Source organism: Harmonia axyridis, chromosome 2 (genome assembly GCF_914767665.1).
Source record: "Harmonia axyridis chromosome 2, icHarAxyr1.1, whole genome shotgun sequence".
NCBI classification, from domain to species: Eukaryota; Metazoa; Arthropoda; class Insecta; order Coleoptera; family Coccinellidae; genus Harmonia; species Harmonia axyridis.
The window spans coordinates 47756425-47900603 of record NC_059502.1 but is presented as its reverse complement, the minus strand read 5'-3'; the positions used below and the strand labels follow the sequence as shown (position 1 = coordinate 47900603).

The 144179-nt window shown below is 34.4% G+C and overlaps 4 protein-coding genes and 1 non-coding gene across 5 annotated transcripts; 2 read left to right on the top strand and 3 right to left on the bottom strand.

The window, feature by feature from the left end:
- Window positions 1–51530: 51530 nt before the first annotated feature.
- LOC123673360 lies at window positions 51531–57396 on the bottom strand. The gene is made up of 4 exons (XM_045607846.1): window positions 57261–57396; window positions 55764–56617; window positions 55304–55454; window positions 51531–51832 (listed from the first exon to the last, which is right to left on the bottom strand). Exons 1-4 carry the CDS (start codon window positions 57394–57396, stop codon window positions 51531–51533), a joined length of 1443 nt encoding a protein of 480 aa, XP_045463802.1.
- Window positions 57397–58481: 1085 nt separating this feature from the next.
- Window positions 58482–65474, top strand: LOC123673359. The gene is made up of 3 exons (XM_045607845.1): window positions 58482–58617; window positions 59261–60114; window positions 65376–65474. The coding sequence occupies exons 1-3, from the start codon at window positions 58482–58484 to the stop codon at window positions 65472–65474; spliced, it is 1089 nt and encodes a 362-aa protein (XP_045463801.1).
- An 18960-nt stretch (window positions 65475–84434) lies between these two features.
- Window positions 84435–88937, bottom strand: LOC123673358. Its single transcript, XM_045607844.1, has 3 exons — window positions 88914–88937; window positions 85485–87925; window positions 84435–85413 (listed from the first exon to the last, which is right to left on the bottom strand). The coding sequence occupies exons 1-3, from the start codon at window positions 88935–88937 to the stop codon at window positions 84435–84437; spliced, it is 3444 nt and encodes a 1147-aa protein (XP_045463800.1).
- Window positions 88938–98314: 9377 nt separating this feature from the next.
- On the bottom strand, window positions 98315–98797 carry LOC123673357. Its single transcript, XM_045607843.1, has one exon. It carries the CDS (start codon window positions 98795–98797, stop codon window positions 98315–98317), a length of 483 nt encoding a protein of 160 aa, XP_045463799.1.
- A 4264-nt stretch (window positions 98798–103061) lies between these two features.
- Trnaw-cca lies at window positions 103062–103133 on the top strand. Its single transcript has one exon. It is a non-coding gene; the product is annotated as a tRNA-Trp (tRNA).
- The last annotated feature ends 41046 nt before the right edge of the window (window positions 103134–144179 follow it).

The following is a 144179-nucleotide window of genomic DNA, read 5'->3' as shown; positions in this document are numbered from 1 at the left end:
TAAACGATGTATGCGCCATCTGAAAAGCCCGCGATCCCTCGAAATCAAGTAGGTATAAATCCGAAAAATCTCCCGTTTTGTCTGAAAGTTTTACAGGTATAAGTAGACACACCAGGTATTCTATGCATCTTACATACAACATTCCCATCTAGAAACCAATTGTAATTCAAAATTGAGCGTTTGAGATTCGTGGAAATTAAGACGAGAAAAATAGTCAATATAAATATTCGACCATTCGAAGGAATATTCAATGTAACATTAGAAAATTTATGGCAAGTATTAATGATTACTGGTACAGGATTACGTTGCATCTTGACCTTAATGAGATATGTTCCTCATCAAAACTACTGTTCTCACCACTCAACATTTACAGTGAAGTGGCTCTTTGCTTGCCTAGAGATGGCAAGTAGACTGTGCATCTCTTGGTGAATTGGCACCGCTTGGTATTCAAGCTCAACCGTACTACGGCATAGTCACAATGCTGCGCTATGGAGATCAAAGGTGTATTTGTCAGATATAACTTCAAGCCAAACTGACGATTGCATCCGTGATCCCGGGATGAAACATCGCAATCATCATAGGGAGGGGGCTTGCCAAAACTCCAAGCCTTCCAGTTCCATAGTCTAATGAACTTCAGTGTCTGGGATCGTTTCTTATGCAAAGCATTCGTTTTTTTTCTTTGGCTTGCAATGGCAGGGCATTCTGTGACCAGGTAATCAGGAGTTTCATCCTCCTCATAGAATCTGCTCAGTTCCTAATAACCCTATTATTATAAGGTGACCGATGAGGAAGTAGTGCATTGTAAGGAAGTCAGTGGAGGGCAAGGTAGGTTCTAACTGATATCCAAATACTTTCTGGATCTTGTAATAGGTATTTAGTTCTTGACCATTGACCACTTGGTGAATGATTGTCCGATTTATAAATTTCATGATGGTTTCCAAGCTATCCATTTATTTTCAGATTCTTTTTTAGAATGGGTAGTTAACTTCAAATCGATATAATGAAAACCAATATTTAGTACTCCTTTCTGCTTCTTTTTTTTTTTTTTTTGTTTTAGGATCCAATTGGAAATTATAGAGTCGTCAACCGAAGAGAGAGGATAAAGTAAATTTTGTTTTGGTTGAAGAGGAATTCCTTCAATATAAATTATGTCAGCTTATTCTGTAAACGTTTACACAAACCAGTCACTACACCGATACGGGGAGACAGAGTTTTTGCTGAGGTTTTTATCTGTTCTCTTGTATCATACGTTGAAATGTATGATGCCCCGTTACATTTCCTCTGCTAATACTGAGATTCATCGACACATATGCTTGATTATTTGAAATTAATATTTTGTATTGCTCTTTCTCAAAAGAATATATATATATATATATATATATATATATATATATATATATATATATATATATATATATATATATATATATATATATATATATATATAGTTCTTGAAGATTCCGCCAGAGGCTAAGCATGTTCTAACTTATATTCAAATACTTTTTGGATCTTGTAGTAGGTATTAAGTTTCTGAAGATTCCGCCAGAGTATTTCTCTTTCGGTTTCGTTCCTGTTGAAACATATTATAGGTACTCTTTTATGTACTACATAGAGGTTTCGGAGGGGGGCCCGTTGACCCTCTAGAAGGATAATGCGGAATTTTCGATCAATAAAAATAAACAAATTATAATTGAGACTATTTTAGGTGAAATTAGAATCCTGTTAATCTGAAAAACATTTTTGGTGAACGCACCCCCATTGGTACGGCTTTTTTTTACATACCTGTATAAAATTAACGAAACAATTTTTGAAATTTATTCCGGAGGAGACCGTCAGGAGAAGTTCAAACTAGTCAAGAAAGTTTCGAAACAATCATTGGTTTATGGTTGGAGCCTCAATTGATATTCTAGGTGATTTGTCTGATTCGACCGATTCTAAATATTGATTTATATTAATGAAACTTAATAAATTCGGTATGGCTCCTTCGATTTTTATGAAATTTTCATGTTGCTACAGCGTATCGCAAATACGATGCTCAGTTTTGCAAACCCAAGGTAAAGAGTGTTTTTTAATCATGCACAAATAATCTAGAATTATTATCAGTAGTAATATCCCTAGTACATTGATAATATATGAGATAATTTTATGACAATCGAAAGCTCTGGCTGTTACCAAGATACGAGCTTGAGAAATTTATTATAAAATTATAAAGCATTCGTCAGAGCCCGAGGGATATTCGGAGGAAAATTTTTCGACAAAAAAATCCATGACTTCATTAAAATTTAACTAAACATCAGATTCGTTGCTGTTCTCTACTATAGATGATCTCTTAACATTGTATTGTGGGCATCTCGGGCTGATTCAAATACTATATTGTTAAACAGGTCAATCATAATGTTAGAGTCATTATAGTACATGCCTGCATTTTTGCAAGAGTTTGCACAAAATGTTCCACATTGTCTTCACTTCTTTATATTCGATCCTGTCCTTCCTTCTCATATTGATCACCCAATCTTTTTGAATCAACTTCAGTTCTTCCTATGTTTTAATAATCATTCAATTCACGTTCGCAGCAAAAGTCCATAAATATTTCTCAAATATATTTGTGACTGTATGTTGTATTTTTGAAAATTTTTCTTTGATTAGCGCAATTATGCTTTATCATACTTTGAATCCGGATTGCCAAAACGTAACGTTTTGAAATTTGTTTGGAATGAAGTTGTCAAACTCAATCGTGTTTTCATATAGTGATAGATAATAATTGCACTAAATGCAATTATCAATGGTAATACCACGAGTGCTTCAAATATTATCGATAATTCTTTTATCCACGAAAACTTGTGTATTTGGCAAAAACATGAAAACAAACCGATTGATAAAATCACGAGTCCGTTAGGACGAGTGATTTCATCTATATTCGGTCTGTTTGAATGTTTTTGCCTCAAATAAACAAGATTGAGTGAAGAAAATAAAAAATTATTTGATGAAATTTGAAAAAAGAGTTGTATATGAGAGGATTATTTTTTTCAACAAATTGAATGTTCAATATTTTATCAGGTAATGGCACTGAATCGGTTTGTGTTCATGTCTCAATAATGCCCTTTTTAAGCTGTCAATAATGACGAATTCAAAGTGAATATAATAGTATTATCAAAGGTAATACCACGAGTGTTTCAAATATTATCGATAATTTTTTTTCCATGAAAACTTGTTTATATGGCAAAAACATGAAAACAAACCGATTGATAAAATCGCGAGTCCGTTAGGACGAGTGATTTATATTCGGTTTGTTTGAATGTTTTTGCCTCAAATAAACAAGTTTGGGTGATGATAATAGAAAATTATCTGATAAAATTTGAAGAACGAGTAGTTTTTGAGAAGATTGATTTTTTCACGAATTTAAATGTTCAATATTCATTTGGGTGATGGCACTGAATCGGTTTGTGTTAATTTTTCAATAATGAACTGTAAGCTGTCAATAATGACAAATTCAAAGTAAAATTTTGACTTTTCAATGTAGGTAAACAAGATATTATCGATGAGGAAGTAGTATTATCGTAAGTAATCACACAAGTGCATCAAAATAAGCAATAATTTTGCATGACAGCATGTAGTCATAAAAACTGCATGAGTTCATTTCTCCAAAAATGAAAATGACCGAATGCAGTTTTTCAAAGAAAACACACTGGAATGCGAAATTATCCGGTTATTTTGATGCACGAGTGTAATTCGGGAGAATATTTCCCGAATAAACTGTTAACTTGTCAAAGTGACATAGATTCCATAGATTCGAACTGCGTGAGATTCATAGAAACTATGCATCTATGAACAGAACAATTATCGCAGTGCTATTTCGCTTCCTACAATGCAATTATCATAAGTAATTGCACAAGTGCATCTAAATTACCGATAATTTTGCATGACAGCGTATTGTCATAAAAACTGCATGAGTTCATCGCGCACTACGTCCATTTCATTTTTTTAGCGATGAAGCGCACTTCTGGTTGAATGGTTACGTCAACAAACAAAACTGCCGCATTTGGAGTGAAGCGTATCCTCAAGTGTTTGTCGAAACCCGTTACATCCAGAAAAACTGACTGTTTGGTACGCTTTATGGGCTGGTGGAATCATTGGTGCGTACTTCTTCAAAAACGATGATGACCAGAACGTTACAGTCATGGGTGATCGTTATAGAGCCATGATTACTAACTTTTTCATTCCTGTATTGAACAACCATGATATCCAGGAGATGTGGTTCCAACAAGACGTCGCAACATGTCACACAGCTCGTGCCACAATCGATTTATTGAAAGACACGTTTGGTGACCGCCTAATTTCACATTTTGGACCTGTGAATTGGCCTCCAAGGTCTTGTGATTTAACACCGCTAGACTACTTTCTGTGGGGCTATGTGAAGTCATTGGTCTATCCGGATAAGCCACGAACCCTTGACCACTTGGAAGACAACATTCGCCGTGTTATTGCCGATATACAGCCATAAATGTTGGAAAAAGTCATCGAAAATTGGACGTCCAGATTGAACTACATCCGAGCCAGCCTTGGCGGTCATAGGCCAGAAATCATATTTAAAATGTTATGCCACAAGATTATCTTGCAGATAGATAAAATTCCTGTCTATCGAATTCATCGTTGTTTTATTGCAATTTAAAGTTCTATTACTCTACAAAAACACCCTTTATGTTACTATGGAAATGATCACAATATAGCAGGAGGCGAAATATCAAAACGATTATACCATGTCGTCAAGTAGTATTTTCACTTATCAATACGCCGTAATTATGGGAAATTTATGGATTCTATTGGTTCATCAGAACATGAGTTGTATAATCAGTGTAATGTTGACATTATTGGGTGGAATTGTTCCATATGACACGAAATGACAAAATTTGGTTGGTTGTTAGAACTCAAGGGTGTAGAAATGGGGGGGTACTGGGGATCATTACCCCCCTCCTCTCAAGATTTTCAAATTTTCATATCGCGAATTCTCGCAAAAACGAGGAACGAAAGCTTTCCATGAGATGAACCAATAATCATTTCACCTTTCTTCCAAATCCAAACGGCAGTAAAAATTAGAACCTTTTACGGTTCAGGAGTTTATTATCGCTTTCAAGATGAGTACTTTTATTGCACTAAAGACACATCTTTGCTTTAGGTTTTTTATTTTCCTTTATCTATCCGATTTCTCGGCCTCTTATTTGCCATCTGTTATTTTTGCATTCGTCATCGGTATACACTTACCCGTTGTTTTCGGTTTTTTGTGTCATTCTCGTCACAAAATATCAATAGTGTAGTTATCAAAGAACTGAACTGAGTAATTCGCATAGAAAAATTGAGTGGGATGTGTTGTACCATTTCGTGTTTCATTCAAATTGCAATTTGTTTGTGAAGACATCAGTTTTGAATTGTCTATATCTAAACGGTGTTGTCGGTGTTCCTAAATTGGAGGTACAAATGAAAATGATATATTTCTTGGATCATTAAAAAAAAGTTTTTAACATGAGTCCCCAAACACTTTGATTTTGAGATACAGGTGTTAAAGTTTAAGTTTTTTCACTCATAGAACCTTCCCCTCACAAGATAATTGATTTGAATTGACCTAAGATATTCCAATTTTAGTTTTCATCATGTTATATGCTAATTTTGAATGCAGATCCACAGGGTGTTATTTTTTCTCGAAGGGTGCCTGATTATTTCCTTCAGAACTATTTTTTGATGGATTACTGGTAGTTTAAGAAATGTAAAGAAAACTCAGGTTCAATACTGCACTTTTTGGTTTGTTATAGTTTTCTCGTATCTTCTATTGATTTCGAGAAAAATATTTCAATCAACTCTCTAGAAATCCTCAGAAAAATTCGAATTTTTATAAAGATCCAGCTAATAAGCTGTATTGAATGAATTAATTATAAGTTTTGGTACTTATTCACCCTGGACACTGTAGCAACAATTCATAAAGATTTGATAAACTGATACAAGCATCGCTAAAAAGTACGACACACTAGAAACACCCCGTATGTCGAAAACAAAAAGTTTGCGGAATTATATTTATGGGACTTTTTATTCCTGAAATTATCCAAAATCTCATTTTCCTCCGTAACTCTAATTTAGGAACATCCAGTATAAGGTAAGAACAACCGAATTAGTAAATAAAAAATTATTCCGAATAATTTGGTTCAAACTTCGTTATCCAACTTTTTTTTTTTATCACATTACAGATATGAGTAAACATTGTCGTCGGAAAAATATTTTTGATTACCCCTCAAGAAAAAAAAAGAACTACGCCCTTGTTAGAACTGTCCAAAAATATTCAGGATAACTGTATTTTGAAAAAAAAGTTGGAATCGTTGTATATTGTACTACAATGAAAATTTCATCAAAATTGAAAAAATAACAGTAAGACTCGGTCGAATCGGACAAATCACCCTGTGTTTCAATTTAGGCCCCCAACCATAAACATTATTTCGAAATTGTCTTGACTATCATAAACTTCTCCTAAAATTCGGCAGTTTTCTCCGGAATCACCCTATATCATTAATAATTGGAAACCACGAACAGACCCTTTGGCAACCCCAATCGAATCGATCCAAAAACAGCCGGTTCATTTCCGATGAGGTGAACCGAGCCGCCACTGATCAACCTGTAATTTGATCGACATAGCCAAATTGGTAATCTCGCCCGATAATTTGTTCCATTTAGTGCTGATTATTAGTAGAGATGGCTGATATTAGAGAAGATAATTCTTGTTATTGTCGATACCACCCAGTAGCGCACGACAGATCCAATTGCGGTTGATGAAACTCCACCGTTTATGGCGAACAATGAGTTTCATTGTTACGATTCCGCTTTTGTTGCCTTTGTTTTTCGTTTATTATGCGTCCGATAGGCAATTGTCTCGATATAATTGTTTTGCATTCCCAGTATTTTCCACCATAATTGAGTTATTACCCTGGTGATTTATTAAGAAGCAAATGCCTTTGTGAAATTAAACAATTAGTTCGAGAATTCTCGGCATAGTTATGGAAACTCGTGGTGATACGGGTTAATCGTTTATAGGATGCCCCACGCGGTATCTTATTCCTTCGTAATCAACTTCAAATAAGGAGTTTCGTTTTTTTAAATTCATCTCAAACCATGTCTTAATTGTATACGAGTAATTATTCAGATGTTTATCGATCCTTCACGCATCAAAAATTAATTCTGGACGTAGTGGGATAATAAATGTTGATTTTTTTCCTCAATGCAAGGTACGCAGCTTCATACTATTCAACTTATTATGCTCTTGATACTGAGGTTTAAATGGTGAGTTATGCTGACGACACGACTTTCTTCATGAAGCTGATGATCCGCATACTTTGCAATACCATATATTGGGTGTCCCAAATTCGTTGTTTCTCTCAGATCTCAGAATCCCTTTGAGCAAGAAAAAAATGAATTGCACAATTTCGGAATTTATTTTTGAGAGAATTAATTCAACTCTTTTCGAGATTTGATAGAAAATTGGAAAATGAGTGGAAAACATTTTTCAGTAGAGTCCATTAGTTCAATTTTCATTGCAATTAGTTTAGAAGTTATAATACGAACTTATGTTTTTCCAAATGTAAATCGAATTTTTAAACCAATTCTTGAAAAAGTTCGAAGTGGCGACTTTTGAAGGAATCAGGACCAGCCCTGCCTTCTTGGATTTCAATGGTATTGGCACCTCTTCACTTGATTTCCGCATCATTTCTTATGGCGGGCCCACGTCGTCTTTCTGTCAATGTCTTTTCGAGGTTGAATCAACAATAAACTACTTTGACACAACAAAAGAAAATTTGGAATTTTGCCGTTGATTGCTTAATTATTTGTATTGCGCCACCTCAAGAAAGAAAAGAGGAAGTTTACAGATTATCAAAAACAGGTTGATTTGCCGAGTGAAACTGCAACTTTTGATGATATTTATTGTTTGATAACAAATACATATATCATATTTTATACTCGATTTTATATTCTTGAAAATAAAAAAAAAACATTTTATTTTTTAGAGAAATTGCTATGCTTGACATTTTGAAAACACACAAGTTTTTATCAAAACTTATTGCAACAAAGAACAAATTATAACACCAATGGACTTCAGTGGAAGAAATACCTGAAGGATGTATTTATTTCATGGTTATAGCACTTGAAGAAAAAAGAAGAAGAAATTATGAGAACTTTTCATTTCACGCCATTTTCCTATACTCTCTTATAGCATGAAAACAGTTGGATTTATGAGGTTCTGGTTTTCACTAAACTGATTCTCGCAAAAATCGAGTCGGAAAATGTGCCATTCATTTTGTTTTACCTCAATGGAATTCTAGGATATCTCACTAGACAACGAATTTGGGACACTCGATACAAAGAGAAAAGAAAAATAGATTTTTTACTCAATATAAATTACAACTCATGCCGCTTACACAATCAACATGTATCGGAGGCTAATATTTCTCTAAAAATATCAATCTGCTCGGAATAAAGACAGGAATTAGTTGAAGAATAACAACACGATTCTGAAAAAGCAAAACAAACAGGTATTTCTGTTTAATAAGATTATTTTCTATCAGCGCTCTCAATATAAAAACATATTGTAACGATAGAGATATTTTTCACTTCCACATCCCTATGAACATTGTTTGAATTGAAAAGGCCGACATTGGACATCTATAGGTATAGACAAGCAAAAGCGCAATAGTTTCTGACTCTATGTCAGTGGGATATAAGATATAATTGACACAAATTGAACTGAAAGTTAGGATAACATGATGACTACATCTCCGATTTGAAGATTAGCTTTTTGTTATTATCATGCAAGGTATGAACTTTTCAACATCACATTCATTAATTTGTCAATTATGATTCATGTTACGTTTTCCAATGATAAACTGAAATTGATGAAAACTTTTTTGATAATTGCTCTGATTTTTTCAAATCTCAAATCAACAATCAACTTTCAAAATCCAAAAATTTGTTGGTATCTCCTGGATTCAGCCCATAAACTACCCTACAAAACACTTTTTGAATTGAATTCCTGTACAACTTATTTCAGGTGCAAATTCCCAAACAATTGACAGTCCAGGTGAATATTTTCCTCCTGTCAAAAATTCAATGTAAATGGAGTGCAATTATCGAAAATTACAACGATTATTATTTTTACATGTCAAAATATGACATTTTGATAATTTCAACTAAAAGCAATGCATTATTCCAGCCAATCATTCGGGATTATACTGAATATTTCCCTCCTGTCAAAAATTCTATGTATATGGAGAACAAATATCGAAAATTACAGCGATAATACCTTGTTTACATTGAAACGTCAAAATTTAACTTTGTGTTCGTCATTATTGATAGCTTAAAGTGCATTATTGAGAAATGAATACTAACCGATTCAGTGCCGTCACCAAATAAAATATTGAACATTCTTATTATTGAAAAAAATAATCCTCTCAAATACAACTCGTTCTTCAAATTTTATCAGATAATTTTTTATTTTCTTCACTCAAACTTGTTTATTTGAGGAAAAAACATTCAAACAAACTGAATATAGATAAAATCACTCGTCCCAACGGACTCCTGATTTCATCAATCGGTTTGTTTTCATGTAAATAAACAAGTAAAAATGATCGATAATATTTGAAGCACACCTTTGATAATTGCATTGTAGGCAGCAAAATAGCCCTGCGATAATTGTACTGTTCATATAGATGCACAGTTTCTATGCATGTCGAAAACATTATTTATTAAAAATGTCTCATTTTCTTCGTGCTTCATTACAAGCTATTGGAGAAAAAGTTTTGGAAAATGAGCCAAATAACACGAAACAAAGCAGAAAATACATGTGGCGTCAGTTTATTAGGGAAATATTCCTCCGAATTACACTCGTGCATCGAAATGACCGGATAATTTCGCATTCCATCGTGTTTTCTTCGAACAACTGCATTCGGCCATTTTCATTTTCGAAAATGAAAATGAACTCTTGCAGTATTCATGAGAACACGCTGCCATGCAAAATTATCGGTAATTTTGATGCACTTGTGCAATTACTACGATATTAAGTCTGTAATCACGATTAATTCCCCTGACAATATCCATAGAACATTTTCATTAAATACCATAAATCAAGCACGACTAATAAAATAACCGTACAAGATTTTGTTATACCTCAAGATCAAGAAGAAATGAAAGCGAATTATGTAGTTATCGAATGAAAAAAACAATTATGATTGCCACCTAAAAACATTGAGTACGGCCCTGTGAATTGGTATCCATCCCGCTAGAGCTAATCTGAATAAGATTAATTGAAGCTATTTGTTAAATACTGTCCGCCTGCTTTTTTAGCAGTCCTAGAGTGATTTACACAATATTTAGATGTGTATGTATATGAATGTGTATGTGCTTTACGCGTTAATGCTCGTTGGTTCCTGATATAACTCCATAGATTATTTCTTCTCTCATTTCTCATTTGCAACGAGGTATATTCACCAACATCACACGATGTCTTCCAGTACTGAACATGAGTTATGGCTGACGATACCGTTGGATGTTACCACGGCGCAGAATGCGGTTTTGAAGACATTATCTATGAACTATGGATGGTCTATTTGAGTCCTTCTAATTTAATATCTTCAAATGTTCAAAGATGACTTTTGGAATTTGAATGCTATGATGTCTTCAATAAAATATGACTAATTATTTTTGCAGTATCAGTTGGCACAAAATCTTGTGATATTTTTTCATGTCAAAATATAAGAAATGGTTATTAATACTAACTCATTCCTATAGAGAAAAAAAAAAATTTCAAGGAGAATATCGAATGAAAATGAGGAAATCATCATCAGGAGCTTTCGATCGCTCGCCATTCCTGATTTCACTTCAGTGCATTTCTCATTTTTTCCGATATACTGCTTGAGTTCATGGAAATTCTGATGATACTAGATGCAGAAAATATTGCAAGAGGCTTGAAATTGTTATTCTCTATAAATGTTAGTACCTACATGCAAAATTTATACCCTGTCTGAAATATTAAATTTCTTTTTGATATCCTGCTCGAATTCTCCACGGTTCTGATGACGCTCTCCATACAAAATTTTGCACGAAGCATACATATGGTTATTCTTTTAACGAATGCGATCGGGTCTATACCTAATCACTGAAAGATTATACAGTATGGTGCAAATGTATGGAATAAATTTATTGTCTCCCAAAACACAAATTTCGTGAAAAATGCTGCAACATGTCAATTTTTGACATCCATGCGAGATATAACGTCATTGGTATGTTCTTGATGACGTCATCAGCTGTTTATTTAGATGGGAAAGTATGTCATCTGACACCTCAATTAGAAGGTCCTTCAATCACCTACTCAATGGTACAAATCATTCATACAAGGTGGATACAAACACTCAATTTTTGTATTTTCTTTCATTGTTTCATTACAGTACTATTTATTGATCATGGATATTAGAATTTCAATAAATGCTCAAAGTGATGCACTTCTGCAATAATGCAATGTCAAAGACGGAACATTACCTCTTCTTTAACATTAATCAAGACGTCAGGAGTTATTTGTGACATTTCATATCGGATGTGCTCCTTCAGATGATCTTCAGATCAGTATCCAAATGAAGTATCCAAACCGAGAAAAACTAATTTTTCAATCAACTGCTGGTAAAATTGAGAAAAAATTGAGAGAAAAGTGTCAAAGATCGTCCTTAGATATGTAGAAAGAAATTTCTGAGGAGAAAAAAGTGGATGTTATACTTGCGTTTGAAGAAAATCCTCATAGTAGTTCGAGAAATGTCGCACTGGATAATGATTTACATCATTCTACAATCCTTAGAACTTCACATAAAGCGAAGCTGCAACCTTACAAGGTACAAGTGTACCAAAATCGACCGAATAATTTATTATTCGGTATTGATTTTTCTTGAATTTTCTATGGGTCTGGTTACGCAACCAATTAGTGCAAAATTTCATTCTGATCAAAACTGTAGTTTTAAAATTAATAATATTCGAGATGACGAGCGTTGTAGACGTAGTCGAAGAACGCTCCAGCAAAAATGTTAATTTAGTTGAAAATAAGTGTTCCTATTCTGGGAGAGAGATAATAATGGAATTGGCGGAATGCATTAAGTGCTGTCGCTGTGAAGTATTCTTTTCATAATGTTGGGTGATGGAGGCTTCGTTTAAATCCGCAAAATGCAGACATGAAACCAGAGGTGATAAGGAACATAACAATGGAGATGAAATAGATTTTAAAATTGAAAAAATTAATTCGAGAATGGAGAGGAAAGAACCAAATTCTGATTCAAAACAGTGAATTACTTCAGGAAAAAATCTAATTTCTGGAATCGGACAAGGGTAATATAAATATAAAAAACAAAAAATATAATTCCACAAGTGAAAAAACATAAACAAGATTGAAGTAGGTACAAAAAACCCAAGTAAAGCGAGGAGGAAATACAGCGTTAAACAGTAATTACGTTCGATCTACTTCAAATAGTGGTACGAAAGAACTAAAACGCGGAATATCGCTAACAGATGTACGTCAGAAGGTTTTCAACCGAACGGAAGATAGGCAATATGTCAAGGAAGTTGACGGAGAAAAAGACCGAAAATAACAAAATAATGAACAAGTAACATGGACGACTTTTGTCAAAACGAAAAAAAAACAAACCAAAAAGATTAGGCACAGGAATTGGCGACAAAGTAAAAAGTAAAAAAACGGAAAGCATGGTTATTCATTAATAGAATAAATCCACATGTAACAGAACAATAACAATAATTTATTCACTCTATCTCAGTACATTCACTATAAATGTTTACATTCGTTACAATTAGACAATAATAACAACAAATTTTTTCCTTTGAGCACCTAGGTGTGTTATACCTGTATGTGCAGTATAAATAAATCATAAACACGTTTACCTCTATTATACACAAACAAAACAAAGTTACTTCTTTCGTGTGAAATCCTTTCACCAACGATCCAGACCATCAGAAAAATGTAATATATATAATAAATGATATCAATCGGTAACAAATTGTACAGTTTTGGACCAAAATAATTTATATACCTTAAGTTTAGGTTTTTTTCATTGATTGGAAGTTTAATTTGTAAGTTTTTTTTAGTTCTTGTTTCAAATGAATGGTTTACAAAAGGTCTCAAATCATCTCGGGTCTGCACAAAAGAGCAAACCGCCAGAACATATAGTGTTCGCACATTATGTAAATATTCATCAAACAGTAAATGTGAGGGATACAATCTGTTTTTCTTATTAATTAATTTCATTATGTATTTTTGAACTAAAATGAGTTTATATAAGTGGTTGTTATAAAGACCATCCCAAACCAATATTCCATATCTTAGTACTGATTCTATAAGAGCTTCATAAACCAGTACAAGCGTTTTTTTATCTAAAATTTTTCATAACTCTTAGAATTTATGAATCAGTGTTCGGATTCTATTTGATATAAACTCAATGTAAGGTTGCCACCTCAGAAATTGGTCGATTACAATACCGAGATATTTTATTGAGGATGTTTCCTCTACATCTTGACCGTCTACTGTTACTGAACTGTACCTTGGTCTGTTTGCATTATTGAGAGAGAAAGCCATATACTTCGTCTCCGATACGTTCAATGTCAATTTATGAATCAGAAGCTATAATTTAATACTCTTCAAACACATGCCTCACACTATGCCATGAGTCCACAGAAATCACTAAAACGGTGTCATCCGCGTATGATACAGTCAAACCACCAATATTTAACCTCAATAGTGAATTCACATGCAACACGAATTGTATCAGCCCCAGAACCGTTTCCAGAGGTATTTCAATCTTTACTCTGAGCTTTTTACTAACAACACTATCCAACCTTACTTACCATCTGAATTCTATCTGCCAAATAGCTTCTGAAAAGTTGCAGAGCCTCTTATACCGGATTTTTCTAATACATTTAATAGCATTTCATGAGGTACTGAATCAAAAGCCTTAGCAAGGTCCAAAAATACAGCAATACATTTTTTACTCATATTCAAGTTATTCACTACTTCAGTTATCAACTTATGCCTTGCATCATATGTTGAACAGCCCTCAATGAATCCGAATTGATTTCCTGATATAATTTTGTTAATTTCGAAGAACTTCACTAGTCGGAACTTAAGACATTTCTCAAGTAATTTCGAAAAGTTAGTTACAACATTCACAGGTCGGTAATTATTGATAGATGTTTTCGTTCCCGTTGTCTTAAATTCAGAGGGTATTTTTCCGCAATTATTTCCATATGAGTTGTAGAATGTAAATGATACTTGAAATTTTTAGGATAGGTTGAGCTCAGGTTTAAGGTCCAAATAGATTCGATAGTTTTTTTTTTTTTAGAAAAATTGAAAGGAAAAGTCTGTATTTGAATGCACAATGGTTGGTTGGACAAATATAATATGGAATCGAAAATAATAAATAAACTTCTGCAATTCGATTGATGTAACACAATTATCATTTTCATTATTTTTCATTCAGGTCAATTCAGTAACTCATATTCTGAATGATTGCTTTTATATTTGTTTTAAAAAGGCTGAATGTCATATACAATTAATACGATATCTCGTGAAAATTAAGGAATTAATAGTAACTTCAACGAGTTTAGATCTTCAGACGAAAATAGAAATAGCTCATGATGACAAAAAATATTCTATTGTATGACATGTAGGATTGAGTACCTATTTTATAGTTCAATTTGGATATTGATTAGATATTCGTTGAATTATCAGCAAGTACCCAAGTATAAACAGTGCTATAAACTTCGTACAACATTCTCATTTGCAGATTAAAAAAAATCTGCAAACATTGGCAATTCATTGTTTAGTGCTTACTGATCGCCAGGGCCTACTTTACCTTAGGTTCACTCATTTACTAGTGGCCTGGAGATGTTGTTTCATTGCGTCCATGTAATGTATTACACTCAAAGTGTTTTTCCAATTTGTTTTATTCCCTGCACCTCAGTTACCATTCAAATTGGCCTTGAACGATTCTCTTCATCCTTGTTGAGAAGTAATGAATAGGATATAGCACCAATTAGAAAAACTTGATACTTTGAATCCTATACCAAAATAGCACCCGATTGACCCGATAGTTCATTAATTAAATAACTCCATTCTTCGAAAATTCTTGAGTGAAGATTCGGGTCAATTGGAATAGTCTGAATCAGTTTTGAAAACTATCGTTTATCAGCATTTTAGCAAAAACATTCATCAAATATAATTCTTGAATGCTTAACTATACTTCGAGCTATACTTAGTTAAATAGTCATAACCTTTTGAAAGTTTGCGTCACAGACTTCTCAGGTTTTAAGTGATGAGCAATTTGAATGGTTTCACGTAAGGTTATCTAAAATAGAAAAACATTTTTAGTATCCTGATGAAGCGGCCAACATAGTTCCGAAATAACTATAGATGTTGGTAGAATTTGGGTTGAATAGTATCGTCATAACCATAACAAATTCAAACAAACAAAAATTTTATTCTCCAAACATCTTCGTTACATTTTGTTCGCAATGAAGTTGGTAAAAGTCAAGGGGAAAAAACAGCAAAATGAAATTGCAAACAATATCAGATCTGAGCTTATCCTGCCAATAAATTTAGAACAGTGTAGGGTTCATGTTGAATAGAAGCTGTGGACCTTTTCGCGAAATTTTTTGAAATTGTAAATCTCTCTTATATGTCTTGGTATTTCATCCTACAATTTAATGCACATATACATACAAGATGGCAGTAAGTTATGCTGAGGATGAATGAAATAATCGTTTCTTGTATCATATGAACGTGTCTTTCTCAACTTCGTTAAGTATTGCGGCTGTTTGTAGACAAATTGAAGGCATTTGAATATATGAAGAATAGGTAGGGTTAATATTTCCTTTTTTATACACCTCTACAAGATTCCCTATATTTCATTTTGAATATATTTTCAATGGCCAATTTTTGTGTCCTGAATATGATATAGCATGAGGACTACTTTCCCAGAATATAATGCCTTAACTTAAAAGTGTCTGGAAGTTGTGAAAATGTGCCCCAAAAAATTACAAAGTAAACTAATTCAAACACAATATCGAAAAACTGGGGAATGTTCATCGAAGTTCATGAATCGAACACAATATGTGGCTACCAAAGGTGCAGTTGACGCATGGATGAACAATCACTCAAAAGCTCCCCATTTCATTTCAGTGCATACCTCATTTTTTTTTAAATTGCATAAATAAAAATTTCCTGCAATTTGTTTTCTGCTTATTGGATTACTCTGTATGATCTCTGAGAAATCATATTCTCAGGAAGATAGTTGAAAAAGAATCTTTTGAATCGTAGAATTTAATTCGCCGCTTGAGAATCTGTTAATCTTAATTATAGATTATGAAGTGTTTCGTGGAGGAAAGTGATTGGTAAACTGTAGTAAAAATTATTTTCGGGAAAAACTCTTCGTTATCTTTAGCTCATCTCTTCTTATTCTCGAATCAGTCTCCTCGTTCTTTCGCTCTCAACGAAAATCCTCATACAAATTGCCTTGAATGCAGAACTTAGGTTTAAGTGTGAAGTTATCTAGTCAAGACGGTATTTTTTTAGGTCTTGAAGTACATTAACGTGTTTCAGGTTGTAAAAATGAAGAACATGTGTGTGCAAGGTGTGATGCCCCTGCTGCCTCGGAGAGCTATGATTAATTCACGGATATAAGATAAAGCACAGTCATGAATAACTTCGATGTCAACTTGGCTCGCTTAAAATACTTTAGACCATGAATGAGTTTCGAATTTCAGAATTGGAATTTCCTTGTCCGGTTTCAGACATAGGTCTCAATCAAAGCTTGAAACATCTTATTTCTCTGAACATTTGATGAGGGTGAAGAGATATTATAATTTAGGAATTTATGGACATGGATAATGATAATTAATAATTATAATAGAATAATAAAAAACTTCAAAAAAATGGTGAATATCATAATGGATCGTCATCGGCAACATACAACTTATGATCCAAACAAAGAAAATGCTTAACAAGTTTTAAACACACTGAACCAAAAACTCAGTGTGTACTCTGAAAGACTGAAGAGATTCAATGAGAGCTATATGAGGATATTATGATTTATGAAAACTCCGAAAGAAAATTCGAGGATATTGAGAATGGACAGATCAACTGGCTACACCGACCTCTTATAACTCCCAGATCAACTGGATAAGAAGTGAAGAAAAACCCTGTGAGACAAGTACACATACCGCATAACGCAGTTTCCCAAGAAGACTTCCATGAAAAATTAAAGAACACTCATAATTGGAAATTATCACATCCTGTTTAGCATCTCGTATACATTGCTAGACAAATAATACATCACAGCAGAAAGGATGTTCCACTAGGATCGAAGGAACTGCTGATAATTGATTCCATTATATGCAATTGATTGCATACGATTTTTTAAAGGATTGATCCTTCAAAAAACAGAAATGTTTTTATGACATATTTTGACTATAAGAAGGCCTTTGACTTTATTCCACATGGCTGGCTGACAAAAATTTTGGAAATTATCAAGATCGATCCAATTACAATAAACTTTCGAAAGTATGCAATGTGCAACTGGAAATCGAATATTGAACTTTCTACGGCGGACATAACAACTAAACAGATTCCAATTAAAAGGAGAATTTTTCAGGGAGATTTATTGAGTCCCTTATGGTTCGTCTTGGTGCTGAACCCCCTTTCTAAACCACTCAATTGAGTGGTTTTGTAAGGGGGTTCTTTTTCAGAAGCATTAATGCTTCTGAAAAAGATTTCAATGTTGAAGGAATAGTAATATCATTACACTCAAAGAAATTTACAAGGATATACTACAGGAATTCGGTGATTTCTACAGATTATTCCCCCTATATAAGCAACAGCACGAATAATTGTTGATTTTACGTGACAATTCCAGTTTCAGATTAGTTAATGCAACCAAACTGCATTCATATATATAATACTCTGACAAAAACCGGAATATGCATGACTATTTACAGCAGCGTTACATGGTTTAACAGGAATTTCCTGGTAAATGAACGAACTAGATAAGTGTATTCCAAGCTTCGACCTTTCTGATGACAAAAATAAAATATCTGAAACTTCATTGAGATTCTAAAACGATATATAGAGGATAGTTCCAGAACAATAAAACAAAAGAATGCTTTAGAAAAAAGTGGATTGAATGAAATAAACAAAAAACTAAACATCTACAAGAAACTAAAAAAAGAACCCCAAAATATTCAGTTAACAACAGAATAATCTGAATCAAAGGTTCACATACGAGCGCTAATATATGAAGCCAAGCAGAAATATGTGCAAAAGTGCATACAAATAAATCAGAGTGAATCAAAAACTTTATGGGACTGTGTGAACAAAATAACGAACACCACGAAATTAGGAACAAGTATTAAATATATCAAAAATGAAGACAACTCGAAGATAGAGGATTATCAAGATATGTGCGAACTTCTCAATGACTACTTCAGCGGGATTGGTGAAGCCTATGCAAATGCACTGCCCACGACTGATGACTTCGAAGAGGAAGATTTTCAAAAACAGAACTCTTTTCACCTTTTTCCAACAGATGTATAAGAAGTAGAAAATACTATAAGGAGTCTGGAATCGGGCAAGTCGGCAGGTTACGATGGACTACGATAGGAAATACTAAATAAAATAAAAGAAGAATTATCAAAACCGCTTGAATATTTGATGAATAATTGTTTCGAAAAGGGCTGTTTTCCAGACATACTAAAATTAGGAATAGTAAAGCCATTATTTAAGGGAGGTGATAGATCTCAAATGGTCAACTACAGACCGATCACTCTAATATCAAACATTGCCTAGATCATAGAGAAGTTGATCCTAGTCCGCATGGATTCATTTATTGCAAAAAATAAATTATTATCAGGGAAACAATTTGGATTTCGCAAGAGTATGTCTACGGAGGATGCTACAAAAAAGTTACAGATATTATTTATAACAATATTGACCAAAGCATTCCTTCCTCGGCAATCGTGCTAGATTTGGCAAAGGCGTTTGACACCGTCAGCCATGATAGACCACTTGAGAAGCTGACAACTATGGATTTCGTGGAAGGATGTTCGATCTCAGCAAGAGTTACTTATCGGATCGAAATCAAATTGTAACTTTGAACGGTAAGTTCAGTAAAAAAAAGCGACTTACCTAGGGCATACCACAAGGCACTGTTCTGGGACCTTTATTATTCAATTTATATATAAACGGCTTACTTGAAATGAAGAGTGGAGGTGAGATAATAGGTTTCGCAGATGATACTATAGTCCTCTATAAGGATGAAATTTGGGAAGATCTAAAACAGAAAGTGACAGATGATTTGAGGATGCTGACGAAATGGTTTCAATTGAATAAGCTCACCTTGAACTGCAAGAAAACAAAATACTCAATCTTTTCGACCAACAAGTTGGGACAACCAAGGCTAGGAGATCTACAAATCAATGATGAACTGTTCATCCCAGCAACACAATCAACTAAATATCTAGATATTTTTATTGATGAGCACCTTAAATGGGATATGCATGTATCGTATCTAACAAGAAAACTGAGGGGTATTCTGTGTAAATATTGGTACATAAGAAAAAGTATAAAATCTCAAAGGCACATGCATACACTCTACAACGCACTGGTTCAGTCGCAACTTATGTACCTATGGTATTATTGGATGGCGAGGTATTTTGGACGTTCACAAGAGAAGCTTGGATACTCTATAAAAATGTATATTGAAAGTGATGTTGTGACGGCGACTTTCTTCGGATTGTTGATTATTTACTATTTCCCTTCTATATTACCTCGGGCGCCAATTGCGATAGGTTTTATAAGGTCGCAATTCCTTACGTCGCTCACTATTATCGACCCTGGGTAGCTTTTAAACAGTTGGAGAAGGGTTCGATTCAATCTAAGGTAAGAGCGATTGACCAGTGGTGATTTATTTCGCTAAATGGCAGTAAATGTCTATGAGATAAATAAAAGACACCCTGACGAAACACACTATATTTAACAATATCCGTTCCCTTATGTATAACACCAAATTATATACAATACTATCCTATATATACAATAATGAAGAAGGCTACTAAACACCAAAAGCAAATATTTACAATGCAACACGGTACGAGAAATAAGCGAGGTGAGCAGGTGGCGTATATCAAGCAGCAGAAATGAGTAAGCAGTGAGCAAGCAAATTGAGCGATGATAAAAACGGTTAAGTGCGGACAAGCGTGGAAAGCATGCAGATTGGCGTGTGAAATGCAGTCTAATAAGTCAGATGTGACTACCTATCCTGTGTTCCGTACGGTCCGGTTCGATACCTCTTTATTAGAAACAGCAAGCCTGAACAATATCTTCGAATCAGGTCTTGTATCGGCGCATCCACCAAAAATTGATATTAAGTCAGACTGGGCAGGGTGACTCACCGAAATGACCACGGTGATCAGTGAATCGGAAATACGCGACCCCTCTCCACAAGATAAGGAATTCCGTCTGGTGGTCCCAAATAAGAGTTGCTCGCAATAAGGGACCCGACACACAGATTCCACCTGAGAAAGTTGGGTCTTAGAAACAGATTTCAATCAGGGTATTTGTCGGCGCATCCACCAAAATAAATCTAAGAAATAAATTTCGTTCGGGGTATACTCTGGCGCATCCACCAATTCCAGACTCGAGTCAGACCGGACAGGGTAATTCGCCGAAAAGGTTGCTGTGATCCGGAGATCGGAATTAAGCGACCCCTCTCCCCAAGATAAGGAGTTATGCCTGGTAGTTCCAAATAAGAGTTGCTCGCAATAAGGAACCGGACAGACAAACTCCACTTGAGAAAGAAAGATCTAAGAAATAAATTTCACTCAGGGTATACTTCGGCGCATCCACCAATTCACGACTCGAGTCAAACCGGACAGGGTAATTAGCCCAAAACACCGCGGTGATCCGGAGATCGGAAATTAGCGACCCCTCTCCTCAAGATAAGGAGTTCTGCCTGGTAGTTCCAAATAAGAGTTGCTCGCAATAAGGAACCGGACAGACAAACTCCACTTGAGAAAGAAAGATCTAAGAAATAAATTTCGTTCAGGGTATACTGTGGCGCATCCACCAATTCACGACTCGAGTCAGACCGGACAGGGTAATTAGCCCAAAACACCGCGGTGATCCGGAGATCGGAAATTAGCGACCCCTCTCCTCAAGATAAGGAGTTCTGCCTGGTAGTTCCAAATAAGAGTTGCTCGCAATAAGGAACCGGACAGACAAACTCCACTTGAGAAAGAAAGATCTAAGAAATAAATTTCGTTCAGGGTATACTGTGGCGCATCCACCAATTCACGACTCGAGTCAGACCGGACAGGGTAATTAGCCCAAAACACTGCTGTGATCCGGAGATCGGAAATTAGCGACCCCTCTCCTCAAGATAAGGAGTTCTCCCTGGTAGTTCCAAATAAGAGTTGCTCGCAATAAGGAACCGACAGACAAACTCCACTTGAGAAAGAAAGATCTAAGAAATAAATTTCGTTCAGGGTATACTGTGGCGCATCCACCAATTCACGACTCGAGTCAGACCGGACAGGGTAATTAGCCCAAAACACTGCTGTGATCCGGAGATCGGAAATTAGCGACCCCTCTCCTCAAGATAAGGAGTTCTGCCTGGTAGTTCCAAATAAGAGTTGCTCGCAATAAGGAACCGAACAGACAAACTCCACTTGAGAAAGAAAGATCTAAGAAATAAAATAAATTACAAATAAATCACACTCGGAAAGTATCGATGGAACACAGGAAAGTCACCGATAATACAGACAGGAATAAAACGGTTCTTACCAATCTTAAGAATTTCCCACTTCACTACACGAACTCAAATTCTTTTCGTGTACGGGCTAAGTGTCAAATTCACGAATATAAAATACGGCACTAAAACGTCCAGAAATTGCAAACTAAAAATTAAACTCTAAATTGTTACTCAAGAAAATCCGCTCAATAACTATGAAAATATATAGCTCGAAGACGCCGACAGGAGTAAATCGGAAAATATCTTGATACTTCGAAGACACCGGCGAGACTAATCCTCCTTTTCCGAAATATTTCACTTGTAATCTCGGTTGGAAGGGGAAAATTTCGAGTCTCGAAATCGGCGGTATACCCATGAAAAACGAACGACAACATGTAAAAAAGAACATATTGAAGAGATAACGTCCATCGCGTTGTCGCTCGAAAGTTTTTATACATAGGCTGATATTTTAAATTGCATCGTTATATTTTCATGAAATAAATAAATCAGAAATTATTCCAAATGAAAATCTTTGAATACCTTCACTGCTCTCAATTAAAATTTTATTTTCACCTACTCAGATGACTGGTAGAATAATGATGGAATTCTAAACCTGGGGCAAATTATACTGGGTGATTCTAGGGCAAATTATACCGGGTGATTCTAGTAACGAATTTCACTTCGTTACAATGTATGGAAAAAGAATAACATTTTCGAGTTCTCGAATATATGAAATTTCCAAGGTACTTGATATAAAACAAATTTATGCCCAAAAGATTATTTCAAATGTCCAGAACAAAATACCCATCAGATTGAAAGAGCACGAACATAATACTAGAAAAAAAAACAAATTGAAAATCAGATTGAAAGAGCACGAACATAATACTAGAAAAAAAAACAAATTTATTATGAAAGAAAAAAAACGGAAGAAAGGATTGGCCAACGTTGTTGTACCTATATAGTTTCAAGAATTTACCCAATTGTACCGCAGAAAATCAGGGAACTGAGAAGTGTGAACAGATTCAAAAAAGAAATAGAAACATGGCTTATAACAGAGGATCGATACATGTTCCATAGAATGATCAATTCTAGTTGAGATTTAACTGGTACAAATCTAGACAGGAATCACCCAAATGCAGAAATCACCGGCTGAATTAGGATTCTTTATAAATTCCCAAACATGTACCTACCACCGATGAAGACGATACACACCCGATAATGAGAGAAAAAAAAACCGATGATGGCAACGAAAATGATGATTTGAATAAGAATTGAAGAGGAATAGATGGTGAAATTTATTTTGGTTTAGTTTTTGAGTGAATTTAATTCTGATTTAAAATAGCTCTACACTGTTGTCATTGAATAACTCCACAGTATTTTTTGAATTTATATGTAGTTTTCGAACGAATCAATTTATTATTCATTATTATATAAAGTTATAACAATGAAGCAATCTTCATTTTTTTTAAAAAACAGACAAGGTTCATATTGAGACTTCGTGAATCCAAATTCTAATAACACTGAAGTGATTCTGTCATTCCAACATGGGGCAGATTGTTTTAGACCGTAAATTGCCTTATTGAGCTTTGAAACTTTATATTTATCTGACTCATAACATTTGAAACCTTCAGGTATTTTCATTCTCTGATAAATGACAACTCGGAAAAGCCGTTCTTATGTCTAAATGCCTTATATCTAAATTTAAGTTCAATCAATTTTCTAAGAGTTGAATATCTCACTACAGGGAGAACGTCCTGTTATAATAAATTCAAAATCAATTTTCTATGAGTTGAATATCTCACTACAGGGAGAACGTCCCGTTGTAATAAATTCCGTATTTTTGTGTGAACCCTTTAGCAACTAACCTGGCACGATATTTCACTTCACCGTCCGCACTGGTCTTCTTCTGGAATACCCATCTGGAATCGACAGCAGTAGCATCTTTTTCAGTATCGACTAATTTCCATGCCTGATTTTTTTCAAATGACTGGAGTTACTCTTCGATGGCTCTCCTTCAAAAGCTTTCATCAGGCCTAGACAACGCATCTGTAACAGTTAATGGATTATTATTATTAGCATGTTCACCACATGCATATGTCACGAAGTTTGGGTCCATTTTCTTTTATCTTAATCTTTGAGATCTTCTAGGCAACTCCCCGTATAAAACTTCGGAATGTTCAGTTTAGGAATTTTTCTGATCCTTTGAGGTTTGATGATGATCTTCAGGATCTTCCATTTTCGGTGAGGAAACCTCCACTTAATCTGTCACCACCTGCTTCGTTTCTTCCTCTTCCACAGCAATATTTAATTTTCTCGGGATCTCAATTATGGTTACATCTTAACTGATGAAGACTTTTCTACTAGTTTGATTGTAAAGTCGGTAACCCTTTGTACGCTCATCGAAACCTACAAGGATACATTTGATTGCTTTTTTGTCCCATTTCTGCCTCTTCTCTTTTAGAACATGAGTCATGGCCGTACTTCCAAACACTTTTATGTTGCTAATGTCTGGCTTTTTGTCACATTTCGTAAGGTGTCCTTGGACTACTTGAGGTAACATAACGATTAATGAGGAAGCAAGCTGTGTTACATGATTCAGCCGAAAACAGCTTATCTAATTCCTGCTCAAACATTAAATATCTCGTTCTACAATTCTACAATCGTTTTAATTAACCTCTCTGCCAAACCATTCTGTTCCGGGGTATAGCTGTTTGTCCTCTGATGAATGATTCCGTTATTTTTTAGATAATTCTGGAATGGCCCTCCTACATACTCCACTCCATTATCTCTTCTCAGGCTTTTTATTCGTTTTCTTTTCTGATTCTCCACTAGAGAGAGACATCTGAATTCATGGAAATATTCCTGAACTCCTTCTTTTGATGTCAAAAAATAAATGAAACACATTCTGGTGTAGTCGTCTATGAACATTAAAAAGTATCTTGAGACTCCTATAGATAATTTTTCATGAGGTCCACAGACATCACTATGAACAATATCTAATATATTGTTGGCTCTATTTCATTTTGGTGGGAAATGGTAATCTGTTTTGTTTGGTTTCGCAATAAACCTCACAATAAGATATTCTGTATTCCTTAATCTTTAAAGGTGACAAATCATCAACTACTTCTGGCATTTTTATCAAAAAATCTGTGTTGATGTGTCCTAACCTTTATAGTGACTCGGTGTGCTCAGAGATGGCGCCATGGTAGTAATGCGCCACGCCACATCGGCCCCGGCGTATTTGAAGGGGTCGACGCGAAGCAACCGATTCACTTCTCACCCGATGTTGTGGGAAGGTGTGTCTTAGGCAGAGATCGCTGGATAGCCTAACTGAAGGGTCCACCAGCGATCTCGGGACGAAACACTATACCTCCGGGTATAATGTTATTTTTATCGTAAATTTTTCATCATGTGGCATATAAATTCACTCTCGCTCCATTTTTAATCAATTGGCTGACTGATAATAGGTAAGTGATGAGTCCTGGAAGTGCACATTTTGAAGCGCACATTAACACTTTTTTCTTCTACTGAAGTTTCTATTCTTACATCGCCTGCATTTTTTACTGCTAATTCGGCTTCATTAGCGCATAACATTTCCTTGATTGAGGCTTCCTTTTATTAACAATTATGTTATCATTAGAGGTTAGGAGAAAACTTGCCCCGCTTATGTACCAGTCAGTGTTGCTAAATGAACCATTTGCAAACAGGGCACTCAAAGCATAAGTTGCCTTTATGTTTGGGCATTGCGCCATAAAATGTACCAGTCAGTGTTGCTAATTGAACCATTTGCAAACAGGGCACTCAAAGCATAACTTGCCTTTTTGTTTGGGCATTGCGCCATAAAATGTCCTTATTCTTTACATTTATAACTTATGACATTGCTTCGATTAGTTCGATGTCTAGTGTTAACCTTTTCATTGGTATTTCTGTTCTCTGTTCTCGTTACTTCTGCCGACATCTTGAGTCTTCTAATTGAACTGTTTTCTTTTTACTGCGTAATTCTTCGCAGAAAACGCTTCTCCACGTCCCTGACAATCGCCAACTACTAGCATATCGAGCAACTTGGGTTTGTAGTGACTCGGTTTGCTCAGAGATGGCGCCATGGTAGTAATGCGCCCTGCAACATCGGCCCCGGCGTATTTAAAGGGGTCGACGCGAAGCAACCGATTCACTTCTCACCCGATGGTGTGGGAAGGTGTTTATTAGGCAGAGATCGCTGGATATCCTAATAATAGCATCTGTTGTGATTGACATGCCTGAATGTTCCACAGCCATAATCATTGATGAATATCTCTCATCAGCGTGACCAGATTGAAATATAGTGAATCTACTAAACTTGCCGCAGAAATCTACTAAAATCTACCAACACCGTTCAGAAATCTACTAAAAATCTACTTACATATTTTTTGACAAAATTTCACAGATGGCGCTGCATTAGATTTTAACATTATTCAGAAAACACTATATTATAATGTCACTTATGGTTGAATTTCACTCCATGAATAGGATATACAGTACAGATGTGTTCAGATTCGAAAATAAAACAAGATTTTATTCCAAAATTTGAACGACAAAAAAAAGGAAAAAAACCGAACAAAAACAAATAGGATCAAAATAGCAAATATAAACAAACAAATTTATATATTTAAATAAACAAAAGGATATAAATAGAAATAAAAACTGAAATCTTTCTGATAAAAATAACATTAAATAAAGAAATTTAAATTAATTGAAAAATCAGTATCAATCTGCAGTCAAATCATCATCTTTAACATCCATATATAAATTTTCACTATCCATCGAATCGAGCATATTTTTTGTAGGTTGAAAACGACAACAATCACCTATCTCTTTAGGTCCTTCTTTAGCATGTTATAATAATGCTATATTTTCATTTAGAAATCTGTTTCTATTTTTTGTTTTGATGCGGTTAATAGCCGAAAATATTCTCTTGCATTTGGCATTCGAAATCTGAAATATGTAGCCACCCAAATTTGTCGATGAAATTCCAGTTAGACATATTTTTTTCCACTAAATAAAATACCAAATGTGAGATAATGGTATATTTTCAACGGAAGTTCACACCCCATCTGTTTTCAATGAGGCACCCTTCGGATATTCCATCATTCTTCGTATTTATTCTCAGCCGACAGCCACCAAAGAAGTTTTATGATTTTATTATGTTTAAGTAGGTACGTTCTTCTAGAAACACGTAGAACGTAGAACCTCAATGAGAATGAACAATGAATTGATTCATAGAAACACTCTAGACATCCGAATTTCCATATTCCCAATCGTCTCGGTTATATTTTTTAAAACTACTGAAATCTACCAAAGGATTTCTTACTACTAAAAACTCCATGAAAATGAGAAAAATCTACTAAAAAAGTAGATGTCTACTAAATCTGGTCACACTGTTTCTCATGTAATCCTGCCAATAAGAGTGAACCGCCCCATTGTTCATTGATTTCAAAACTCGTTCTCCTTAGCTTCTGTGATGTTTCGACGACCTAATATATGTAACTCTCCATAGAATCATGGTTTTCCTATCTGGCTGATATTAAGTTCCTCTAAAGTCCAATCCTCCTGGAAAAACCGCTATCGTCGTACAGGTTCTTGAGTATCTTCCATACTTCTTGTGGAGTTGCAGCTTCTCTCACGTGGGTGTAGAGTGAAGGTTCAAAGGTTGAAATTATTTTTGCCTTGGTTTTGGCCAATACAGTGGAGTCCAGTTCACTGCCAGTGATACATTTGTTTAGTCCTTCAAGCAATGGCGAATTATAATTTTCGCGTCCGACTAACTTAAGAACACTCACGAAATAATTAACGGCTATCTTTGATATTTATTGTTTTTCTAATCACAACACTATTTTACTTTTACTTTTTTTACTTAAAGTTACTTAGCACATAGTATAACGTTCTTGGCACATAACCCGATATGAAACAAGAAATATCGCACCTTGTGCTGTGAAAATAGGTACTGAATAATACTACAAAGATGGAAACAAAATTTATAACAACGAACTCACACTGGCAACGGTCGAGATAGAAGAGTGAGAGTATCTTTTACGAGTGAGCCTTTCCGCCTGTAAAAGTTTTTCTCGGAGGCCTTGATCCAATAAACCCATAACTATCTTGTCCCTGATAATATTATCTTGTTCTTGATATTCGCACGAAGCCGCCAGTGATTTCAATTCTGTAATATACTGCGCCATTGACTGTTCTTCCTTCTGATTAGTTTGAATCTTTCATACACCAATTTTTTTCAAGGTTCACAATATGTGTCCAATTTTATTGATATCATCCAACTTCGCCTTATCAAATTGTATATTGATAGTATTAAATATTTCAACACCTTCTTCTCCAATTGAATTCAAAAATGAGGCAATTTTGACCGATACATCTGCATATAATTTTCCAGAGGCGAGAAGAAAAATCTCGAATTTTTCGTTCCATGTGCTCCAATTCTTCGCCACATTACCATGTTTGAAATCTATCGTCGGTGGAATTCTTAATGAATCCATTTCCTAATTTCTTTAATGAATTAACACCTGACACTATGTAGCATGGTTTAGCAGTTGTATATAATTATTGTAATTATATCAACTAAATAAAACAATAAATATAACAGAGTCAAACTCTTTATTCGTCACTGTCACAATGTGTTTGATAACTATCTCCTGTCTATGTATCTTATGTACTGACTCGGTCATCTGTGTCCGTTAATATGTCTCAATTTGCGCATGCTATGCAACCAAAGAAACAAAATCTTCTTGTTACCTTACAGAAGAGCATATGAGAAATTCAGAAGAAGTTTTTGATAGGTTGAGTAGAGCAGGATTCAGATTACATTTGAAAAAGTGCGAATTTTTCGTGCCAGAAGTAAACCATTTAGGTCATTACATAAATAAAAATGGTCTTCATAAAGATTTTGATTAAGTCAGAGCGATTACTGAGATGCCAACATCAACTTAACAAGGACAAGTGAAATCGTTTTCAGGAATGGAAAATTACAATGGACGATTTTTACCAAATTTTTTTTTTTCGTGAGTAGGGGAAATCCGTTAAGGACACTACCGGTGGTGGTAGTGTGGGACTCACCATCCAGGCATACCCACCAAAAACCCTCCTGGGTGCATCAGCATCTTTGGCTATTGGCACCGTATGTCTCAAGAAACGTTTTTTAAAAACTCTAGAATGATGTTAAGTGTGGCGGAATTCCCATTTAATATTCCCTTCATGTTTGTATTGTTTATATTAATTCTTGTTCTCTCTTCTTCGAGGATCTTGAAATCATTGGATCATTGAAATATATTTCTCACAGATAGACTCTCCTCTCCACACCATGAACAATATGGGCGTTCTATTCCCTGCAGTATATGACCTGAGGAGAAAATTGTATGTCCAATGCGCAGTCTCGTTATTTTTCAACCTCGTATCTTCTGCTGTGCTCATTTCTTCCATGTGTGAATCCCTATGTGTTGTCTGCTATATACCTCAGGAATGTGTCTTTATTTTCCCATTCTTTCTGCCAGTCCTCGTGAATCTTCTCCTTAATATTTTCTTTCCAAGGTTTTTTCTTCTTTTGCAGGTCTTTTTCGCCCTGCCAATAATTTGGTGTCCAAGGTGGATCATTTGTCAGGGTGATCTCATCTTCTTCTAAATGTTCTATTTGGTATGCTGTCTTTATATCGTGTAGTCTGTCATATATGGCCTTGTATCGTCTATTTCCGTTGTTTCTCTGTGTGGATATAGTGGATCAATTCATGTCTCCTTGAATATTCAAGGATTTTGTGGCATAGCAGAGTGTAAGGAATATTCTTCGGTGTTTGTGTAACATTAGCCCAGACTATACAAATAAACTTTCTGATGGACTAGTACGAAGGGCCTCCTAATGAGCATCGGATACCGGAATTACGAACTGAGTCAAGGTGTTTTCAAGATATATTTCTATGTTAATAATCAAATTTTCTATGTCCAACTAAAATGACATAACCTGTTATACAGGGTGTCCCGTAAATACCACGTTAAACCGAGGGAGAATGTAGATCAAAGGATAACCCACCTGCTATGACAAAATTCCTAATTGAAAGTCTTACCGTTTTCGAGATTTTTTTTTTGTTGAAAATAATGAATTTTTGCCCCTTTCAATAGTTTTGCCCTTACGGTTGGTACAATTTTACATCTTTCTGGTTAATTTTCCCAGTAAAATATTGCTCAAGAATGATTTCAACGTTTACATTAAAAACATCCTCCGAAAATTTTAAAGGGGGGCTATGAGAAATATTTTTATTGGAAATTTTGGTAGTGGATTATTTTGTTCATGAAGTTTAGCCCATCGTAGTGGAAAAAAAAATGTACCGAGCTACTGCTGCACATTACACCAATAAATTGTCTATTTTATAGTGATTTCAAAGAGGTATCACACAAGTCATGTGTTATTAAAAAAAAAAAGATATGGCTGTTTTAATCCAAATGGGTACGTTTCTGACAAAATCAAGTTTGTCAAATCTGTTAAGAAATCTTCGATGTTGCATTACTTAGCAAACAATGGCAATTGTTTACGTGCGAAAATATTACTCGCATAATTATTCACCTCAACGAATTTCAATTTTGCCGGCAAATTTTGGAAAACATCATGCAGATCCAGATTTTTTCAATCAGATCATTTGGAGCGACGAGTCTTCCTTTACCAAGGATTGGTACAGGAAGACTCGTTCCTCCAAATGATCTTATTAAAAAAATCTGGATCTGCATGATGTTTTCCAAAATTTGCCAGCAAAATTGAAATTCGTTGAGGTGAATAATTATGCGAGTAATATTTTCGCACGTAAACAATTGCCATTGTTTGCTAAGTAATGCAACATCGAAGATTTCTTAACAGATTTGACAAACTTGATTTTGTCAGAAACGTACCCATTTGGATTAAAACAGCCATATCTTTTTTTTTTTAATAACACATGACTTGTGTGATACCTCTTTGAAATCACAATAAAATAGACAATTTATTGGTGTAATGTGCAGCAGTAGCTCGGTACATTTTTTTCCACTACGATGAGCTAAACTTCATGAACAAAATAATCCACTACCAAAATTTATAATTAAAATATTTCTCATAGCCCCCCTTTAGAATTTCCGTAAGATGTTTTTAATGCTGTCTCTACAAGACCAAAAGTAATACGTACAGCATTTACCGATCATTATTCCATATTTGTATCATTCAGTTCTGCAATGGTAAACCGTTCGCTAGGAAATCAGAAAAAAATCCATCAAGTTGATTTTAACGGGCTGAATCGACATTTAGTTAATGAAAGCTGGGAGGAGGTAATGAGGACTGATAATGTGCAGTTTAGTTACAATGTATTTATTGATAGAATAAAATATTTTCTGCAAAGTTGCACAGTAGAAAAAACCCGCAAGAAAAAATTTATTAAGCTAAAACCTTGGATAACGAGGGGTTTAATCGCGTCCATACAGAAGAGAGACCGTTTAAAGAGGATTCTGACCAGAAATTTCTCAATTGAACGCAAGGAACAATACTGTCGTTATAAGAATAGACTCAACAAGTTATTGAAAATTACGAAAGATAAATATTATTATTATTACAAATGGAAAATGCTGGTAATAATTTCGAGAAAATATGGAGAACAATTAATGGCGCCACTAATTCGAAATCGGCAAAAACCAGTTTGAGCAAGATAACTATAAGGGATGAAGAGGGGGTGAAATAATAAACAATGAAGAAAAAGCAAATTCGTTCAATTCATTTTTCACTATTATCGTTTCAGAGATGGCAAAAAAAATAAATGCGGTAATCCGGGAATACTGAAGAAAATGGCTCCAACAAGTTTATTGAAGAATCTATTTTTCTCACCTCGGTTACTGAGAATGAAATAATAGAGGTAATAGGAAGTCTTAAAAAAGACACTTCAACTGGACCTATACAAGTAAAATTAATAAAGGCAATTCACATTCACACCACTAAACCAATCTATCATAATTATAATTAATTTTTGCATTCTCGTCCGGTTCACTAGCCCAACAATGGAAAGAATCATACGTTGTTCCTGTTTTTAAAGGTGGTACACAAGATGAACCATCAAACTATAGGCCAATCTCACTTCTCAATAATTTGGATAAAATTTTCGAAAAGTGCCTTAAAAGAAGATTTTTATCTTTTTTTGAACAGCAGGGGACAGAGAGTTTAGGTTTCGAAGGTGTGTCAGTACTGAAGATGGAGTTTTGAGCTTAGTAAAAGACCTTGTTACTAGTTTGGATGAATCGAAGAAGTGTATGACAGTTTTCCTCGTCTTAGCTAAGGCTTGTTGTTAGCAAAGCTGAGAAATGTGGGTATAAGTGGTATTGCTCACAAGTTAATGGAGGACTATTTGAGGGGTAATAATAATAATAACATTTATTCAATTGAAGTATACATCTACAATTAACTACATTCTTGGAATGGTGAATAAATGAGCCTACCTACGGAGCAGAGTACGTCTTAATGTGTGTAAGAATAAATTCAACTTAGCATAAATAGTGTGATCAAAGATATAAAAAACCAAATAAAATATAAAGGAACAAAAATCTCAAAAGTAAACACACAAAACTCAAGACTAAATACGAGCATATAAAATTACAAAATATATAAATATAAAAAGCATCAAATTATGATACATCTGTCACATGATAAAATCAAATATGCCGAAGCAGACAAAATACGACAAAATACAAAATGACTCAAACAAGTACCCGATGAATGAGTGTGATTTAGTATGGAATATGTCGTGAGCTGCTTGATAATTGTTTCGATCCATAAGTGAGAACAAAGTCAACCTTCAGTTCTCGATTATCTCGAGTATTTCAGAACGGGAAGCATGCCGAATATAACGTTTAAGTTTATTCTCAAATTTTCTAGGGTTGAGCTCATATTTTAGTAATTCTGGTAGACTGCTAAAAAGTTTGGGACCCATATAATTATAGTTCCTTTGGCCGACCGACTTGTGCATGACTGGTATTACAATAATTTCTTTAGGACGGGTCTTATAGTTGTGACTGTTGGTGATTAATTCATTTATGTAGTTATACTGAACTGTAGCAATACTTATGAAGAATAGTTGTCTTGGGTCAAATATTTCAGTCTCCAAGTATAGCAGGTTGCTATGATAGTCGTATCTCCTATGCAGAATACATCTTAAAAACGTCTTTGAATTACCTCAAGGGAACGCAGATGCGTTTTAGAGACTCCTCCCCAACCAATTATGCTGTAATTCAAGTGAGACTCTACCAAACTTTTGTACAAAATTATTTTTTCTTCATTGTTTAATATACTGATTTTTGTCTTGAACATGTACAGAATGCATCGTAGCTTTTTTACAAGATGTAATACTTGTTGGTCCCCTCTTAAGTGGTTGTCTAGAATCATTCCGAGGTATTTAACTTTTTTTGCAGGCTTGATGACGGCCATGCCGGTTATTTCTATGTCATACTCTGGCAGGGATATATCAGAACTACTGAATGGTTGATAGGATGTTTTCTCAAAATTTATTGATAGCAATCTATAGTCAAACCACTCCTTTATTTTGCTAAGGTCGTTTTCTAGCTTATTTTTTAGATGGAACCAGTCGTCGTCTTCGCAGAATATGACTGTATCATCGGCAAAGCTGATAAATTTGGAGTGCGAATTTAATAAAAAGAGATTATTGAGGTAAATATTAAACAGTATTGGTCCTAGGACCTTTCTCTGAGGTACACCACATTGAATAGTTTTTTTCATCACTCACACCGTCACCAATTTTCACTCTTTGCCGCCTATTTAATAGATAGCTTCTGAAAAGATCTTGTGCTATGCCTCTTATCCCCACATCCTCTAGAGTTTTCAGTAATATAGTGTGGTCTACGGTATCAAAGGCTTTTCTCAAATCTATGAAAACAACTATCGACGGCCTGGACTCATCCAAGCATCGATATATATGTTGCGTCGACATCCTTATCCGGTCCTGAGTAGATATGTTCTCTTTAAATCCATACTGCGATTCTGACATTAGATTGTACTTTTGGAGGAATTTATTCAACCTCTTTTGTATAACCTTCTCCAATATTTTGGCCAGACTTGTTATCAAGGCGATAGGCCTATAATTTGAGACATCAGTCTGCATTCCCCATTTATGGATAGGTATGAACATAGCCGTTTTGAATGCTGGGGCGAAATACCCCTTTTCCAGCGATTCATAAACTATGTAATAGTTAGTGAGTGGTTTCGATATATACAGGGTGGCCACTTTTTCAATGGGATTGTATTGGTAACTTTTAAACCATAAGAGTTAGAAGGTCGGTCAAATGGACAAAAAGTTGCATGCATAGAAGCATTATCAAGCAGTTCAAACAAATCGAGATTATCAGGGCCGGTTTTCGAGATATCATAAGAAAAGTAAATTATGTAATTTTGATTTTTATTTTTTTCCCACTTCATTTCAAATATCATCAAAAAATGTCACAGGAATTTTTTATTTGACAGTAAATTATCCTCAATTTGACGTAATCAGATTTCGTATCCAACGTTTCGTACTCTCTAGGCCACCCTCAACCTCATTTTTTTCAATACGGACCTGCATATTTTATGACATTTTTCGAAATAACTTTTAACGCTGAATTCAACGATATATCATACAATGTCATTCAAAGTAGATTTTCAGGTGATTTTGACCCTTATCCAATTTTCTTCGGGTCGGATCTGTATTACCTTCATTTAGTTTAATTAGCAACATGCAATATGCAATAAATTTCGATAAGAAAATCAACTTACCCATCTTGAACTAAATGGAACATATTAGAATCAAAGCAAGAAACCAGTATACTGGTTTCTTGGTTCTTCTTTTATAATAATCATTTAAATATTTCAATCCATAATAATTAAACGAAAGTATCATTTAATGAAAGAAAAATCAAATGATTATTCGAAAGTAAATGAACATTAATGAAGTAAGTGTTCGAAATGTCCACCATTTTGTAAAATGCACTTTACGGTTCTGGAACCCATACTTCTTATACATTTGCTTGTTTGGTCTCCTTGAATACCTTCCAAAACATTCTCAATTTTCTCGCGAGGTATCACTATTGTTGTATTTGTTCCATTGAAACAAATTACAGAATCGAAATTTATTTTGAGAGCATTACGATATAATTTTTGCAAGGCTTGGTATTCAAATTTAAAATCATTGTATTCGCGTCTCTTGACTATTTTATCAAGAGCAGTTTTTGTAAAATTCCATTCACTGGCCTCAGTTCTCGATTTTTTTTCTGGGTTCGATTGAATTTGGGTCAGAACATTGATATCGTTAATAGATTTGTTTTTTCTTACATACACACCATTAATTTTGGATGAGGGTCAAAATTTCCTGAAAATCAACTTTGAATGACATTGTATGACATATCGTTGAATTCAGCGTTAAAAGTTATTTCGAAAAATGTCATAAAATATGCAGGTCCGTATTGAAAAAAATGAGGTTGAGGGTGGCCTAGAGAGTACGAAACGTTGGATACGAAATCTGATTACGTCAAATTGAGAATAATTTACTTTCGAATAAAAAATTCCTGTAACATTTTTTCATAATATTTGAAATAAAGTGGGAAAAAAAGAAAAATCAAAATGACATAATTTACTTTTCTTATGATATCTCGAAAACCGGCCCTGATAATCTCGATTTGTTTGAACTGCTTGATAATGCTTCTATGCATGCAACTTTTTGTCCATTTGACCGACCTCCTAACTCTTATGGTTTAAAAGTTACCAATACAATCCCATTGAAAAAGTGGCCACCCTGTATAGTTGGAAATAAGTTTGAGGGTTTCTGCTTAGATGTTATCGATGCTTTTTTATTTTTAAATTGTGATATTATTTCTACCAATTCACTTTCAGTTGTAGAATGTAGGAAAATTGAGTATTCACACAAACTTTTTCTTTCTGGGTGATCAATATCCTCAGCTAGCTTTCCACCTACCGATATAAAGTATTCATTAAATTTGTTAGCTATTTCGACACTTTCATTGATCTGTTCATTATTCCTTGTCGTGATCAATTTGATTGGTGAAGGTTCATCTTTGGTCAATAATTCATTTACAGTCGGCCAAAGCCCCCTAGAATCATTTCTTTCTACTTCCAGACGTTTTCTATAGTATGAAGTCGTGGCAATCTTTACGAGTTCACTCAGTTTTCCCTTATCTCCTTGTATTCTTCAGAAAGAGCGGTATTTTCTTGGTCACTTTTCACTTTATGATACATATTATTCTTTCTATTTACAGAATTGACGAGAGATTTGGTCATCCACTTTTTTCGTGCTCTCTGTTTACTGTTGATCCTTGTAACTTTCGTACACTCATCGAAGTTAGTCTTTATGACCTCAAATAATTCATCTGTTGCAGTGTCAAGATTGTCGCAATGATAGATGCTACTCCAGTTTTCCCCCTTTATATTTTCTACGAACCTTTTTTCATCTATCTGTTTATAGTACCGTACTTTATTATCTTTAATACTCTTACAATTTTCAAGGACTATTTGGGCCAAAATTGTTTAATGGTCTGTAATCGATGTTTCGTACGTGATTGGCAAGATTGAGTCATAATTATTTTGATTTTATGAACATATTCTTTTGTTCTCTTGTAGGTGTATTTATTGCAAGAATATATCCGTGTTCATTCATGGTATTCAGATAATACTATAATATTATAAGGTAATTCAGTATCACAAAAGGCACCCAACAAATAAATATTCATATCACCAATAACTATACCATAGTGAAAAGTTTCATCCTCTCTACTCAAAATAGTATTCAGTTCGTCAACGAATGAATCAATGTTTGTAGCTGGTGATCTTATATATGCCATCTACATTGAAAACTGAGCCATGCACATTCATCTCGGTCCTCAGGAGGAAACTTCCATTTAGACTGATTGTGGTGTGAGACACGTACGCCTCTGACTTCACAAACATTACAACTCCATCGTTTTGATTTAAATTTCCAGAATTGTAGATTGTTTTGTATCCAGGAATGTTGAAGACTTTAATATCAGGAATGATGCGCTGCGCGTCTCTGTAAGTACAATACAGTCGAATAATACTTCAAATTGATCTAGAGTGATCAAAAATTCATCGAAGTTATTCGACAACTGCGAATGTTATTATGTATGATCTTGAAATTATCATGTGGATTATGGATTTCTAAAACTTTTTTGACCTCTTTGTCAGTACTCAAGGAGAACGAGTCCAACTTAACCAAAACAAAGTCTCTTATATAGGGATCCATGTTACAGTTTGACTCACCTGATCATGCACAAACCTCCAGCTTGACTACAGCACACAAACAGACTCCCGAAAAGATCCTATGACTGCAGCCGTGCAGAGTTCACCTGTGACTAATTGGGAAGTTTCTACTTTTCCCTGTCACTTATTGACCTTGTCTTTACTTTTTCGATGATCTGGTTAGGTTAGGTTGACCTTGTCTTCACTTTTTCGATGATTTGGTTAGTCGATTGTTTCTGGAGTTGTTTCTTATCGGTTCTAAGGTTTCCGCTGCTTCTGGGGGTTCCAATGTGTAATTTGATCGCTGCTTCCAGAATCTTGACCTCAAATTCTTCACGGAGGAGTGGTTGAGTTGGTGTCGATGGGGCATTATTTGTCCTAATGGCGTTTTCGTTTTCGGTCTCAAGTAGTTGATTTACTGGGTCTGTAGATTCCTCTTCAGAACTGACTGTTCTTCTCTTTGTTTGGAGGTAAGGTCTTGTGAGATGGATACCTTGGTTCCGTAAAGTTTCTTACAGTTTGTAAAATGTACTTCTTAGTGAGATACAAATTCAACTTTCACAGGGTGGTTTTTTTTTATCCCAAGCAACATATGTCTTTTATTTCACTTGCTGCAAGATCCACCTGTAGCAGCGCCTTTAACTGGCCTTGAATAAAATCGAAAGTGATTTCGTGTCGCTCTCTATCGAGTCCAAATATGACAACGTAATTCGACTTCTGCTGTCGAACTCAACATGTTAAAATTGATGATAATGTGAGCAATTCGTCAACGGTTTTGTTGCGGGTGCCTCAGGGAACAGTGTTGGAGCCATCCCTGGTAAAATTATTTCATATGCGGAAGATACTGCCATTGTTTTTATAGGCGAGTCATGGGATACACTTTACGGAACTGCAGAGAAGTGTCTGGCTGATATATATGGATGGCTGAACAACAATTTGCTAACATTAAATCTCAATAAGAGCAAATTTATCACGTTTTCCATTACCTGCGAAGGCCAACCCGATGAAAATCTCCTATTTATTCACAATGAAGTGTGTAACCTTCAGAGGCACACATGTCCATCTATATTGAGAGTTGATGAGGTCAAATATTTGGGGGTGGTTATAGATAAATACCTACGATGGGAAGCGCAAGCAGCATTGGTGACGAAAAAGTTGAGACAACTCATGCATGCATTTTATAATTTAAGGGATATATTGTCTAGACAGAATATACGAATGGTGTTTTATTCTCTTGTTGAGTCGATTCTGAGATAGTGCATTGTGGTATGGGAAGGACTAACTGTAAATGCTAGAAACATCACAAAACACCTTGATCAAGATAATGTTGAGGAAGGATAGGCTCTATCCAACAAGGGATTTATATTGTGAAGCAAAGTTGATAAACGTTGAAAATGTTTTTATTTACCAATCCCTTATGTATATGTTGTCAAACAACTACCCTTTTGTTAACTATGGAAATAAATATAAGACTAGATCAGTGGGTAATGAGTCTCTCCAAATTCCATTATTTAAGAAAAGCCATTTTGTGAATTCCATTTTCTATCTGGGTCCGAAATTCTATAATAGGCTTCTACTGTATGTGAGAAAAATGAGAACTAAGAGAGGATTCAAATCGGAAGTAAAAACGCTCATATTGGAGGGCCGACTGGCCATTGACTCGTGATTTTTTACAATGTCTCGCGATAATGGTGAAATTGAGCGAATTTCTTTGAAATATCGATTTTTCCTCCTGCTCTGCGCCCACAACCGTCCACACCAATGTATTTTTTTGTTTTTTTTCTCTTTTCTGTTCAGATAGGTTTGGTGCTTGATTTCGTCGGGGAGTGGGGACTACATAATACAAGCGCAATTCGCTTAGATGAGTTTCCGATCGTCGATGATGATAATATCCATTATGATGTTATACTTCAATTGTACATAGGCACCATGTAATTGGAATCAGAATAAATTTGATTTTTTTTATGTCATAAAGGATGGAACTATTACTGGCGATCGATGCCGATATGGGACCTCGCATTCCAGATAAAGTGGCAGTGGGCAATAATATCAACGAGAAATATACCAATTATTATCTCCCCAACAGGAATAGTACCCACAAATCTCAAGAAAAATATCAAGCAACTAGGACTTAGTGAGTATATATGTAATATAATGCAAAAAGCTGTTCTTTTAGGTACTGCGAACGGTTAGAAGATTCCTAGGAAGCGACGGACAGGTCCAAGATGCGTGAAAATTAGTGAAATTAGTGAAAATCCCACTGAAGACTGCAGCTATCGAACATCACTGTATTTTTTCTTCAGGGCATTCAAACTTACATGAAACATATCACTAGGTACATACTAGACAAATTTTCATGTGATTGAGATTGAATACTTTTATTCTTTTGCTTTTCCATAAATTCATTCTAGAACATATGATAGACATACTTCCAAGAGGGCCATAATTGTTTTAATATGAAAACAAATTAGGTGAGTTTAAAGAAACAGGATATTCAATTGTGGATATTCATATTGAATTTATTTTCAATCAAAAATCAAGATGAATCAAGTAGTAGAGTTGGCTATAATGTAAGTACATATTATAAAACAAATTTGATTACAACTGGACTCTAAAATTTTCCATTGATTACAGGTCCATAACATTTTATTTCCATATTTTCATACTGATTGATGGCTTTGCTTCAAAAATATTGATACAGATCAATATATTTTTTGAGACAGTTGGAACAAATCAAATGCTTCATTTCATAAAGCAATTGCTTTCTATCAGAATGCACAGTGATTTATTTTGTAACCACACAATCATTTTGGAAATTGTTTTCGAATTTCTTGAAAATATGTACGGAACTTCAATATTCTGTTGGGTTTCTTCAAATATTCGATTATTTTCATTTCATGCTAACATAATTTCAACTATCATAACAATAACAGTGTAAACTATAAATTCTGTGAATGAATATTTTAGGTTAGAACATAGATTATTCGAACTGCTGTGTTTAAATTTGACAACATTCGAAATTTGAAGTTCAAACTTAAAATTACAGACTACTATTCTGTGTTAGAACTTTCACAGATGAATATTATTTATTTGAGAATGTAAGATTAAATGGCAGTTCTTGTACGAAATGAAATAAACAACGATATAATAAATGAATGGATATGACTTATGAACTACAGAGCTAATATAGTTGGTAGTGAGCTTAATTCGTTATAATTATCGAAAATGAAATAGAAAATCAAGAGAAAAATATTTAATCTTCAGCGTCAACGAAATTGGGATAACTCATTTATTGAATTATAAACAGTCTGTGTCTGGCTTTCATGCTGAGCACATGTACTAATAATCTACGTTCTCATTGATAAGAATTTAAATTGATAGCGAACAAATTGACAGCTGTTGAATAAAAAGATAAACAAAGAAAATTGACTCTAATATCTCGGCGAACGCTGCAAAATTTGAGGATTTCTATCTTTCTGAAATGTCTCAGATTAGCGGTACCACTTCCTACGGGACTTCGGAGGGAGATGAAGAAAAACAAAAAGATTTACAGGAAGGTACTTCCAAAAAAAAGAGAAAGAAGAAGACTATCAAAACTACTACTGCAAAGAAGAAAAATGAAAGCAAATCCCCAGATGTCATATTCAAACAACCACAACTAATAAGGGAAACAAATACAAATGAAAACAACTCTGAACACATGGAAATAGATAACATGAATAATGTGACATCAATAAATGCTACAGGAACAACACAAAAAACAACCCAACAACAAATAAATAACAATCCAACAAAAAATATAAACAAATACTTTTCACCAAGGATGAATGAAATTAAATTCACAGAATACTCCAATTTATTTTACATTATTCCTGAAAATAATGAAATAGATAGAATCCAAATGGCGATCATGTGGAACTCCAAATTTCCGAATTCAGAAGATGTTGTTCTGAAAACCAAATTGGGATTTCTAATAAAATCAAATAATGATAAAATGAAACTAGAAAAAGCCCTAAATGAATTAAAATCAGAAAAAAAAAATTACAAGCTACAAAGAAACTAAAAACCAAAAACAAATAATCGAAAGAAAAGAACCTCAACAAACTTATTCAGTGGTTATAGCGTCAGTAGAAAAGAACATCAAGGATGAAGAAATAAGTCAACGTCTAACTTCATTGGGAATACAACATCGATACTGTAAAAGAATTATTTCAAGAATACACAGTTCCCCAACAGGATACATTCGAATTATCACAGGAGAAATAAATGCATTTGAGACACTACTGAATAATGGTCTATTTTATATGAATCGACACTACATGGTGTTCCCCAGTCATGCACCAGAGCCAACACCTATCCCCTGCAGCAAATGCTTGATGTTTGACCATACAACTGAAAATTGCAAAAGCCCACCTAAATGCTCAAAATGCCAGGGACCACATAAAATGTCCCAATGTAAGTCGACCAACACACCAAAATGCACTTCTTGCAATGCTGAAGATCACTTAGCATGGTCCATAAAATGCCCCAATCATCCAAGGAAACCAATCAAAGGCATCCCAAACGTCAACGTTAAAAATATAAATAAAAAAACTAGAGAAATAGAAGATCTAACGAAGAAAATGACAAGAATACATACCCACATAACAATACATGATGACATAGTAAATACATATTGCCGTAAACTCAACAAACCAAAAAGCACCAATAGAAATGAACTCTTACATAAAATCAAGAAGAGGTTCATAAGTCAATATAATGTAGATACAACAGTGGTGTTTACAGGGAATAGATTTTATGTGCTGATGTTTGATTTGGAAGATCCAGAAGAACCCTCCCCAACTGAACCTATCAACAGCAAGAACAACAGTCAAATTCACGTCGACAATTAAACCATTTCATAGAACATAACAATATTTCATGCACAATGTTTGTTGAAGCAAAAATTAAAAATTCAGACAACACACAATACCGAAATTGGACAAAACTTCAAAAGATTGGGCACCAAATACAAAATACGAGAGGTGGCAGCCTTGTACAGTGTCATCCAAGCATAAGATGTGGAAAAGCTAATTCACCAATAATCAACAATCCGCTGAATGAAGTCACCCATTTCTCTATACCATTCAAAAAAGAAAAATTAAATATATTCCTTGTATATATTCACCCTTCATCCAAGATAGAAGAAAGTATCTTCATAAAAGCGTCCCTCTGCAAATATGCTATTATAATAGGAGACTTCAACGTGAACAAAGCCAAGAAACAACAAATCAACAACTTTTTGAAAAGCAAACAGTTCATCAAAGCTGAAACACCACCAACATTTTTGATGAATGAGAATGAAGATAGTACTCCTGACTTAATATTTTATACTAACAATATAAAACAGAATATTAAGCAAATTGAATTAACCCCCGATTTGGGCTCAGACCATCTGGCAATGGTTGTTGAGGTTGACCTGATTATGGAACCAAAAGAAGAACTGAAAAAGATTATACCTAATTACAGCAAATGCAAAATAGAAAAAGTAAACGAGGAAGTAGAAACATTCATTGAAGTGAACGAAAATGTACTTTTAAATGAAGAATATATAGAAAGATTCAACAATGCCTTATCCGATAGAGTAAAAAAACACACACCCATGATTTCAAGACATCCATTCATACACGAACTTCCTCCATATATCATTAAAATGATCAAATATAAAAGAAAAATGTACAGAGAATATCGAATAAGCGGAGATCCTTGTTTCAAAAAAGACCTGAATGATTACAGCAAAAATATTCACAAAATGACACAACAGTATAAAGAACATAACTGGATAACAATTTGTAATAAGATCAATGATTACAAAGGTAAAATATTTTTCCAAGAAGTCAACAAACTGTCTAGATATAAACAGACTTATGAAATTCCCACACTGGAAGATAATGTGAAAGAATATCAGTCAGATGAGGAAAAATGTGAATTATTTGCAAATCATTATCAGAACACATTTAAACTGAATGAAGATGTCAATTTTGATAAAAATCATTTCGACAGGGTAAATAAATGGTATGAGAGTTATTTTAACAAGGCTAGTAACAGCAATAGTGAGTCAATTGAAATTAATGAAGAAGATTACTAACAAATCCTTCATAAATCTAAAAATACAACACCAGGAGTCGACAACATCCCATGGTCCATTGTCAAAGCACTGAAAGAGAGTACACATAAGAAACTGAGGGAAATTTATGAGTATTGTTTGAATAACAGCATATTCCCTAAAATTTGGAAAACAGGTACCATAATAAATATACATAAACCAAATACAGATAACCGAAAAGTTGAAAACTACAGACCTATCACCCTGCTTCCAGTACTAGGGAAATTTTACGAAAAATTAATAAAGAAGGTGCTAGATGTACATATAAACAAACATATACCAAATTTTCAGTTTGGATTCAAGGAAAATAATTCAACAAACCATCCTCTCTCAATTTTGATATCTAATGTACAAAACTCAACCTTAGGAAAATCAAGATCTGCTGCTTTATGCTTGGACATACAGAAAGCCTTTGACAGTGTGTGGCACAGAGGACTTTTATATAAGTTGAATGAAACAAAATGCCCTTACTACCTAATAAAGATATGTCAGCATTTCCTAGAAAACAGAAAACTAACTGTTAAAATAAATAATACTGTTTCCAACCACTTTAGTCCAGATCAAGGCACACCTCAAGGATCTCCACTTTCGTCATCACTGTATAATTTCTATTGTTATGATATGTACACCAATCCATCTAAAAATCAATATCTGCTACAATTTGCTGACGACACAACATTGATAGTACATGAAAAAACAATACAAGGCTGTATACAAAACCTACAAGAACAAGTAAATACAATCACAACATGGTTCCACAAGTGGAGATTGAAACCAAATCCAAATAAGTCTCAGTTTATCATCTTTGATCACTTAATTAGCCCAAATTCACCATCTATAAATATCAATGGAATAAATATAAAACCGTCACCAACTATAAAATATTTAGGAGTTCAAATTGACAACAGATACAACTTTAATGCTCACACAAAGATGATAAAGAAAAAGACTATTTCCAGAGCCACATATTTTGCCAAATTAACATATAGGTCACAAGGAATCAACATACAAACCGCAGCAAAAATATATAAAGCAATTTGCAGGCCCTTGATTGAATATGCTCACCCACTGTATGCAAACTGCAAATCCAGAGCAATGAAAAATCTACAAGTAGCAGAAACAGCAGCCCTGAGAAAAATAACAAGAATGCGACATCCAAATAATATTCTACATAATCCCCCTAACCAACTTTTATATGAAAAGACAGGAATTGAACAGATAAATGAAAGAATTAAGAGACTCAACAAGAAGTTTCATTCTAAACTCATTGAACATCAGAATATAATTGAACAATACCATGACGATGGAATAAATAAGTCAACAAGAAAACACCCTACACAAACACTTTTGAAAATTTTGAATACCAATTAAATAATATTATATGTTATAAAATGTATTATATTTAAGTATAAAAAAAAAAAAAAAGTAAATTAAAAGGCTGAAGGACCCTAGGTCGGTGGCCTTTTGTTTAACAATAAATATCAGTTACTACTACTACTGAATTATAAATACAATATAAAAGTGAGTTCATGATGATTTTTCTAATTTAGTTTCAGTAGCTTATTTCCAAGGTTCAATTGGTATATCTTAGGCTTGAAAGCATTTCAGTGTTCCGGTTTCCAGGGGTGATTTAGCTCATTATGAAAATTTAAAATGGCTATATATTTTGAACCGGACCGAACGGAAAAAATGGTGAGAGAAAAAATGTTTCTTTGACCTCAAAAATCTTCGTTTAAAATTTATGTACAAGTCAAAGACTCACCTTATATATTGTCCTTTGCGTTTTTCAGCATACCAATTTTAAAAATATCCTCTTCATATTCTCAAACTTTTCTATCAATATCGAGATAAATTGCCTTATGAATGTAAAATATATGATAAGACTAAACCTGCCAATCTTTCCTGAACAATTGTCAAGGGCGGTCCTGGCCTCAAATTTTGGGGAGGGATCGCTGTTATGGGCTTCAACTTTTTTATGGGACCATTACGTACAATGTCTACTTGAAACGCATATTACGTGTTACTTGGTTCCATTTTGCAGAGGTCGTGACCCCCTTGACCCCACTCACCTGGGACCGCGCTTGCCTATTGTTGATCTATTTTCAACCTCTTCAATGATGTTAATACTCCTCTCAGATCTCGCCACACTTACAGACATTACAGGGATCAAATATAGTGCCAGGTAAAAAACATTAGGATATATTGACTGAACGCATAATTTTAGTGCAGTCAATGCTGTATCTGGCAGATTTCCTGTCTCACTAATCCATTTTTTATACACAACTCCTGTTCTCTTGTTTCCATCAAACTAGAAACGAAACTATTTTTCTGGAAGTTTTATAGGGATATGCACATCCAAATTGTTTTGACGACTCCGTTTGCCCACATCTGTAATGTGGGAAAAAGAAATTACTCGAACTAGTTGCATTTTTTGGTTACCTACTAGATTCTTTTGTTCCTACCATAATTCTTTTCAAAACTGATGTCCTTACAAATAAATTACAACTTGAATTAAAACATTAAATTGTACAACACAGTATAGACACTTTTTCCATGTGAATAACTCAGGTTCTTTGACGATTGCAGTTTGGAAATTGCGTGACGGAATTAAGCAAAAAACCGAAAGCATGGGGAAAATACATACCGAAGACGTATGCAAAAATCATAGGTGGCAAAAAAAGGCGACAAAGCGGATAGACAAAGTAAATAATAAACCTCGGACGTTGATGTTCCCGTAGTGCAATAAAAGTACGTGATAATAAACATATAAACCATGAAACGGTCCGATTTTTTACTGCCGTGCCGTTTGAAAAAAAAGTAAAATGAATTTTTATGTAAAAATTTTTCGATCTTCGTCTTGACAAGAGTTCTGAAATATTTTGGAAGTCATGGGTGGTAATTACCCCCAGAACCCCGCATATCTAGGCCCTTGATATAAAATTGATCATCGAAAAAAATTAGAAAATGGTGCATTGCCTATTTTTGAATTTTCTATTTCTAATTTAGTTTGTATTGCTGAGAAAACGAACCTGACATTTTCATTCCGAATTTCAGGAATATCGTCTCCAAGGACGCATAAATATTTTTTTTATTGTAAGAAATATTAAAAAAAACTTCAAAGGTAATTACTTAAAATTTATTTCTCCCAACTTTCAAAGATCTTTCAAGATCCAGATCAAAGATAAATCGGTTCCCAATCGAGATATTTAAGGAAAACAATTCTCGGAATCCCAAATCACTTTTCTTCCATATCGTATAAGCGATTCATTGATCAGATAAAAGGTCACAAATTGTATAATAATCCTAATTTCTTCACTATTATCGACTTTTTTTCCCACACGATCGCTTCTGTTCAACTGAGGGTGTCTCTTCTCGTTCTCTTCAAATAGCTAAGGAATCATTTGTTGCAATTAAATGTTTTTTATCGGACTGTTTCTTCTCTTTTGTTGTTTCGATTCACCGATCAATCCACAATTGAATTGAAGACAAATTTAGACCTACCGTTAGTTAACGAATCATTTGTAATAGACCGGCCATAAAAAGAGTAATGATGATATGCAATTATCTTTTGTCGGTAGGAGGTTCTTTTGATACCTCGAAATAGAAGTTCCAATTCAAAATCGAGCCATTATTTCCTTTCTACAAAAGTGATATTCCGGATATGTTTTGGATTGATGATCGATTTCGTTTCGATTTATTATTCTCGATGAAGATACCGTTTTTTTGAGTTTGGCGACTAGGTACAGAGATTTTGAAGGGATAAAACTAAAAAGATGTCCAATACATGGTGATTCACCGCGATGGCCTATTAGACGTTTATGAAAAACTATAATATATATAATATAATATAATAATAAGTAATATTGTACTGAAAATTTGCAGAAAAAAAAACTGTGCAGAAACACGACCTGAAACAGCAAAGACGAGACGGTTGTTGGAGACAACAGAAATGAAGGTGCTCAGAAGGATTGCCGGAAAAACACTCCTAGACAGAGAAACAAGCGATAACATACGAAGAACCTGTAAAACGGAAAACATCAACGAAAGGGTACTAAAGAGAAAAAACGATTGGAACTCGTATATAAGCAGAATGAGCGGAGCAAGAATAGTAAGAATAGCAAGTGACAAATCTCCACTGGGCCACAGAGATCCGGGTCGTCCTAGAAAAATATGGAGCGATAACCTGACACCTCAATAGGCAGGAGGACGAAGAATTAACAGGCGATTTCGCCTAATATGAAGAAGGAAGAGGAAGAAGTACTGAAAATTTGCATGTTGGGGTTTTAGGCAATGATCTTCATCCCTGAAATATTTTCGGATCTCTACTACTTCCGGTTATACCGGAAATATACTACTACTTCCTTATTTCCAATGACACACCTAGTATATGATTGCATCATCAGATAGCTTATTTGATTACAATTTCAGCAATATGCCAGACCTTGGGTGAAAACTCAATAATGAATTAATGGACTTCTTATGAAAAAAATGGTTTCGATGAGGACTCACATTTTTTTGAATATTTCTGCAAACAAAATTTTTTTCGTGGAAATCTAATTCATCGATTTTGCAAATAAACTGATCCACATGAATTAGAGATATTGCCTCAAATTGCGTCCACGGGAATCAATAACAGCTTGTCATCTTCTTTGCATACTATACATGAGGTTGTTGAACATTTCTTGAGGAATTTGGTTCCATAAACGGGGCAGAAGCTCTTTCAGATAATTTAAGGATTCTGGGGTAGGTTGATAATTATCTAATCTTCTTTGGAGCATATTCCATGCATGTTCTATTTCATTCAGATCTGGTGAGTGGGGAGTTATTGGTAAATGTGGAATACCAAGCTCCTCGCGCGCATTCTCAACTATGGCTGCACGGTGCGGTCTAGCGTTATCGTCTAGAAATTGAAAAGTTTCACTAATAGCAGCGTGAAAATTTGGCCCAACCAAACTCTTTATAGTGTAAGGCGGTCATATTCCCAAGGCAAATGTGTAGATCTGTGCGCCCGTTGAAACATATCCCGGCCCATATCATAACACTACCCCCTCGGAATGGATGGACTTGTTGAACATAGCCACGATAACGGGGTATGCGTGGGATTGTTCATACCCTTATTCTTCGAGATTCTGAAAATCGTCCATATCTGGATTCATCAGTGAAAAGGACACTACGCCAATGATCGTTCCAATTGATATTATGTTGCCTTGCCCATTCCGGTCTTTGACGCTTATGGTCACGTTTTAATGGAACTCCTCTTAATAGACGTCTAGAACCTAGATTCACTTCTCTCAAACTACGTCTGATGGTTTCGATGGAAACTTGGACCCCATCTGCATTTTGAAGAGTATTCCGTAGCATTCTATACGTAGATGTAGGGTTTCTTCTCGCCGAAACGGTTATGAAACGATCCTGAGCAGGTTTTGTTCTTCGTCGCCCACTAAGCCTTGGTCTCGAGATATCACACTTTGGCTGACTTGGAGCCTTTTCGCTACAACAACCTGAGTTAGACCACCCTGTAGAATTCCGATTGCCCTATTATCGTCAGCGTTTGTTAATTTACGTCTTGGCATTTTCAGAAAACTCGTTTCAAATCGAAGCCGTTGATAAACTGACTCCATTTCAAAATGAAAACATTCATTAAGCATATGCAAAGAACCAAACTTCAGAAAAGAAGGGACCAGATTGACGAAATGTCTCATACTGATTTTTTTGGATCGATTCAAATTGCTATTGAGTTTTCAATGATTTTAAAGCGATTTTCTCGAAGATTACATACTTTTTAAAACGATTGAATACGATATCCCTAACTCTTGTGGAGCAGTATATGTAGTATTATGAGAGTGTTTGCAGTATGGATCAAATATGTGCAGGGTGTTTATAAGATGATCATGAACTTGGGACGCCTCAAATTCATCAAAAAAAAAAGATTTTCAAATCAGAACCTATATTTTATATTATTTCTGTCGATTCAACGTACAAAAATAGTGGGGTTCCTTAAGTTAACCCTATACTTTGAGAGTTATCGAAGAAGAACCCTAAATGAGAAAAACTGCCATTCATAACTGTATGGGGTAGTCTGTCACGGAAAATACAAGAAAGCTAAAATTCGATGTTTTAATATCTAAATTTTACATTTCATGAATTAAAACTAATTTTTCATTCGGATTGTTGAGAAAGCCATGAACCAATACAATGTTCAATAACGAATGATTCATTAAAATTCTTGAAATGTCAAATTTAGTTTATTATCGAAACATCGAATTTAAGTCACAGACTACTCCACACAGTTAAATAGTCCATTCATGAATTATTGACATCGAAGTAGGCCTTGAACGTTTAGTAACTGCTTTATTTCTGGTTCCAAATAATCACTAAAAATTGCTGTGGTTCATCATAGAAATAACCGTTTTATATTATTTTCATTATTTTTGTATTCGAAAGATCCTAAATTTTCGAAATTAAAAAGGGACGCATGCAGTCATGATTTCAAGGTTATATAACGTAAAAGAGTAGTAGAATGCTATCTCACTTCAAGGAAATCCGATGAAGAGATATATATTCATTTAGGAGTAACCCAAGAAAGATCCCACTGAATATCATTGAAATATGCTTATTCATTTTCACCAAAGGATCTTCAAAAATTGTTGCATTCTTGATGGACACTGGATACCTGCTGTTACGTTTAGAATAAACTTGATAATTAATCAAAAACCTGTTGAGGGTGCTGGTTTATTTTAGAACTAAACTACATCTTCCTATAAATCAAGTTACATACTTATGCTCAAAAGAGACATGCGTTATAATGATAATATTAAGATCCTAACATCTCCCTTCTTTTATTACAAAAATAAAACTTTTAATTTCCATAATTCAAAAACAAATTGTAATTACATGTGTAATCCTAATATTTTTCCTATTCTATACTAAGCTTAAACTAGTCATACACAATAATAAATCATTGAATTCAACATTAGATTTGGAAGTAAAATCTTTTATATGCAAGAAATTTGGATATTTTATTGTTCTGCCACTAGATCTAGTACCTGCATTGACATCATTCTCTAAATTTGTTGAATTATCGATATTGCTCTTATTTCTACAATTTTCTATATCATTTTCTTTTTCGATTTTTATAATATTATGTCCATAATTATATCATATTGGACGTAGGAATTTTCTATTCCGTCTCAAAATATTGCCATTTCTCTCTAGCTTCACTAGATATGATCTATCATTATGTAAATCTACAACAATACCTTCTTCCCATTTGTTATTCAGAATATTTCTTACTAATACTTTTTGATTTATTTTTAATATTATATAATATTTATAATATTATGTCCATAATTATATTGTATTGGACGTAGGAATTTTCTATTCCGTCTCAAAATATTGCCATTTCCCTCTAGCTTCACTAGATATGATCTATCATCATGTAAATCTACAACAATACCTTCTTCCCATTTGTTATTCAGAATATTTCTTACTAATACTTTTTGATTTATTTTTAATTTAGGCAGTGATTTCGCATTTCTTTTATAATTTTTCCCTCATTGATAAAAGTTTCCTATGAAAACTCTTTATTTTATTTCTATCATAAACTTCTGGAGGTAATGATTTTTCTAAAATAGGTAGAACTCCTCTCAGTCGTCTGGTGTTGAGAAGTTGTGATGGACTTCCAACATTATTCGATAATGGCGTATTACGATATTCTAGTAAGGCTAAAAATGGATCATTACCGCTATGTAGAGATTTCTTTAATATATTTTTTACTGTTTGTACTGCTCTTTCAACCATTTCATTCGACTGATGATGATGTGGACTTGACAAAGTATGCTTAAAATTCCAATTATTAGCAAAAGTTGTAAATTCGGAAGAGGTAAATTGTGGACCTGAATCCGAACAAACTGCTTTAGGTATTCTTTGTCTAGAGAAAATATTTTTTAAATTTGTTATGATATTATTTGTAGTCGTATTCATATTCAAATTAGATATTTCCATGAATTTAGAATAATAATCCAACATTAATAGATAATTTTTATTATTGAAGTAGAATGAACCGATTCCAACTTTAATCCACGGCTCATTAGGAATATCATGATTAATTAGAGGTTCTTTCACATTTTGTTTTCTATATAGGTTACAAGTTTTACAAGAATCACTCAATTTATCTATTTGTAATGATGAACCTGGCCAAAATACTAGTTCTCTAGCTCTGTTTTTAATTTTTTCTTTACCCATATGTCCTATATGTAATTGTTTTAATGTATCTTGTCTTAATTCTACCGGTATCCAATTTAACATGCCAAAAACCGTTACTACAATCTAGAGTGCTGAAATACTTAGCTCCTGATAACTCGTACGTTAATTCTTCTAATGATGGCACATGGAAATGTTCTCGTTTTATGGCTTTATTCAAGTTCTTGGGGTCAATGCAGATTCGGATATCATTATTGGGCTTACGAACGATCACCATTGAGCTGACCCAATCGGTTGGTTCTGATAATTTCTCTATAATATTTTCGTCTTCTAAGTCTTGAAGTTTTTGTTTCAGTTTTTCGTGAAGATTGAATGGAATTTTTCGCGGTGGTTGAATTATTGGAGTTATATTTGGGTCAACGTCTATGTGATACTCATCTTTCAAACATCCGATACCTGTGAACAGATCATTATAATTAGAAAAAAAATTTAGCATAAGTTTCATTTTTGTTTTCGTTTGATATTTCCGAAATACTATGATCTTCATTATTTTTAGTCAATATCTTGAGTTTAATTATTTCATGTAAACCTAATATTGCACATTTATCAGTATTCATTGAATGAAAGTCTACATTTTCAATAATGTTTTTATATTTTGTTTTTAATGTACAAATTCCCAAAATTTTTAAAGTTTCATTTCCATAAGTATTGATATTTCCGGTAAATTTTTCTAGTTTGACATTTTTTAATTTTTAAATTCATAATATGGCAATATATTAACACCATTTGCTCCTGTATCTAATTTAAATTTAACATTCAAAAAATTATTCAATTTCAAATTTTCATACCACTCAATTTCATCAGCAACATGAGATATTTCTAAAGAACCTAGAAAAAATTCATCTTCTGGAGTATTGTTCTCTAAAAGACAGATATTTTTAGATTTACACATTTTCGAAAAATGATTTAGTTTATGACAATTGTTACACTTAGCTTTATATGCTGGACATTTCCCACGTTGATGTTGTAGACCACATCGTTGACATTGCCGATGAAATTGAAGTTGGTTCTTGTTGATTGATAGTTTCTTCTGACCTGCATGATTTTGTTGATACGATTGAATTGGATGCTCTTGTGCTCTTGATGTTGTTGGCCTATTATAGTTTCCAGTTTGTTGAATTCTATTCATCTTAAATTTTCTTCTGGACATTTCATTCAATTCCTGGGATGAACAAATTTTTTCCAATTGATTTTGTGATTGCTCTGCTGCTTTGCACGTATTTATTGCTGTTTGAAAATCTAACTTTGGTATTCTTAGGAGAGTGTGTTATCACCAATCACATTCAGAAATAATGCTGCTTTATACTTCGAGTCCAAATTTGTTTGTCTTGATGCATTCAAATAAATTTCGAATTTTTGTTTGAAGAATCGATAATTGTTGGCTAGATTTCTGTTGAAATTCATTTCTGATGGAATTTTCACATTGGTATTCATTCTTGAATGTTGAACTGATTGATTCGAAGATGATGATCACGTTTCTGGTTTTGAATTCTACGATTCTCCTGTCATTTGACCACAATTTTTACTACTTAAATCTTTAATTATTTGTAGTACACTTAAATTAGAATTGGAATCAATTTGAAACAAATCCTAATACCGACTGCGCCATGTTACGTTTAGAATAAACTTGATAATTAATCAAAGACCTGTTGAGGGTGCTTTTAGAACTAAACTACATCTTCCTATAAATCAAGTTACATACATATGCACAAAAAAGACATGCGTTATAATGATAATATTAAGATCCTAATGTGAATTGCATAATTCTTATCATATAACTCTTATGGATCATTTCAACTGTGGTAGCTAAACTGGTGAATAAAACAGGAAAAGGTGGTTGATAAATCTGAATAGAGTAGCTAAGTGAATGGAGTCATATCAAGACCGAAATAAAATTTAAAGAATCCATTTAGTATATGAAGAATTTCAGCATTGCAGTTTCTTATCCGATGTGTAACATACTATCAAAAGTCATTATTAATTGAAACTGTTCATGACATGAATGATTGATTGATCTTGTATGAAAAATATAGATACTATTTGTTCACTCAAGTTTCCTATCTTTTATCCTATATGGAAATGCTTTTATACTATTTGCTTTTACATTGAATAAAAAATTTTGGCCATAACAGCTTTGATTGACTCACTTAGCATTTTTGTATGAAATTATTTTTAATTTGTTAATTTTATTGCATTCCGTTATTATCTTTGAGTGGTTAAGAGCTGAAGAAATTCTTGAATTTACTCTTCTATCGAAAATTACTGTTAGTTTTAAAAAGTTCTTTCAGTATGGCTGCTAAGTTCATATTCGAAAGGATCACTATTCAATTCTCATGACGACGATTCTTTGTGCCGGGTTTGTATAAGCTTCAAATCTTATGGTTTGTAGATGCATATATCAGAAAGATGGAATATCCGATTTACGAGCTCTATAAGAACAAACAAAAACTGATTTCTATCTACGTTGGTCTTATAGGCTGGGTTTGTATAAGCTGTGCGAAGTGTGAGGTTCAAGTTTATATACAATCTATAGCGTTGTCACATTAAGGGTCTGGAGAAGTTGATCACTGGTAGAACCCTGAAGTTTTCTGTCTATATTATGATGTTTCACCGATTTTTCACACCCGGCTGAAAAAATACTCCTGGCATCCCTGAACTTCCCTGATCGAGAATATATGGTTAAACGCTACCAGACCTGGAAGCGGGTCTAACAACGTTAGTTTTGGACTGAAAAGTCGGTAGAGTATATCGATTCGGGTCTGTATAAGTGGTATATATATATATATATATATATATATATATATATATATAACTTAGATGCAGTAATGGTCGTGATTTATACAGAATGATTTCTAATGGAATGGACCAAGGTTTACACCAAAAAAATACTCTGTTTTCTTTGCCGAGCTTTCGGATTTTATTCAATCCATCCTCAGGGCTTCTACAAGATATCAACAAAAATTATCAGTTACAATAAAAAGAAAAAATAAACATAAAACTGTCACAATGGTACATACAGTCATCGATAAAACTTGATTAAAATGAAAAACAAAAACAATTGAAAACATACTCACTGAAATCGAGGTTAAGGTGTCAACAAATATAAACTAATCATCAAGTAATTCATAAATCTAACAAAAATAAAAATATTTCAGGAATCTCAAAGTGACAACTGGGTATCTTATGTCGATAAAGGTCAATATTTTAATGTGGAATATAGAATGAAATAAGATGGTGGTATTTGCACATGCGTTTAAATCATTCAATTTAGACAGAAGATAAAAATCAAGGAGACAAGGCATCAAACAATGGGTACAAGAGAGATGGTGGGTTTTGTTCACAAATTTTATTATTCATCAATAGGTCCATCATAGAAATTTTTCTCTCGGTTTGGGTATGTTAACAAATATGTGTAGATATTGCTAAGATTTTGCGTGTCAGATTTACTGTTAATTGCTTCTTCTTCCTCATTGATATGGATCATCTCTAATATAATTCTTTTATTGTAATTCCGTTCTTTATCAATTATCTCTACATTGTCAAAAAGAAATTTATGATTTTGTTCTAATGAGTGCTTTGTTAAGGCACACCTTTTGTTCTTTTTATTTATGTCGCTCTTGTGAAGTGATATTCGATTTTTCAACAATTGAGATGTCTGACCTACATAACCACGCGAACAATCTTCACACTGTATTCTATAAATTACATTTGAATGCAACATAGTTGGAATGGTATCTTTCAGCCTACTATACAGTCTCTTAACAGTTTTGTAATTATATACTGCTATTTTCACATCTTCTCTACTCAAACATTTTTTTATTTTACAAGTTAAACCTTTAATATTAACAATACTACCAAACTTAATTTCAACCCCATCTGTGTCCGTAGATCTAAGTACCTGGGGAGGGCGGTCGTTGTCGTCTATATGGTTAACATTCGCTGACGAATAGAGTAGCTTGGAAATCATTTTTCTTGGGTACCCATTTTCAACAAAAATATTAAAAAGTTTGTCAATGGAGCGTTTCAAAAATCTGGGATGGCATATTTTGTTCACCCTATTTTTCATTTCTTTTATACAATTTATTTTCATTTGTACAGGGTGGTCAGATTTGAAATGTATTAATTTATCTGAAGCAGTTTGCTTTCTATGCCAGTCAAGATGTACAGTATTATCATTTCTGTAGAGTCTCGTATCTAAAAAACTAACAGAATTATTTTCGTCCTCAAACTCTATTGTAAACTGTATATGCGGATTGTAACTATTGAACTGTTCCAATATAATTTCAACGTCTTGTTTGTGCAAGGCTACAATAAGATCATCAACAAATTTTTTGATGAAGGCGATTTTGTGTCTCAACTTTGGAACACACATATCTAATGCATGATCCATGACATACTGAGCCAATATTGGGCTGATTTTCGAGCCCATGGCGCATCCAAATATTTGAATATAATACTGATTGTCAAATGAGAAATAATTGTTCCGAAGTATGAACCTGATAATTTCAAAAAATAGATCTTTAGGAATGTCACAGTTTCTAGAAATACTACCCCATCTCTGATTAAGGACATCTACTACAACTTCCTCACATAGGTTGCCAAACAGGTTGACAACATCTAAAGAAATGAGGACATAATCCTCCTCTAACCTGAAATTATTGACAAATGTAGCAAATTCGAATGTATCTTTTATAAAGTACTCATTTTCTCTATCATAAGTTTGGGTTAACACTTCTGTCATAAACATAGATATATTGCTGGTTGGACTGTTTATACTTGACACTATAGGACGCAAAGGACAATCACGTTTGTGCAATTTGGGATTGCCATAGATTTTAGGACAAACTGAATTATAGGATTTCAGAGCTTTTGCCCTTTCTGCACTCAGAATATTTAGGTCTTGTAACTTTTTGATATAATTATTACTTTTAGTTTGCAATGTTAAAGTTGGATCTTTTCGGAGTGTTCGAAAACTCTCTGAATTTACTATTTCATACATTTTTTGTTTGTAAGTTTCGCGTTCTATTATCACTGTTACGGAACCCTTATCGCTGTTGAGGACTAACAAATTTTCATTGTTTTTTAAAAGATCTTGTCTCGTTATAAATTCTATCGGTATATGTTTTTGCACCCTTATTATTATGAATGTGATTCGTTATGATACTGGCTATTTTAGATCTCAAAAGATCGCGGTTAGTATTCTGAGTTTTTTGAAGGATGTCTTCAACATCAGCAATCAACTTATTCACAGGAATGTCCTTAGTTGAAATTTGTAGGCTGAATTTTGAACTCAATGAGAGAAGTGTTTTAACATTATTTGGTATATCAACTCTAGAGAGATTTTTAAACCACTTTTCATGTGTTAATAATCTATTTAAATTTGTGTTATGTAATCTCTCAACTTTGGCTAAATTTGACTGCCTAATTTTGTGAAATTTTTTGTTGAAACCTACTTTTTGTCTACGTTTGAATTCATCTAGTATTGTTCTTGGAAGTTCATTTGTTAATTGATTCATTATGTGTCTGTTAGATTTTTCCAAAAATTGAATCTTATAATTAATATAATCTATTTCTAATCTTATGATTTTTAGTCTAATATTTTTGTTCAATTCATCCAACTTTCTATTAAATTTACGACTACTGCTAATCTCAAATAAACCCATAATACTATTGATGTTTGAGCTGATATGTTTAGGTACAATACCTTGTCTCTTACATTCTAATAAAAATATACGTCTATTATAAGCCGACGCCAACTTGCCCCTCTGTGAACTCCATTTTTTAAGGTGTTGTGCTACTTCCTCTGAATATCCTGTAGATATGTCCTGATAAAATCCCATATTGATTACAACTTAGATGCAGTAATGGTCGTGATTTATACAGAATGATTTCTAATGGAATCGACCAAGGTTTACACCAAAAAAATACTCTGTTTTCTTTGCCGAGCTTTCGGATTTTATTCAATCCATCCTCAGGGCTTCTACAAGATATCAACAAAAATTATCAGTTACAATAAAAAGAAAAAATAAACATAAAACTGTCACAATGGTACATACAGTCATCGATAAAACTTGATTAAAATGAAAAACAAAAACAATTGAAAACATACTCACTGAAATCGAGGTTAAGGTGTCAACAAATATAAACTAATCATCAAGTAATTCATAAATCTAACAAAAATAAAAATATTTCAGGAATCTCAAAGTGACAACTGGGTATCTTATGTCGATAAAGGTCAATATTTTAATGTGGAATATAGAATGAAATAAGATGGTGGTATTTGCACATGCGTTTAAATCATTCAATTTAGACAGAAGATAAAAATCAAGGAGACAAGGCAAGAGAAAAATTTCTATGATGGACCTATTGATGAATAATAAAATTTGTGAACAAAACCCACCATCTCTCTTGTACCCATTGTTTGATGCCTTGTCTCCTTGATTTTTATCTTCTGTCTAAATTGAATGATTTAAACGCATGTGCAAATACCACCATCTTATTTCATTCTATATTCCACATTAAAATATTGACCTTTATCGACATAAGATACCCAGTTGTCACTTTGAGATTCCTGAAATATTTTTATTTTTGTTAGATTTATGAATTACTTGATGATTAGTTTATATTTGTTGACACCTTAACCTCGATTTCAGTGAGTATGTTTTCAATTGTTTTTGTTTTTCATTTTAATCAAGTTTTATCGATGACTGTATGTACCATTGTGACAGTTTTATGTTTATTTTTTCTTTTTATTGTAACTGATAATTTTTGTTGATATCTTGTAGAAGCCCTGAGGATGGATTGAATAAAATCCGAAAGCTCGGCAAAGAAAACAGAGTATTTTTTTGGTGTAAACCTTGGTCGATTCCATTAGAAAACATTCTGTATAAATCACGACCATTACTGCATCTAAGTTGTAATCAATATGGGATTTTATCAGGACATATCTACAGGATATTCAGAGGAAGTAGCACAACACCTTAAAAAATGGAGTTCACAGAGGGGCAAGTTGGCGTCGGCTTATAATAGACGTATATTTTTATCAGAATGTAAGAGACAAGGTATTGTACCTAAACATATCAGCTCAAACATCAATAGTATTATGGGTTTATTTGAGATTAGCAGTAGTCGTAAATTTAATAGAAAGTTGGATGAATTGAACAAAAATATTAGACTAAAAATCATAAGATTAGAAATAGATTATATTAATTATAAGATTCAATTTTTGGAAAAATCTAACAGACACATAATGAATCAATTAACAAATGAACTTCCAAGAACAATACTAGATGAATTCAAACGTAGACAAAAAGTAGGTTTCAACAAAAAATTTCACAAAATTAGGCATTCAAATTTAGCCAAAGTTGAGAGATTACATAACACAAATTTAAATAGATTAGTAACACATGAAAAGTGGTTTAAAAATCTCTCTAGAGTTGATATACCAAATAATGTTAAAACACTTCTCTCATTGAGTTCAAAATTCAGCCTACAAATTTCAACTAAGGACATTCCTGTGAATAAGTTGATTGCTGATGTTGAAGACATCCTTCAAAAAACTCAGAATACTAACCGCGATCTTTTGAGATCTAAAATAGCCAGTATCATAACGAATCACATTCATAATAATAAGGGTGCAAAAACATATACCGATAGAATTTATAACGAGACAAGATCTTTTAAAAAACAATGAAAATTTGTTAGTCCTCAACAGCGATAAGGGTTCCGTAACAGTGATAATAGAACGCGAAACTTACAAACAAAAAATGTATGAAATAGTAAATTCAGAGAGTTTTCGAACACTCCGAAAAGATCCAACTTTAACATTGCAAACTAAAAGTAATAATTATATCAAAAAGTTACAAGACCTAAATATTCTGAGTGCAGAAAGGGCAAAAGCTCTGAAATCCTATAATTCAGTTTGTCCTAAAATCTATGGCAATCCCAAATTGCACAAACGTGATTGTCCTTTGCGTCCTATAGTATCAAGTATAAACAGTCCAACCAGCAATATATCTATGTTTATGACAGAAGTGTTAACCCAAACTTATGATAGAGAAAATGAGTACTTTATAAAAGATACATTCGAATTTGCTACATTTGTCAATAATTTCAGGTTAGAGGAGGATTATGTCCTCATTTCTTTAGATGTTGTCAACCTGTTTGGCAACCTATGTGAGGAAGTTGTAGTAGATGTCCTTAATCAGAGATGGGGTAGTATTTCTAGAAACTGTGACATTCCTAAAGATCTATTTTTTGAAGTTATCAGGTTCATACTTCGGAACAATTATTTCTCATTTGACAATCAGTATTATATTCAAATATTTGGATGCGCCATGGGCTCGAAAATCAGCCCAATATTGGCTCAGTATGTCATGGATCATGCATTAGATATGTGTGTTCCAAAGTTGAGACACAAAATCGCCTTCATCAAAAAATTTGTTGATGATCTTATTGTAGCCTTGCACAAACAAGACGTTGAAATTATATTGGAACAGTTCAATAGTTACAATCCGCATATACAGTTTACAATAGAGTTTGAGGACGAAAATAATTCTGTTAGTTTTTTAGATACGAGACTCTACAGAATTGATAATACTGTACATCTTGACTGGCATAGAAAGCAAACTGCTTCAGATAAATTAATACATTTCAAATCTGACCACCCTGTACAAATGAAAATAAATTGTATAAAAGAAATGAAAAATAGGGTGAACAAAATATGCCATCCCAGATTTTTGAAACGCTCCATTGACAAACTTTTTAATATTTTTGTTGAAAATGGGTACCCAAGAAAAATGATTTCCAAGCTACTCTATTCGTCAGCGAATGTTAACCATATAGACGACAACGACCGCCCTCCCCAGGTACTTAGATCTACGGACACAGATGGGGTTGAAATTAAGTTTGGTAGTATTGTTAATATTAAAGGTTTAACTTGTAAAATAAAAAAATGTTTGAGTAGAGAAGATGTGAAAATAGCAGTATATAATTACAAAACTGTTAAGAGACTGTATAGTAGGCTGAAAGATACCATTCCAACTATGTTGCATTCAAATGTAATTTATAGAATACAGTGTGAAGATTGTTCGCGTGGTTATGTAGGTCAGACATCTCAATTGTTGAAAAATCGAATATCACTTCACAAGAGCGACATAAATAAAAAGAACAAAAGGTGTGCCTTAACAAAGAACTCATTAGAACAAAATCATAAATTTCTTTTTGACAATGTAGAGATAATTGATAAAGAACGGAATTACAATAAAAGAATTATATTAGAGATGATCCATATCAATGAGGAAGAAGAAGCAATTAACAGTAAATCTGACACGCAAAATCTTAGCAATATCTACACATATTTGTTAACATACCCAAACCGAGAGAAAAATTTCTATGATGGACCTATTGATGAATAATAAAATTTGTGAACAAAACCCACCATCTCTCTTGTACCCATTGTTTGATGCCTTGTCTCCTTGATTTTTATCTTCTGTCTAAATTGAATGATTTAAACGCATGTGCAAATACCACCATCTTATTTCATTCTATATTCCACATTAAAATATTGACCTTTATCGACATAAGATACCCAGTTGTCACTTTGAGATTCCTGAAATATTTTTATTTTTGTTAGATTTATGAATTACTTGATGATTAGTTTATATTTGTTGACACCTTAACCTCGATTTCAGTGAGTATGTTTTCAATTGTTTTTGTTTTTCATTTTAATCAAGTTTTATCGATGACTCTATGTACCATTGTGACAGTTTTATGTTTATTTTTTCTTTTTATTGTAACTGATAATTTTTGTTGATATCTTGTAGAAGCCCTGAGGATGGATTGAATAAAATCCGAAAGCTCGGCAAAGAAAACAGAGTATTTTTTTGGTGTAAACCTTGGTCGATTCCATTAGAAATCATTCTGTATATATATATATATATATATATATATATATATATATATATACTGCGACCGATGTGATTTAATGCTACTCTATGTTTCATCTGTCATGTGCGTGTATTCTGTGGCAAGTCTGGTTGACAACATTTTTGACAACCTCTCATTTTGTTGATTATTCTGTTTACCTTATTTACTTATTATAATTGATTTCTACTCCTTTACTAACGAAGTATCAGATCTTTTTTCGTTGAAGTTGTTGATGTTCTTGTTAGTTGCTTTCTTGAGAGCTATTGATTTGTGTTCAAATAAGATCTTTACAACTCTGTATTTCGGTATATACTATTTTTACATGTTTTGTGATTGCCTTATTTTGACTGTTTTCTATTGCTATTGTAGAGTCCTGAAGAAGGTCCCCATCGGGATCGAAACGTCGACTAAATGAAATAAAGAAGAGTGACATTATAACACTTATCAATTTTCCCACACCCCTTATCTAACTTATAACTATTGTTGTATATTGGGAATTAAAATTGTTGATAATTAAGCATGGGGTTTTATGCAGAAGTGAGAAACAACTATGGAAGAGTAGCATATGAAGCATTGAAGTCATGGTCTTCATACAATATGAAACTGGCATCTTATAGAAACCGAAGAGTGTTCCTTTTGGAATGCAAAAGACAGGGTTTACTTCCAAAACATATTTCCAACAATATGAATTATTTGTTCAGCTCAGCAAGTGATTCAGGTTCGTCCAAAAAGGTTCAGGCTATGTTGGAGAAATCAAGACGTCTCGTTCTTCAATTTGAGATCACTGTGACTGTGACCAGGATAGGAAGAATGGAGTGTGATTCTTCCAGGTTGTGGCAGATCTTGGAGGGGTTGCTTCCACCAGAGATGCTAAGTCGTTTTGAAACTTACCAGTCCAGAAGGTACAGAAGAGAATTTGCTACTATCAGGGAGTGAAATCTGATGAAGGTGAGAGCTCTATCGGATGAACTTCTAAAGAGAGTAGAACCACAGGAAAGGTGGATTAAGAATGTTAGTACTGTTATTGTACCAGATAGAATATTGAAATTTCTAGCACTGGGCCCCAAATTCGGCATTGATATTCCTTTTGGGGAGGTTTCCATGTCGGGGCTGTTGTCAGATGTAGAGAGCATTATTGATCTTAATGATAGACTGTCAGATGAGGGAAAGAACATCAAACGTTCCCAAGCTGTTAATATTATCACAAACTACATCAAACCTGGAAAAAGGACTAATAATATTTTCCAGAGAGAATTTTACCACTGTAAGAGATACCTAAGTGAACATCAAGAATTGCTTGTGTTACGGGCTGATAAAGGCAATGTTACGGTTTTGATGGATAAGGATCAGTACATAGAGCTCTCCAACAAAATTTTACTTAATGAACAATATTACCAACTTCTTACTAACAGAGATCCAACCGTTACAATACAAGGTAAATGTAATGCATTGATTAAACGATGGGTAAGTGAGGGCCACATAACACAAATACAAGGTAAATCACTGTACATTTACAATTCAGTTCCAGCTAGATTCTACGGTTTACCAAAAATCCACAAACCCATTCTTGCCTTGAGACCAATAATATCATCTGTCAGCACCCCCACATCCAAACTGTCAGTTTTTGTTTCAGACATCCTGTCTAAATATCTTTCTTCTACCAGAAGTAGATATTTTATTGAAGATTCCTTTGCTTTTGCCCAGTATGTGAATGATTTCCAGTTACCTGTTGATTATGTCCTGATCAGCCTGGACGTTGTATCTCTTTTCACCAACATTCCTGTCGAGTTGGCAGTTTCAGCTGTTGAGAACAAGTGGGATACTATCAGAAACCGCACAAGTCTACCAAAAGAAGAATTCATCCATGCCATCAAGTTCCTGTTTTCTTCAAACTATTTTCTTTTTAATGGTAGGTTCTTCAAGCAGGTGCTCGGTTCCCCTATGGGTTCCAAATTCAGTCCATCCATTGCTGAATTAGTAATGGATTTCCTTCTGGACGGCATTCTTGTTAGTATTCCTTTTCACATTCCTTTCATCAAGAAATATGTCGATGATCTAATATGTGCTGTACCTAAAGACCAGGTTGCTTTCGTTCTAGACAGGTTTAACAGTGAACATGAAAGTATACAGTTTACTTTGGAGGAAGAAACAGCGAATGGAGTCCCATTCCTGGATACAAGGGTGATTCGAACACTGGAAAATAGGCTGATTCTGGATTGGTACCGAAAACCAACAAGTTCAGGGAGATACATACACTATTTTTCTAATCATTCACATGGACAAAAGGTAAACATGATTTTAGGATTGAAGAATCGCATAGAAAAGGTTGCCCATCCAAGTCTAAGGCGGCAGAATCTGAGGTTGTTGGTACAGTTGATGCTAGAGAATGGATACCCAAAAAGGTTATTGTCCAGATTGATTTATAATACCACTCCTTCGACACAGCCAACGAATGGAGAGAGGAGCGCATCCACCACTGTGGACACTGAGAACACGGGTAGAATTCTTTACTTGTCTATTCCCCTAATTAATGGTATGACAAACGCATTAATTAACCTCCTAAAGACCACAGAAATTATGTTGATTCAGAAATCTTATTTTAAAATTGACAGATTATACAGTCGAGTGAAAGATAGGATGACTGTTGATAACATGCGTGGTGTGGTATATTGTATTCCTTGTTCAATATGCAGTGAGGTGTACATTGGTCAGACGTCTCAGCTTTTGAAGAGAAGGATTGCTCAACACAAGAGCGACATCAAGAATTCAAGTAAGATTTGTGCCCTAGCAGACCATACCCGGGACAAAGATCATCCAATGAATTATGATTCCACCAAATTCCTAGAAATTGCAGTTAGTGGAAGAAAAAGATGTTTCTTAGAGATGTATCATATTAAACGCCAAACCTGTTCGATGAACTACAGAAGGGATGTAAATAATATCAGCTCCATCTATTCTTATTTGATTCATTATGACCAGTTCGGTGGGAGAGAATTGGATGGATCACATATACAGAAAGAATTTCCACAAGTTGAGCAGTCGTAGGGATAACGTGAAAATGAATTCTGTGTTCTAGGCCATTTCTGTGAGAGAGAATTGGTTTCGGTTCATGGAATCTTTCAAAAAATCGCATTTGTTCTGAGTTCGGTGAGAGTGAATTACTGCGACCGATGTGATTTAATGCTACTCTATGTTTCATCTGTCATGTGCGTGTATTCTGTGGCAAGTCTGGTTGACAACATTTTTGACAACCTCTCATTTTGTTGATTATTCTGTTTACCTCATTTACTTATTATAATTGATTTCTACTCCTTTACTAACGAAGTATCAGATCTTTTTTCGCTGAAGTTGTTGATGTTCTTGTTAGTTGCTTTCTTGAGAGCTATTGATTTGTGTTCAAATAAGATCTTTACAACTCTGTATTTCGGTATGTACTATTTTTACATGTTTTGTGATTGCCTTATTTTGACTGTTTTCTATTGCTATTGTAGAGTCCTGAAGAAGGTCCTCATCGGGATCGAAACGTCGACTAAATGAAATAAAGAAGAGTGACATTATAACACTTATCAATTTTCCCACACCCCTTATCTAACTTATAACTATTGTTGTATATTGGAAATTAAAATTGTTGATATATATATATATATATATATATATATATATATATATATATATATATATATATACAGGGTGAGTCTTCGACTTGTAAATATATTATAACCGAAGATTCCTGAGGTCAAAAGAAACACTTTTTTCCTTTATAGTTCTTCCGATTCGGCCCGGTTACAAAGATACAGGCTGGTAAAAATCGATAAAAAAAATGTGATTTTCGGCTATATAAATAAATAAATAAATAAATAAATAAATAAATGACGTCTTTATTTCACAAAAGAAAATAGAGAAATACATGAACCCATCACCTAGCAGCGGAAGGCGAAGTCTAGCAGACTGCTATTCACACTCAACCCTCCCCAAACCGGCAATGAGCTAGCATCCAACAAGTACATAATAATTAACAAGTCAGCAATATATACCTACATATAAAACAAAATATGAAATGTATACCCAATGAGCACCCGAATCCCACAGCATGAAGATTACAACCATACACACCCTTGAAATAATATACATCGATTATTGCTCACACAACAAATACTTTTTAACTTTATACTTGAACTTATTGATATTCAACAATTTGAACTCATTCGGTAGGGAGTTGTAAAATGTTATTGACTGAAAAATGAAACTTCTCTGAAATAAAGCTGTTTTATATCTCGGCACTACAAATTTATCCTGAAATCTTGTAACTCTCGAATGAACGTTACTATGACGAACGAATCTCTTCCTGAGGAAAGGTGGAGCCTCGGCATTACAAAGAAGCTTATGAGTGAAAGTACCTAGGTGATAATTTCTCCTCGATTCCATAAAAAGACTCTCATCCTCCCTGATTTTATAACTAATAGGATCATACTTCTTTACACCATGAATCAACCTGAAACACGACTTCTGCACTCTTTGTATTCTATCACGATTAATCTTAGTCAAACACGGCCCATAGATAAAATCACAATATGTGAATTGGGATAAGACAAGAGATTCACAAAGAGTTCTCTTGGTCTTCATATCAAGTATAGGCCGGTTGTAAATATCTCGTAAATGGTTCTATTGAAGGAAATGATTTTTGGAATATATCTTTTCCTTGATGTGATACATCTTTTTCGAACGCAAGATTCCATACACATCTTTCAGTTTCTTCATTATGAACATTACATCACATAAAATACCAGAATTTCGAAGAATCCAACTCTTAAAAGTAATTTGAATGTTCATTAAAAAATATTTGGCTAATTTGAAAAATAAAAGTATTCTTCATGTTTTCTCGTACAAAGCGCCGTTTTCGAATAACTTGATCTTAAAAAAAAAAAATTATCTGTGAAATTCAAAAAATTGGGTACTTTGGCGGAATGCAACTCTGTTCTGTTGTGGAAAAAAAAACACAGAAATGAATATTTACTATGATGTCATGTCTCAGATTTTAGAATTAAAGTAATAGCCAACTTAGTTTGAAAATGAAGTTATTTGAATAAGCTCACCTCAACTCTTCTATTTGATTACAAATTACTGAGCTTTGACACAGCTCTGATAATAAGAAGATACTTCATTAAAATTAACATTCTATTTTGAAGGGTCGAGATTTCTCATTGAGCCCTTGTTCAAAGAAGTTTTCACAAAATAGTCCCATTATACTGACAACAGTCAATATCCCACTAAAGAATGCTGCTATCGAACAATACTGTATTCTTCGAGGGTCATTCAAACTCACATCGAAACATACCACTAAGTACATACTGGACAAATTTTCATGTGATTGAGATTAAATACTTTTATTCTTTTGCTGTTCCATAAATTCATCCTAGAGCATATGATTGACATACTTCCAAGAGTGCCATAATTGTTTTAATATGAAAACAAATAGGTGAGTTGAAAGAAACAGGATATTCAACTGTGGATATTATTTAATACTTCTCATTTATTATCAATGGCAAAATCAAGAAGAATCAAGTAGTAGAGTTGGCTATAATGTAGGTACATATTATAGAACAAATTTGATTACAAGTGGAGTCTAACATTTTCCATTGATTACAGAGCCATAAAACTTCATTTCCATATTTTCACACTGATGGCTCCAAAAATATTGAAGCCGATCATTATTTTTATGAGATAGTTGGAACAAATCAAATGCTTCATTTCATAAAGGAATTACTTTCTATCAGAATGCACACTTATTTATTTTGTATCCACACAATTATTTTGGAAATTGTTTTTGAATTTTTTGGAATTTTTTTTTGAAATTCTTGAAAATATGTATGGATTTTCATTTTATGCAAATATAAAATCAAATATCATATAACAATAACAGTGTAAACTATAAATAAATATTTTAGGTTAGAACATAGATTATTCGAACTGCTGTGTTTAAATTTGCAACACTCGAAATTTGAGGTTCAAACTTAAAACCACAGACAACTAGTCTGTGTTAGAACTTTCACAGATGAATATTATTTATTTGAAAATGTAAGGTTAAAGGCATTTCTTGTACGAAATGAAATAAACAACGATATATTATAAATGCGTTATAATAAATGAATGGATATTTATTCATTCATTTAATACATTAATTCTACAAATCATCAATACATTGATGTTCTCATAGAATGAATATGTTTATTTGGAAAAATTAGTACAATGCAAAAGTGAAGAACCCCCATTATGAATGTGTCATTTTATAATTTCTAAGTAATCTAATAAATAATTTTAATGAATTTTTCTTCTTTACTTCTTCTGGTAAATTGTTATATTCCATTGCAGCCTGGTAGGTCGGTGAATTTTTGGCTCTATTTTTTCTTATATTATCTAAATATTAATTGTTTATTTGTCTTGTCTGGTAATTATGTACGTATGTATTTTTTTTTTGAGTTCTGTGTTGAATTTGAGCACGCCATGCTCCATCTTGTATATCAGTTTACAGTGCTCAACGACCTTTGTGACCTTCGTGTTGGGTATCTTTAGTGTGTCATATAACTCAGTTGTTGGAGTATCATATGGTAGATTATATACATATAGCCTTCAAAGCTCGATTTTGCAATCTTTGTACCCTCTGTAAATTGCTGAATGTTGTCATTATGAATATCACAGCTGAACTAAATTGGGTGGTAGCAAGCTCAATTCGTTATGTTGTCATTATGAATATCACAGCTGAACTAAATTGGGTGGTAGCAAGCTCAATTCGTTATGATTATCGAAAATGAAATAGAAAATCAAGAGAAAAATATTTAATCTTTATCTTCAATGAAATTGGGATAACTCATTCATTAGATTATAAATACTACTTTGTTCAACAAATGGAATGTTAAAAATGAATTAATGATGGTTTTTCCAATTAAGTAGCTTATTTTCGAGGTTCAAATTTTATATCTTATACTTGCGAAAACTTCAGTGTTCCGGTTACCAGGGGTGAATTAGCTCATTATGAAAATTTAAAATGGCTACATCTTTTTAACAGGACCTCAAGAATCTTCGGTTGAAAAATGACATTGTTCATTCAGCTAAAATATTTGCGAAGTTCCGGTTATACAAGAATTGAAAAAAGTGTTTCAAAAAAAACCTTCTATTTTCATTTTATGCCTTAGATATTATCAAGATTTCGATTTTCTATTCTTCTTTGATGAAGTCATTGCGTTAGTCCCCATAGTTTTCAAAATATTAAGGAAAAGCCGAAAAAAAGAGAATTTCCATAGTCACTATTACGTGAATTATATTTTGTGAATAACGTGAATATCCTATACGAATACTCAATTCACTTTCCCAAATAAGAATGATGTAGGAATATCGTGCATATATTTATTCTACTATATAAATTTCTAACTGTTTTTGGATTATACACTGCAATTTTTACAGTCTCATCCTTGAATATATTTTTCAATTTTGTTGTTAAGTTGTCAATATTCGGGTATGATGCAAACTGGAGTCTCCTTGTATTTTGGTCTTGTATTTGTGTATGAGTGTATAATCCAAAAACAGTTAGAAATTTATATAGTAGAATGAAAGGCCCCATATCAACTTCACTAAAAAGCAACGTTGTCTACCAAATAGAGTGTTTAGATTCACTGATATAATCAGAGGAATGAGTTTCCTCGATAGGATATATTTGAACTTTGTAGGTTCAGGATTTGACAGCGTATAAGGTTTTGACGTTTCGGCTCCGATTTTGGAGCCATTCTCAAGAACTGTTGACTTTACTTTGTGGGTTCCAGATTGGACCGCATCTAATATTCTGTCGTGTTCGACGTTTCGGCTGCGATTTTGGAACCATTTTCAAGAACCGTTGACTTAAAGCCGGGGTTTCAATCTGCCTACTCCCCAATATCATCAACGACAGTATTCTCGTAGGTATGGATATCTTCTGTCCTTCGAAGCAACTGAATGTTAACTGCGAGAGGTCGTGTATTTATGGTCGAAGGGGGTGACCCACGTGATGGAAGTTGCGCAGGAACCGGTTGCGTAGTTGTTAGGTAACTTCCAGTCATTGATCAAGTTGTTATCGATCGAGTTGTTATTGATCGAGTTGTTGTCGATCGATTTGTTGTCGATCGAGTTGTTATCGATCGTGCAGGAACCGGTTGTGTTGTTGTCACGTGACTTCAAGTCATCGATCGGGTAGCAACTGGGGGCCTGGTGCGGATGGTACGAGGCTGAACTATTGATTGGGTTGTTGTCGGGGGCTGAGTTATCGATTGATGTGTTGCCATGAGACGGAAAATCAAAGGTCTTCAGAAGTTAGATAATCTTTGACCATCATCGCGTTTGTTGAGGCAATTGGGTCGTTTTCCGATTTCGAGTGCTTCACAAATTATCCTACTTGTGAGGGTTTTCTCTTGCTTCCCTTAAAATCAAAGTTATGTCCTGTTTCAATGTAGTGTTTAAATAGGGCAGATGCCAGATGTTGGATCTCCTTGACGTATTGCGAGTTGGTGCTCATAAACTCTGTTAGTTATACGTCTGTTGGTTTGTCCTATGTATGTTCTAGGACATGCGGAACATGGTATCTCGTATACATCTTGAGACTCGCTATGGATCGTATCATGTGGTGTTCGTAGAAATTTGGAAATTTTGTTATCGGCTGTGTAAACTGTCTTTATATCCTTTTTCTGTAGAATGCAACTGATTTCGCCAGTGACACCTTCGATAAAAGGTAGGAAAGCTTTATGAGAAAAATTTTTCTGGAGTATTTTTATTTTTTTTGTGTATGGGTCTGATATCGGTTGATGGTTTTCTGAATTTGTTGGAGGATTTTGATTTCTTGTGGAATGTGTAGGCTATATGTCAGTTTAATGGATGTATGGATTAAATAGTTCAATACGGAAATAATTTGAGACGGATGATGGTGTGAATTGCATTCAAGTAGCAGTTTGTGTGAGTTGGTTTTCTGTAAATCGTGTGTGTGAAGAAATCGTTGAATTTTAATATGAGGACATCTAGAAAAGGTAGTGATTTGTTGGTCTCAACTTATATTGTGAATTTGATATGGCTATTTATATTATTCAGATGATCAAAGAAGTCTTGTAGAGTTTCGGTTCCATGTGGCCATATGAATGGAGCTATAGAAGGAATTTATCAATTCTAAAAAAACTTAATAATAATAATAATAATAATTTATTGCCATCAATTTTACATGTATCGTCAATACAGCAATATTAAAATTAAAAACTGAAATATTCCTCCACTGAATAAAATTCATTTGCAATCAAGAGCCGATTGATAACCCTCCTGAAAGCTCGCTCTGGTAAATTCTTCATATCGTTGGGTATCTTGTTGAACATCTTAGCACTCCAGTAATAAGCAGCAGAATTCTGAGTGTTTTTCCTTCTATGCAAAGGAGTTCTTAGATCATCTCTATGACGTGTGTTGATCATGATCATATACACCACGTTGTATATACAGCAGAAACTCTCTGATATAAAGTGATGGAAAGGTGAGTATCCCATATTTTTTAAAAACGGTTCTACAAGAATCTCTACTACCCATTTCATGCATGATACGCATCGCTTTCTTTTGCAATATGAAAACTCTCACAGCATCTGAGGCATTTCCCCACAGTAAAATTGCATACAGCAGGACACTCTGAAAATTGGCAAAGTATGCTGTTCTACACATCTCGTAAGTACCACATTTCCTCAGCTCACGCAACAAATACAGAGATTTAGCAAGTCTATCACAAATATAGTCTATATGTGCAGCCCAATTCAATATATTGTCTAGGACCACACCCAAGAATTTGGCACTAGCTTGGCTCTGTTTACCACCATATTCCAACTTCACAGTTTTATCTGCATTCAGCTTGAGCGAATTGGCGGCAAACCATGTTTTCACCTCTTCTATGGCTAGTTCTGTTCTGTGGGAAAGTTCATCTTTATTTTTAGATTTCACAATGATGGATGTGTCATCACAGTACAAGCACAAGCAGTTACAATGTTTGATTGTGATGTCATTGATGTATATAATAAAAAGTATCGGTCCAAGTACGGATCCCTGGGGTACACCATATTCCACTGCATGTTCCGTAGACGAGACACCATTCAAAAATACTTTTTGGGACCTATTTTTCAAATAGGACTCCAGCAATCTGAGTACAGTTCCTCTAAACCCATAAGCATATAGTTTTTTAAGCAAGATTGTAGGAGAGACTGAATCAAACGCTTTGCTCAAGTCAAAGTTGAGCATCTGCATATATTCGCCATTATCCATTCCGTCTATGACCTCATTTATAGCATTCATGAGGGCTGTAGTGGTACTGCGACCTTTTCTGAATCCATGTTGATTCTCGTTCAATAATTTGTGCTTTTGCAACCATTTCAACATTCTATTTTTCATAATGGACTCGAAAATTTTTGACAGACAAGGAAGTATTGATATGGGTCTATAATTATCACAGCTCTTCTTGTCTTCTTTTCCTTTATAGACCGGAATTATTTTAGCTAATTTAAGTTCATCCGGAAAGTAACCTTCTCTCAAACACTTATTCACCATTAAGGATATTGGGTTGGCAATTTCTTCACATGGACTTTTCAAAATTTCAGTAGTGACATCGTAAATATCCGCTGTTTTCTTAGATTTCATCGATGTTATTATTTTCTTGACCTCATTTTCTGTACAATCAAAGAAAAAGCAGGATTTTTCATTATTCTTCGGTACGTTTTGCGCAACTTCAACTGGTTCTTGCGTTGTGAATAATTTTTCAGAATTTTTCTTGCCAATGCTAGCAAAGTGTTCATTGAGTTCTTCAGCTTGTAGTTGTTCATTTATTTCTACTTTCTTATTTTTTGAGTTTTTAGATCTTATCACTTTCCATAATGCCTTTTGCTTATTATCCGCCTTTTTTACAAACTCTTCATTTTTTTCTCTAATAGTTTTATTCATTTCTTTCCTGTACTCGCCCTTGTAGGATTTATAAATTCTAAAAGTAGAATCATCTCCCATTGATATAGCTACAGTGTAAAGAGCATCCAAGTTTTTCTTCATTTCTTCAATTTTTGGAGTTTTCCATATTTGCTTCTTTCTTTTATTTATCTTAACTTCAGTTTCCCTTACCGGCATTCTAATGTTCAGAATATTCATAAAATGTTCATGGAATGATGAGAATGATTCCACCGCATTTTTTTGTTCGAAGAATCGTTCCCAAGACTTAAGTTCTGAAGTCGAGCCAGTCCATATACAGAAAATATCGTCCACATGTCCAGTACAGTACATAATCGGTACTGATATTCGCAGGGAAAAATATTTTCTTTATTAGGGCTGTCATGAATATCTCACTAAATAAATTGGATGAAGGGAAACCCATTGGTGAACCATCTAACTGTTGATAAACTTTTTCGTTGAATTTAAAATAGCTTTGCCCTAGACATATTTTAAGAATTCTCAATGACTCCTCTCTCATATCTGCTATGATAGAAGGATTTTCATTAAGTTTTTGGTTTACTAGATAGTCCACTTCTATAGTTGGTACTGTCGGAAATAAATTTTCCCTACAACTTCTGTGGAAAGTAGCGTATTGTTCACAGCTTACTCAATTTCAAAACTATGTATTGCTCATACTGTGGGAAATATTATTCCCCACGGCACTTTGCCCACACCTCGCTTGGTTGAAATTGGTTTTTTGAGTCGTTTCTATGGAAACGCAATGAATTGGCTTATACTGTCAACGAAGGTAATTTAGATTTGAATCAAGTCCATTACTTGAATTATTGAAATTTGTGCAGTTGTAGGAAAAGTATAGTGTGCAACATGTGGAGAAAGTCCTTTTCTCGCTCGTGTGTTTGCGGCACTCACCTTTCAGGCTCGTGCCACAAACTTCCACACTCGCGAGAAAAGTTGGACTTTCCCCACTTGTTGCTCAATATACTAAACTATATCAAATGAGATTTACCTTGCATCTGGGGGAATTTCGATTGTTTTCAATCCAATGGTCAACTGGATATTATTCTTGATGAAGTACAGATACGTGTAATTCGCCTTTATTTGTTTTGCCATGTCTTGTAATTTTTTTAGCCTGAAGAAGAGATAAATCCCATCTTGAAACTGTCGCGATGTGAATAGTTTGCAAATATATGTGTTGCCAATTCATTAGTATTTAATTTCCAGGCAATATAATAGACAGCGCTCCCCATTTTATGAGATTTTTCTCATCGATTATATTTTCTCATAGTATTTTTCATAATTTTAGGGATATATTTTCCTTGAAGTTTTAAAATGACATATACTAGTTTTGTGGAGATTTAAGAAGTCACATTGACAAATTTGACCCTCTTGCGAAATAGCAGTATCTAAGTATTTCTAAACTGTAGGATGCGCCGCCCACATTGATAACCACAAAACAACTTGGGTTCCAAATACCATTCGAAAATCAATCAACGCGCAAGTCAAATCAGGTTACGATTTCGTATTTCAGATCTCTACTCATTTTAATAATACTTTGTAAAAATCACCTCTGACCTCAATGTTTGAGAGAACTCCTCGTGAGAATGTAGAGACTCTACGCCCGCTCTCCTCTGTGTAGATTAGAATCTAAATCCGCAAGACTCTCCCATAAACAACCAATCGTAGGTACACACCATAATGCTCATTATATTATTATCAGGAATTAATGAATGAGGATCTCAGACAACGTGTATTTTATCTTCGCCATCAGCCATGCGTTAATTATAAATATTGCCCCAACATATTATTTCATGTCACGGCTCTAAATTTTTCAATTATCGTTTTATTCGTATAACAGTTAGATGTTGAATGTCTTCGCATTGTGCATATTGATAGATTGATATGTGTGATGTTGTTTATTGAGGGATTTCACAAGGATATCGATTGGCAAAGTTAGAATCGTGAAAAGTAGTGGGCTATGTAAATCAAATGTTTCACGGATTTTTCCAAGTAGGTATCATCTTTATATGTTTCGTTCTAAATCTCAGCTGAATGAGTGCAAATGAAACCTTGAATTGAATTTTTAAATTTGTGAAATGATAACGGAATGGAAAAACATCATTTCACATAGATGAATAAAACATTTTCAAATTATTGATGTGAATTCTTGGAGTTACTCTGCTGATTTAATTTGCGAAAATCAATAATACGAGCGGTAGCACATATCCAAATAAAAGGAAGATGGTATTGGCAACTGCCTGAAGACGATATAATTATAATAATAATAATTTATTCAGATGTTAACTATTGACATAATGAATAATAAAGCCCATCAAATATTACATGATGTGTCAGTAAATATATATAATATAATATATATATATATATATATATATATATATATATATATATTTATTTATTTATCCTTTACACATATATATATATATATATATATATATATATATATATATATATATATATATATATATATATATATATATATATATAAGGTGACGACAGGATTTTTACCTTGGTGCTCCCACCCGGTTGATCCTATATAACCACGAAAGTGTGAAGGAAAAAAAAAAAAATAAATATATATATATATATATATATATATATATATATATATATATATATATTTATATATATATTTATGTTTTTTTTTTTTTTTACATATATATATATATATATATATATATATATATATATTACCATCACAATGTCACAGCAAATCTGCGAAACACAATTCCACATCCCGAAACCAAATTTGCCGATAAAATTGTCCGTTGAAACAGAAATAACTGCTAGTTATCAAAAAATTATAGATCAACTTGAAGGTTTCGAAATCAAATGAGGGGTCAGAAACCATATTCCAATTTAGAATATGTAGAAAATACATCTCAGGAAAAATGTCATCATTAGAAGTCAATTTCTTCGCAACAGGTTCCGGCACTAGGTCCTTGTTCAGCAGGACTTTGACGAATCTGTTGTTCTTGTTATGGACGCGAACAGTGAGGTCAGATTCCAATTTTTCATAGGTTTGCGAATCGTCAAGAAGTTCTGTACACTTTTTAAAATATTCATCCTTATTCATAACAACAGTGACGTTCCCCTTATCAGCTCTCTTATGATCTTTATTGTTCGAGAGGAACGCCCGAGTATCCTTCATATCCCGATACAAGGAGAGACTGAAAGATTTTGAATATTGATTCGAATTCAAAAAATTTATGATAGTGTTGACAACTCTTCCCCTGACTAAATCTCTATTCTCAACATCATGTCTACTGATAACTCTTTCACAGTCAACAATTATGTTCCTCACCGGTATTGAGTTGGTGTGAGAAATCTACATTATTGGGTATGGAGAAATCAGAACAATTCATAACACACTTGTCAGGTGTGGACTTTATATGGGAAGGCACTTGTACATTCATTAAGTTATTGAATTTGATCATTTGCTTATTCCTTATTTGGTGGATTTTGAAATTGTAAAATTTATTTTGTCTAACAGAGAAGGAAAAAAATATATCTTCTGCTATTTCATTTCTAAGTTTTGATTTTATGATTTCAATATTATGCTTGATCTGTCTTAGTTTCCAATGATAAAAACATAACTCAATATTTAGTACTCGGAATTGAAATTGAGTTAGTGCGCTGTAACGATGGTTGGCAAAGGGACTGTTAGACAGAACCAAACCAGAAATGCATTCAGCGTATCGTGTGAGATAGTAAAATTACTGGAAAACATCGTTTTGTACGAGAAAAGATACTTTTATTTTTCAAATTAGTCAAATATTCATTTATATTTAAAAGTTGGGTTCTTCGAATTTTATTTTCTGTATTTTATGGAATGTAATGTTCATAATGGAGAAAGTGAAAGATGTGTATGGAATCTTGTGTTCGGAGTAGATGCATCAAATCAAGGAACAACTATATTCCAAAAATATTTTCCTTCGATAGGACCATTCTGAAAAAAGTAATATCCGAAAATTACATTTTCTATCGTTTTTATACAGCCAATTGAAAAAAAATGTAAAGGAAAAAAGTGTTTCTTTTGACCTCAAGAATCTTCGGTTGAAATATATGTCCAAGTCAAAGACTCACCCTTTATAAACTTCAAGGAGAATATCGAAAAAAGACCCAATATATCCGTAACAACAGATCCGAATTTTTTCGGTTAATGTGTAACTGTCATTAGAAGGTTTTGCAAAAGTTCTTGAAAATACTAGTGGAGCAAGGCAAACGCTGAGAAAATATTAGACATTAGAGACATTAGACAGTGTCTCATTACAAAGCTAGGCATGCTTGAATTTGTTCTTACATAAGCCGTCACAGGGTACTGCTTTACTTGAAGGGTCATCTGTGTTATGATAACCCAACATTCGCTATAGATCGGTGCGATATATAGACATTACGACTGTCCTTTCTAAGGCATTCGGTTCGGTTACTAAGCATTTTCCGAACGAAATGTGAAAAAGATTATCAAAATATTGAACGTGAGATCTGTTTACCTATACATGTAGGGTTTTACTTACCATTCATTCAGCAACAATTTTTATATTCTAAAAGTTATGCGTATAAGATACTCAAAAAAAAATTCTAAAATAAACTATTCATCGAAAAATCTTATCAAAAGGTAAGATATATCTTATACCTATAATTTATGTTTCATACAGTTTGGCGAATCCATTTTCTGAGCTTAAAGCAATGAGTTCACATCCTTATAATTATACACTGGGTCCGTCAAGTATAAAACAAATTCATTTTTAGCTAAACAGACCATTTTAAGAAATAATCCTAGAACACGTCGATTTTTGATTTTAATTTACCGTATTTTAAAATAATAATCTAATATACATGGTAAATTACTTTCTAGTAATTACGTCACCGTCCTTTTTTTAAATGGAACACCCCCATTTTGTCTCAATTTTTCGATTACTCTAGCTGATCTGATTCTAAAAATTTATCACATGTTGATTCCAATTGGTACAGGGTGGACAAAAGTGAAATAGTTTTGTGTGAGCTCATAGAGTAACGCGTAATATTATTCATTGGTTAAATCAAGAATATCATCAAACATACTTAATGTCTAGCGGCAATAAACAAATAATGACATTTCACAAAAACCTAGACGACTATGTTTTTTTTTTAAATTAATAGGAAATAATTTCTGTATGCTAGACCACAAGTACCAAACATGTTTGGAAAAAGCTCATTCTTATTAATCAAAAATGTTACAAACTTCAGGGTCTTACATTCAAACCAATTGCCGCTAGACAAAAAGTATTTTTGATAATATTCTTGATTTAACTAATAAAGAATGTTACACGTTACTTTATTGGTACACACAAAACTATTGTATTTTTGTCAACCCTGTACCAATTGGAATCAACATGTGATACATTTTTGGAATCAGCTCATCTAGAGTAATCGGAAAATTGAGACAAAATGGGGGTGCTCCATTTAAAAAAATGACGGTGACGTCATAACTCGAAAGTAATTCACCCTATATATTACATTATTATTTTAGAATACAGTAAAATAAAATAAAAAATCGACGTGTTTCAGGATTATTTCTTAAAATGGTCTGTTTAGCTGAAAAAGAATTTGTTCCATACTTTACGTACACAGTGTATAGTGAGTACATGGGCTAATTTCAGACAAGGTAACTAGTATGATTTCGTAAGTTTCTCCTTGCACTTGCTGGAGATCAAAAATAAACTTGGAATTTCATGTATAATGTGGCTATATCGGTTGCGGTTTATGGTTTGGAACATTAAAAGACGATCTCATAAATTTCAAAGATAGTTTATGGAAACTCGTAAAGATAAAACTGTTACGATAAATCTTGAACCATTTTTTTATATTCGTTATTAATTTTTGGGTGTCGCTTATTGTTTTCGTTTCATGTGGGTTTTTGGAGTTGCTTCTTAATGTAAACACAGGAAGGGGCATTCAAATATTTTTTTCATGACAAACAGGTATTTTGGATGTGGAAGATAAAAATACTGATTCCACTTGTAAAATATCAAGAGAAAATTAGGTTATATGAATGCCAAAACGCAAATGAATTGTTTTAGAAAATAGCCTTTATAGTTATATATAAATTTATAAGATATATATCATTTTTATATATATATATATATATATATATAATAGATAGATAGATTATATATATATATATATATATATATATATATATATATATATATATATATATATAGATATCAACAATTTTTAATTCCCAATATACAACAATAGTTATAAGTATGATAAGGGGTGTGGGAAAATTGATAAGTGTTATAATTTCACTCTTCTTTATTTCATTTAGTCGACGTTTCGATCCCGATGGGGACCTTCTTCAGGACTCTACAATAGCAATAGAAAACAGTCAAAAATATGGCAACCACAAAACATGTAAAAATAGTACATACCGAAATACAGAGTTGTAAAGATCTTATTTGAACACAAATCAATAGCTCTCAAGAAAGCAATGAACAAGAACATCAACAAATTTAGCGAAAAAAGATCTGATATTTCGTTAGCACAAGAGTAGAAATCAATTATCATATGTAAATAAGGTAAACAGAAAAATCAACAAAATGAGAGGTTGTCAAAAATGTTGTCAACCAGACTTGCCACAGAATACACGCACATGACAAATAAAACATAGAATAGCATTAAATCACACTTGGTCGCAGTAATTCACTCTCACCGAACTCAGAACAAATGCGATTATATTATATATATATATAGATAGATTATATATATATATATATATATATATATATATATATATATATATATATATATATATATATATATATATATATATATATATATATATATATATATATATATATATATATATATATATATATATATATATATATATATATATAACAATTCCTAGTAGCACAGCTTACCCTTGGCCTACTGGCCCGGGTAAACTGGGAAATAACCCCACGAAAGTGTGAAGCAAAAAAAAAAAAAAAAAAAAAAAAAAAAAAAAAAAAAAAAAAAAAAATATATATATATACATATTTACATCTCCGTACATTATGGCTTCAAACCATATTCCCGCCATTATGGCGTCACATAGAAAGAGAAGACCTACATCTGTTTTATCCGTGTATATTCGATTAAAACGTCGAACCATACCCATCCCGTCACGTAGGATACTGTATGATGAAAGAATGAATATACAAATTTTTAAATGTTTGACGCATATTATGGCTTCATTATGATGTCAGAACAATAAAGCTTCAAATATACGATTTTTGTCTAAGAATAAGATATTACGGACTCATTCGATCTGCGTTTGATTCGCCTGCAGCGTTGCCAGATAAGTTTGGTATTCCAACGACATGGACTTTCATTAAACAGCTTTATTTCCAATCTAATCCACGATCTTCGCGTGTCTAGTGGAGTTCTTATCTGCGCGTGTCTAGTTGAATTCGCATCTGCGCGTGTGTAGTTGAGTTCTTTATTCCTTTAGATAGTATGGAAAATGACCGAAAAAAATCCTCTAGGGGATACCAAATGATGTTACTGGCTCGAGAGAGCACAGGTAAGTAAAAAAATCATAGAAACCTTTCATTATATTACTCGAAAAATTGAACCTCACATTAGAATGCACTCGATAAAGCATGTGTTGCAAAAAATCCCAAACCTATTACTGCAACACGTCTCAGAAAACACTTGGTGACCTTGATGCAAATTTTCAATATGACGGAAGGAGACATTGAGCAACTTGCATCCTTTATGGGTCACACAACAGGTACGCACAAGGGTTCGTATAGACTTCCTGATGATGTCTATCAAACGGCCAAATTATCTAAGCTACTTCTGCTCATGGAGAAAGGCGAGGCAAACCACTACAAGGGTAAAAGCCTCGACGAAATTGAAATAAATATGGAGGAAAACTTACTGGATGAAAAGCAAGATGACGAAGATGATGTGGAAGACGTTGAAGAACCAATAAATGAAAGTATCAAAGAATCGAAGAATGGTAGTGAAAAGGTTGATGATAGTAATAATACTGATTGCGTGAACACAGTTGAGAAGGAAAACCCAAGCTATGCCTCAAAAGAAAAGAAGAATACTCATTCCGTGGACAGAAGAACAGAAAAAATTAACAAGAACCTTTTTTGCTGAACACATAAGAAATTCTAGACCCCCAAAAAGACATGAGTGCGAGGAACTTATAGATGCAAATCCAGGAGTATTCAATAACAAAACGTTGCTTAAAATGAAAGTATTCGTTCAAAACGAATATTGCAAGAAAAAAAATTAAGACTTAAGGTAGAACTCATATTGGAAAAACTCTTATTTAATATTGTTGAAGAGTAACGCCCATGATTATAAATATTGAATGAAATGTTAACAGGAGTTTGGACCAGTTTTTATTTTGATTTCTTATTATTTGCCAACGTTTCGAATCTTTTGTGATTCTTCCTCAAGGCTCGTATTTATTTCAATCAAAATATCGTCATATACATTAAAATTCTTTCTTTCATTTCTCTTGGAAAGTCAATATATGACGATATTTTTATTGAAGTAAATACGAGCCTTGAGGAAGAATTACAAAAGATTCGAAACGTTGGCAAATATTAAGAAATCAAAATAAAAACTGATCCAAATTCCTGTTAACATTTCATTCAATACTCTTATTTAATCTCATGTGTTTTCAGAAACTTTATGCCATTAGGGATGTTCTTTTGTTTTCTGAATAAATTTTTGTTTGTTTCAAGTTCTTAGAGGCTTTCATTGAATTTGCCTATTTTTCAGCAACCAAAAGGTAATTAAGGGTTATAAATTTAAAATTTATCCTACAGACATATTAACAATTGAGAAAATAGTGGTGAGACGAGGTTATTAAATGAATGAATGCAATTATGTCATTTGAACAAAATTTTATTCATTTTAAATTTGAGTACTAATTTTTTGATATCCTACTAGTTTTTATTATTATTACATGCTATTAGTTAAGTATATGTTTTATAAAAATTCAATCAAATTCCAGAACATGAATTGACTGTTGATTGTCAAAAAATACAGACATTTGGCAGAAAGAAAGCTAGCGTTTCCACTAGAAACAAGTACTCAAAATCAAAAGTGGGTATCATTTCCGATGAAAATCAAATTAGAACTAGTCTGAAATTTCATTCCCGGAATTCATCTTTCCTAGCAGAGCTCAACTATACAATACAAGTGTTTCCCTAGTCTTCCACTGAAATTTTTGATATGTCTACTTTTAAAGTGGATAAACTTCGAGAGGTGATTATAGAAGTGATTTGCAAAAAAAATGTCCTGAAACACATGGTCGGAATGTTATATGTCATTCGAAAGTACACGAAATCAGATATTTTTACTTATTTATGACGCTTTCATTCCCAGGCGCTTCCAAACGCCAATACAAAAATTACTGCGCTCAACCGCTGAATAATAATAATCGTTTTCAGACTCTGGATACAGATGTGCTATGTTGCCACAATTCTGAAGCCTTAAAGTATGGAGACTGGTTCACAATATTCACGAAATGTATACTACTGTTACGCCCTCAGTGGCAATGTCTCAAACTAAATTATACAAAACTTACCATTCTCCTACCATTAGCACGTCAGGAGAAAGAATTTTCATTTTCATATGGTGCTGCCATTTTTATACATGAAGTGGATATGTTCACGTAACGTTCTTCTGTCTCACTCACTGCTTCGAATGACGTAGACACGACTCAAATCGGCAGTTCCAGTGAGCAGAAAACGTGAATTACATTATGGCTTCGCATATACTGAAGCCATAATGAATGGTTCTTGCATGTTACATGAAGCCATAATGATAGGAGGATATATATATATATATATATATATATATATATATATATATATATATATATATATATATATATATATATATAAACAGGTGAAATATATATATATATATATATATTTCTTTTTCACCTGTTTAGCGATGACATAATCTGTTATTAGCAGCTCCTTACACCCTCGAGTGTAAGATCGCGGAACATCAAAATAAGCCACCAAATGTATATCGATGATCTCAAATTATATGCTGCTAATGAAGAGGAAATGAAAAAACTTCTCAGGATAGTTGCGTCCTTTACGAAGACTATAGGGATGGAAATTGGGATAGATAAGTGCGCGGTGGTTCACGTAAGAAGGGGGCAAATACGGGAAGGCGAAGGGCTGGCAGTCATGGAGGATTTAACAATACCTAGGCTTAGCGCGCAAGGACATTATAAATACTTAGGAATACAACAAGCTTTGGACATAAAGATGCCTGAAATGAAGAACATCTTTAGAGAAAAATACTTTACGAGAGTAAAAAAATACTTCAGTCCAAGCTGAATGCTAAAGCGATGTTTATGTCAATGAACAGGTGGGCTCTTCCATGTTTGTCGTACTCATTTGGTGTCATCAAGTGGACTGCTGCAGAATTGAAAGAGCTCGATATCAAAACACGAGCACTCTTAACAAGGCACGGAATTCTTCACCCACATGCGTCATCTAATCGACTATATATCCGAAGACAGGAAGGAGGGAGAGGTCTGCAGAACATAGAAAAAACATACAACGAAACAATCGTAAGCATGCGAGAATATTTTCATGCACAAAACTCACCTCTTTTGCAGGCTATATGTCGGAGTGATGAGAATTTAAGTGCATTAAATCTCAGCAGCCGCGAGAGGCCGGTTGGTGGTGTAACAGAGGTGCAACTCATTCGGGAGTGGCATGGCAAGGCACTCCATGGGAGGTATCCTGGTAACCTGGAAAAAAATAACATCAATAAAAAGGAATCACTAACTTACCTTAGGGCTGGATATCTATACCCAGAAACGGAGGGCCGACTCATTTCCATCCAGGATCAGGTGGTCCCGACGAGATCCTATATAAAAAACATAACGGGAAGGAACATACCAACTGATAGATGCCGTAGATGCTTGCAGGGGACGGAATCTATACAACACGTCGTGTCCTCATGTTCCCTCTTAGCGCCAACAGACTACACAGAAAGGCATAATGCCATGGCGAGGGTTTTCCATCGTGCCATTGCTGAAGAAACTGGATTAATAAAAACAGCAAAGAAGGCATATGAGTATACTCCGTGCACAGTTTTGGAAAACGACACATATAAACTTTATTGGGATATGGTCATAACAACGGACAAACCAATACCGCATAATAGACCGGATATAGTGCTTTTCGACAAAGGGCGAAGATCTGCCAAAATCATGGATGTCACGGTCCCAGCTGATGATAACATATCAAAAGCATTCACGGAGAAGCTTACGAAGTATCAAGACCTTGCCTTCGAATTGAAGACCACTTACGATCTCAGGTCGGTGGTGATTCTCCCTCTCATAATTTCCACCAGTGGGCTGGTTGAGGCACACCTAGAGGAGTACACTCTCATGCTAGGTCTACAAAAAGAGTTGATAAGTACTGCACAGAAACAGGTTATTCTTGCTACCACAAGGATAGTGCGAAAGTTCCTTTCTACCTCCTGAACACCTTGTCCGCTAAGCGGATCGGTGTAGTTGGCGAACCATCCCCATCGTAGTGAAGTTAAAAAAAAAAAAAAAAAATATATATATATATATATATATATATATATATATATATATATATATATATATATATATATATATATATATATATATATATATATATATAAATATATATATATATATATATATATATATATATATATATATATATATATATATATATATATATATATATATATGTGAGAAAGTTCTTAACGTCCCTCTGAAGCGCTTCGGCAAAAAAAATGCCCGGCACTAGGAGTTACCTGCCCTATATGGTGATTTGAAAAAAAAAAAAAAAATATATATATATATATATATATATATATATTTTTTTTTTTTTTTCCACCTCGTAGGGGTTTGGCTGGGCCCGAAGATGTCGGATCAAACCTGATCAAGACAACTTCAGCCATTGACAAGAAATTTTCGGACTATTCTTGTCGTCCACAGGACTACCTCCTTCTGCGCCGTGCTTATGATGTCCTGATCCAATTCCAATAGAGCTGTGTTCTCTCCTAGATGTGTCTCCACCAGGCCGTTCGTCGTGATTATGAGCGGGATAATATACACCTTTCTGAGATTATAAATCTCTTTCAGCTCGAAAGCGAGATCTTCGTATTTTATAATTTTTTCGGTGTATGCTCTAGAAATGTTATCATCTGCAGGCACAGTGACGTCGATAATATTTGTCTCCTTTTTAACTTTGTCGAAGATAACAATATCCGGTCTGTTGTGTGCAACCGGCCTATCCGTCTCCATCAGGGTGTCCCAGTAGAGCCTGTAATTCTCATTTTCCATGACCGCTTTTGGCACGTATTCGTACGGCTTCCTTGAGGTGAGTATCAATCCAGTTCTTATAGCTATCGCTTGGTGGTAAACCTTAGCCATTGCGTTATGGCGGTCTGTATACTCTTTAGGTGCCAAGATGGAGCAAGAAGACGTGACATGCTGTATTGTTTCAAGAGCCTGAGAGCACTTTCGGCATCTATCTGATGGTAAGTATCTTTTTGTTATGTTCTTAATATATGCTCTAGTCGGAACCACCTGGTCTTGGATTGCCACCAGTCTTCCTTCAGTCTCAGGATATAAGTAACCCGCTGTTATATATTTAAGTGATTGTTCCTTGTTGACATTATTATTTTTCAGGGCTTCTGGGTACCTGCCATGTAGCGTCATTCCGTGCCACCGTTCAGTCAGCGTTCCGATGGTCGGTGACTCGGTGGGATTTCTTCGGTCTGATAGATTGAGCGCTGTTATGTTCTCATCCTCCTGACATATAACCTTGAACAATGAGGAGTTTTTTGTCTGAAAGTACCCCCTCAAATCCTTCACGACATTATTATGGATGATTTCCAGACTCTGTAACCCTCTACCTCCATCCTTCCTGGGTACATATAGTCTGCTTACCGAGGCATGTGGGTGATGAATCCCGTATTTTGTCAGGAGAACCCTTACCCTTGTGTATCCATTGATTGGAGCTCTGTGGTCGACCATCTTACAACTCCAAATGAGTAGGCTATGCACGGAACAGCCCAGGTGTTGATGGCAGTGAACATAGATCTTGAGTTCAGTTTGCTTGCCAGGACCTTTCTGAGCCTTCCAAAAAACTTTTCTTTAAAGGTTGCCTTAGATTCGGCAAGATTTATTTCCAGCCCCTGTTGAACTCCCAGGTACTTGTATGTTTCGTCCAACCCCATTCTTCGGATAGATATGCTATCCTGCACCTGCATTTCATCTCCCTCCACCAGTTTTCCTCTCTGTACATGCACCACCGCACACTTACTCAGCCCCATTTCCATCCTTACCGTCTCCGAGAAGGATGCCACAATCTTGAGCATTCTCTTCATCTCCCCCTCACTGGATGCATAAAGCTTCAGATCATCTATGTAAAGCTGATGGTTAATCTTCGTGTTCCTTCGTCTTTCAATTATGTAGCCATATTTGTCATCTCTCAAAAGCTTACTCAAGAAATTCAGCGCCAGACAGAACCATAGCGGACTGAGCTTATCACCTTGAAATATTCCTCTTCTGATTTTTATTTCAGGTGTTGCGGTAGTTTTTCCCTGCGTGGTGACCAGTAATTGCGTACGCCACGATTTCATCAGATGTTCTAGAAGCTTCACTACAGACTCAGATACTCCATAAAGGCGCAAGGTTTTCAGCAGCCAAGAGTGTGGCATGGAATCGAAGGCCTTTTTATAGTCGATCCATGCCACAGATATATTCCTCAGCTTTTTCCTGGCCTGTTTCGTCACCAGGTGATCAACAATGAGAGCCTCCTTACATCCTCTTATATTTTTCCTGCATCCATTCTGCTCTGGGGCCATTATTCCATAGTTGTCCACATGCCTCCAAATGGTCGTCGTGAGCACACCTGTAAGTATCTTGTATATTGAGGGCAGGCAAGTGATGGGTCGGTAGTTTTTTGGGTCGCTGGTTTTATCTCCCTTTGGTATCATGTGGGTTACACCAAGCGTGAGAGACTCCGGTATCACCGAAGGGTTGTGCAGGGCTTCCTGGAACATTCTAGCCAGATTTTTATGTGTTGATTGGAAGTTCTTCCACCAATAATTGTGCAATCCATCAGAGCCCGGGGCAGACCAATTTCTTGCCCTTCTCAGCACCATACGTATATCCTCCTCCTTTATTTCAAGCTCTTCCATGTCATACGATTCAGCTTTCCTCTCAGCTTCTTTTATCCAATAGGCCCCGTCGTCATGCGTCTTCGCGTCCCCCCAGATTTCATTCCATTCTCTATACATTTCTTTCAATGATGGCGATTCTTCCCCTGCAGCCTCTACTCCCTCTTCAAGCGACCGAAAAAATTGCTGTGGGTTTTTGTAATACAGTTCGTTGTTCCTGTACCTCTTAACTCTCTCGTTATAACGTTTCAAGCGATTGCCTAAAGTTTTAACCTTTTGTTTAAGCCTATCGCAGATTGTCACCAGCTCCTCTCTCAGGTGCCAACTACGACTCCTCACCCGGTACTCCGACGCAACTCTTAGTGTTTTCTTCAGAAGCTTCCTCGATGGACTCTCCGCATGCAGGTAAGTGTGAATCACCCCAATCTTCCTTCTGTTCTCATCTATCTTCTTTTCTAGGCGTATTTTCCATGGAGGGGTTTTATCTTTGCGGTGCGTGGGTTGATTGTTTCCTAAATGAATGCCAACCTCCTCGCAGACAGTCACCGCACCCGCATAGACCATGTCCAGTATCTCCTCAATATTCTTTGAGTTCCGCATACAGGTGTTCAATACGTCATCAATTTTCCGAACAGCCTGAAGTAACCTGACGGAGCCCTTCATCCTTGGCAATTTTGGTCTTTTCTCAGGTCCCATTCCCGAGAACAATTGCAAATTCCTGGAGAAGCGTCGCTCTGTTCCGGTTTGTCTAAAGCTCACTCTAGTCTCCGCCTGCGTACCATTTCCAGTTGACCCCATTTCTTCCCAAACTTCCGCTCCAAGTGGTGAAACACTCTGCATTATAGAATCGAGCTCCATCGACGAAAATTTGCCATTCTGGAGAATCCATCTGACTCTATTTGCTAATAAATTGGGATAAGATCGTCTCTCTGGGTAGATTTCATTCCAGGTCTCAGTTAAAATTTGTCGGTAAGTTCGTCCTGTGAGCTCTTGCATCTCCAAAGCAATAAAGTGAACGCGCATTAAAAGAATGTTTTCTTCCTCAGACCATCGCATTCTCCCATCTCGTCTCCCAGAGATAACCGTGGAACTAGCCTGTGCTTCGTTCAAACTGTCACCTCCTCTTCCTCCTGAGACTTGATCTGAGCTTACGGTGCCATCTCGGGGGGCTGCGCCGCTTGCCCCACAGTTTCCCCCAACAGACTCTTCCTCCTGACGGCTCCGAAGGTGGCCAGTCCGCTGCCTCCTACCGCCCTGATTTTGGCTTCTCGTTACAGGAGCACTTCATATACTTCAGACACCCAGGCTGCTAACCTAGGGCCTGGAAGACTCGGGAAATGCGGGGTCGTCACTCCCCGAAGGCACAAAGCCACCCTGCATTATATATATATATATATATATATATATATATATATATATATATATATATATATATATATATATATATATATAGATTTGTTTGACCGCTTATACAGACCCGAATCGATATACTCTACCGACTTTTCAGTCCAAAACTGACGTTGTCAGACCCGACTCCGGGTCTGGTAGCGTTTAACCATATATTTTTGATCAGGGACGTTCGGGGATGCCAGGGATAAATTTTCAGCCGGGTGTGAAAAATCGGTGAAACATCATAATATATACAGAAAACTTCAGGGTTCGGCCAGTGCGAGGGCGCTTATATCGAGAGTAACACGCTGTATATAATTGATATATTCGATCGACTACTCCAGACCCTAAATATGACAACGCTGTAGATTGTATATAAACTTAAACCTCACACTCCGCACTGCTTATACAAACCCGGTATATAGGACCGACGTCGATAGAAATCATTTTTTATTTGTTCTTATAGAGCTCGTAAATCGGATATTCCATTTTTCTGAAATATACATCTAAAAACCATACGATTTGAAGCTTATACAAACCCGGTACATTGAATCGACGTCATGAGAATTGGATAGTGATCCTTTCGATTATGAAACTAGCAGTCATACTTGAAGAATTTATTAAAACTAATAGTATTTTTCCATAGGTAGTCGTTGTGATAAATGCTTTCTTTTAGAGAACTTGGAATTCTGCTTGAGGGAACAGAGATACATGAAAATTTTATGAGTGGTACAAATTTTCTTATTAACTTGAATGAAACGCATACGTGAACGTAAAAGGTTCTTTCATATACATTTTTTTTAAATCTGTCCCAAATGTGAAAATCCGAAGTTGATGGAGCTGTACTTCTCACTGGGCACGAAACAGGTTCTGTCATATGTATCCTTCGATAAGGAAGCAATTCGTTCAAAAATATACCAACGTTGAGCCTAGAGTATGCGGAACACTCATTCTATTGAAAAATGATTTCACGCCTATCAATCAACGAAACTTCCAGAAAAGAAATTTCTTATCTTTTTCCGAAAATTCTTCATAATTTTCCTGCCTATGATTGCACGAAACTAGTGAATGCGGAACTTTCTCTTGAGAAAAAAGGAAGTAAATTCGCCAGATTCGAAAATATTTCTGGCAAATCAAAAGTTGCATGCCAAACATACTATTCAACCTCAAAGCGAAATAATTATCGAATTGGGATCAAAGTGGAAAATGAAGAAGAAAAATGAACTAAGGTAGAAAATCTTTTAAGAATCAAAAGAACTTCAAATTGAGGGTTATCAATAAATATGACTCAAACGACCGCAAATGAGTCATAACAACTTATTCTCCACGGTTCAAGTCTTATTTGGAATCATCCTGTATAGAACTTGAGTTATTGTGTAGTGCAGCATGTTTTTCTGCTTGTTACAGGAGAGCTGCATGCGATCATTTTTCTCCAAACACTTTGATCTTCGGATTTTGAAAAAAAAAATTATCAAGCAATTGAATTCGAATATTTGATGAGTAATTGTCGTTCGAAATCGATTCTGTCGGGCGCAGACATGATGAGTATAGAATTAAGTTTAATGATTTATGACTACCTATGATATAACTTTATTTTATATTGTTTTGTATGAACAATGAAAATATTATATAAATGAACCGAATACAAACCATGCTTCACAATCAAAACTATGTTGGAAATGATGGCCAATCATAAAAAGAACGGTTTGAATTCAATCAATTAGGAGTGTTAAGGAAGAATACAATAGATTGGTATAGTGTTATGAGGAGATATTGAACGTTTTCTGTGAAATTCATAGGAATATCGAAACTAAAAAGAATGAATCAAAATAAAATCATTGATATAAATGTTATATCGATAACTGGAATGATCTAATTCTTAGTTACAACTAGTTGAATAAAATAAATATTCTTAGAATTTGTCTCAGAACTGAAATCATCTGGAAAAATAAGAATGTGTGAGTGAAATAGATATTGTGAGCGGGTACTTGATTGAAAAATTCATTGAAAATATAATTAAAATAAAAACTGAAAATATCACATAACTGCAAGTCTGCAAATAAGGTTTAAAAATAACAAAACAAAAATAAAATGAATACTTTTCAGTCTCAAACAAATATTTTCAATTACACTCTATTTTTGCTAGTATTCTTTATATACCAGGATTTTAATTCGAACTCGGGCATCATTCTGGAAACTTGGCGAATGCATGGAAATGAATTCCATACATTCATGTTTTCTGGGAGGATTCTTATTCCTTACATGATTCTTGAAGTGTATTAGTACTAATTGCTCCTCCTCTCCTGACCTTATATGGCGTTTTACTTCTTTGAGTGATCACGTCAGTTGATGAGCCTTGAAATATAAGTATCAAATATAAGATTTCTGGGCTTTTCACGGCCATTATCTGAAACAGAACCTATATAAAACATTTAATATTCCTGCATATTGAGAAGGTGTACACTCTGTTTGTGAGGTGCGAATCAAATTTTGCCTCAGATATAAACATTAATTATTGAACTGTTCAAAATAATCATCATTCGTTTTTCATTACAATAAATATTGGAAGTCATAACACAAACATGTATTTTGTTAGATGTAAATCAGAAAAATTTCTATGAAAAATAACAATTCTTTTTCTTTCTAAACATATATAACACTGAATATAAATTATTCATCAAACTTAAAGAATCATCGAAAGTTTTACTTTCACATGGCAAATGACTTATTGAAATCTGTGGACTTCAGATAAGGGAAATTGTCCGTGGCCACCAAGATTTACTATCGTTAGATTTGTTCCTTTGGTCACATTCAAATAGTATCATTCATCAGTTGAAAAATTTCGAAATAAATTATCCGGCACTGTTAAATTCAGAGAACTTGGTGGCCACCGAATATATCTGAAGTTCACAGATTATAATGGATAGGCTTTAGGGTGACTTGCTATGTGGAACTGAATTTTTTGATTATTTATATAGTTGGATGAGCAATTTATATTCCATGTTATCATTATGAAAAGGAAATAAAAAGCGATTTCATTTCTCATAGAAATTTTTTCGATTAACATTCAAAAACCACAAGATTGTATCACATCTATAATAACTAACAGGAATAAAAAATGATTACACAAATAGATTCTACTGAAAAAAGCTCCTGTAGAATGTTTTTGCTTCATTACTATAGTACCAATGATAAGAATGGTATGGGAACTTTTCTTTATACTCCATTTTCAACTTTCTTTGTGTAGCTTGAAAACAGATATACAGAAGGGCCGACCAAGAAACAGATGAATGGACGGACATACAGACGTACGAAAAGATAATCAGACATACGGATGGAATGTCATACATACATACAGACAAACAGGCATATGGACGGAAGGACAGACAATGAATTGACTTATGATTTTTCATCAGGGATTCGCAACTCTATCGTTTGAGATAATTTTCGGCTTAACATTCGAAAACGAAAACTTTCCTCGAAAAACGAGCGCGCAAGTACTATTTTTCTAATCTTTAACATTCTGTGTGATTCGAATTAGGAATGCATGTATGAGGTTCTAAGAAAAAATTAAAATTTTCTTGGTTAGGAATAACTTTCGATATACTTACACAATCTCCCAATCTATAACGATGACCCATCGATGCACATTGCTTATTTAAATGAACCTCTCTTTCAAAGTCGATACCTACAGAACAGATTATCAGTTGTTTCATAATTTGTATCACTAAAATTAGTGAGGCAATAATGAGTTATTGCTTCGAACAATATCATAATCTAAAGAAATTGTCTCATGGAGTATTCATAATCTATTCTATTTAAAAATATAATAATAATTTTTACTATGCAGTTGCTGCGCGCGGACATTGTTCCTTCACATCTCAACACAACTCATACCAATTAAACGATACCACAATAACACAAAAATTTCGAGCCCTTTTGTATATCGAATAAACAAGATCGGACCCAAATGCGAGAACGCCCCACTCTGTATATAATTGTTATGGTCAATCAACGTCTCCATTCCCTCAATGTGGTCGACCGCAGATGAAAGGCAACGATTTCAATATTAGATATTTTATCTTATCTGTATATAAACCTAAAACTAACACTTGGCTACTTATACAAGCCCGGTAAAAACGGCTGTCGTCATGAGAAATGCTCATTTCGAATTGTCTGTACCCAGATCGAAAATGAAATATTTAAACTATTTGCATTATATGCAGGTGATGTATGTAAGGAAGGAAAACGACTTCATGATTTGATTCTTGTATGAAAATTAGAAGGAGTAGTTCAATTATTTTTCGAAATCAGCCTCATTTCCAAGATACATTCCGTACAGCTCTAATAGTGTGTTGGCGAGTTTATGGTTATTGATATTTGTAACTGCTCTGAATAAACATCTAATACAATTACTCTACATAATGTCCGAAATTATTTTTGTGAAGATGATATTTCAGACATATAATCAGACTTTGGAAAAGAATATCGAAAGAGTAGAGTAGAGTAGATACTTTTTTTGAAATAAATCGATGCTTACGAGTATATCTGACCACTTTCAATACAGACACACGAAATCTTAGAATATTTCATTCTATGGTGCACTAACTCATTGACATAAAATGAGAAGAAGAATTTTTTCGAATGACCAACAATTTTTCATTCTCATACGATTTTGATGGAACAAAGCGTAGATGTTGTTTGTTGTTGTGAAATAAATAAATTAATCACTTTATTTCCATATACAGTTGATACTCCTTCTAATTTTCATACAGGAATCAAATCATGAAGTCATTTTCCTTCCTTACATATGATACATCACCTTCATATAATGTAAATAGCTTAAATATATGATTTACGAGCTGCGTACAGAAAATTCCAAAAGAGTATTTCTCATGACGACGCCCGTATTTACTGGGCTTGTATAAGTAGCCAAGTGTTACTTTCAGGTCCATATACAGAAAAGATGAAATATCTAATATAGAAATAGTTGCCTTTTATTTTCGGCCTACCACATTGAGGGACTGGAGACGTTGATTGACCATAACAATTATATACAGAGTGGGGCGTTCTCGCATGTCGAGTTCGATCTTGATTATTCGATATAAAAAGGGCGCGAAATGTTCGTGTTATTGTAGCATCGTTTAATTGGTATAAGTCGTGTTAAGAAGTGAAGGAACAATGTCCGCGCGCAGCAACTGCATAGTAAAAATTGCGACAGGAATGGGTATTATTATTATTACATTTTTTTATAGAATAGATTCTGATTACTCCATGAGACAATTTCATTAGTTCATGATATTGTTTGAAGCAATAACTCATCATTTTCTCACTAATTTTAGTGATACAAATTATGAATCAACTGAAATCTATTCTGCAGGTATCGACATTGAAAGAGAGGTTCATTGAAATAAGCAATGTGCACCGATGATCTAATATTGAAATCGTTGCCTTTCATCTGCGGTCAACCACATTGAGGGAATGGAGACGTTGATTGACCATAACAATGATATACAGAGTGGGGCGTTCTCGTATTTGGGTCCGATCTTGTTTATTCGATATACAAAAGGGCTCGAAATTTTCGTGTTATTGTGGTATCGTTTAATTGGTATGAGTTGTGTTGAGATATGAAGGAACAATGTCCGCGCGCAGCTACTGCATAGTAAAAATTGCGACAGGTATTATTATTATATTTTTAAATAGAATAGATTATGAATACTCCATGAGACAATTTCTTTAGATTATGATATTGTTCGAAGCAATAACTCATTATTGCCTCACTAATTTTAGTGATACAAATTATGAAACAACTGATAATCTGTTCTGTAGGTATCGACTTTGAAAGAGAGGTTCATTTAAATAAGCAATGTGCATCGATGGGTCATCATCACAGATTGGAAGATAGTGTTAATATATTTAAAGTTATTCCTAGCCAAGAGTATTTTAATTTTTCCCTAGGACCCCATACATGCATTTCTAATTCGAATTACACAGAATGTTAAAGATGAGAAAAATAGTTCTTGCGCGCTCGTTTTTCGAGGAAAGTTTTCGTTTTCGCATAATAAGCCGAAAATTATCTGAAACAATAGAGTTTCGACTCCCGGATGAAAAATCATAGGTCAAATTCTTTGTCTGTCCTTCCGTCTGTATGCCTTTTTGTCTGTATGTATGTCATTCCATCCGTATGTCTGTTAACATGATATATAAATTGCTCATCAAACTATATAAAAAGCCTCTCAATTTATTATTGCCAGGTATTTTCTTTTCAATATTTTTCAACTGATGAATGGTGCTCTTCAAATGTGATCAAAGGGACAAATCTAACGATGTTAAATTCATAGATCTTGGTGCCCACCGACAATTCACATTCTCTGAAGTCCACAGATTTCAATATGATATTTGACATGTGAAAGTTAAACTTTCGATAATTTTTGAAGTTTGATGAATAATTAATATTATGTGTTTTATATGTTTCAGACGGAAAAAAATCAATTAGCATAGAAATTTTTCAGATTTACATCTGAAAAAACACACGATTGTATTATGATTTCAAAACTTAATTGCAACGAAAAATAAATGATGACTATTTTGAGCAGTTCAATAGTTAATTTCTGTTTTATATCTGAGGCCAAATATGATTTGTTCCTCACAAACAGAGTGTACCGGGTGGGCAAATTTCGATGTTTTAGCACTACAACTTTTAAACCTGAGGTGATAGACAAAATCTGATACCCTATACTCGGTTTCTTTTTCTGAGAAAATAGCAAGAGTTGTATTCATTTTTGGCCACCTGCTTTTATTTTCGAGTTATAAACGAAAATTGGAAAAATGGCGATATCGAAAAACTTTTATATTTCCGCTAATACTGATGCTAGAGCTCCGAAATTAAAACATTATACAGGCACTTTTTTACGTAGAATCCAGTTATGTTTTTTCAAAGGGGAACACTAAATTTCTGTGTCATTTCTTGAAAGCTTAATTTTTCCTGATTTAAAAAATATATAACATTGTGTGGTTTGAATCAAAATAAATAACAGAAAATGGTCAAAAATCTTTTTTTAACTAAGAGTCTCAATATTTAACTTTAATTTTGGGTCGAAGCTTCGTAATTAATGACCCTTTTGAAAAAACAAGACCGCTACTGGATTTTACGTGAAAAAGTGCCTCGATAATGTTTCAATTTCAGAGCTCTATCTTCAGTATTTTCCCAATTTTCGCTTATAACTCGAAAACAAAAGAAGGTGGCCAAAAATGAATAATACTCAAGAGTAGTATTCATACTGATTCTCGGTCTCTTTTTCTGAGAAAGTAACTTGTTACTTTCTCAGAAAAAGAGACCGAGAATCGGTATGAGATTTTGTCTATGTCTAATGGTTTAAAAGTTGTAGTGCTAAAACATCGAAATTTGCCCACCCTGTACACCTATTGAAGTAGGCAGGAATATTAAATGTTTTATATAGGTTCTGTTTGAGATAATGGCAGTGAAAGCCCAGAATGTTCAAAAAAAAATCTAATATTTGATACTTATATTCCAAGGTTCTTCAACTGACGTGGTCACTTAAAGTGAAGAAGTAAAACAGAAACGTCATATATGGCCAGGAGAGGAGAAGAATTTAGTACTTCAAACACTTTGAGAATCATGTAAGGAATAAGAAGCCTCCCAGAAAACATAAATGTATGGAATTCATTTCCACGCATTCACCAAGTTTCCAGAATGATGACTAAGTTAGAATTTAAATCCTAGTATATATAGAATTCCAGCAAAATAGATTGTTAATAAAAATATTTCATTGAGACTGAAAAGTATTAATTATATTTTCAATGAGTTTTTAAATCAAGTACCCGATCACAATATCTATTTCACTCACATATTCTAATTTTTCCAGATGATTTCAGTTCTGAGACGAATTCTAAGAATGTTTATCGTATTCAATTTAGTTGTAACTAAGAAGTATTAGTATTAAACTCATTATAAATTAACAAAATCATAATATCTACTTTGCCATCCTTGATGTTTTCTCGCTATAATGATCGATCAAATACAACTCATCTCACAAAAGTTTCGCTGTGCTCTCATCAAACACAAGAACTCATAACCAAAATTTCAGATAACTTATTTCATCACCTAACTCCAGATTCAGACATAATATAATCGTGATTGGCGGATATATTGTAAGATATTGATATTTTCTGAATTCAATTACAATCGTTTGAGATCATTTCTACTCGATATTCGAAAATTACGGACATTCTAACAAATTTTCATTCATTCAAAGTAACAGTTGAGATTATTCAATAAACATATTTCATGAAATAGCTGAACCATGCGAAAAATGCAATATTATCTTGATTTGTTCAGTTCCCAACGCCACTTATACAATTATAACAAAATGGTATATCGAATAGACGCGCTAAGACCCTGTGATCTGACAACACCGCTGGGATCGACAAGGTGGGCTGTACATGTCAGTCGAGTATATGTGGGAATGAAAAGTCGGCGGAACGTGACGGGTCTCAAAAAGAGAACAGAATATTTAACTTTCTTGAATGAAAAAAAATTTTTCCCCTCTATGGATGCCTAAGGAGTTATATTTTCAAACAGCTGATTTTTCACATATACACTCCAAGAAAACACTCGGATCACATGGGTCTGAGGTAGCCTGCCAAGTATAACGGGACTGAATACGTCTGTTGGATAAATATATATATATATATATATATATATATATATACAATATCAATACACACCGGCAGCGCTAGCAGAAAATGAACAGGCTAAAATCTTCTGGGATTTTCCCTTTGTGGCAGATAGGCCTCTGGAGCACAACCGTCCAGATCTTGTACTGTGGATGAAAAGGGAGAGGATGGCTGTTATAGTAGACTTCTCGGTGCCACTTGATCACAACTTGGCACAAGCTTATGACAGCAAAATCGTCAAATACTCAGAATTAGCAAGAGAACTCAAAACATTGTGGAAACTTGAGAGACAGGTGAGAATATTTTCTCTAGTCATCAGCAGTAATGGACTCGTGCACGTTAACACCACGAAACACCTGGCCGAGCTCCAACTTCCAGACAACACTTTACAATGGATGCAGAAGGCTGTGGTGTTGGGAACGGTGGCCATTATTCGGCAAGTACTCTTTCCGCAGTGAAAACTCTGCTGGCTCTTGGCTGATACAGCCCGAGCCATCATAGATGTAGACACCACTCATAGTGTGAAAGAAAAAAAAAAAAAAAATATATATATATATATATATTTTTTTTTTTTTCACACTTTCGTGGGATCATCCGATATTGTCCGGGCACGCGTGCGCCAAGGACAACACCGTCTGTTGATGAGGGTAGAGCACTCTCCTTATGATGTTGACAGTTCCAAGAATTACCGCCTTCTGCATCCACATAATATATATATATATATATATCCACATAATATATATATATATATATATATATATATATATATATATATATATATATATATATATATATATATATATATATTTTTTTTTTTTTTTTTTTTTGTACCACCTTTATAGGGTTTCGTAGTGAGAATTCCGGGCTATGGTGGGCCAAGGCATCCTCACGCACTGGTCAGAAACGCCCGAACGATCCTCGTCGTCCACAGGATAACTTCTCTCTGTGCGTCTGTGATAAGCCTCTCCTCTAATCCGAGCTGGTATGTATGCTCATTTAAATGTCTTTCAACCATTCCATTGGTGCTTATGATCAGTGGGAGTATCGTCGTGTTGGTAAGTTTATAAATTTTTTTCAGCTCGAATGCAAGATCATGGTACTTCATTCTTTTTTCAGCATAGGCTTTCTCGATGTTGTCATCCGCTGGAATGGTGACGTCTATTATTTTGATCTTGTTCTCCAGTTTGTGAAATATGACAATGTCAGGCCGATTATGTGCAATAGATCTATCCGTGATGAGTGGGGAATCCCAGTACAACCTGATTCTATCGTTCTCCAGTATTTCGCTTGGTCTGTATTCGTATGCCCGTTTTTCTTTCTTTATTAATCCGGCTTGGATGGCAATAGCCTGGTGATATACTTTGGCCATGGAGTTGTGGCGATCTGTATACTCTCTCGGAGCCATTATATATATATATATATATATATATATATATATAGATATATATATATATATATATATATATATATATACATATTTTTTTTTTTTTTTTTCCTTCACCTCGTAGGGGTTTGGCTGGGCCCGAAGATGTCGGATCAAACCTGATCAAGACAACTTCAGCCATTGACAAGAAATTTTCGGACTATTCTTGTCGTCCACAGGACTACCTCCTTCTGCGCCGTGCTTATGATGTCCTGATCCAATTCCAATAGAGCTGTGTTCTCTCCTAGATGTGTCTCCACCAGGCCGTTCGTCGTGATTATGAGCGGGATAATATACACCTTTCTGAGATTATAAATCTCTTTCAGCTCGAAAGCGAGATCTTCGTATTTTATAATTTTTTCGGTGTATGCTCTAGAAATGTTATCATCTGCAGGCACAGTGACGTCGATAATATTTGTCTCCTTTTTAACTTTGTCGAAGATAACAATATCCGGTCTGTTGTGTGCAACCGGCCTATCCGTCTCCATCAGGGTGTCCCAGTAGAGCCTGTAATTCTCATTTTCCATGACCGCTTTTGGCACGTATTCGTACGGCTTCCTTGAGGTGAGTATCAATCCAGTTCTTATAGCTATCGCTTGGTGGTAAACCTTAGCCATTGCGTTATGGCGGTCTGTATACTCTTTAGGTGCCAAGATGGAGCAAGAAGACGTGACATGCTGTATTGTTTCCAGACCATGAGAGCACTTTCGGCACCTATCTGATGGTAAGTATCTTTTTGTTATGTTCTTAATATATGCTCTAGTCGGAACCACCTGGTCTTGGATTGCCACCAGTCTTCCTTAAGTCTCAGGATATAAGTAACCCGCTGTTATATATTTAAGTGATTGTTCCTTGTTGACATTATTATTTTTCAGGGCTTCTGGGTACCTGCCATGTAGCGTCATTCCGTGCCACCGTTTAGTCAGCGTTCCGATGGTCGGTGCCTCGGTTTGAGTTCTTCGGTCTGCTAGATTGAGCGCTGTTATGTTCTCGTCCTCCTGACATATAACCTTGAACAATGGTGAGTTTCCTGTCTGAAAGTACCCTCTCAAATCCTTCACGACATTATTATGGATGATTTCCAGACTCTGTAACCCTCTACCTCCATCCTTCCTGGGTACATATAGTCTGCTTACCGAGGCATGTGGGTGATGAATCCCGTATTTTGTCAGGAGAACCCTTACCCTTGTATCCATTGATTGAAGCTCTGTGGTCGACCATCTTACAACTCCAAATGAGTAGGCTATGCACGGAACAGCCCAGGTGTTGATGGCCGTGAACATAGATCTTGAGTTCAGTTTGCTTGCCAGGACCTTTCTGAGCCTTCCAAAGAACTTTTCCTTAAAGGTTGCCTTAGATTCGGCAAGATTTATTTCCAGACCCTGTTGAACTCCCAGGTACTTGTATATTTCGTCCAACCCCATTCTTCGGATAGATATGCTATCCTGCACCTGCATTTCATCTCCCTCTACCAGTTTTCCTCTCTGTACATGCACCACCGCACACTTACTCAGCCCCATTTCCATCCTTACCGTCTCCGAGAAGGATGCCACGATCTTGAGCATTCTCTTCATCTCTCCCTCACTGGATGCATAAAGCTTCAGATCATCTATGTAAAGCTGATGGTTAATCTTCGTGTTCTTTCGTCTTTCAATTATGTAGCCATATTTGTCATGTCTCAAAAGTTTACTCAAGAAATTCAGCGCCAGACAGAACCATAGCGGACTGAGCTTATCACCTTGAAATATTCCTCTTCTGATTTTATTTCAGGTGTTGCGGTAGTTTTTCCTTGCGTGGTGACCAGTAATTGCGTACGCCACGATTTCATCAGATGTTCTAGAAGCTTCACTACAGACTCAGATACTCCATAAAGGCGCAAGGTTTTCAGCAGCCAAGAGTGTGGCATGGAATCGAAGGCCTTCTTATAGTTGATCCATGCCACAGATATATTCCTCAGCTTTTTCCTGGCCTGTTTCGTCACCAGGTGATCTACAATGAGAGCCTCCTTACATCCCCTTATATTTTTCCTGCACCCATTCTGCTCTGGGGCCATTATTCCATAGTTGTCCACGTGCCTCCAAATGGTCGTCGTGAGCACACCTGTAAGTATCTTGTATATTGAGGGCAGGCAAGTGATGGGTCGGTAGTTTTTTGGGTCGCTGGTTTTATCTCTCTTTGGTATCATGTGGGTTACACCAAGCGTGAGAGATTCCGGTATCACCGAAGGGTTGTGCAGGGTTTCCTGGAACATTCTAGCCAGATGTTTATGTGTTGATTGGAAGTTCTTCCACCAATAATTGTGCAGTCCATCAGAGCCCGGAGCAGACCAATTTCTTGCCCTCCTCAGCACCACACGTATATCTTCCTCCTTTATTTCAAGCTCTTCCATGTCATACGCTTCAGCTTTCCTCTCAGCTTCTTTTACCCAATAGGCCCCATCGTCATGCGTCTTCGCGTCCCCCCAGATTTCCATTCTCTATACATTTCTTTCAATGATGACGATTCTTCCCCTGCAGCCTCTACTCCCTCTTCAAGCGACCGAAAAAATTGCTGTGGGTTTTTGTAATACAGTTGGTTGTTCCTGTACCTCTTAACTCTCTCGTTATAACGTTTCAAGCGATTGCCTAAAGTTTTAACCTTTTGTTTCAGCCTATCGCAGATTGTCACCAGCTCCTCTCTCAGCTGCCAGCTACGACTCCTCACCCGGTACTCCGACGCAACTCTTAATGTTTTCTTCAGAAGCTTCCTCGATGGATTCTACGCATGCAGGTAAGTGTGAAGCACCCCAACCTTCCTTCTGTTCTCATCTATCTTCTTTTCTAGGCGTATTTTCCATGGAGGGGTTTTATCTTTGCGGTGCGTGGGTTGATTGTTTCCTAAATGAATGCCAACCTCCTCGCAGACAGTCACCGCACCCGCATAGACCATGTCCAGTATCTATTTAATATATATATATATATATATATATATATATATATATATATATATACATATATATATATATATATATATATATATATATATATATTTGAACCACGATGAAGTGTGAATTGTAAAAAAAAAAACAAAAAAAAAAATGTAAACTTTTGATAAGGGTCAAACGACTCGATTTTTTTTTGGGATAAAAGAAAACTCTTTATTCCTTGCCAAGCTTTCGAATTTTTTCAATTCTTTTTCAGGGCTTCTGTAATACAATACAAATCTTTCACATTTTCAGTTAAACAATAATTTGGTGTAATAATTTACTTATAGAATGTGAGGTTATGTTTGGGAAACCAAAAGGTATCCAAAATTCTAAAAACTTCACTTTTGAGTTGAAAATTTGTGCATAGTGCATGTAGAATTGTAGATATACAGGGTGTTGTTGCGAGGATACAATCTTTTCGTAATTTTTATTTACCTTGACCTGGATTTTTCTAGTGGTTATTGAGTACTTAATCATAAAATCATCCATATAGGTATTGGAAACGAAGAAAATCAGAGCCCATAAATGTGATATACATATTTGGAACCACCTCGGTGCCTGCTCTTCACGTTCTGAGTATATTCGTTGTAAGTGCCTAGGCACTATTATAACTTATAATTGGAGTGTGAATGCTCCCAGAAGAGAAAATTCAATTAAAACAATTGAAGGAAGGAATCCATTTATCAATCACATTCGAAACGGTTATCTTTGAAATTATCATTTCTCACCCCACTCTGATTCTGGTCGAAATGAACAGCACCGAATTCATATAACTTAAATTTCAGCAACCGTAGCAGATGCACACCTGTGTGTTGCCTCGAAATACCTAACCAGAAACTCGGCTTGACAAGGCCGAATGAATTATTGAAAATTTGTAGTAATTATTTCTGGATTTATGTCACAGGTATTTGGACCATCTCCAGCCATCCGACCACTAACAACCTGTTTATAATATACGATCTTTCACAAGCAGGACAGTAATATAAAACGAAAACTCATAAGGCGCGCACTCAGCGGGACGCCAATGAAGAATTGAAATGACCTAGGTGGATTATAATGCTTCCACCATAAAATGAGAATTTAAGTTAACCACTGTATTCTTATGGAGTTTATTGTCTCCTAAACGCGGTCCGGTGTATTCTTGTCGCTTGGCCATTCTTTGCTGGGGTGAGTTATCTGGATCTCTCTGCCGGGGCGCCAGAAATTGAATATTATCTGGAATTGTTTGCAGTTTTATGTTCTCATTGAATTTGTTGCAATTCAGCGCACGCTTTGCGTTGTGGTATATAAAACTTCATACATTCAGAAAGAATATTTTCAATTTCACTCTGAAGTGTTCATAGTAAACGTTTTCTATGTGCAGAATTTGAAAATTGAATTTTATAACAAAAAATTCAATTTATATGTTTTGAATATTTACTCTACGTCATCTCAAAGGTTATAGGTACTTAATATTGAAAATAAGAATAACCCAATAAATCCTTCAAAACGTTTTCTCAGAGTTAATTCAATAGAATTCTGTAAAAAAAATGTTCTTGATTATGTCACATTGATCCTTGCAAATCAAGAATAATCCAATAATTGCAGAATCTAGAAAGCATTTTCACTTGAAGAGCTCTTGCACGCTCGTTTCAAAACAGCTAAGATCTGTACTCGTATTATTTTATTGGAAAATTTGAAGAAAATATTTGCTGAAATTACGTTAGAATTATGTTGGTTTTGATGGAGTTCAAATATTCATTATAAAGAAATTCTATTATTTCAACAAATATATAGCTAATTTCATGAGTGTTATAATGGGAATTCGTTCATTATTTATTATTTTTGTCAATTGAGATCGAATTCAATAGTCAAATGAACGTGCAATACAATGACCTAGCAGCTGATATCACAGTAAATCAGCAATCTTTTAACAAGACTCCGTGGCGCAACGGTAGCGCGTCTGACTCCAGATCAGAAGGTTGCGTGTTCAAATCACGTCGGGGTCACTGCTCTTTTTCCACTTTGAAGTAAATCCGTATTACAGCTTTCATATTGTCAACAATCGAACTACTGTGGAGGAACATAACAATCATCAGTTAGATAATATGATGTACCTTCATTACAAAAACATTCAAATTCTTGTCGCAATTAGATTTTTCCAAGAATACATTCAAATATACCGAACTAGGAGTCGAAATACACTCTTTTTTTTCAAACGTACAATAACAACGTCTTTTCTCGACCGACAGGATCATCGAAAAGTTCTACTTTTCCTCCGCCGGAGGGAAAAGTGGTTGCTACGGTAACGATTAATTAGTTACCAAGGACAAGAATGAATTATTCTAATTCAAAGGTCATTTTTATTGACCAAAGTTATATTGTACAATTGATTAATGTTGCATTATGAAAATTGAAACCATATAGTAATGGACGCTTAGAATTATGTTCAAAAGTTGATGGCTCAATGTGGTCAAATTTGTGGAAGAGAAAACTTATTCGATGTATTGTTGTATACTCAACCGATAACATAATATTGATTTTCGAAATCGAATTATTCGCAATGACAACCTCCATTAAAATCTTTGTCAAAAAAATATATTCCAAAAAAACCTGAGGTTTTAGAATTTGAAGACATTGAAAAGTTTTCGAATTCCTCGATGTCAAGATATGTATATCATCCTCAATATTATCACATCTCATCTTTTTATCTTATCTGAATTTTGGCAGGACATGATCATAATTTTGGGACCAAATTGCAGATAATATTAATTATCAGATATTCTGGTGCACTCAGAAGAATCGAGTTGAGCAGCATAACAATGACTAGGTACATACTAGACAAATTTTCATGTGATTGAGATTGAATACTTGTATTCTTTTGCTATTCCATAAATTCATCCTAAGAGCTTATGATTGACATACTTCCAAGAGGGCCATAATTGTTTTAATGTGAAAACAAATTAGGTGAGTTGAAAGAAACCAAATATTCTATTGTGGATATTTACATTGAATACTTCTCATTTATTTTCAATGCCAAAATCAAGATGAATTAAGTAGTAAAGTTGGCTATAATGTAGGTACACATTAACAACAAATTTGATTACAAGTGGAGTCTAACATTTTTCATTGATTACAGAGCCAGAATATTTTACATATTTTCATACTGATGGTTTCAAAAATATTGATGCATTTCAATATTTTTATGAGATAGTTGGAACGAATCAAATGCTTCATTTCATAACAAATATCTTATAACAATAACAGTGTAAACTGTAAATGAAAATTTTAGGTTAGAAAATAGATTATTCGAACCGAACTGCTGTGTTTATATTTGGCATCACTCGAAATTTGAAATTCAAACTTAAAACCACAGATTACTATAGTCTGTGTTAGATCTTTCATAGATGAATATTATTTATTTGAGATTTTAAGGTTAATTCTTGCACGAAAAATAAACAACGATATCATATAAATGAAATATAATGAATGAATGGATATGAGTATCAGAGCTAATATGGGTGGTAGCGAGCTCAATTCGTTATAATTATCGAAAATGAAATGGAAATCAAGAGAAGAATATTTAATCTTTAGCGTCAAAGAAATTGGAATAACTCATTTATTTGATTATAAACACTACTTTGTTCAACAAATGGAATGTTAAACGTGAGTTTATGATGGTTTTTCTAATTTAGTAGCTTATTTCCAAGGTTCAAGAGGTATATCTTATGCTTGAGAAAACTTCAGTGTTTTGGTTTTCAGGGGTGAATTAGCTCATTTTGAAAATTTAAAATGGCTATATCTTTTTAACAGGGCCGAATCGGAAAAAATGGTAAATGAAAAAAGTGTTTCTTTTGACCTCAAGAACCTTCGGTTAAAATATATGTACAAGTCAAAGACTCACCCTGTATATATATATATATATATATATATATATATATATATATATATATATATATATTTATATATATATATAAATATATATTATATATATATATATATATATAAATATATTATATATATATATATATAAATATATATTATATATATATATAAATATAAATATATATTATATATATATATATATATATATATATATATATATATATATATATATATATATATATATATATATATATATATATATATATATATATATATATATATATATATATATATATATATATATATTATATATATTTTATTATTATATGTTGGTATTTCGAACTCTCCCGTCAGCCGTCACGGTAGTGACGGCTCGTGCCCTCGAGATGTGGGTCGGCCACACACACACATATATATATATATATATATATATATATATATATATATATATATATATATATCGGGTGTCCCAAGGTGAGTGGCCTATTAGATTATTATGGAAACTATTGATGGTAAAGATTTCAAATTTTGTGGATAGATATTTGGCCATGTGAGGTACATTTTTAAAATAATTTCACATTTCCAGTGTTGCCGGATGTACGACAATTTGGCAACAACTTTGTTATTTTAAATGGGACATCCGGTATTCCTATTTTTTAATGATACTCCATAAAATATTGAATCTATTCACTCTTACTTTTCCATCCCTATCTTTAACGGTTTTTGAGTTATTAATTATTTTTCGAAATTTTAGATCAAATTGGCGTATTACGAAAATGACTCTAGTTCGCTCAATATTTGAGATTTAAGTCAGAAATTTCGCAAGTCGTTAGATATTGATCTGATGTGTGTCACTGCTTTTGAATTATGGTTGTCAATAATACAGGACGGACCAAAAAAAATCATCATTTGCCAAGTTACAAAATTTTGAAAAAGTCAGTTTTTTCAAATTAGACACCTAGTATATTTTTCAATTTTTGGAATCAGTACAACACACTCTACAATTTTTCTATTCACGTCCCTATACCTATCTCTACTGGATTCCGAGTTATATGCGTTTATTAGATTTCACATTGATTCAATAAGCGTTAATTTCTTTTGTATTGTTATTTTCTCTATGTCGTTCATAGATCGATATATCAATGAATCAGTTCAATCCATAAATGTCGAAATAAACAATTATTGCCTAACAGGTGTTTTGTTCCGAGGTTTTTCTATAAATAATGGCTCAAGAAAGATATACACTTATAACGCATATAACTCGGAATCCAGTTGAGATAGGTATAGGGACGTGAATAGAAAAATTGTAGAGTGTGTTCTACTGATTCCAAAAATTGAAAAATATACTAGGTGTCTAATTTGAAAAAATAGACTTTTTTACAATTTTGTAACTTGGCAAATGATGATTTTTTTTGGTCCGTCCTGTATTATTGACATCCATAATTCAAGAGCAGTGACACAGATCAGATTAATATCTAACGGCTTGCAAAATTTTCGACTTAAATCTCAAATATTGAGCGAACTAGAGTCATTTTCGTAATACGCCAATTTGATCTAAAATTTCAAAAAATAATAAATAACTCAAAAACCGTTAAAGATAGGAATGGAAAAGTAAGAGTGAATAGATTTAATATTTCATGGAGTATCATAAAAAATAGAAATATTGGATGTCCCAGTTAAAACAACAAAGTTGTTGCCAAATTGTCGTACATCCGGCAACACTGGAAATGTGAAATTATTTTAAAAATGTACCTTACATGGCCGAATATCTATCCACAAAATTTGAAATCTTTACCATCAATAGTTTCCATAATAATCTAATAGGCCACTCACCTTGGGACACCCGATATATATATATATATATATATATATATATATATATATATATATATATATATATATATATATATATATAAACATCATCCGCCAGGTGCTTTACTCCTATTGAAGGTGACGACAGGATTTTTACCTTGGTGCTCCCACCCGGTTGATCCTATATAACCACGAAAGTGTGAAGGGAAAAAAAAAAATATATATATAAATATATATATATATATTTATATATATATATATATAAATATATATATATATATATATATATATATATTTATAAATATATATATGTATGTGTGTGGCCGACCCACATCTCGAGGGCACGAGCTGACGGGAGAGTTCGAAATACCAACATATAATAATGAAATATAACCATGAAAGCTGTGTAAACCTGATATTTGCTCGTACTATTTTGTTCTACAAGATGTTGCAGAATGAACAGATTAGCTCAGAATTAGAGAAATCTAATTTGAAGGCAATTTAAGGATCTCCTGACTGAATGAATTTCAAAACGTTCGAAAAAAAAATAGCATATTTCATTAGAAGTCGAAGTGACTTCTCATGGCTCGCTTAAATTAAACACAAGCTCGCCATGAAAAGTGACACACTTCTCCTTATAAAATAATTTACTATTATCAGTGGAAATTTCTTGATTTCTAATTTCAGCTAGGACCTTCAGTCCAGTTAAGTGATTATAAACAACAGGTAGGTAGGTATTTAAAGCTGTTAATTATGCTCATGATACAAAAAAGAAAAATATGACTACAAGTTCAGTGCGAGAAATTGTACAGGGTGGGCAAATAAGCGAAGTAAGCAGCTATATCCCAGGATCTACTCATCGTAGAGATTCACGGTAAAAATTTTTACCTCTAAAGTGTAAAAGAAAGTGGAGCCAAACTGATTTTACAGGCGTTTCAATCAGTCAGATTTCTTCCTTTCACCTACCCTTATTTGATGTCGTAAAATCGAAAGGGACAATTTAAAAAGATAGATAATTATCCAAGGATTACTGTGATGATGTTTTTTCTTCAACTTCATATGAAACATTTTCGAGTAAAATTCATTTTTCTACTCGACGGTAGCTATTACGCCCCCTTGCGGTAGAGGTATGAACTTCAAAACAATTTTCCAGAGTCTTATTCTACTGGCCAGTGAAAATGCCTATTATTTGAGGAGAGCGTTGAAAGTAGGGCTGGGAATCATGAAGGAATGATTTGAATATTTCGAATAATGGAATATTCATTGAATACATATTCGAATAATTGCGTTTTGTGATATTCGAATATTCATGAATATTCACTGAATAGTCGAATATTCAGTGAATAGTTGAATAATCAATGACTACTTTTCTATTCATGAGTAATCAGTGAATAGTCGAGTATTCACTGAATAGTTGAATATTCAATGAGTAGTTTTCTATTCATGAATAATCAGTGAATAGTTGAGTATTCACCGATTATTCAGTGGATAGTATTCTATTCAGTGAGTTTAATTGGATATTTATAAATATTCGTTACCATTCATAATTATCGACATTGGAAGGGTGATCAGATTCAGCTTGTTCTTGCTGTTTGCTGACGATTTGAAATTATTCATGCAGGTTTCGTCTTCTGTTGATTGTGAGCTTCTACAACGGGGTCTCGATGACTTGATGAATTGGTGCCTAGAAAACCACATAGAATTTAATATTAACAAGTGCCAGGTGATGAGGTTTGGTAGACTAAAATCTCTCCACAAGTTTTAACTTGTGGAGAGATTTTAGTCTTCCAAATCTGCTGATAAGAGATTCCTGATTCAAATGATATTTTAATATCATTTGAATCAGGAATCTCTTATCAGCACGAATGTAATTAAAGACTTAGGAGTCTTTTTCGATTCAACATTCATTTCATCACCAATAAGGCTTTCAAAATGCAGGGATTCATAAAGAGATCATTGAAGGAATTCAATGATGTGAATGTTTTGAAAACAGTTTACTTCTCAAATGTAAGGAGTACTTTAGAGTATTCGGCATTGGTATGGGCGCCATATTATTTTATTTGGTACAGTCATCAACTGGATCAGGGGATTTTTGACCAACAGAACAATCTCAGTGAATGTCAGGGAGGTGATTAGCGGTGTGCCTCAGAGGTCGGTACTTGGCCCTCTTCTGTTTTTAGCATATGTAAGTGATCTGACTTCTCTATTGTCTCACCAATTGCATCCTATGCGAACGATGTCAAGTTTTTCGGAGAGGCTGAGAATTGCTATGGACAACTCTAACAGGATCTTAATAGAGTTTCCCTCTGGTCATCTCGTTGGCTAATACCTCTTAACCAGTCAAAGTGTCGTGTTCCCTATCTGGGTGCAAACAATCACCGACAAAGTTATTGTATTGATGGACTTGGAGTGGAGGGTTGTACCACTCACGTTGACTTGGGTGTGACGTTCACCAGTATTCTCTCCTGGTCAAGCCACATAACCAAAACGCCGAACAAAGCATGGAGACTCCTCTTTATTATACAGAAATCTTTTCAGGGATGTAATGTCGCTATTGTGGGCCAGCTTTATAAAACATACCTTAGGCCAATTTTAGAATTTACCGGTCCTGTTTGGCACCCTTGGCTCAGAGGCGATCTGATGCTCTTGGAAGGGTTTCAGCGCAGAGTGACTCGTCTGCCTTATGGTGTCTTAAGACCATCGTATCCGGAGAGGTTGGAGAGGATGGGGCTGTCTTCACTGTAGGATCGACGGCTGCGCGGGGATTTGATCATCACCTTTCGTGCGCTCCATGAAATTTTCGGTACCGATATTACGTGAACTTAAACAATCTACGTGGTCACTGTTTAAAACTCAAGCGTGAAAGTTTTCGTGCAAAGTGCCGCGAATATTTCATTTCTAATAGAGTGTGCAGTGTATGGAATAGACTCCCCGTTTACGTCGTGAATGCACCTTCCGTAAATACCTTCAAAAACAGACTTGATGTCTGGTTTGAAAATGGGTTTCGCATCTGAACATTTTATTTATGCTCTTACTTTTGTGTTTGTTACTGGTTCTTAGTTTTATTTCTGTTGTCTGTATATATAGTTCTTTCAGCTTTCTTTGAGTTCATAGCTTTTACGTCTACTCTGTAATTTCTTTTAATGATAATAATAATGAATTGACTTTCAGTGATTTCATAATTTTTTGTGTATATCGATAACTAGCATAAGGCATATACATAGTACACTTATGAACATATGAATCAAAAATCGTGATCCTTTAATTTTTTGAAAAATTCAATCGAATAAACAAAACAACCGCTTCATAGATTGAATTGAAATTCTCTGGGATTTTTGTGGTGATATTGAACTGTAAAACGCATACTCAACATTGATGATTTTTTCGATATATTCAATTCAGCGCTTTATCAAACAAAAAGTCTACAAAACCCTCCTTTTATCAACTTTTCAAATTGATGTAGAGAACGAAGAAAATTTTTTTCCCAAAAATAACATAGCTGCTTCTTGTAGAGAATTCATTCAAGATTTCAAAACATCCCCTTAATTTTCTGTGAAATCATGGTGAGATATTGATGGTTAAAGACAAAAAGGTCCTTTTCAATTTAAAGTTCGATATTTCAGATTCCTCTTCTTCTTTTTCTTCAGCCCCTGTCTATCCATTGTCGGATATATGCCTCTTCCAGGTTTTTCCATGCCACACGATCTGTTGCCAATCTCATCCACTGTCCTCCTGCTACTGTTCTGACGTCATCGATCCATCGATTTTTAGGTCGGCTCACACTTCTTGTTGTCCCTCTTGGTCTCCATATTATCACCCTCTGGGTCCATCTGTCCGGCTCCTGTCTCGCCACATGGCCGATCCATTGCCATTTTTGGCTTGCCACTCTTTTAATAACATCTGTTACCTTGGTTCTATCACGTATCTGGCTATTTCTAATTCTGTCCCTCAAGGTACCTCTCAACATTATTCTCTCCATGGCTCTTTGTGCAACTCTCAGTTGTTCTGCTGCTTTTTGGGTTATTGCCATGGTTTCCAAGCCATAAGTAAAAACAGGTAGGATGCAGCTGTCGTAAACTTTTCTCTTTAGGTTGATGGGTACCTCTTTGTCTTTAAAGATATATCTCATATTTCCGAATGCCACCCATTCCAATCGGATTCTGCGTTTTATTTCCACACTTTGATTTTCTTTGCCTAATTTGATTTGATGACCCAAATATATATAATGATCCACATTTTCTATGGTAACGTTATCGATGGTAATGATATTTTCATTGGTGCTCATTATCTTGGTCTTATTTAGGTTCATTTTTAGGCCTATTCGCTTAGATTGTTCGTTGAGCTGATTTAGCATGGTGTTCAGTTCTTGAATGTCTGTGCTCAACAAGACTATATCGTCTGCGAATCTCAGATGATTGAGGTAGGCGCCATCGATGTTTATGCCCTTTTTTTCCCATTCAAGCTTCTTGAAGACATTTTCCAGTGCTAAGGTAAATAACTAAATAGAGATGGTATCCCCTTGTCGCACGCCTTTGTATTTTATCTGTTTTAAGATTGTCATCTATTTTAACGTGGAATGTAGCGTTATCGTTAATATTCTTGATAATGGTAGAATATCTCGAATCGATTCTCGCATCCTCCATTGCTGCTAGAAAAGACCAGGTTTCAATGCTATCAAAGGCTTTCCGGTAATCTACAAACGCCAAATGTAGGGGTATGTTGTATTCCGTTGTAACGTTGGAGAGCAAACATGAGGAAAATGTTCGCTGATATGATTTATTCGGAATTATCATCAGAAGACGGAATTCATTTTGTAATATTCAATGGAACAGTTCAGGAAATGGTTGATGAGGGCATAATTGCGCCATTCATTATTTCATGTGATACAAATTCCAATAAGGTATATTCGGAGATATCTGGCAAACTCGAGAATGCAAGAAATCGATAATGAAGGTCTAATTTCAATTCAATTCAATTTATTTGTTCATTATTCACTTACAATCCTCAAAAATTATATATATTTTATAAAAATACCATAATCGAGAACGAGACAGTCACCTAAGCGAATGTGGCTTGTTATTATTTAGTTCTTTTCATTCTAAAAGATTATTTACGCTAAAAAAAATTAAAAAGCATTGCCGTGGAATCAAGACAAAGATAGAACTGTAAGTTTGGATCATCTCTCAAAATCACAACTCCATCAGTTATGTGGTCACGGAGATATTGTTAGTTCCACAACCTATTCATCTTGAATTTTTTTATGGTTCGGTCATGCGATCAACATGCAAGGCCGCGCACCGTTAATCAAATAGTTAACTTCGTTAATCGTTAATCTGATACAAAAAAGGTAAGCTTTGTTAAACGTTCTTCATCTTAAGCCCTCTTTCGTCCAGTGACGGACATAGGCCTCTTCCAGTTATTTCCATGCTTTTCTGTCTTTTGCTGTTCTCATCCAATGCTTGCCGGCTACATCGACTATGTCGTCTATCCATCTTTTTCACGGTCTTTCTATGTTTTTTTTTTGTCTCTCTAGGTCTGTAAGACGTCACTTTGTATGACCGTTACACCACACTCTGCCTTGTGATATGTGCCACCCCCTGTCACTTAAGTTTCGCTATTCTACTCATAATTTAAGTAACCCTGGACTTTTTTCGTATTCCCTTTCATGATCCAATATTGTTTATATTGTACTTAGATGACTTGGTGAATGGTGTTGATGCGGATTTGGCTGGGTTGTTTGTGGATGATTCAACATTCATGAATAGGTCAAAGCATAGGGAAACCCTTGTAAAGAAGGCAAGAACATCCGAACAGCAAGCAATGGACTGGTTCAGCAGAAATAAGCTTTCAGCAAATGAGGAAAAAACACAAAGGCTGCTGATAACTTCAAGACAGACCACCCAAAAAAATAAGGTTACAATTCTGGGCCTAACATTCGACACCAACCTAACGTGGGCTGAACATGTAAACTCCCTTTGTAGAAGGCTCTCTTCATCCATCTTCATGATCAGAAGAATAAGATCAATAGTGGGAGAAAGTGCAGCAATACTTACGTACCATGCGCACTTTCATAGCCTGGCCACTTATGGCCATATACTGTGGGGCTCTTCGGCCGATGCTCAAAAAGTATTCCTCAAACAGAAAAGAGCCTTAAGAGTGATAGCGGGTATAAATAATAGTTAGTTGCCGAGAAGTATTTGAAAAATACCAAATACTTACCATCCCCAGCTCCTTTATATTTGAGTGTCTTTTATTTGTTCACGGACGTGAGTGGCAGCACCCAATGGCACTCTGACGTCCATACCTATGCAACAAGAAGCAGAGATAATTATGTTCCACCAAGACACCGCCTAGAAAAGACCAAGAATACATTCCTATTCCTGGGAACAAAAATGTATAACCACTTACCAGCTGAGGTTAAATCACAACCACCGAACTAATTCAAGAAAAAATTGAAAAAATACTTGTGTGATAACGCGTTTTATAGTATAGAGGAATTTTTGGCGCATGATTATTCATAGTTGTCGATCATTTATGTTGTTTGTGAATTGAGTATTGTCTTATACACAGTTTATGTATATGTTAGTCCTCAAATATTTTATGACAGGCCTTGTAAAATTGAAGGTAAATAAATATGATATGATATGATAAGACGTCACTTTGTATGACCGTATCACCACACTCTGCCTTGTAATATGTGCCACCCCCTGTCACTTAAGTTTCGCTATTCTACTCATAATGTAAGTAACCCTGGACTTTTTTCGTATTCCCCTTCATGATCATTGTCATGTTGATGTTCTCGTCTGTAAGTGAGGCTCGTTTTGGTGTTAAAATATCTTTAGCCATAGAAAAAAGACGTTCAACTGCATCGCTTGAGGGTATAGAAGTATTGTTCTTAACTCTGGAATGCTACCTGGGGACACCCGAACCCCAGAGAGAGAATAAAGCTCCTGCTATTTTTCGAAAGAGAGCGCTAGAGGTTTGACCATCCTACAGTGACTGTATATACCACAGTGACAACAACTCCAGCCATCCACCATTAAAGGTCGACGGGAAATTGTTAGAAGAAGAGACAATTCAGTGATATATATATTTTTCTATGGTTGACACTGTAGACAATTGACATAACAACAAGATGGAGGTTGAGTAATGAAATGACATAGCGTTGTAATAAGTCTTCAGTTTGTTAATAATAAATATCTTAAAATATTACTTTGCTTCCACAAAACATAAACCCTAACAGAAATAATAAATTCAAACATTAGTAGTATGTAGTTTATTTTGTATTTGTACTAAATGAACTCTATTCTATTCTATTAAGTGGTGTTTCAAGTTCCAGATTATCGACTGCACATGCGCGAAGGTTGGTCGCCCACTCGTTTCTTTTGATGATATCTTCAGATTTTGAGGGCATTTGAATGCCCTAAACCAGTCACAATCACGAACAAGTCAAACAAGAATGCTTCAAAGCATATGAAACAGCCCGGCACTCGAATGTAAAAAGTGAATGTTCGACCTTTAATGGCGGACAGGGCTCCAACCAATCAAAACGCTGACTAGCAGTGTCGTCACTGTAGTGTACAAAGTCACTGTAGACCATAGAGAAAGGAGGGAAAGAGTGACGACTCGGCGGTAAAATAAATAAGCGTGATTGTGGCGACCTTATGGGCAGGGAATGGAACTAATGATGTTGATTCTGCTCATTTGGCGCCTTATTATTTCATAATTCGAAACAACTCACAATTTGAATGAAAACCTGCACTGAAAATTGTGAAAAAACTGTTATATCAATTACAGTTTTTTCAATACTTCAGTGAGGTTTTGCATCCAACTTAATTTTTACTTAAGTAATAATACTCAACGAATTTTGACATACTTTTTATTGCACATAATTATACAAATTGATATTGGTGAACAGAAATTAATGAAATAATTGAATCAAATTATATATATATCGTATTGAACAACTTGAATATTAAAGAAGAAAACATTTCATTTGAAGGTTGACAATAAAATAATTATTTTTGTGATTACTGAAAAATATCCAGGAAATCGAAGGATTGATTTAGAATTGGAATCTTCAATTCTTTAGCAGAACTCCAACGTAAGCCTTTTGAAACCTGGAACAAAGTGAAAAATTGATGGTGATCCTGAAGAGAGTTTTATTGAAAGTATATAAGGTGATAGCAGTAAAACAATATGAAGTGAAAATATAGCTCCGTTTTCTTAAATCGACACAACTGCTCCCTTCGACATTTAGGTACTAATATAAAAAAAATTTCTCTTTGTTAAATGACTCTTTTTCTTGATATCAATTTGATTTAAAATGCCTGGTCTTTTCTTCACAAAAAGGGAAACAGTATCAGTATTCGGTTGGTTATTTCTGATCCTATCTGAACTTGAATCTGTGAAACTAGTACTCGGCACACAATCAATTAAATTATTCTGATCTTAAAGAAGTGCATACTTTGGAAAATCTGGCAGGGATGAAGGTAAAAGTCTTGTTTTGGGTGTATTGAAAAAATTGTCCTCACCGATATGGTCCCCACATATTTTACTCATACTCATATTAATATTTGCTGGATAGAACAGCTTCAATTGCTTTATCCCATTCAAAAATTCTAGTTGGAGGACTAAAACAGTGCTTGTTCGTGGTTGAACCCCTGACAATTTTGGATGCAACATGAATAATGATATGATAAAATGCTGATCAGTTATGACAAAACGTGCTTTATATTTATAATTATCATACTTATACGAAAAAACTAGAAGATATATGCCTAAGATTCTTCAATGCGTTGCCAGCAAATATTCAAACGGAGGAAAATTTCAGAAAATACGTACCTACATGATCATTTAATTCAACTGGAACCCCCTAAAATTTAGGATTTTTTTATGTAAAGAGTTTTTGACATTGTTTCATTTGTTCTTTTTTTGTAAATGAGAACCTTCTGAAATAAAGATTGTTATTATTATTAACAAACTTGAACCTGCAAGAAAATAAGAATCAGGAGAGAACTGAAACACAAAAGAGAGGTTGGAATTTACGCCGAAAACATTTCATCATTTACAGTAGATAGGGATGAAATATGTTTTTGTGTGAAATAGCGATACATTAGTTCCCAACCCTGTCCCTCGGGTCGCTAGCATCAACATTTCAAACGACTCTACGCAGTCGTGAGTCTTCTCTTTATTTGTCTATGCTGTAGACCATCCTAGTAGTTTCATGTGATGCCTAATCAGTCGTAGTGAAACATCGGTTGCAAGTGTTCGTGAATTATTACTCCACGTACGGACTATTTGGGGTACACCTGAACCCCAGGGGAGCAGAATCGCTATATACGTATCTTATATTATTGCAATATACCAAATAGGTAAAGGGAATTTTTAAAACAATATAATAACGTTTCAACCAAAACAAATTCTCTAGGTGACATCATAACGTAAATCTTTTAATTCAAGAGAAAGAATGTGTTCGAAAAAGTTTTTCAATATGAACAATAAGAGATAAAGCCGTAATTCATGAAATACTTTTCGATTCAGATTCTGAAAGATATATCGAATCTGAAGAAGAAGATGCAATTATTCCTGATTTCAGAGAAAATATGAGAATCCAGAAAAATTATTACTGGATGATTTTATGAGCTCATCTCAATCTCATAGTGCACAATTTGAAAATTCCGACATCAGTGAGGATGAAAATCGAACTGAATAAGCGAATGAGAATCGCGCACCTGTCGCAAAGAAAGATAATCTTCTTTTATATACACAAAATTTCAAAAACTCTTTGGAAAATTGTAAAGTTCATTTCAATGCGGACGATATTCAATTATATTATAGTTTTCATCCTGAAAATATTGACGAGAGTATCGCGAAGATAAATGCAGATTTTGAAAATATTTCAAGGACATCACTCAACCATAGCTTGAAAATCAATGCCAGTAAATCTCATGCTATATTCTTCAGCGGTGATAAGATCTGTGATTTTCTGCGACAAACTGCTAAGGTGACCATTGGAGCGGAGGATATATCAATTGTAGAATCTGTTCGCAATCTGGATCTAAAAATGGACAATTCGTTTCGCTTCCGTACATATAACAATAACAATAGCTTTATTCCCTGAATCCTGTACACAAATATACCTTGAAATGGGGCCAATAACAGAAAAAAAAATTAAACTAATTCCTAGAATTTATATCACAATAACTCAAAAATTCTGAAATAGAGTAAAGTTCTATATTTATAATCAAGTATGTGAGATTATCGAACTGTACTCAGAAACCCATCAATGGTCTTCGCATGCTATACCCTCATAGAGGGTGACTCCCACAAGAACTTAAGATTACACTTTGCATCAGTTTGGTTTTGTCATGGTTTAACTACTGTTCTCAAATATTTTATCCATGTTTGGATCAAATTACTCTTTACAAAATTCAAAAAGTTCAAAACAGTTGCTTGCGTTTCATTTATGGTTTGAGGAAATATGACAGAATAAGTCACAAGTTGAGGGAAGCGAAGTGGCTAACTATGCAAAACAGATTCAAGTTTGCAGCTTTGGTTTTATATCATAATATTATAAGAAACAAACAGCCTCCATATCTCTACAGAAAAAGCAGATTTAGAACTGACGTGCATACATTGAACACTAGGAATAAGGGACTCAATACACCTCCTCCTCATCGTTTTGGCATATTTGAAAGATCTTTCATCTATTCCATCTACAAATATTATAATACATTTATTTCGTTATCTTACCAAATATTAAATGCATTTGCATTCAAAAGGAAGATTTGGCAGTGTCTTTTTGAAGGCCAGTAAACTGTATGATGACCATACGTCAATATGGATTTTTTTTCATTCAATTATAATCATGATTATTATGTTATCATTGATGGCTCTGTTCAATTGTTCATGTTTTGCTCAAATTCGCTTGTTTCTTCTTCTTCCATATAATATGGCTTTCTGCAAAATTTTTCATTTATTGGATGTATCAATTTTATGTTTAAGTTATTAAATCAGGGTTTGAGTGGCAGAACAGTGGCATCATCGTATGCCATTTGAAGTTCGACCTGGGGTTGTTTTGCTTTTCTGTTCATTTGTAACGAATTTGAATCAATAAAGTACTATTATTATTATTAATAATTTTGAATGCTGAAAGAAAGTACTAAAATTTTTCAAAATTATTGTTTTCAGAAATTGACTCTCCAGAATCTAAAAACTTCATAACAGTAATAACATTGTAGTACTAAACTTCAATATTCCCCTATAATTATCTACTAGTTCAAATGAAATGTTTTTGTTGGGAATAAGCATAAACATGTTCTCATACACTGAAAGATATATTGGGACTGAATAAATATTCACAAAATAAAAAACTCATAATAGTCATCATCATTAGAATGACCTTGCAATCATTAGATTTTTCTCGTTTTCCTGTAGATTTCATAATTTTATATGATACTTCCAAAAAACAAGAGAGTAATAGGGTCGAAACAAACAGATCCTACTCGTAAATTGTATCTTTTTAGAACATAATGTGAAAATAATTAAAAAAAAAAAAAAACACTGCAAATTTCACACTATGGTTCATTATTTCCTCTTTCAATATAAAATATCTTGACATGTAAAAAAGATAATTATAATTTATTTTGCATCCTGTAACCTACAAAGATTTATGAACATCTGAGGGGAAATCTAACGATTGGTATACACAACTTTCACGGGCGTAGCCAGGTTCCAGTTTCAGGGGGGGTTTTAAGGCAAATTCAGAAAGGATAATGGGAGAAATAAGAATTTTTCTTTTCATACAACAAAATTCTTAAATATGTCGGCAAATAAGGAAGTCGATGCGAAACTCTCTCTACAAGTTAATTTCCCTTATTGTGGATACTGTAGAAAATCAATTGTGAAAAGTAGTACAAAGTGTCACATTTGTAACAAGTTTTTCCACCCCGGTTGTGGTTCGAAAATGAAAAGGTGTTGTGCTGTAGAGCTGACAAACCCAGTTCCGAGTGATAAATTGAGTGGCAGCTCCTCACCGATTTGTGAGACGATTGCAAAGCACTTAAGTATTGATTCTACTCAACCTGACCTTTTACTTAGAATCATTTCCGAGTTGGAGTCGAAAAACAATATTCTCATGGAAAATAATTCCCTACTTAGATTCAAAATCGATTCTCTCGAATATCAACTCAAAAACAAGAAACACGAAATAAAGGAACTGAATAAAAAGTTTGTCAACATCATGCCGAGCATCATACCCGATAAGCAACATATTTCGGATGACGTGAGTGTTGGAAATTCCGAGGATTCCCATGCAACATTCCATCTGCTGTAACGAACGCTCCTTCTTTAAATGTGGACAAATCTGTAACGGGATCTTCAACTGCCGATCCTATCAATATGAAATATCCTCCCCAGAAGATCACCTATTCGCAAGTAACTCAGGCGATTAGGTCAGCCCGCAAACTAAATGGTAGAGATGGGGTGAGTGAAGCTGTTCCTGCAGAAAAAAACTCAGATTCCGAATGGAAATTTGTAAAAAATAAAAATCGCAAGACTAGAAAAACCCTAGTTGTTGGAACCTATTCCGGAGCAGCAGACGTTGAGGGCTTAGACAAGTTCAAGGCTTTCCACGTCTCGAATCTGAAACCCGACACAAGTGTTGAGAACTTACAGAACTTTCTCAAAATAAGTTTTCAAATGTTATATGTGAGAAATTATCTTCACGCTATCCCAATTCCTATTCATCATTCAAAGTACTCATTCCTAGTTCTGAGTATAATAAGGCACTTGAAGGTTCAAATTGGCCCAATAAGGTCAATGTACATCATTTTTTTCACCGAAAAAGGACAAATCAGGATCAACTGCGTTAGTTCCTACTTTAAATGGAGGTTGCTTGAAAATCATGCAACTAAATACCCAGTGCATTTCAAACAAATTGGATAGTTTAGAATTGCTAATGGAAGAAACAAATGCAGATGTACTGAGTGTCGCAGAACATTGGTGCAGTGTGGACAATATCAGAGCGGTGGTGATTGCTGGCTATGTTCGGACTGATTACTTTTGCCGTACCTCTAGGCAACATGGTGGATCGGCTATATATACGAAGCAGAGTTTACAAGTGAAGAAACTGAAGGTTTCCGGATTCTCCGAGGAAATGCACATTGAGATTTGTGGTGTTGTAGTTTCAGATCAAGGCATTCGTATGGGCATCATCAGTGTTTATCGGCCCTGTTCTGGTAATTTAGAAATGTTTTTTGATAAACTGTTTTACGCATTGCAGTCATGTATTAACGTTGTTGATCATATTTTTATTTGTGGAGATTTAAACATAGATTTTTTAAGGAAAAACTGTAATAACTCTAAATTGTTGAATGATTTGCTAGATTGCTTTGGATTGAGTGTAACGTCACAGTATTCCACTAGAGAATTCACGAACATAAACGGTCATACCAGTATATCAAAAGTTGATTACATCTTTACTAATGTTGATCCACATGACTATAAAGTTGTAGTTTTCGATCCCCATATTAGTGATCATAAGGCTATTTTACTACAGGTGAATTTCAGACCGGAACACAAGCAAAAGATCGAAACATATTCATTTAGGAATCTGAGTCAAAATGATGTAGATAATTTCTTGGTCTCATTATCTAAATGTAATTTTGCTGAACTTTATTCGAATTCTGATATTGATGCATGTTTTGAGACATTCGTTAATATTGTTCACTATTATCTTGAAGAAAACTGTCCTATGCGTAAACTAACTTCAACACCTTTAGTAAAAAAATGGATAACACCCGAGATCATCCAGAGTAAACAGAACCTGTCGAACCTCCATTGGCTCCATAAAAATTTTGGCCTCTTAGATACTTATGAAAACTACAAAATAGCAAAACGTCAGCATATTGCGCTGATAAAACGCACAAAATATAAGTTTTATAGTTCTGTTATTGACAACTCTTCGAACAGAAATAAGACAGTTTGGAATATAGTTAACGGACTTACTGGAAGAACAAATAGTGGTTGTTGTAATATTTCCATAAATTTAGATGGAAAATTATGTAGCGATCCGAATTTGTTGGCTGATATTTTTGCCAAACATTTTTCTACCATAACTACCTCTAAATTATAATTTTGCTATGGTGATGATTTATCACAGTCTTGCACAGTGACGCCCATGGTAAGCGCAAATTTTTTCATGTTCATGTTTTGCTCAAATTCGCTTGTTTCTTCTTCTTCCATATAATAAGGCTTTCTGCAAAATTTTTCATTTTTTGGATATATCAATTTTATGTTTAAGTTATTAAATCAGGGTTTGAGTGGCAGAACAGTGGCATCATCGTATGCCATCTGAAGTTCGCCCTGGGGTTGTTTTGCTTTTCTGTTCATTTGTAACGAATTTGAATCAATAAAGTCCAATTATTATTATTAATAATTTTGAATGTTGAAAGAAAGTACTAAAATTTTTCAAAATTATTGTTTTCAGAAATTGACTCTCCAGAATCTAAAAATTTCATAACAGTAATAACATTGTAGTACTAAACTTCAATATTCCCCTATAATTATCTACTAGTTCAAATGAAATGTTTTTGTTGGGAATAAGCATAAACATGTTCTCATACACTGAAAGATAAATTGGGACTGAATAAATATTCACAAAATAAAAAACTCATAATAGTCATCATCATTAGAATGACCTTGCAATCATTAGATTTTTCTCGTTTTCCTGTAAAAATCAAATTTCATAATTTTATATGATACTTCCAATAAACAAGAGAGTAATAGGGTCGAAACAAACAGATCCTACTCGTAAATTGTTTCTTTTTAGATAGAACATAATGTGAAAATAATTTAAAAAAAAAAAAAAACACTGCAAATTTTACACTATGGTTCATTATTTCCTCTTCCAATATAAAATATCTTGACATGTAAAATAAGATAATTATAATTTATTTTGCATTCTGTAACCTACAAAGATTCATAAACATATGAGGGGAAATCTAACGATTGGTATACACAACTTAAAACTTTCCATTCCACCTTTTCACCTTATCTCTTCGATACAATCTCAGTTCTATATTGGGCGAAAGATAATAACATCAATAATTTCTTGGATTGGATTCCTCATGGGCATTCTTCTTGGAAATTTGGATTCACCAGTTCAGGAAGAAGAAATTCAAAATAAAAATTTTTCAATTTCAAAACCATTTTCTCATCCAAAAATTTTTTACCTCGTGCAATCTGAAAAAATTACAGAATGTTGAATTAGTGATAAAATATATTTATATTAGAAAGATTATATACAAGTGGAATGAATTGAAGGATCAAAATAAAAGTATCTCAATTTGAAAAAAATCTTTTCAAAGCTTGAAGTTTATAGTTTAGAGATCTCATGATGACAAATTTTTTCAAACAACGTGTACGCTCAATCCCAATGAATACAGTATGTAAACTTTCTGCGAAATTTTTTCAGTTTATATTTTTGGCCTACACACTTGGAATTTTTTTTCCAACTTAAATTTTATATGGATGAGATAACTTGTTCATTCAGCTTCAATACCCTTTTTTCAAAATTTCGATACGAGCACTTCACTCTGAAATTTTCATTTTTGCCGGTTTTTTGCATATTAATTTCTACACATAAATTTGAATTTGAGTACTCTGTTGTATAAATTCTACGACGGTATTCATTTCATGAATATATTCGGGATCGATTTAAAGAAATAAACTAAATTTCAAAGAATGATTTTGAAAATGATTTTTTCTCAAAACATACTTGAGAGATAAAACTAGTGAAAATAGACTGAATGGGTTAGCTCTCTGACATATTTAGAAAAAAAAACAGAAGACTTTCTTTATAATAAGTAAATAAAATCAAATGTTCTTGTGTTTTTTTGTTCCTTTATAATGAAATAAAAATTTAAAATGAATATGATTTGGTTATGTCAAGCACTTTTCTTCGCTTTATTTTCTTGAACCAGTGGAATATACAGAGAACGAGTTTGATATTTTTGCTATACCATGTAAAAGGTAGTTCTTTAGAGCTATAGAACTTTAAATTGCAATAAAACAACGATGGATTGTTCGATTGACATGAATTCTATTTACCCGCAAGATAATCTTGTGGCATTACATTTTAAATATGATTTCTGGCATATGACCGCCACGGCTGGCTCGGAAGTAGTCAAATCTGGACGTCCAATTTTCAATGACTTTTTCCAACATTTGTGGCCGTATATCGGCAATAACACGGCGAATATTGTCTTCCAAATGGTCAAAGGTTTGTGGCTTATCCGCATAGACCAATGACTTTACAAGGCCCCACAGAAAGTAGTCTAGAGGTGTTAAATCACAAGATCTTGGAGGCCAATTCACAGGTCCAAAATGTGAAATTAGGCGGTCACCAAACGTGTCTTTCAATAAATCGATTGTGGCACGAGCTGTGTGACATGTTGCGCCGTCTTGTTGGAACCACAGCTCCTGGACATCACTCATGGTTGTTCAATTAAGGAATGAAAAAGTTAGTAATCATGGTTCTATAACGATCACCATCGACTGTAACGTTCTGGCCATCATCTTTTTTGAAGAAGTACGGACCAATGATTCCACCAGCCCATAAAGCGCACCAAACAGTCAGTTTTTCTGGATGTAACGGTGTTTCGACATACACTTGAAGATTAGCTTCAGTCCAAATGCGGCAGTTCTGTTTGTTGACGTAGCCATTCAACCAGAAGTGCGCTTCATCGCTAAACAAAATAAAATGGACGTAGTGCGCGATACGTATTCCGCACACCACCATTATTTTCGAAATGGAATTGCACTATTTGCAAGTGTTGTTCAGGCGTGAGTCTATTCATGAATTGCCAAACCAAACTGAGAATAAATCACTTGACAGCTGTTAAATCGGTCGCCATCTTGAACAGTAATGCAAACTTAAAGTTATATACCTCGAAAAAAAACACCCATTACATGTTGGCACAGGAATAAATAAATAATAAATAAATAAATTTTATTCGATCCTTTCAGACACAAACATGGTGTATAGGACAGGTCAAAATAAGAACAAAGCAATAATCATAAATAACGCCATGAATTAAGGAATCAAAAAATCACCCAAATATTCTTGTACTGAATAGTAACCTTTAACTAAAAGAAGGTTCTTAATTTCTTTCTTGAACATTTTTGAATTGAGAGATTTCATAGTAGGTGACAAATGATTGAACATCCTGATACTCTGATACATTGGAGAGCATTCAAATCTATAAGTCTTATGTCTAGGAAACAATAAAGTTTGTGAATTTCTTGTTTCATAACCATGATAATCTGATAATTTCATCCATTTAAATTCATTCTCTTTGGCATACAGCAAACATTTGAAAATATATATACATGGCAAAGTTAAAATTTTATTCTCAACAAAAACTGATTTGCAAGAATCCATCGGATTTAAGTTGAATATTGCACGTATGATTCGTTTCTGTGCTACGAATACTCTGGGGAAGTCAGAACATCTTCCCCAGAGCAGGATGTTATACGATAGATGACTATAAACCAGACTAAAATAAACACTCATCAGACAGCTTCTAGGTAGAATGTCTTTAATTCTGTGGATTGCAAAATACGAGCTGTTCAATTTTTTACATAAAACGTCAATGTGAGTCGTCCATCTTAAATTTTTATCAACATGGATACCAAGGAATTTTGTCGACTCTGATGCCGTGATAAGGTTATCTCCATACCTTATGCTGAATGCTTCGACTTCACTACTTCTCAAACAAAATCTAACGCAAACAGTTTTATTTATGTTCACCATAAGATTATTCCTACGGCACCAATTTAGAAATTCCGCCACAATACATTCGCATGCCCTATGGAGTTGCCCAAGACTCCCCGCAGAAACAACTACAGAAGTATCATCAGCGAATAAAGTTAACAAAAAGGAGGCTAACCACACAGGCAGATCATTTATAAATAATATGAATAAAAGAGGTCCCAGCACAGAACCCTGAGGAACTCCAAGGCCAACATAATGACTCTCGGAATAACTTTCGCCTATTCTAACTGACATCGATCTTTCGTTGAGGTAACTACGTAACCATTCCAGGAATACTCCCCTGAAACCCAGATTGTAGTATTGTTCTAGTATGAACTCAGAAGATAGCGAATCAAAAGCGGAGGCAAGGTCAAAAAATACGCCCGCCCCAAACAAGTTCCTATCCAAACACTCATAGACCGATTCAAAAAAATCAACTGCAGCTGATTGTGTTGAGTGACCGCTTCTAAAACCATGTTGAGCAGGGTTTAATATTTTGAATCTATTGAGATAATTCATCATTCTGGAGAAAACAATTTTCTCGAATACCTTCGAGAGCAAGCTGAGAATAGATATTAGTCGATAATTTGCTATTTCATTTAGGTTACCACATTCGAATATCGGAATAACTATAGACTTCTTTAAAATACGAGGAAAAGTTGCAGATGTTATGGAGAGATTGATGAGATGTGCAAAATGTTCACTAACTACTTCAGCCATTGCCTTTATTATTTTAGTTGATATAGAATCGACTCCAACGCCCTTTTTATTTTTCAATGATTTAATGGTTTCCACGACTTCAGATCCCGTGACAGGATAAAAGAAAAAATTTGCGCTTACCATGGGCGTCACTGTGCAAGACTGTGATAAATCATCACCATAGCAAAATTATAATTTAGAGGAAGTTATGGTAGAAAAATGTTTGGCAAAAATATCAGCCAACAAATTCGGATCGCTACATAATTTTCCATCTAAATTTATGGAAATATTACAACAACCACTATTTGTTCTTCCAGTAAGTCCGTTAACTATATTCCAAACTGTCTTATTTCTGTTCGAAGAGTTGTCAATAACAGAACTATAAAACTTATATTTTGTGCGTTTTATCAGCGCAATATGCTGACGTTTTGCTATTTTGTAGTTTTCATAAGTATCTAAGAGGCCAAAATTTTTATGGAGCCAATGGAGGTTCGACAGGTTCTGTTTACTCTGGATGATCTCGGGTGTTATCCATTTTTTTACTAAAGGTGTTGAAGTTAGTTTACGCATAGGACAGTTTTCTTCAAGATAATAGTGAACAATATTAACGAATGTCTCAAAACATGCATCAATATCAGAATTCGAATAAAGTTCAGCAAAATTACATTTAGATAATGAGACCAAGAAATTATCTACATCATTTTGACTCAGATTCCTAAATGAATATGTTTCGATCTTTTGCTTGTGTTCCGGTCTGAAATTCACCTTTAGTAAAATAGCCTTATGATCACTAATATGGGGATCGAAAACTACAACTTTATAGTCATGTGGATCAACATTAGTAATGATGTAATCAACTTTTGATATACTGGTATGACCGTTTATGTTCGTGAATTCTCTAGTGGAATACTGTGACGTTACACTCAATCCAAAGCAATCTAGCAAATCATTCAACAATTTAGAGTTATTACAGTTTTTCCTTAAAAAATCTATGTTTAAATCTCCACAAATAAAAATATGATCAACAACGTTAATACATGACTGCAATGCGTAAAACAGTTTATCAAAAAACATTTCTAAATTACCAGAACAGGGCCGATAAACACTGATGATGCCCATACGAATGCCTTGATCTGAAACTACAACACCACAAATCTCAATGTGCATTTCCTCGGAGAATCCGGAAACCTTCAGTTTCTTCACTTGTAAACTCTGCTTCGTATATATAGCCGATCCACCATGTTGCCTAGAGGTACGGCAAAAGTAATCAGTCCGAACATAGCCAGCAATCACCACCGCTCTGATATTGTCCACACTGCACCAATGTTCTGCGACACTCAGTACATCTGCATTTGTTTCTTCCATTAGCAATTCTAAACTATCCAATTTGTTTGAAATGCACTGGGTATTTAGTTGCATGATTTTCAAGCAACCTCCATTTAAAGTAGGAACTAACGCAGTTGATCCTGATTTGTCCTTTTTCGGTGAAAAAAATGATGTACATTGACCTTATTGGGCCAATTTGAACCTTCAAGTGCCTTATTATACTCAGAACTAGGAATGAGTACTTTGAATGATGAATAGGAATTGGGATAGCGTGAAGATAATTTCTCACATATAACATTTGAAAACTTATTTTTGAGAAAGCTCTGTAAGTTCTCAACACTTGTGTCGGGTTTCAGATTCGAGACGTGGAAAGCCTTGAACTTGTCTAAGCCCTCAACGTCTGCTGCTCCGGAATAGGTTCCAACAACTAGGGTTTTTCTAGTCTTGCGATTTTTATTTTTTACAAATTTCCATTCGGAATCTGAGTTTTTTTCTGCAGGAACAGCTTCACTCACCCCATCTCTACCATTTAGTTTGCGGGCTGACCTAATCGCCTGAGTTACTTGCGAATAGGTGATCTTCTGGGGAGGATATTTCATATTGATAGGATCGGCAGTTGAAGATCCCGTTACAGATTTGTCCACATTTAAAGAAGGAGCGTTCGTTACAGCAGATGGAATGTTGCATGGGAATCCTCGGAATTTCCAACACTCACGTCATCCGAAATATGTTGCTTATCGGGTATGATGCTCGGCATGATGTTGACAAACTTTTTATTCAGTTCCTTTATTTCGTGTTTCTTGTTTTTGAGTTGATATTCGAGAGAATCGATTTTGAATCTAAGTAGGGAATTATTTTCCATGAGAATATTGTTTTTCGACTCCAACTCGGAAATGATTCTAAGTAAAAGGTCAGGTTGAGTAGAATCAATACTTAAGTGCTTTGCAATCGTCTCACAAATCGGTGAGGAGCTGCCACTCATTTTATCACTCGGAACTGGGTTTGTCAGCTCTACAGCACAACACCTTTTCATTTTCGAACCACAACCGGGGTGGAGAAACTTGTTACAAATGTGACACTTTGTACTACTTTTCACAATTGATTTTCTACAGTATCCACAATAAGGGAAATTAACTTGTAGAGAGAGTTTCGCATCGACTTCCTTATTTGCCGACATATTTAAGAATTTTGTTGTATGAAAAGAAAAATTCTTATTTCTCCCATTATCCTTTCTGAATTTGCCTTAAAACCCCCTCTGAAACTGGAACCTGGCTACGCCCGTGAAAGTTGTGTATACCAATCGTTAGATTTCCCCTCATATGTTCATAAATCTTTGTAGGTTACAGGATGCAAAATAAATTATAATTATCTTTTTTACATGTCAAGATATTTTATATTGAAAGAGGAAATAATGAACCATAGTGTAAAATTTGCAGTGTTTTTTTTTTTTTTTAAATTATTTTCACATTATGTTCTATCTAAAAAGATACAATTTACGAGTAGGATCTGTTTGTTTCGACCCTATTACTCTCTTGTTTATTGGAAGTATCATATAAAATTATGAAATTTGATTTTTACAGGAAAACGAGAAAAATCTAATGATTGCAAGGTCATTCTAATGATGATGACTATTATGAGTTTTTTATTTTGTGAATATTTATTCAGTCCCAATTTATCTTTCAGTGTATGAGAACATGTTTATGCTTATTCCCAACAAAAACATTTCATTTGAACTAGTAGATAATTATAGAGGAATATTGAAGTTTAGTACTACAATGTTATTACTGTTATGAAATTTTTAGATTCTGGAGAGTCAATTTCTGAAAACAATAATTTTGAAAAATTTTAGTACTTTCTTTCAACATTCAAAATTATTAATAATAATAATTGGACTTTGTTGATTCAAATTCGTTACAAATGAACAGAAAAGCAAAACAACCCCAGGTCGAACTTCAAATGGCATACGATGATGCCACTGTTCTGCCACTCAAACCCTGATTTAATAACTTAAACATAAAATTGATATATCCAAAAAATGAAAAATTTTGCAGAAAGCCTTATTATATGGAAGAAAAAAAACAAGCGAATTTGAGTAAAACATGAACAATTGAACAGAGCGATCAATGATAACATAATAATCATGATTATAATTGAATGAAAAAAAATCCATCTTGAGGTATGGTCATCATACAGTTTACTGACCTTCAAAAAGACACTGCCAAATCTTCCTTTTGAATGCAAATGCATTCAATATTTGGTAAGATAACGAAATAAATGTATTATAATATTTGTAGATTGAATAGATGAAAGATCTTTAAAAATGCCAAAACGATGAGGAGGAGGTGTATTGAGTCCCTTATTCCTAGTGTTCAATGTATGCACGTCAGTTCTAAATCTGCTTTTTCTGTAGAGATATGGAGGCTGTTTGTTCCTTATGATATTATGATATAAAACCAAAGCTGCAAACTTGAATCTGTTTTGCATATTTAGCCACCTCGCTTCCCTCAACTTGTGACTTATTCTGTCATATTTCCTCAAACCATAAATGAAACGCAAGCAACTGTTTTGAACTTTTTGAATCTTGTGAAGAGGAATTTGATCCAAACATGGATAAAATATTTGAGAACAGTAGTTAAACCATGACAAAACCAAACTGATGCAAAGTGTAATCTTAAGTTCTTGTAGGAGTCACCCTCTATGAGGGTATAGCATGCGAAGACCATAGATGGGTTTCTGAGTACAGTTCGATAATCTCACATACTTGATTATAAATATAGAACTTTACTCTATTTCAGAATTTTTGAGTTATTGTGATATAAATTCTAGGAATTAGTTTAATTTTTTTTTCTGCTATTGGCCCCATTTCAAGGTATATTTGTGTACAGGATTCAGGGAATAAAGCTATTGTTATTGTTATATGTACGGAAGCGAAACGAATTGTCCATTTTTAGATCCAGATTGCGAACAGATTCTACAATTGATATATCCTCCGCTCCAATGGTCACCTTAGCAGTTTGTCGCAGAAAATCACAGATCTTATCACCGCTGAAGAATATAGCATGAGATTTACTGGCATTGATTTTCAAGCTATGGTTGAGTGATGTCCTTGAAATATTTTCAAAATCTGCATTTATCTTCGCGATACTCTCGTCAATATTTTCAGGATGAAAACTATAATATAATTGAATATCGTCCGCATTGAAATGAACTTTACAATTTTCCAAAGAGTTTTTGAAATTTTGTGTATATAAAAGAAGATTATCTTTCTTTGCGACAGGTGCGCGATTCTCATTCGCTTATTCAGTTCGATTTTCATCCTCACTGATGTCGGAATTTTCAAATTGTGCACTATGAGATAGAGATGAGCTCATAAAATCATCCAGTAATAATTTTTCTGGATTCTCATATTTTCTCTGAAATCAGGAATAATTGCATCTTCTTCTTCAGATTCGATATATCTTTCAGAATCTGAATCGAAAAGTATTTCATGAATTACGGCTTTATCTCTCATTGTTCATATTGAAAAACTTTTTCGAACACATTCTTTCTCTTGAATTAAAAGATTTACGTTATGATGTCACCTAGAGAATTTGTTTTGGTTGAAACGTTATTATATTGTTTTAAAAATTCCCTTTACCTATTTGGTATATTGCAATAATATAAGATACGTATATAGCGATTCTGCTCCCCTGGGGTTCAGGTGTACCCCAAATAGTCCGTACGTGGAGTAATAATTCACGAACACTTGCAACCGATGTTTCACTACGACTGATTAGGCATCACAAGAAACTACTAGGATGGTCTACAGCATAGACAAATAAAGAGAAGACTCACGACTGCGTAGAGTCGTTTGAAATGTTGATGCTAGCGACCCGAGGGACAGGGTTGGGAACTAATGTATCGCTATTTCACACAAAAACATATTTCATCCCTATCTACTGTAAATGATGAAATGTTTTCGGCGTAAATTCCAACCTCTCTTTTGTGTTTCAGTTCTCTCCTGATTCTTATTTTCTTGCAGGTTCAAGTTTGTTAATAATAATAACAATCTTTATTTCAGAAGGTTCTCATTTACAAAAAAAGAACAAATGAAACAATGTCAAAAACTCTTTACATAAAAAAATCCTAAATTTTAGGGGGTTCCAGTTGAATTAAATGATCATGTAGGTACGTATTTTCTGAAATTTTCCTCCGTTTGAATATTTGCTGGCAACGCATTGAAGAATCTTAGGCATATATCTTCTAGTTTTTTCGTATAAGTATGATAATTATAAATATAAAGCACGTTTTGTCATAACTGATCAGCATTTTATCATATCATTATTCATGTTGCATCCAAAATTGTCAGGGGTTCAACCACGAACAAGCACTGTTTTAGTCCTCCAACTAGAATTTTTGAATGGGATAAAGCAATTGAAGCTGTTCTATCCAGCAAATATTAATATGAGTATGAGTAAAATATGTGGGGACCATATCGGTGAGGACAATTTTTTCAATACACCCAAAACAAGACTTTTACCTTCATCCCTGCCAGATTTTCCAAAGTATGCACTTCTTTAAGATCAGAATAATTTAATTGATTGTGTGCCGAGTACTAGTTTCACAGATTCAAGTTCAGATAGGATCAGAAATAACCAACCGAATACTGATACTGTTTCCCTTTTTGTGAAGAAAAGACCAGGCATTTTAAATCAAATTGATATCAAGAAAAAGAGTCATTTAACAAAGAGAAATTTTTTTTATATTAGTACCTAAATGTCGAAGGGAGCAGTTGTGTCGATTTAAGAAAACGGAGCTATATTTTCACTTCATATTGTTTTACTGCTATCACCTTATATACTTTCAATAAAACTCTCTTCAGGATCACCATCAATTTTTCACTTTGTTCCAGGTTTCAAAAGGCTTACGTTGGAGTTCTGCTAAAGAATTGAAGATTCCAATTCTAAATCAATCCTTCGATTTCCTGGATATTTTTCAGTAATCACAAAAATAATTATTTTATTGTCAACCTTCAAATGAAATGTTTTCTTCTTTAATATTCAAGTTGTTCAATACGATATATATAATTTGATTCAATTATTTCATTAATTTCTGTTCACCAATATCAATTTGTATAATTATGTGCAATAAAAAGTATGTCAAAATTCGTTGAGTATTATTACTTAAGTAAAAATTAAGTTGGATGCAAAACCTCACTGAAGTATTGAAAAAACTGTAATTGATATAACAGTTTTTTCACAATTTTCAGTGCAGGTTTTCATTCAAATTGTGAGTTGTTTCGAATTATGAAATAATAAGGCGCCAAATGAGCAGAATCAACATCATTAGTTCCATTCCCTGCCCATAAGGTCGCCACAATCACGCTTATTTATTTTACCGCCGAGTCGTCACTCTTTCCCTCCTTTCTCTATGGTCTACAGTGACTTTGTACACTACAGTGACGACACTGCTAGTCAGCGTTTTGATTGGTTGGAGCCCTGTCCGCCATTAAAGGTCGAACATTCACTTTTTACATTCGAGTGCCGGGCTGTTTCATATGCTTTGAAGCATTCTTGTTTGACTTGTTCGTGATTGTGACTGGTTTAGGGCATTCAAATGCCCTCAAAATCTGAAGATATCATCAAAAGAAACGAGTGGGCGACCAACCTTCGCGCATGTGCAGTCGATAATCTGGAACTTGAAACACCACTTAATAGAATAGAATAGAGTTCATTTAGTACAAATAAAAAATAAACTACATACTACTAATGTTTGAATTTATTATTTCCCGTCGACCTTTAATGGTGGATGGCTGGAGTTGTTGTCACTGTGGTATATACAGTCACTGTAGGATGGTCAAACCTCTAGCGCTCTCTTTCGAAAAATAGCAGGAGCTTTATTCTCTCTCTGGGGTGCGGGTGTCCCCAGGTAGCATTCCAGAGTTAAGAACAATACTTCTATACCCTCAAGCGATGCAGTTGAACGTCTTTTTTCTATGGCTAAAGATATTTTAACACCAAAACGAGCCTCACTTACAGACGAGAACATCAACATGACAATGATCATGAAGGGGAATACGAAAAAAGTCCAGGGTTACTTACATTATGAGTAGAATAGCGAAACTTAAGTGACAGGGGGTGGCACATATTACAAGGCAGAGTGTGGTGATACGGTCATACAAAGTGACGTCTTATCATATCATATCATATCATATTTATTTACCTTCAATTTTACAAGGCCTGTCATAAAATATTTGAGGACTAACATATACATAAACTGTGTATAAGACAATACTCAATTCACAAACAACATAAATGATCGACAACTATGAATAATCATGCGCCAAAAATTCCTCTATACTATAAAACGCGTTATCACACAAGTATTTTTTCAATTTTTTCTTGAATTAGTTCGGTGGTTGTGATTTAACCTCAGCTGGTAAGTGGTTATACATTTTTGTTCCCAGGAATAGGAATGTATTCTTGGTCTTTTCTAGGCGGTGTCTTGGTGGAACATAATTATCTCTGCTTCTTGTTGCATAGGTATGGACGTCAGAGTGCCATGGGAGCTGCCCCTCACGTCCGTGAACAAATAAAATACACTCAAATATAAAGGAGCTGGGGATGGTAAGTATTTGGTATTTTTTAAATACTTCTCGGCAACTAACTATTATTTGATTATTATTATTTTTGTATTTTTTGCTTGTTTCGCTGGCTGTATCGTTGAGCACTTGTCGCATCGAAGCGTAGAATTTTTATGTTTACTTTGGGACATATAAATGTGCAATCCTTAATATCTAAACTCGATGAGCTGAAATTTTTCAATAGACGAGACTATTTTGATGTTCTTGCTTTGTCGGAGACTTGGCTGAATGGATCTATTGATTCTTGTAATATAATGATTGAAAATTATAATGTTGTTAGACGAGATAGAAATACTGGTGCGAGAGGTGGCGGAGTTTTGTTGTATGTTAACAGTAGACTCAAATTCGAGATTATTGATGTTCCAAATTTTTCAAACATTGAGCAATTGTTTATCAAGGTAGGGTGTGGGGGGATTTCATTTGTTGTAGGTGTATTATATAAACCACCACATGTATCATATAAGCTCTTTAGTGATGCCTTGGAATCTAGTTTGAGTCATATATTGTTGTTATGTGAGAATGTAATCTGTGTCGGCGATATTAATATTAATTTTCTTGATAAACATTCACCTTCACTCAAATATTTTGACTCGATGCTACGTTCCATAGGTATGCAACAACTCATACGGAGGCCGACTCACACCACAGCTACTTCTGAATCCCTGATTGATGTTATTTTGAGCAACAATGATGGAATAATTTCTTCTACCTTCACTCTCCCTTCTAATTTTTCGCTGCATGAATGTATCGGTTGTAACATAAAAATTGACAAGCCTAAAATGAGACCTCGAATTTTCACCATACGAGATTGTAAGAATTTTGATGAAAAGTTATTATTTGATGATATTGTTGTTTCTGATCTACGTAAAATATTTTATATGAACGACGTCGATGAGAAGGTTCAGCTCCTTACAGATGTGTTGATAGATTTGTTCAATAAACATTTTCCGCCGAGAGAAATTCGCATTACAAAACGACATGCGCCATGGATGACGAATGAGATTAGAAAACTAATGAAGAGTAGGGACAGAGCAAGAGGGGTACACGGAAGAATCAAAACGCCAGAGGCTTGGGATGAATATAAGCGGTTGCGGAATGCGGTCAATCACGCGATAACGAAGGAAAAACGAATATATTTTCAATATGTTACATCGCACTCCTCCAATAAGAATCTGTGGAGGGAAATCCAATCATTGGGCATTTCTAATAAATCGCATGTTGATGTTAATCAGAAATTGGAGGACCCCGATGTAGTTAACGATTACTTTCTCAGCTCTTCTGGCGGTACTACTGACAACTCTCTCATTGATTTTTACAAGAACAATCCTATTTGCGCGGATAAGTTTTCTTTTAGGCTTGTAGATGAAGAAACTGTTTTTGGTTATCTGAGAAGGATCAAGAACAGTGCTGCGGGATGTGATAAAATTTCAATTTCCTTTATTAAAATTTGCTGTCCCTATATACTTCCTTTCATTGTGAACATTTTTAACTCCATCTTGTTGGATTCTAAATTTCCAAGCTCATGGAAGTGCGCTCTGGTCACTCCCATTCCTAAATGCAATATGCCTATGGGAGTATCGGATTTTAGACCAATTAGTATTTTATCGGGATTGTCTAAGTTAATGGAAAAAATAATGGCGGTACAACTCGAAGAGTTTCTTGAATTAAATAAGATTATTCCTGATGTTCAGTCCGGTTTTCGTCCGGGTTACAGCACCACCTCTACTCTTTTGGGTGTAACCGATGATATTCTTGGGTCAATCGATGAATCTAAATGTGCTGCATTACTGTTACTCGATTTCAGCAAGGCCTTTGATACTGTCCGACATGATATTCTTATTGCTATACTGAGGTCTTGTGGTATATTTGAGGGCGCACTCGATCTCTTCGAGTCTTATCTGATTGGTCGTTCGCAAATTGTTAAATTGGGTACTAAAATATCTAAAGCTAAAAGTGTATCAAGTGGAGTCCCTCAAGGCTCGGTTCTTGGACCCCTGCTCTTCATTTTGTATACCAGTCAATTTGTGAAGTATATTCATCACTGCAGGGTGCATATGTATGCCGACGACTTTCAGCTCTTCATTGATTTCTTCATTGATGAGCTAAATAATGCAACCATCCGAATCAATGAGGATTTACATCGGTTATGGGACATTGCTAGGAGACATGGCTTGTCTTTAAATGCAAAAAAATCATTTGCTCTTGCATTCGGCTCCAAAAACAATAGACAACTCGTTAAGGATAATATCAAAATCGTGGTTGCGAATGATGTTGTTACTTTCGTTGATAGTGCACGTAATTTGGGGTTAATTATGGATGAGTCGCTGAGGTTTCGCGAGCATGTAGAGAATACGGTTGGTAGAGCTTATGGAGCGTTAAGAATCTTATATCCGCATAGATCGTATTTACCTATCCATACTAAAAAACTTCTGTGTGAGAGTCTGGTATTATCGAAGTTCAATTACTGCTCCCCTGTGTTCAGCTTCTGCTTGGACCAGGACTCTCTTGGTCGAATTCAACGGGTACAGAACAACTGTATAAGATTCATCTTCGGTATTAGAAAATTTGAACATGTATCCCATAAACTGGTGGAGTTGGGTTGGCTTCCTATGAGAATTCGTTTCAACTATCATGCTCTCTGTACTTTTCATAAAATAGTTGTGAAGAGAAGACCACCTTATCTCTTCAATAAGTTGCAATACAGAGCTGATGTTCACAATGTTAATATCAGATATAGAAATTTGCTTACATGTCCTCATCATAGAACCTCAACTTTTCAAAGAAGTTTTAGATACAACATCTGTAAATTGTACAATGTTGTACCTTATGAATTGAAACAACTTAATGATCACAGATTCAGGAACAAAATCAGAGAATACCTGCTCAGCTCCTCCTAGCTCACCTTCTATCTCCGAGAGGGTAAAAAAGGAAATTATTATTTTTTTTCAATTTTTTATGCTCTATTATTGTTTATTTATCAATGTTATTGGATGGATTGCACACAATGTAATTATGTATTTAATTTTTTTTTTCTTTCATGTATCAACAAGGGTTAAGTGGTAGAACACCTATGGGTGAACTTCCCCTTGAGATTTCTATAAAGAAATAAAGGCCTTATTATTATTATTATTATTATTATTATTATTTATACCCGCTATCACTCTTAAGGCTCTTTTCTGTTTGAGGAATACTTTTTGAGCATCGGCCGAAGAGCCCCACAGTATATGGCCATAAGTGGCCAGGCTATGAAAGTGCGCATGGTACGTAAGTATTGCTCTTTGTAGATTTACCTCTTCTGAAGCCGTGTTGGCCTTCACTCAGAAGGTTGTTGGTCTCTATGTAATTTACTAGTCTGGACTTTATTGTAGCTTCGAAGACCTTCGATACGGCCGGCAGTATTGAAATTGGCCGGAAGTTGTTGCATGTATTTTTATCCCCCTTCTTATGAATGGGTATTGTTCTGGCAACCTTAAGTTCTTCGGGGAAATATCCTTGCTCAAAACATTGGTTTATTATAAATGCGAGTGGTTCAGCCAATATTCCAATTACCCTCTTCAAAACATTTACTGTTAGGCCATATATGTCTTTTGATGTTTTATTCTTCATGTCTGAAACTAATTTGATTATTTCTTCGGGTGTGGTTGGAGCAAGGAACATGGATTTTGCTGATGGTAACCGTTTATTTACTTCAGCTACTTCATCTTCATTTGATCTAAAGTTTTTTGTCAGCCTTTCGGCAACTGTGGTGAAGAAAATATTGAGCTCCTCTGGGGATAAAACGCTTTCTTCTCCTTTTTTACCGTTGCTCTTTATTTTCGAGTTGATCACTGACCAGATCGCTCGGGATTTATTTTCGCTGTTATCTATATATGCTGTGTCTTCTTCCTTGATTAATTTGTTTATTGTGGCATTAAGATCCTTTTTCATTTTTTTTGTATAGCTTGAATGTTGATTCGTCCTTTGTAGTTTTCGCGATAGTAAAAAGTGCATCTATTTCATTTATCCTTTTTTTAATATAAGGATCCTGAAGTTTTCTTCTCGATTTAGACGATCGCCCATTTTTCATATTTGTTTCAGGAAAACATTCATGAAAGGCACCAAGAAAATTTTTATGGAATAATTCATATGATGCTCGTGACGTGAGACCTAGAGAGACAAAAAAAAACATAGAAAGACCGTGAAAAAGATGGATAGATGACATAGTCGATGTAGCCGGCAAGCATTGGATGAGAACAGCAAAAGACAGAAAAGCATGGAAATAACTGGAAGAGGCCTATGTCCGTCACTGGATGAAAGAGGGCTGAAGATGAAAAACGTTTAACAAAGCTTACCTTTTTTGTATCAGATTAACGATTAACGAAGTTAACTATTTGATTAACGGTGCGCGGCCTTGCATGTTGATCGCATGACCGAACCATAAAAAAATTCAAGATGAATAGGTTGTGGAACTAACAATATCTCCGTGACCACATAACTGATGGAGTTGTGATTTTGAGAGATGATCCAAACTTACAGTTCTATCTTTGTCTTGATTCCACGGCAATGCTTTTTAATTTTTTTTAGCGTAAATAATCTTTTAGAATGGAAAGAACTAAATAATAACAAGCCACATTCGCTTAGGTGACTGTCTCGTTCTCGATTATGGTATTTTTATAAATTGTATATAATTTTTGAGGATTGTAAGTGAATAATGAACAAATAAATTGAATTGAATTGAAATTAGACCTTCATAATCAATTTCTTGAATTCTCGAGTTTGCCAGATATCTCCGAATATACCTTATGTGTATACCTTTGTATCACATGAAATAATAAATGGCGCAATTATGCCCTAAGCAACCATTTCCTGAACTGTTCCATTGAATATAACAAAATGAATTCCGTCTTATGATGATAATTCCGAATAAATTATATCAGCGAACATTTTCCTCATGCTTGCTCTCCAACGTTACATTCCTCCAGGATATTTATGTGCCTTAACTACATACCTCACTTGCCAGAAATATCTCTTCTTCAATTGATGGGGATTTCTACTTGGAATATATCTAATGTCCAATCGGATAAGACATATTAATCAAGCAATATTAGGTACACCACGTTGTATTTATTAGTGAAAAGCCACCACAATCAGATGGTAGATTGTCCTACGTCGTGACCAATAAATAAAGATATAGTTACACATCTTCGCAGTTGCTAACGGCAAGAGATTCAAAAGATTTGTTTTATTGACAATTTAAGATGGTGCACCGGCAAGTGCATTCCCTATACGCAGGTCACATGTTGCAAAAATTTCCCTGGGCAATAACTCACGCCTGTCCGCTCGCCGATTGATCTGAGGCTCATCTCTACCGGATCAGGCCTATAACTTTGTCCGTCCATCTAAGGAACGCTAAAATCTGTTATTGTTTCCGTCGTTATTTTCCCAGTAGGCACACACGCCGTCGATTGTATCGAGAAAACAATTTTATGCTGAAAATTGTTTTCGGTCTCCTTTCTCTTTTGGAATTCCAGAATTTTTATTATGGACGCTACTGACTGATAATACGCATCATTTTCGCTGGACAATTTGAATTTCAAGATATTTCACACTTTATATAGTGTGTAAAAGGAAATTTTAATACATTGTTTATTTTGAACATATTAATGGAAAATCCCGAAACACGTCAAATTCAAATTTTGAATTTTGTCATTCTTCAAATCTTTCAAATGGGAAGTAGGTGCTTGTGATACATCGTGTGAAAGGTCTTTTCATTTTCTATTCAAAAATTTTATTGCTTCCAAAATTAAACTACAAAAATATAAAACCACGAGATTACCAAAATTCATTATAATATTCACAAATCTTATTTCAAAGGGTACTGACTGCTGTGTATCTTCTGTTTCTAATCTGAATTGTATATTTACACAGAAGGTGTTGAAACAATCCAGTATAAGTTGGATTTGTGTTTCTGGTACTATCATAAATATGTCATCTGAAAATTTCTTCATTATTTTTGATTATAAAAGTTCTGAAACAAAAGTGGGACATAATTGAAAAACATACAAACATCAATATGAGGCTGATTATAGGAATTATCTTGTTTATATTTAACAACAACTCAGACGGAAGAATAAAATAAATAAGTTAATCCATCAATACAAACGTGAACAAAACAATCTCAATTGTCAACGATCAAAAACCACCAATGCAGCGATCATCAAACCACAGAAGCACTAGTGAGACATCTGAACTACCACATTCCGCAACTATGACATTGAACAACAAAACCAAATATAACTTAGAAAAACACAAAAACATAAACACTTACATGCCAAAAATGCAGATATATGAACAAGAAAATAATACCTACTGCCCCTGATTGTACAGGGTGGGCAAATTTCGATGTTTTAGCTCTACAACTTTAAAACCTGAGGTGATAGACAAAACTCTATTCTCGGTCTCTCTTTCTGAGAAACTGACAAGGGTAGTATTCAGTTTTGGCCACCTTCTTTTGTTTTCGAGTTATAAGTGAAAATTAGAAAAATGGCGATATCGAAAAACTTTTATATCTCCACTAATACTGATGCTAGAGCTCTGAAATTAAAACATTATAGAGGCACTTTTTCGCGTAGAATCCAGTGGCGTTCTCGGGTATTTTAATTACGAAGCTACAATCCAAAGTTATGTTTTTTCAAATGGGAACACTAAATTTCTGTGCCATTTTTTGAAAGCTCAATTTCTCCTGATTTAAAAAATATATAACATCGTATGGTTTGTATTAAAATGAATAACAGAAAATGGTCAAAAACCTTTTTTTACCTAAGAGTCTCAATATTTCTATGGTTTCAACTGTTGATGAGCACATAAAAATTGAGTTTTCTATAACAAGAGCAGTGTCCTTCCGTCCATCTCATTATTTCTATGCTTTTTACTCATTTCTACAGAATTCGAATCTGGATATATTTTATAAAAATAGTTTCGAAAATATAAATGAACTCGGAGAAAATTTCCTAGGTTGCTTGAACACAATTTCAAATATTCATATCTATTGAATTCGGTGCGAAATATCGAGAAGATGGGTCGACTGTGCATTGTTGTCATCATTAGGTTAAATATTATTTCTTGTTTGTTTCCTTCGTAATTATATTGTTGAGTTCAATCATATATGCGTTGTTTCATATTCTATATAAAATGGTGCGTATTCGTTCTGGAGACCTATGAAAATAATCTTCTAATACATCCATCTCATTACAACTCTTTCGATTGAAACATTCGATCTTTTGTATCTTCTCGTCATTTCCAAATCAATTTTCAGATAAAAAATTTATAAAACATATCTAGATTCGAATTTTGTAGAAATATGTGAAAAGCATAGAAATAATCAGATTGACGGAAGGACACTGCTCCTGTTATAGAAAGCTCAATTTTTCTATTCTCATTAACAGTTGAAACCTCAGAGGAAAGAAAAGATAGAGGTGCCTCATAGCATTTGTTGATATCGCTATAACATTTTTGTTTACAAATACTTATAATGTACTGCGTTGCCATTCTGAGGAAGAAGTAAACTTTTCTCCGTTCTGTAGCATAGATGTTCTGCGAATATTCTTTGGATTTGGCAACACGGTTCTGTTATTGTTATTGCACGTGACAACTAGAGGGACGTTAAGGGTTAACTGTTCATTTTAATGTCACGTTTGTAATCGGCGTTATTTTTTACAAGTTTGTGAATTTTAAGTTACATATTGTTGATTTTAATCATGGTAAAACCTCGAGAAACATGTATAGTGTGGAAAACATCGGAAATGAAAACCTAACCTATCATAGGTAAGTTCACGTTTTGAGTCAATAGGCGTAGAATATATCTCGTCTATGGCGTAGTATTTGTGAGATATCGAAAACTTAATTCAATGCTTACATTTGTAGGTTTCCTTCAAATAAAGAATTCAGCAAAATATGGTGCCACGCATTAAGATTGCCAATGAACAATTTGCGAAATATGCGTATGTTTGTTCGAAACATTTCAGCACCGCAAACTTAATAAGAGGCAGTAAGAGAACAACACTTTCTAAATATGCAGTTCCTCGAATTAGCGAGTTTGAAAGGTTAACATTGATATGTATATATTTTTAAATATGTAAGAGTGTGAAGCTTTGTGTAAGAGTTCTGGAAATTATTGCTCGAAGGAGCAGGGAAATATTTTCGATATAATGGACTGTATAAAAATAATAATAATTCCTGCACTGGTTGATCGGTTTATTTGAACACTATTAACGAGAGTCTGTTAACATAGACATAACGAGAAAGAGTTAACTAGAAGGAGTTAACGAGACCAGAGTTAACAAGACAGGAGTTAACGAGACAAAAGGGTTAGAATTTTTCATGTGTCCAGAACATGGACTTTTACCATAGAATATTACGCACAGAATTCATGAATATATACAATGAAGAAAACTTAACTAAACTCATACCAATAAATACAAATTATGTTATTTACATTAGAAAACCTCATCAGAGGAAAAATTATGATAGAGAATATAAATAAGGAATTAAATTCAATCAAATATATAAAAGAGACCCTCAGTACATGACTGGCGCCATCTATTGGATTTCTCTTAAGTCTATAATTTTTTAAAACTGCAATTTCTAAATGCTGCCCGACTTGACAGGCTACAAGGCTTCAACAGGATAGAAGTGATTTGAAATTGCATTAGAGATTAACCAAAATTATAAAATACCTATATACACATTGGTTAAACAGTCAATTTTCTGCCATATTAGGTAATGGGCACAGTTTTACCACTGGGCGCTTAAAAACACTTTTTACAGTTTCAACGCTCACTACACGAGTCACACCATCACTACCAGGCTGAAGTTCAATAATTCTTCCGAGATCCCACTTGGCTGGAGGGCAGTTGTCGTTCCTTATGATGACCATGGTTCCCACAACAACTGGAGTGGAACCAATAGTCCACTTTTTCCTCTGTTGGAGGGAATTCAGATAGTCCCGTGACCAACGTTTCCAGAAACTCTGATGGAGCTGCTGGAGCAACTGGAACCTAGATAGCCGATTCAGTTGAATGGATGTCACGTCTGGATCTGGTACACTTCGATACAGACGGCCAATGAGGAAGTGAGCAGGGTTTAAGGGTGTGAAATCATTGGGATCGGAAGAGAGAGGATATAAAGTTCGGGAATTTAAGACCGATTCTATTTGTGTCAACACAGTTTTAATTTCTTCAAACGTTAAATTGGTTTCCCCAATTACTTTAGATGAATGTGTCTTGAATGACTTCACATTTGCTTCCCAGATACCTCCAAAATGAGGTGAGCTGGGAGGAATAAACTGCCATTTTAAACTTTTTTCATCAGCGAAATTAAAAATGGACGATTCATCTTGTTTGAGGAACTGATAGATATATATCTTGAATAGTGATATTTGAACCGACAAAATTAGTTCCATTGTCTGAAAACATATCAGATGGAAAACCTCTTCGTTAAACAAATCTTCTCAAACAAGCAATGAAAGCGTCTGATGTCAAATCTGAAACCAATTGAAGAAGTATTGCCTTGACACTCAAACAAATAAACAGGCAAACATAAGCCTTCGATACTTTGCATTCTCTCGATTTCCTGTCTTTTATTGAAAACGGACCCGCGTAATTGACACCAGTCGATTGAAATGGGAATGAGCGCGTTACTCTGCAATCAGGCAAATCACCCATGATGACTGATTGAGACGTTGGTGGAAACTTGAAACATTTTAGGCAAATTCGGACTTTTTTGCCAGATTCATTCCGTTTAATGACCAATAAGTTTGTCGAATATTATTCAACAAGAGTTGTGGACCTGCATGCAGTAGTTTAATATGCTCTGACTGAAATATTAGTGCCGTCAGAGGATGTTTGCCGTCTAATATGATAAGATGTTTAGCATCATAATTCAGGTGAGACAAACGTAATCTTCCACCAACTCTCATGAAACCTTTTTCATCTATAAAAACGGAGAACCCTTTGAATCTAGTTTCTACATGTTTTCTGTCATTATTCAACAAGAAATGATATTCTTTCGCGAAAGTTTCTTGTTGACTTACTTTCACCAGGCAGTTTTGTGAATTTTGAAGTTCTTCACTTGTTAATCTACCCGATAAACTTTGTCCCCCTTTTGACGAATTAAAACAAAATCTGCGACGAAAGGCAACTACTCTTATAAATTTATTCAAACTAGAATACCTATCAAAAATATCTGAAGATTGCAAATCTGGCCTTAAATTACTCAAGAAGTTTCGTTTATTCAATTTCCATTTTCGCGAATCGAAGCACCCAGAATTTGAAAATTTTGAAATGTCGCCAAAAACTTCGGATTCACTATTAAATCCGGCAATCAAATCATCCACATAAAACTCTTCCTGAATAATTTTAGAAGCAGCCGGATACTGATCTTGCGAGTCGATTTCAAGCTGTTGAATGCACCTTATGGCTAAGAAAGGCGCACTCGTTAGACCATATGTGACAGTGTTAAGATTGTACACCTGAATATCGTCCTCTTTGTCGAATCTCCAGACTAATTTTTGCAATGGTCTATCATCTGGATGAACAAGTATTTGCCGATACATTTTAGCTATATCTGTCGAGACGGCAAAGCGAAATTTACGGAATATAATTAATATTTTAAAAAGATTGCCAAGAATCGGAGGTCCAACACATTGAAGATCATTCAATGAATAACCCGAGGTAGTAGAAGATGACCCATTAAAAACAACTCGGATTTTTGCTGTGAGACTATCCTCACGAAGAACAGGATGATGAGGTAGAAAAATGACACCTTATCATGCGATATGTCGCACACCAAACTCATGTGCCCTAACTCCCGATATTCTTTCATGAAATCATGATATCGTTCCTTAAGGACAGGATG

Coding starts and splice junctions, on each gene's coding strand:
- LOC123673360 (XM_045607846.1), bottom strand. CDS start 57,396: ATGGGATTTTATCAGGACATATCTACAGGATATTCAGAGGAAGTAGCA. Junction 56,618..57,260: donor ATTAGAATGTAAGAGACAAG/GTATTGTACCTA, acceptor AAAATTTGTTAG/TCCTCAACAGCGATAAGGGT. Junction 51,833..55,303: donor AACTGTTAAGAGACTGTATA/GTAGGCTGAAAG, acceptor AAAAACTTCAAG/ACTTAGAAGACGAAAATATT.
- LOC123673358 (XM_045607844.1), bottom strand. CDS start 88,937: ATGACAGAACCTGTTTCGTGCCCA. Junction 87,926..88,913: donor CAGAACCTGTTTCGTGCCCA/GTGAGAAGTACA, acceptor AGCCAAAATCAG/GGCGGTAGGAGGCAGCGGAC. Junction 85,414..85,484: donor CAATCAATGGATACACAAGG/GTAAGGGTTCTC, acceptor ATATGTACCCAG/GAAGGATGGAGGTAGAGGGT.
- LOC123673357 (XM_045607843.1), bottom strand. CDS start 98,797: ATGGCTAAGGTTTACCACCAAGCGATAGCTATAAGAACTGGATTGATA.
- LOC123673359 (XM_045607845.1), top strand. CDS start 58,482: ATGGGATTTTATCAGGACATATCTACAGGATATTCAGAGGAAGTAGCA. Junction 58,618..59,260: donor ATCAGAATGTAAGAGACAAG/GTATTGTACCTA, acceptor AAAATTTGTTAG/TCCTCAACAGCGATAAGGGT. Junction 60,115..65,375: donor TTGAGGACGAAAATAATTCT/GTTAGTTTTTTA, acceptor ATTTCACAAAAG/AAAATAGAGAAATACATGAA.